The 144179-nt window shown below is 45.5% G+C and overlaps 3 protein-coding genes and 2 long non-coding RNA genes across 5 annotated transcripts; all 5 read left to right on the plus strand.

Moving 5' to 3' along the window:
- The first annotated feature begins 53511 nt into the window (after positions 1 to 53511).
- On the plus strand, positions 53512 to 54968 carry LOC149407900 (uncharacterized). Its single transcript, XR_016296957.1, has 3 exons — positions 53512 to 53806; positions 54283 to 54358; positions 54480 to 54968. It is a non-coding gene; the product is annotated as an uncharacterized LOC149407900 (long non-coding RNA).
- A 6617-nt stretch (positions 54969 to 61585) lies between these two features.
- On the plus strand, positions 61586 to 62339 carry LOC149407901 (uncharacterized). The gene is made up of 2 exons (XM_089622570.1): positions 61586 to 61654; positions 61875 to 62339. Exons 1-2 carry the CDS (start codon positions 61586 to 61588, stop codon positions 62337 to 62339), a joined length of 534 nt encoding a protein of 177 aa, XP_089478696.1.
- A 10141-nt stretch (positions 62340 to 72480) lies between these two features.
- On the plus strand, positions 72481 to 79341 carry LOC149407902 (uncharacterized). Its single transcript, XM_089622579.1, has 10 exons — positions 72481 to 72567; positions 72681 to 72737; positions 72827 to 73298; positions 73380 to 73532; positions 73590 to 73747; positions 73866 to 73924; positions 74023 to 74303; positions 74710 to 75209; positions 75412 to 75628; positions 78995 to 79341. Exons 1-10 carry the CDS (start codon positions 72481 to 72483, stop codon positions 79339 to 79341), a joined length of 2331 nt encoding a protein of 776 aa, XP_089478705.1.
- Positions 79342 to 80935: 1594 nt separating this feature from the next.
- LOC149407903 (uncharacterized) lies at positions 80936 to 113178 on the plus strand. The gene is made up of 4 exons (XR_016301579.1): positions 80936 to 81265; positions 81997 to 82095; positions 109596 to 109682; positions 113060 to 113178. It is a non-coding gene; the product is annotated as an uncharacterized LOC149407903 (long non-coding RNA).
- A 14762-nt stretch (positions 113179 to 127940) lies between these two features.
- LOC149407904 (uncharacterized) lies at positions 127941 to 130148 on the plus strand. Its single transcript, XM_089622585.1, has 6 exons — positions 127941 to 128313; positions 128779 to 128867; positions 128935 to 129180; positions 129260 to 129319; positions 129759 to 129888; positions 130036 to 130148. Exons 1-6 carry the CDS (start codon positions 127941 to 127943, stop codon positions 130146 to 130148), a joined length of 1011 nt encoding a protein of 336 aa, XP_089478711.1.
- Positions 130149 to 144179: the final 14031 nt, after the last annotated feature.

Raw genomic sequence — 144179 nt, forward strand, 5'->3', positions numbered from 1 at the left:
CTTCGAGTTTATTCGAGGAAAGAATTGTAGAGAGAGGGTTGAGAGACATATTGCCTATAAAAGTTGAAACAAGTTTATGATTAGTCTTTGGTTTAGGATTTAAGTTTCATTAAGACTTTTGTAAAACCCAAAGGTGTTATAAACCAAACGATAATTTACTCCCTCAAGAGAAGGCCGCAAAAAATCTCCATTTATAAGTAAATGACACATCATTAATGCTAAGCCAAGATGTCAATACATCTATTTTGACTAGCCACCTTGTAAATTGGTTTGATCACTCACATCCTTTCGCAGAGCCTTAAGGAAGGATACTAGGGATTGAGCCTAAGTGTGCAACCAACCACTTAGTCCAAAAGATCAGCTTTGAAAAAAAATCCCCCAAGGGGAGGCCTTGCCATCATTGCATCACTCTCGGACGTAGCTCATTGAGCAATGATCGAAGCAATAACGCCTTGGAGTACTCACATTTAAGTGAGGGTCGCAAGAGCGGCTCTTAGTCCCACGTTATTGCATCTTTCACTAGTGTTGGGGATCGCGGGTTACAAACAACGAATATAACCCTCCCACTTAGTTTTTGGAGTTGGTTCATCGACTCTTATAAGTTCGGAAACAAATTTCCTAGTTAGAGAGCGACAGAGCGGACAACTAGAAGAGAATCCTAGATCGACATGTTCAGAGCAGTATTAGTGCATAAAGGCACAAGGTACATACTCGATCTTTTCCTATTTTCTATTTCGGGAAAGTGCGTGAGGGAAGTGTGAACTTCAACTCACTCGAACACTTGAAAGTTTGAGATTACACATCTTTTTATTTTTCGGTTTTGTCTACAAAGAGACCTCCCACTCAAAATTTCAAGAGCATATAGATTTTGAACATATGTGATATAGATATAGTTTTGAAAACATTTTGAAAACTTATTTGATTTGGATGACAAAATATTTTCAAGTTTGAAAGTGAAAACGGTTTTTCAAAATTCAAACTAGTTTTGTAAAAATTCAATTTCAATTAATCTTTCAAAAATCAAAACTTTTAATCTTTACACATCATGTTTATAATCATATGAAAAACATTTTTGCTCAAGAAAATTTTCTCATTAGAGTTCTATAACTCATGGTAGTGGGGTTTGAAAATCCGGATTTCTAAAAAACTGGAGTTTCAGACAGCCGCGCACCTCGGAGTAAAATCGCCATAACTGGCGGCTCCGATGTCCTTTTGAGCCGAAACCGGTGGCATTGGACAGAGGACAGACAGAGCTTTAATTTGATTCAAGAATCATTAAATTTAGATTTTTGAGCAGAGAGTTATGCCGCTTTTAATGCGGGTTTACATTCGAGCTCGAAGAAAAAGAAATAAATTAAAGCTTTGTCCTTTTAGGTGCGAAAAAGAATCGAGTGTAACGGAACGTTTTATGAAGTTGTTTAAAGATTTTATTTGTGTTTTATTAGCAGGGTAATAACATAGAATAAAAGAAATAACAACATGCATAAAACGATTCAAGTAAATAAACGAAACTAGCAAGAAAATAAAACTAGTCACAAAATTTACTCGAAAAATCTTAAACCTTTAAAACACGTTTTTCAATATAAAAAATTAAAAACTTTTAGAACTGATTCTAATGTGTTTTAACATCATCCCAAACTCATAGAAAATCAACATGGTTTTTAATTTAAAGGCATGAGCAATAAATTAAAAAAAATCTAAGATTACAATTCTAACTTGTCACAAAATTAGTAAACTTTCGAAAACGATTTTCAAGCTCATAATTTAAAAACATGCACATGCATTCCTTTGACCATAGCTCTGATACCATTTGTTGGAATCGATCTAGGGTTTGAGAAAAAGTTTAACGCTTCGTTAAGCGGCGGAATTTTAAAAATTTTCTTTTTAAGTAAAACTAGTTTTTACTAACCTAGACAAGAGCATGTACATGTAAATAAAAACTAATATGAGCTATTAAAGTTACTAACCTTTCTTGAAGCTTGAACCTTGTAAAAGCTTTTGGAAAGTTGCAACGCTCGTCTCCCCTCGCAGCACGTCTCTCTTTCTTTCCTCGGCAACTCGAGCAACCACGAAAGTTTCTATCACTAAATCACTCGAAAAGAAGGAATCAGTGAGTGGGCACTTTTAAACACTACGACTTAAGAACGAGTCTCAAAGTCGCAGAGCTAAAGACTAGGTCGAGTGAGGACCTAGGTGCCAAGACAAGAGAAAACCGAAAATAAACTAGAGAGAGAGAGAAGAGGACTTCGGCCAAGTTCTAGAGAGAGAGTCTCTCAAATCTCTTAAACTTGGATGAATGAAATGTGAGGAAATGAGGCTCCTATTTATAGGAGAGGTCTCACCTTCAATAAGGTAGTTTCCTCTTCTATAGAATATCACATATTCATGAGAAAATATTGCCTTATTTCCTCATGAGTCACTCGGCCAAGGCAGCCTTCTAGAAGGCTTGGATTTGTTTCCTTTTTTTGTTCCTTGCCTTGCCTTTGACTCACTTGGCCGAATTCCCTTAAGCATCCTCATGCAAATTTGTTTCCTCTTTTTCTTTTGGCAAGTATCTTGATACATTTATGCACAAAATATTCTCTCTTTCTTGGGTATTATGGGCGCCCAACATTTCTAGAAAAGACTTCTAGAATTTTCTTCACTTGTTCATGACAACATAAGAAAAGGCCCATTTAGAATTTTCAAATAAAATTCTTATGAAATGAAATTAATTCACAAGGCCCAATGATCAAGTCATGGCCGAGTGAAACATGTCATAAAATGACCTTGTCAAAAATTTATTGACATTCATTTCATCGTTTGTCTCAAAAGACAAAAATACCCTTTTCACTATTTTCGTTCTTGTTTTGACTTAGCTTCCAGTTTAACTATTCCTATCGATGTGATTCGTGACACTGACCCCATGGACCCAAATGAACAAAGCTTTAGCTAAACACTTGGACTCAAAAGTTCACAAACCTTTTCCAAGTTTAGCTTAATGCCAACTGACTCCACTAAAGAGCTGACACTGAAAATCTCTCGGTTCAAATGAATTTATTTTCTACTCAAGAATTCGACCTAATTATGATGAGCGGATCCACTGAATATTATCTATGTTTACCCTTCATGAATGTCATCAGCTAGTCGGGATTTACTAAATTACCATTTTACCCTTCTAGCTGTTATTTCCTCAACTCCTTTGTCGCTTGTGAATAAGTTAGAAACAATGTATTGACGAGGAGCTAACAAGTCACATTGTTTCATCCAAAAGAGTCAAGACTCAATTTGGACACTGGCCAGTTCATTTATTCACACTCCAAGGAACAAAGCATGAGGTGACATACATTGCATTTCAGCAATCTTGTACATGAATTCCATATCTATGAGAACTTCACAAAGTTACTCATGACAGACTCACAACTTAGTACTTCACCAATAGGCCTTGTTCGGAATCACATAGTGAGTCCAAACTTTGACTTTCTCAAATGAGAATACTAAGGTGTGAAATGGCATGTCTCATTTCAGGATTAAGGTAAGCATGATGCAATTCATACATAGTGACTTCGAGACATAAGAGGTTAAATGGTTTGTTCTTATCTTGTCTCTAGAAGTGCACTGGTCAATTCAGTACCTTCGGAAGATACCTAGAAGAACTATAGAGTTCCTAACTCTCAATGCCTCATAACCAGACATCATAGATTCTTCTAACAATCATACTGAGGTCAATAGTCCTTTGACCCTAAGATTGCGAATATATCGTTTTAAGCAAACTACGAAGAGTTTGTTCATGCAAATCTACATTTGTCTCTTCGTAAGTTGTTAAGTTTGTTTATGGACTAAAAGACTATGGTTTTATCATAAAGCTTCAGACAAGGAAGATTGAATGAACGTTTCAACTTTATTAATGAATGAATAGGCAATTACAAGCAAGAGTCTTCATGAGACTTTATTACATCAAATGTTCAAAATAAAGACTACAACTCTTCTTGTGGGCACCATTGACAACAGACGTGTCAAGGAAGTCCAAAGTCTGACCGGTCGGATTGCCGCCCTATCGCGTTTTGTGGCCAAAGCAACCGACAAGTGTCAACCGTTCTTCAAAGCAATTAAGAAGACGGACGGCTTTGAATGGACGGACGAGTGCGTAAAGGCCTTCCAAGAAATGAAGGCCTACTTCGGGACACCTCCGTTCCTCTCCAAGCCGAAAGAAGGCGAGACGCTTTACATCTACCTCGCCGTCTCCGAACGAGCTGTGAGCGTTGTGCTGATCCGTGAAGAAGATAGGGCTTAATGGCCCATCTTCTACATAAGCAAAGCCCTACTTGACGCTGAAACGCGTTATACAGAGATAGAGAAGCTCTCTCTTGCTCTCCTTGTAGCCGCGAAAAAGCTACGCCCATACTTCCAGGCTCACCCAATCGTTGTCCGGACCGGACACCCAATCGGTAAGGCTCTTCAAAAGGGAACATCGACTCGCATGGCGATCTGGTCCCAAGAATTGAGCGAGTACGGGATTGAGTTTCATCCGAGGCCGGCAATAAAGGCTAAAGCCTTAGCTGATTTCATGGCAGAATTCTCCTACACTCCCGACATGGGAAGAGCAGAAGACGGCTCGACCGACGACTTGTCGGCTCGAAAGAGAAAGGTCGACCCTACGGGTCCCATCTGGGAACTACACGTAGATGGAGCATCTAATGCCCAAGGAGCAGGCGTCGGCGTGATTTTGACAAATCCCGACCGGGAAAAGTTACGCTACGCCCTCCACTACGGATTCCAGGCCTCAAACAATGAGGCCGAGTACGAAGCCCTCATCGTAGGGCTAGAGTTCGCTCAAAAGCTCAACGTACAGAATTTACGAATACACTGTGACTCGCAGTTAATCGTAAATCAGGTTAAAGGCGACTACGTTGCCAAAAAACCTAACATGATCGCCTACTTGGCAAAGACAAATGCCAAGCTAGATGCCTTCTCCTGGTTCAAGATCATCCAGATCCCACGAGAAGAGAACTCCGAGGCTGATGCCTTAGCTCGCCTCGGATCCGGTATCACCGAAGACGGGTTGGGAACCATCCCAATCGAGTCTCTCTCGCGACCATCCGTCTCACGTGACGAGGTGGGAACGATTGAGAGCGCCGCTCATCCAGCTTGGATGATCCCGCTTACAGACTTCTTGCGAAGAGGGGTACGTCCCGAAGACCGCAAAGAAGCCGAAAGGCTAAAAGCCCTCGCATCCAAATACGTGTTGAGAGGCGAAGCCTTATAAAAGCGCGGGTATTCAACCCCGCTGCTCCAATGTCTCAACAGCGTCGAGTCGACTAAAGTCCTCCGCGAGATCCACGAAGGCCTCTGCCGGAACCACGCCACTGGGAGGTCCCTCGCGCTCAAAGCGCTTCGACAAGGCTATTTCTGGCCAACGATGAAAAAAGACGCCTACGACTGGGCGAGAAACTGCGACAAGTGTCAACGTTTCTCCAACGTTCCACGACAGCCGCCATCTCCCCTAAGTAGCATCGTTGTTCCACGCCCCTTCGCAAAATGAGGCGTAGACATTATCGGCAAGCTTCCCAAAGCCCCGAGGCAATACGAATACACCATCGTCGCTAGCGACTACTTCACTAAGTGGGTCGAAGCCGAGCCTCTGGCCAGGATCACCGAGGCCAACACTACGAACTTCATCTGGAAGTCCATAATATGCCGCCACGGCATCCCCGCGTCAATCGTGACCGATAACGGTGCGCAGTTCGACAACGCGAGGGTTAGAGAGATCTGCGCCCAACTAGGGATAAGCAAGACATTCTCATCCCCGCGACATCCACAGGCTAATGGCCAAGTGGAAGCCGTCAACAAGACAATTAAGAGCAACCTCAAGAAAAAGCTCGAAGCCAAAAAAGGCGCCTGGGCTGAAGAACTGCCTTTCATCCTATGGGCCTATCGAACGACCGTTCGAAATGCCACCGGAGAGACACCCTTCTCCCTAGCTTTTGGGGTTGAGGCGGTGGTCCCCGTGGAAATAGAAGTCCCCACCTATCGGGTTGACACTTTCGACGAAAAAGAAAATGATGAAGCCATGCGTCTCGAACTGGATCTAATCGACGAGAAGAGATCCGAGGCTCTCACCAGACTCGCTGCGCAAAAGCGAAAGGTCGAGAGATACTACAACGCCAAAGTCAAAAGGTGGATCTTCACCGTCGGTAGCCTTATACTCAGACGCGTGTTCCAGAACACCCAAGTGCAAGGCGCCGGAGTCCTAGGCCCAAATTGGGAAGGACCGTATAGAGTCCGACAAGTCATACACGACGGGACCTACTACATCGAACACACGGACGGAACTCCAATCCGGCACCCGTGGAACGCCGAACACTTGAGGCAGTACCACCAGTGATCAAGTCCCCTCATTATTGCTCTGATTTCCCTTATTCAATAAAGGCCTATGTGCCACTGTTCAAGGATGTTCCCCGTTAGCAAAAATCAATAAAAAATAAAGTTTGCGGTCTTTTTTACCCACTTTATATAAAAAAAAAGTTTTTAGTCATCACGGCACGGCCTCTAACTAAAAACATGGGGGGCTAATGGGTCCTGCGACATACACTCAAGAATTCACGGCCAAAATATAAAAAAAAAGGTAAAAACCTTAAGCTCCCCACTTCTGGGATGAGGCTTAGGTCGACCTAACTCGGCGAGCTCGGTCGCTCACCAGAGCGAGCTCAACGAGGCCGGCATCGAGTCGAGCTCAAGCTCGCTCCTCGGCAGGATCACCGCTCCTCGAGTCGAGCTCGCTCCTCAAGTCGAGCTCGCTCCTTGAGTCCAGTTTGCTCCTCGAGTCGAGCTCACTCCTCGTGCCCAATTCGCTCCTCGAGTCAAGCACGCTCCTCAAGTCGAGCTCGCTCCTTGAGTCTAGTTCGCTCCTCGAGTCGAGCTCGCTCCTCGAGCCCAGTTCGCTCCTCGAGTCGAGCTCGCTCCTCGAGCCGAGCTCGCTCCTCGAGCCCAGTTCGCTCCTCGAGTCGAGCTCGCTCCTCAAGTCGAGCTCGCTCCTTGAGTCGAGCTCGCTCCTCGAGCCCAGTTCACTCCTCGAGTCGAGCTCGCTCCTCGAGCCCAGTTCACTTCTCGAGTCGAGCTCGCTCCTCGAGCCTAGTTCGCTCCTCGAGTCGAGCTCGCTCCTCGAGCCTAGCTCGCTCCTCAAGCCCAGCTCGCTTCTCGAGCCCACTTCGCTCCTCGAGTCGAGCTCGCTCCTCGAGTCGAGCTCGCTCCTCAAGTCGACCTCGCTCCTTGAGTCTAGTTCGCTCCTCGAGTCGAGCTCGCTCCTCGAGACGAGCTCCGAGTCCACAAAGCCGACTGGCACTCCTCGCGCCAAACCTACGCATCTCCTCGAGTCAAGCTCGCTCTTCGAGCCGAGCTCCGAGTCTACGAATCGACTGATACTCCTCGTACCGACTCTTCAAAAAAAAAGGGAAGAAAATGTTGTCAATGGTGCCCACAAGAAGAGTAGTAGTGTCTATTTATGTACATTTGATGTCATATAGTCTTACGAAGACTCTTGCTTGTAATTGCTTATTCATTAATAAAAAGTTGAGGTTCATTCAATCTTCCTTGTCTGAAGCTTTATGATAAAAACCATAGTCTTTTAGTCCATAAACAAACTAAACAACTTACGAAGAGACAAATGTAGATTTGCATGAACAAACTCTTCGTAGTTTGCTTAAAACGATATATTCGCAATCTTAGGGTCAAAGGACTATTGACCTCAGTATGATTGTTAGAAGAATCTATGATGTCTGGTTATGAGGCATTGAGAGTTGGAGACTCTATAGTTCTTCTAGGTATCTTCCGAAGGTACTAAATTGACCAGTGCACTTCTAGAGACATTATAAGAACAAACCATTTAACCTCTTATGTCTCGAAGTCACTATGTATGAATTGCATCATGCTTACCTTAATCCTGAAATGAGACATGCCATTTCACACCTTAGTATTCTCATTTGAGAAAGTCAAATTTCGGACTCACTATGTGATTCCGAACAAGGCCTATTGGTGAGGTACTAAGTTGTGAGTCTGTCATGAGTAACTTTGTGAAGTTCTCATAGATATGGAATTCATGTACAAGATTGCTGAAATGCAATGTATGTCACCTCATGCTTTGTTCCTTGGAGTGTGAATAAATGAACTGGCCAGTGTCCATATTGAGTCCTGACTTTTTTGGATGAAACAATGTGACTTGTTAGCTCCTCGTCAATGCATTGTTTCTAACTTATTCACAAGCGACAAAGGAGTTGAGGAAATAACAGCTAGAAGGGTAAAATGGTAATTTAGTAAATCCCGACTAGCTGATGACATTCATGAAGGGTAGCATAGATAATATTCAGTGGATCCGCTCATTATAATTAGGTGAATTCTTGAGTAGAAAATAAATTCATTTGAACCTAGAGATTTTCAGTGTCAGCTCTTTAGTGGAGTCAGTTGGCATTAAGCTAAACTTGGAAAAGGTTTGTGAACTTTTGAGTCCAAGTGTTTAGCTCAAGCTTTGTTCATTTGGGTCCATGAGGTCACTGTCACGAATCACATCGATAGGAATAGTTAAACTTGAAGCTAAGTCAAAACAAGAACGAAAATTGTCGAAAGGGTATTTTTGTCTTTTGAGACATAAGGATGAAATGGATGTCAATAAATTTTGACAAGTTCATTTGATGACTTAATGTCACTCGGCCATAATATGATTAATTGGGCCTTGTGAATTAATTTCGTTTCATAAGAATTTTATTGAAAATTCTTAATGGGCTTTTCTCATGTTGTTATGAACAAATGAAGAAGCTTCTAGAAGCTCCTTCTAGAGACATGTTGGGCGCCCATAATACCCAAAGAAAGAGAGTTTATTTTGTGCATAAATGTATATAGATACTTGCCAAAAGAAAAAGAGGAAACAAATTTGCATAAGGATGCTTAAGAATTTCGGCCAAGTAAGAAAAAGGCAAGGCAAGGCACATAAAAGGAAACAAATCCAAGCCTTCTAGAAGGCTGCCTTGGCCGTGTGGAATAAGAGGGAAATGGGCAATATTTGCTCATGAATATGTGATATTCTATAGAAGAGGAAACTACCCTATTGAAGGTGAGACCTCTCCTATAAATAGGAGCCTCATTCCACACATTTTATTCATTCCAAAGTTTTAGAGATTGAGAGCTTCTCTCTCTAGACTTGGCCGCCCCTTCCTCTCTCTCTCTCTCTAGTTTGTATTTTCGATTTTTCTTGTCTTGGCACCTAGGTCCTCACTCGACCTAGTGTTTAGCTCTGCGACTTCGAGACTCGTTCTTAAGTCGTAGCGTTTAAAAGTGCCCACTCACTGATTCCTTCTTTTCGAGTGATTTAGTGATAGAAACTTTCGTGGTTGCTCGAGGTGCCGAGGAAAGAAAGAGAGACGTGCTGCGAGGGGAGACGAGCGTTGCAAACTTTCCACAAGCTTCTTCAAAGTTCAAGCTTCAAGAAAGGTTAGTAAACTTCTAGCTCATATTGGTTTTTAATTACATGTACTTGCACTTGTCTAGGTTAGTAAAAACCGTTTTTACTTGTAAAAGAAAATTTTTAAAATTCCGCCGCTTACCGAAGCGTTAATTATTTTTTTAAACCCTAGATCGATTCCAACAAATGGTATCAGAGCTATGGTCAAAGATTAGCATGTACATGTTTTTAAAATTATGAGCTTGAAAATCGTTTTCGAAAGTTTACTAATTTTGTGACAAGTTAGAATTGTAATCTTAGTTTTTTTTTTTAATTTATTGCTCATGTCTTTAAATTAAAAAGCATGTTGATTTTCTACGAGTTTGGGATGATGTTAAAACACATTAGAATCAGTTCTAAAAGTTTTTAATTTTTTATATTGAAAAACGTGTTTTAAAGGTTTGAGAAATTTCGGTAAATTTTGTGACTAGTTTCTTTGTCTTTCTAGTTTCTTTTATTTACCGTATTCGTTTTATGCATGTTGTTATTTCTTTTATTCTATGTTATTACCCTGCTAATAAAACACAAATAAAAGCTTTAAACAACATCTTAAAACGTTCCGTTACACTTGATTCTTTTTCGCACCTAAAAAGGACCAAAGTTTTAATTTATTTCTTTTTCTTCGAGCTGGAGTAAACCCGCATTAAAAGTGGCATAACTCTCTGCTCAGAAATCGAAATTTAATGATTCTTGAATCAAATTAAATCTCTGTCTGTCCTCTGTCCAATGCCACCGGTTTAAGCTCAAAAGGACATCGGAGCCGCCAGTTATGGCGATTTTACTCCGAGGTGTGCGGCTGTCTGAAACTCCAGTTTTTTAGAAATCCGGATTTTCAAACCCCACTACCATGAGTTATGGAACTCTAATGAGAAAACTTTCTTGAGCAAAAATGTTTTTCATATGATTATAAACATGATGTGTAAGATTAAAATGTTTTGATTTTTGAAAGTTTAATTGAAATTGAATTTTTACAAAACTAGTCTGAATTTTGAAAAACCGTTTTCACTTTCAAACTTGAAAATATTTTGTCATCCAAATCAAATAAATTTTCAAAATGTTTTCAAAACTATATCTATATCACATATGTTCAAAATCTATATGCTCTTGAAAATTTGAGTGGGAGGTCTCCTTGTAGACAAGCCGAAAAATAAAAAGATGTGTAATCTCAAACTTTCAAGTGTTCGAGTGAGTTGAAGTTCACACTTCCCTCATGCACTTTCCCGAAATAGAAAATAGGAAAAGATCGAGTATGTACCTTGTGCCTTTATGCACTAATACTGCTCTGAACATGTCGATCTAGGATTCTCTTCTAGTTGTCCGCTCTGTCGCTCTCTAACTAGGAAATTTGTTTCCGAACTTATAAGAGTCGATGAACCAACTCCAAAAACTAAGTGGGAGGGTTATATTCGTTGTTTGTAACCCGCGATCCCCAACACTAGTGAAAGATGCAATAACGTGGGACTAAGAGCTGTTGTCGCACGAAAATGAACAACTATTTAAAACCTCGGGCGGTTCGATCCAAGGCCGGACCAAGTGATCGCACCCGGGCCAAGAGTGTGAACTCGATAGTCTCGAGCTAGGGTTTTCTCCGATCAACCCGCCTCTCGGGAGAGGTAGGGGGTGAGGAGGATGGGTGACCGTGCCTTGGTTGTCGGCTGCCTACGTACCCGTGCGTGGGATCAGGTCAGAACGTAGTTCAAGCGTGTGTGACGCAGTGTGAGGCGTGGAGCCTTGGCGAAGAGGCGTGCTCGACGAAGGAAACGGGGCGCGAGGAGTCCTCGGCAGCGTCTCAGAACTTCGGAGATCGCGTACGCGTCTAGCGTGTTAGACGCGCAAGGGTAGCTCTAGTTGAGAACCCTAGGGGCGTGCTTGAGCACCGGAGAACGTTCGGTCAAAGGGAGCGACGTCCGGGAAGTTCCCCTGAGTGCTTCGGGACCTTTGAGAACGAGGGAGAGAGAAGAGAACCTGCTTCAGGCCAAATATGGCATCCAAAGAAGCAGAGAAATCGAGCGTGTCGATAAGAGATGAAGAGAATTATTAGATATTCTTGGATATCTTGGGATGGCTTTCCCCTCAATGGGAGAGGGTATTTATAGGTGTTTGGGAGCCTTAGAAGGTCCCTTTCTCGTCCATGTGGGACTAGGAATGCGTGTGGCATCAAGTGGAGGCGCACGGCGCGCGCGGCGCACAAAGGGCGGCGCACAACGCGCGGCGCGCGGCGCGCGGCGCAGGGGGCGCGGCGCGCGGGTCACCGGGCGCGGCGCGGGACGCGCGGCGCAGGACGCGCGGCGCAGGGTGCCTTGACTGGCGCGGCGCGCTGCCTGGCCGGCGCGGCGCGCTGCTTGTTGCTCGGCTGGCTGGCGCAGCGCGTTGCGTGCGTGATGGACGGCTCGTCTTGGCCGGGTTCTTTCGGGCCTTCGAATGTCATTCTTCTCACGTGAAATATGAAGTTTTCTACTCGATTCGAGTAGCGAGGCTCGGCCCGGCGAGAGCGACTAGCGACTTGATTCGAGGAGTGACTCGAGGATGACTCGAGGCTCGACTCGAAAATGACTCGAGGCTCGACTCGAGGAACAATTAAAGGCTCGACTCGAGGAACCACTCAAGGCTCGACTCGAGGAGCGAAGCTCGACTCGAGGAGATTGACTCAAGGCTCGACTCGAGGAGCGAAGCTCGACTCGAGGAGTCAGGAGTTTGGGCGAGGGCTTGAAGATTTGCCGCTCTTCAGGACCTCCGGCCTGACCATCGGCCCTTTGAGCGACGTGCCGTCTCGGCGTCTCGGGTTTTCCGAAAACGACCGACAACATTAGCCCCCCAAGTTCGTCGTTCGGGAGGCGTCCCAGCGATGAACTTTTTGTTCTTCTAGTTGGGTGTTTGAGGAAAATGTTTCCCGTGCCTTGTGGCCTCGAGGAAAATTTTTTCCTCTTCTCTTTTTCCTTTCTTTTCTTTTTTTTTTTTTTTTTTTTTTTCAGGCGGTGGCCGCGCGGCGCGCGGTCTGCGCTGCACGACCCGCGCGCGGGGCTGGGTCGCTTCGCGCGGGAGAACTCCGACTTTTTGGAGTTTCTACTCCGATTTTGCTCCTTGTGGGAGTAGGATTTCGACTCCTACCCCCCTAGAAGTCTATAAATAGACCTCCCCCCTTCCCTTTACTCCTCACATTATTTTTTCTCTTTTCTTACGCTTGTTTTCTTCTTTTACGTTTGCATCATGGGTGTCCCTCCCCTTTTCTCAGCTGAGAGTCCCGAGATTGATTTCTCTCTCTTGTTTCAGGGTTCTGAACACGCAGAGGATGATCTCTTCGCGGGATTAAGGGAAGTCCCTCTGCACGTGGAAGAAAATCCAAGCGGAGTAGAGCAGTGGTTGGAGGAAGGCGAGCTGGGTGCGACCGTGCCCGCTGCTCAGCCTCTCGAAGGGTGCGCGCCAACTGGGCGCGGTACAGGCGGGGAGTTTGGTCGTCCCGCGTCCGGGGAGCCTGCCCCTCGCCTCGTGATCAACTTAGTTGGCGGGGGGGTCCGTGACAAAGTTCGCCTCGACGCGCCGCAGTCCGACTTGGGCTTTCAAGGCGCGCCGGGAGATGTTACGGACGCGGATGCGGTGACTCCACTAGAGTCGGTTCTCGACGAGATAGACTGCGTGGACGACTTTGGTCCCGAGTCTGAAGATCCCGGAGGTGAGTCAGAGACATGTCCGGGGGCCGAAGGCCTCGCGTCGGAGTGTCCCGAGGTACCGTCGGCAGCTGCCGCGGTCGTGTCGGAGGGCAGGGACCCTTCCGTGGAGCCAGGGGATTCTCAGCCCGAGACCCCTGACGCGGAGGCGTTGGTATCGGCGAGGTCGCTTGCTAGGACGGAGTGGTATCCCGAGGAGGGCCTTGCTGCTCCCGAGGACTTCGATTGTTCGGGGGTCGATGCTTCGAGCACGCTTACCTACCGGACATTCGTCGGTCTCCGGGAGGCTTTTGCCATTCCGTCATCCGTGGCGCTTCTCCGTCCTTTAAAGGACGACCGTCCTTTCCGGCCTCGTCGTGGTTTCGCCGCAGTTTCAGTTGCGAGTCTTAACTGCGGGTTGCGGCTGCCGTTTCAACCCATCGTTCAGCAGCTTCTCGCCCGTCTGGGGGTGCACGCATGTCAGATGAGCCCGGCGTTCTACCGCATAGTGGCGATGTGTCACATGGAGTGGCATTGCCAGACCGAGCGGGTGATGACCGTGAGTGATTTTCGCAATCTCATCGCGGTCTTCCCTGCGCCCGGGCAACCCAGTTTCTTTGTGGCCCGTGATCGACGGAATACTAAGCTGATCATCGACTCAGAGAAGTACAATCGACGACCGTGGGTGTGGGTCTCGGCGGAGGCTTTTGGTGACGCGCCGCTCCGGTTCGGCCCCTTGTCCGAGTTTCCCGCTAACGAGGGGGCCGACGATCTCGACTTTGTGAAGGAGATCCGGGGAATGTCGGAGGCTCGGAAAGCCGTTGAACGATTTCGTTCTCCTGAGCTGATGGCTTCCACTGGGTGGTTCCCGCCATTTCCTCAGCGGACCGAGGGTGCCCCGAGTGCCGCATTATCTCTCTCGAGCGGCGATCCTCAAGGTATGTTAACGTTTCGTACTTCTTGCTTTTGTTTTTAGCTTAGGGTTTTGACTTTGTCGCTTTTGCAGTCTCTTCGGCTAGGGCGAGGGCTCGGGCTCGTCTAGCGAAGGCTTCCCGGGACCCGAAGTCGTTGGCGGCGGTTCGTCGTCGGATTGCTGCGCGGGATGGTCGGGAGAAACTCGATACCGATCATCGGGCGGAGAACGGTCCTCGCGCTTCTTTAAAGCGACCTTCCTCCTCGGCTTTGCCAGACACGTCTTCGGACTCTAAGCGCGTGAACTCGATGGTCGACGTGGAGGCCGCGGAGGTTAGGGGGGAATGTTCCCTGGGCCTTGCTCAATCTTTGATGAAGATGTGGAAGAGCGTTGTGGCCAGCAGTGACGTGGAGTTCTTTCGTCACGGCGTTTCCGATGCACAGAGAGTGAGTTTCCCTTGCCTCATTTGCGATGAATCTGTCTTTCGCTAAACTGTCTTTTTGCCTTCTCAGGTGCTTGCTCGAGCGACCCGGGGCGAGAAGATCCTTCACGACCTCATCAGGCGGATGAGTCGCGCTCAGGAAGAGCTTGCTCAAGCGAAGTCTCAGTTGGCTCACGCCGAGCGAGGTTCTCACTCAAAGGCGGAGTTTGCGAGTCTCCGCGAGCAGCTTCAGGAGGCTCGCGTGGAACTGGGAGTTACCCGCGGCAAGTGCGACCGCGCTCAGGCGGCGGTGGCGAAGATGGCTGAGGAGCTAACGACGGAACGTCAAGCCCTTGAAGTGGCGACTCGATCGACGGAGGTCTTTCGGAGCGAAGCGCGGGACCTTCGACGTCAGTTGGAATCGCGCACGGAAGAAGTTGGCATTCTTCAGGGCCAGCTTACATCGAGTGAGGCTGCCCGTGTTCGTGCGGAGCGTAAGCGTGACTCCTTGGCGGAGGATGTGGCTCGGGTTACCGAGGAGAAAGCCGCGGCGGAGCAGCTTGCGTCCGACCTTCAGGACGACTTTGATGTCGGAGTCGAGGAGGCAAGGCATGCAGCGGCGGTGGAGTGTCGGGACGCCACAGCTGCCGAGAATGTTTCTCGGGGGGTCACCTTCGACTTTTTCGACTCGCTTTTCCCACCACTCGACGGGGCCGACCCTGTGGGCGACGATCCCGCCGAGTGACCGTTTTCTTTCTTTATTTTTCCTGCGCAAATGTTTTAGCGCGTGCTTTTTAGGTTTTTCCATTCAGCGCACTTGTCTTAGCGCTTGCTTGCTAGGATATTTCCCTTTAGCGCACTTGTCTTAGCGCATGCTTTCTAGGTTTCGAGGCAGTTGCCCCTTTCTTTTATGAGGAGTTATTCATTTATTTTTATGAATGTTTTCGCACATTTATCTTCTACGGCATGCATGGATGGTCACTTGTTTGTGTCAATGATTTTGTCCATCCTTTTATCTCAGCAGGATACTTTTTCAAACACGCCAGTCACTTGGATGGTTTGTGTTCTTAAGCATTTTCAACTGTGAGTCAGCCATGCTACGTAGGTGTGTTACGCGCGCCGGATTGCGCCACGTGGGCGTCTCAAATCGCGCCATGTAGGCATCTTGGGTTGCGCCATGTAAGCGACTTACGTGCGCCATGTAGGCGCCTTACGGCTTGCGCCTTTACGCGACTTACGTGCGCCATGTAGGCGTCTTAGGTTGCGCCATGTAGGCGTCTTACGGGCTGCGCCTTTACGCGACTTACGTGCGCCATGTAGGCGTCTTAGGTTGCGCCATGTAGGCGTCTTACGGGCTGCGCCTTTACGCGACTTACGTGCGCCATGTAGGCGTCTTAGGTTGCGCCATGTAGGCGTCTTACGGGCTGCGCCTTTACGCGACTTACGTGCGCCATGTAGGCGTCTTAGGTTGCGCCATGTAGGCGTCTTACGGGCTGCGCCTTTACGCGACTTACGTGCGCCATGTAGGCGTCTTAGGTTGCGCCATGTAGGCGTCTTACGGGCTGCGCCTTTACGCGACTTACGTGCGCCATGTAGGCGTCTTAGGTTGCGCCATGTACGCGTCTTACGGGCTGCGCCTTTACGCGACTTACGTGCGCCATGTAGGCGTCTTAGGTTGCGCCATGTAGGCGTCTTACGGGTTGCGCCTTTACGCGACTTACGTGCGCCATGTAGGCGTCTTAGGTTGCGCCATGTAGGCGTCTTACGGGCTGCGCCTTTACGCGACTTACGCGCGCCATGTAGGCGTCTTAGGTTGCGCCATGTAGGCGTCTTACGGGTTGCGCCTTTACGCGACTTACGTGCGCCATGTAGGCGTCTTAGGTTGCGCCATGTAGGCGTCTTACGGGCTGCGCCTTTACGCGACTTACGTGCGCCATGTAGGCGTCTTAGGTTGCGCCATGTAGGCGTCTTACGGGTTGCGCCTTTACGCGACTTACGTGCGCCATGTAGGCGTCTTAGGTTGCGCCATGTAGGCGTCTTACGGGCTGCGCCTTTACGCGACTTACGCGCGCCATGTAGGCGTCTTAGGTTTTTTTTTTTTTTTTTGGTGGAGCGTGTTCTTTTGAGAGTTTCCTTACCATAGCTAGCCCCCCCAAGTTTTTGGGTTATAAATTAATTATTCGATAACCAGAAAACTTGCGTAAACAAATTTGAAAAGGAGAACTTAAGTTTTATTATTTTTGCGAAAAAAACTTGCGAGAAAATTCAAATCCTAAAACATTGGCTCGTAGGCCTTATTGAAAATGGAAATAAAAGCGATAAAAAAGCGGGGGACGCTAGCTACTGATAGTACTGCCTCAAGTGCTCTGCGTTCCACGGGTGGCGAATCGGAGTCCCGTCCGTGTGCTCGATGTAGTATGTCCCGTCGTGAATGACTTTGCGGACTCTGTAAGGGCCTTCCCAGTTTGGGCCTAGGACGCCGGCGCCTTGGACTTGTGTGTTTTGGAATACCCGTCTGAGGACGAGGCTTCCGACGGCAAAGGTTCGCCTTTTGATTTTGGAGTTGTAGTATCTTTCGACCGTGCGTTTCTGTGCGGCGAGGCGTCTGAATGCTTCCGCCCTCTTTTCGTCGATCAGGTCCAACTCAAGGCGCATGGCCTCGTTGTTTTCCGCTTCGTCGAACGTGTCGACTCGGAATGTGGGTATCTCGGTTTCAATTGGAACCACAGCCTCGACCCCATATGCAAGGGAGAATGGCGTCTCGCCGGTGGCGTTTCGCGCGGTTGTCCTATACGCCCATAGGACGAATGGTAATTCATCGGCCCAGGCGCCTTTCTTGTCTTCGAGCTTCTTTTTCAGGTTGCTCTTGATAGTCTTGTTGACTGCCTCGACTTGGCCGTTGGCCTGAGGATGTCGCGGCGAGGAGAAGGTCTTGCTGATCTTCAGTTGATCGCAGATATCTCTTACTCGCGCGTTGTCAAATTGTGCCCCGTTGTCAGTCACAATCGAGGCGGGGATACCGTGCCTGCATATGATGTTCTTCCAGATGAAGTTCGTCGTGTTTGCTTCAGTTATTCTGGCAAGCGGCTCGGCCTCTACCCACTTAGTGAAGTAGTCGATGGCGATAATGGCGTACTCGTATTGCCTTGGCGCTCTAGGGAGCTTGCCAATGATGTCCACGCCCCACTTAGCAAAGGGACGTGGGACAACGATGCTGCTTAACGGGGTCGGGGGCTGTCGCGGAATTTCCGCGAAGCGCTGGCATTTATCGCAATGCCTTGCCCATTCGTAAGCATCTCGCTTCATGGAAGGCCAGAAATAGCCTTGCTTAAGCGCTTTGAGCGCAAGGGAAGTTCCAGCGGCGTGGTTCCCGCAGATGCCCTCATGGATTTCGCGGAGGACCTTGGTCGACTCAACGCTATCGAGGCATCGGAGCAGCGGTGTAGAGTAACCGCGCTTATAGAGCGTGCCCTCACGGAGCGTGTATTTGGATGCTAAGGCCCTCAGTTTATCGGCTTCCTTGCGGTCCTCGGGGAGTTCCCCTCTTCGCAAAAACTCGACAATTGAGTCCATCCAAGTGGGCTGAGATGCCACTTCTATCGTCCCGACTTCGTCTCGGGAGACGGATGGTCGTGGGAGAGATTCAATGGGCACAGTCCCCAATCCGTCTTCGTCGATGCCAGATCCGAGGCGAGCAAGCGCATCAGCCTCCGAATTTTGTTCTCTCGGGATTTGGTGAATCTCGAACCAAGAGAAGGCCTCGAGTTTGGAGTTCGTCTTAGCCAGGTACGCGACCATGTTGGGCTCCTTGGCGATGTAATCTCCCCTAATCTGGTTTACGATCAACTGCGAGTCGCAGTATATTCGCAGGTTATGGGAGCCGAGCTTTAGTGCTAGCTCTATCCCTACAATGAGCGCTTCGTATTCAGCTTCATTGTTGGAGGCTTGGAAGCCGTAGTGGAGGGCATATCGCAGCTTTTCCCCATCGGGGTTAATTAGGATTATTCCGGCGCCAGCCCCCCGAGCATTAGATGCTCCGTCTACGTATAACTCCCAGATGGGACCCGTTGGGTCTACCTTCCTTTTCCGAGTTAGCTCGTTATCGTTTAAGTCAGTTTCCGCTCTTCCCATATCGGGAGCGTAGGAGAATTCTGCCACGAAGTCGGCTAAGGCCTGCCCCTTTATAGCCGTTCTTGGGTGGAACTCAATCCCGTACTCGCTCAATTCTTGGGACCAGATCGCCATGCGAGTCGACGTTCCCTTTTGAAGAGCTTTACCGATTGGATGCTCAGTTCGCACCGCAATTGGGTGAGCTTGGAAGTACGGTCGTAGCTTCTTAGCTGCCGTTACGAGAGCCAGAGAAAGTTTCTCAATCTCGGTATAGCGTGTTTCCGCGTCGAGTAAGGCCTTGCTTACGTAGTAGATTGGCCATTGGACCTTGTTCTCTTCGCGGACAAGGACGGCGCTTACAGCTCTTTCAGAGACGGCGAGATACACGTACAGCGTCTCGCCCTCTTTTGGTTTAGAGAGGAATGGTGGGGACCCAAAGTAAGCCTTCATTTCTTGGAAGGCACTTTCGCATTCGTCCGTCCACTCAAAGCCGTCCGTCTTCTTCAGAGCTTTGAAGAACGGTTGACACTTGTCGGTGGCTTTAGACACGAAGCGTGTCAGAGCGGCAATCCGACCGGTCAGGCTTTGCACTTCTTTGACTCGTCTTGGCGACTTCATTTCAAGGAGTGCCTTGATTTTTTCCGGGTTCGCTTCTATGCCTCGTCGGCTGACGATATAACCGAGGAACTTTCCGGATTCAACCCCGAATACGCATTTGTTGGGGTTGAGCTTCATTTTATATCGGCGGAGGATTGTGAACATCTCCCTAAGGTCGCGTACGTGATTAGTTGCCAGTAGGCTTTTAACGAGCATGTCGTCCACGTATACTTCCATCGTCTTGCCGATTTGATCGGCGAAGATCCGATTTACCAAGCGTTGGTATGTCGCTCCCGCGTTCTTGAGGCCGAAAGGCATGACCTTGTAACAGTAGAGACCTCGATCAGTGACAAAGGTTGTCTTAATTTGATCGGGCTCGTGCATTCGAATTTGGTTGTAGCCTGAATAGGCGTCCATGAAGCTTAGGAGTTCATGGCCGGCCGTGGCGTCCACCAGTTGTTCGATGCGCGGGAGTGGAAAGCAATCCTTAGGGCAGGCTTTGTTAAGATCTTTGTAGTCTATACAAATTCGCCACTTCCCGTTGGGCTTTTTTACCATTACCACGTTGGCGACCCACTTGGGGTACTTAGCCTCTCGAATGAAGTTTGCGGTGAGGAGTTTCTCGACCTCTTCATTTATGGCCAGGTATCGTTCTGGGTTGAACGTTCGTCTAGCCTGCACTTTTTCGGCGACCTTTGGGTCGTCGTTCAGTCGGTGCACTATTACCTCGGGATCGATTCCGGGCATGTCCGCATGAGTCCATGCAAAAACATCCTTGAACTCCCTAAGGAAGGCGGTAAGCTGAGTTTTGATGGCGAGTGGAAGTCGGGTGCTGATTTTTACAACTTGATCAGGCTTCGACTCGTCCAGGACGATTGGCACAAGATCATCGGAGGTTTCCACTTTAAGTCTTTCGATTTCATCGCGGGGGTCAAGTTCTCCGAACTTCCTTGCATCCCTTAGGTTGCATGGGTAATCGTCTTCCAGTTGGAAGATTGTGTTGACCGCTTTTCCCGCGGACTTGCCATCAACTCCTTGCACGTAGCATATTCTGGCTTGGGATTGGTCTCCAGCCATGATGCCAATTCCCCCTTCGGTGGGGAACTTCACCAGTAGGTGATACGTGGAAGTGATTGCCCTCAGCCGGTTCAACGTGGGTCGCCCAATGATTAAGTTGTAGGGCGACTCTTGATCGACCACCAGGAATGGGACCATGTGAACGGCTTCGATTCCTCCAGGGGTTCCAAAGGTGACCGGCAGGTCGATGATGCCCTCAGTCATAACCTTTTCCCCAGTGAACCCAAACAATGGCGTTTGGGTCGGAGTCGGGCGCAGCCCCCCGAGCTTCATGCGCTCTAGGGTGGACTTGAAAATTATGTCGGCAGCGCTGCCGTTATCAATGAGAACCCTTTTCACCAAGTTATTGGCCACTTGGGCTTTGAGCATGATCGCGTCATTGTGCGGATGCACAACTCGCTTGGCCTCTTCATTGGTGAAATACATCGTCTCGTGAGGCACGGACGGAGGTTCTTCATATGTGAAGTTGACGTGCATAGCAGCGTCTTCCTGAGACACGACCCTAAGGAATTTCTTCCGTTGACGGGCTGAATCCCCATCCTGTGGACCTCCCAGTATGGTGGTTACCACGTGCAGTTGTGGGTTGGCGTTGGCAGTAGCCGGGGTTTGGTTGGCAGAGGCGGCTGCTCCTCCTCCTTGACCAGACTGCTGTCTGTTTGCGGTGGGGCCCGCAGCGCCAATCATGCGCAACACGAACTCCTTCAGCTCACCCCGTTGGATCAGAGCCTCGATTTGCCTTTTGAGGTTGTAGCATTCCGAGGTCAAATGACCATATTCCCGATGGAACTCACAATACCGGGACCGATCGCGAGTTGCGGGGTCCTTCTTCATTGGAGCCGGGGGCGTGAACTTGTCACGTGCCAGAGCCAAGATCCTTTCCGGCGCCGTGTTCAGCGGCGTGAACGACGAGTACCCTTTGAAGTTTTCCGCAAGTCGCGGTTTCTGAGGTACAGGGGGTTGGTTGCTAGAAACCTGGTTCCCCTTGTTTCGCCTCTTACGAGGTTCGTTCTGCTCGCGGATAGGTTCTTCCCGGCGGCGAGAGCTTTGATTAGTGCTCTTGCGGCCGTCGAGGTAGTCTTCGACTCCCATGAAGGTCTTAGCTCGAGTCATTAACTCGGCCATGGTGGAAGGGACACGGCCGACGACAGACTTGAGGAAGTCACTCGTGCGCAAGCCTTCTATGATAGCGGCAATCGCGTCACTGTCGTCAAAGCGGTCGACCTTGTTTGACTCTTCTGTGAATCGGGCGAGGTATCGTCTAAGAGACTCGCCACTCTCTTGCCTGATTGACCACAGGTACATCTTGGTCTTCTTTTGGACCATAGACGTAGCGAATCGTGCTAGGAACATGTCCTTCAGGTCTTTGAACGAGTGGATGCTCCCTGGTCTCAAGTTTTTGAACCACTCAAAGCCGGGTCCGGTGAGGGTCAAACTAAAGGCTTGGCACATGGCACCAGGAGAAACACCCTGCATCGTCATCCAGGTTTCATAGTGCTGGATGTGGTAAGCAGGATCTGCTTTCCCATCATAGGGAGCGAGGTTCGGGAGCTTGAAATTCCCCGTACAAACCTCAGCCAATATCTGAGTAGTGAAAGGCGATGAGTTCTCCTCAACGACTCCGTAGGCGCTTCCACCTATTCCGTATTCTCGGAGATCTCGTACCTCATTTCGAAGGTTGTGGATCATAGTGACCACATCGAGACCGGTCGTTGGAGTAACCCCTTGATCGGGAGGAGTCACCTGCAGCCTCTCGTTAGACCCCTGTCCTGCGCGGCGGTTCCCGTTAGTTGGGGCTGCCAGCGGGATGTTGGGTCTAGAGCTAAGTCGCTCTCTCAGATCATTGCCACGCCCAATGCGTTGAGCAGTGAGGTGGTCCCTAAGATCAGGGCTGGCCGTACGGAGGCGCCGGTTCTGCTTGCGGCGGTGCGCTCTCCGCGCGCCCTGACTTTCCGCAACATTTTCCCTTGGACCTAGTCGGTCGAGGGCCGAACGTCGGGAATTCCCCTCTTGAGAAGCTACCGGCGCATCGCCTGTTCGGGGTAAAGGATTCGACAGACCGGCTTCAAACACGGCGGGGAGTCCCCCGTCCTTCGTGAGAGAAGTCTCGACATCCTCCGAGTCACCAGTATCCTCATAATCAGGGTCGCGGCCTTCCTCGTTGAGGTTCTCAGGATCCCCGTTGGGGATCGTCGTGCCACGCATAGGTTGCTTCGCAGCCAGTTGGCGGTGATACCTTGCGTTCCTCGCCTTCAATCGGCGGATACTCTCCTCCAACTCCGTGATGCGGTTGTCCCTGCTATCAGGAGATGGAGATGGTGAGCGGGTCGAGCTCTCTTCGTGGAGCGACTCTTCGTCACCATGCGCTTGGGAGCGCAAGAAGTATTTCTTGGTCTTAGCGATGTTTTTGGGGTTGTTTGCGCCCTCAGAACGTACGGGTGGTTGGCTACTCATCGTTTCTCAAGTTCGAGAAGGTTGAGTTCGCAGAAGAAAAGAAGAAGATGAATAGAAGGGATTTCGGGCTGAATAGGTCGGGAAGTCCCCTCCTTCTAGCGCCAAAATGTTGTCGCACGAAAATGAACAACTATTTAAAACCTCGGGCGGTTCGATCCAAGGCCGGACCAAGTGATCGCACCCGGGCCAAGAGTGTGAACTCGATAGTCTCGAGCTAGGGTTTTCTCCGATCAACCCGCCTCTCGGGAGAGGTAGGGGGTGAGGAGGATGGGTGACCGTGCCTTGGTTGTCGGCTGCCTACGTACCCGTGCGTGGGATCAGGTCAGAACGTAGTTCAAGCGTGTGTGAGGCGTGGAGCCTTGGCGAAGAGGCGTGCTCGACGAAGGAAACGGGGCGCGAGGAGTCCTCGGCAGCGTCTCAGAACTTCGGAGATCGCGTACGCGTCTAGCGTGTTAGACGCGCAAGGGTAGCTCTAGTTGAGAACCCTAGGGGCGTGCTTGAGCACCGGAGAACGTTCGGTCAAAGGGAGCGACGTCCGGGAAGTTCCCGTGAGTGCTTCGGGACCTTTGAGAACGAGGGAGAGAGAAGAGAACCTGCTTCAGGCCAAATATGGCATCCAGAGAAGCAGAGAAATCGAGCGTGTCGATAAGAGATGAAGAGAATTATTAGATATTCTTGGATATCTTGGGATGGCTTTCCCCTCAATGGGAGAGGGTATTTATAGGTGTTTGGGAGCCTTAGAAGGTCCCTTTCTCGTCCATGTGGGACTAGGAATGCGTGTGGCATCAAGTGGAGGCGCACGGCGCGCGCGGCGCACAAAGGGCGGCCCACAACGCGCGGCGCGCGGCGCAGGGGGCGCGGCGCGCGGGACGCGCGGCGCAGGACGCGCGGCGCAGGGTGCCTTGACTGGCGCGGCGCGCTGCCTGGCCGGCGCGGCGCGCTGCTTGTTGCTCGGCTGGCTGGCGCAGCGCGTTGCGTGCGTGATGGACGGCTCGTCTTGGCCGGGTTCTTTCGGGCCTTCGAATGTCATTCTTCTCACGTGAAATATGAAGTTTTCTACTCGATTCGAGTAGCGAGGCTCGGCCCGGCGAGAGCGACTAGCGACTTGATTCGAGGAGTGACTCGAGGATGACTCGAGGCTCGACTCGAAAATGACTCGAGGCTCGACTCGAGGAACAATTAAAGGCACGACTCGAGGAACCACTCAAGGCTCGACTCGAGGAGCGAAGCTCGACTCGAGGAGATTGACTCAAGGCTCGACTCGAGGAGCGAAGCTCGACTCGAGGAGTCAGGAGTTTGGGCGAGGGCTTGAAGATTTGCCGCTCTTCAGGACCTCCGGCCTGACCATCGGCCCTTTGAGCGACGTGCCTTCTCGGCGTCTCGGGTTTTCCGAAAACGACCGACAACAAGAGCCGCTCTTGCGACCCTCACTTAAATGTGAGTACTCCAAGGCGTTATTACTTCGATCATTGCTCAATGAGCTACGTCCGAGAGTGATGCAATGATGACAAGGCCTCCCCTTGGGGGATTGTTTTTCAAAGCTGATCCTTTGGACTAAGTGGTTGGTTGCACACTTAGGCTCAATCCCTAGTATCCTCCCTTGAGGCTCTGCGAAAGGATGTGAGTGATCAAACCAATTTAAAAGGTGGCTAGTCAAAATAGATGTATTGACATCTTGGCTTAGCATTAATGATGTGTCATTTACTTATAAATGGAGATTTTTTGCGGCCTTCTCTTGAGTGAGTAACTTATCGTTTGGTTTATAACACCTTTGGATTTTACAAAAGTCTTAATGAAACTTAAATCCTAAACCAAAGACTAATCATAAACTTGTTTCAACTTTTATAGGCAATATGTCTCTCAACCCTCTCTCTACATTTCTTTCCTCGATCAAACTCGAAAACGAAAACTACGTAGATTCGAAACGTAACCTCGACATAATACCTACCGTTAACAAGCACAAATGGGTACTCACCACCCCGTGTCCTCCTCTGACGAATGATGATTCAATTCAAGAGGACAATGACGCCTTAGCGGCCTGGCTTCGATCCGATGAGATTGTGAGGTGCTATATCTTGGCATCTATGAACAATATGCTGAAAGAGCAACATCGTGACATCGAGACTGCCGCTGACATGCTCTACAATCTCCTTGAGATGTTTGGAGGGCAAAGGCGTCAAACAAGGCTACAAGCAGTCCGACAGTTTATGAACTGTCGCATGAAGGCTAGGACTCCTGTTAGGGACCATATGATGCTAATCATTGGTTACCTAAATGAAATGGAAATCCTAGGATCTGAGATTAATGGGAAGAATATCATAGATATGATCTTAAAAACTCTCCCCGAGTCTCTTGATACCTTCATGCTGAACTACTCCATTACAAAGCTAAAGTACACTGTTACCGAGCTTATGAAGGAGCTTCACACTGCTGTAGGTCTCAATAAGAGAAAGAGGAATCAAGGAGAGGCACATGCTACTGAGCAAAAGGCCTCCGCCTCTGGAACTAAGAAGAGACCTCACAAGGCCGATAAAAAGAACTGTCCTGCCTATCTCAAAGCAAAGGAACATAGTATTGTACTAGTTACCGAAGCATGCTTAGTAGCTGATAATGTACCAAAAGCTTAGAGGAAGGCGAGTTCTGTTTCAAATGGGGTGATGGGAGCCTGGTGTCTGCAAAGGCTGTGGGATCCGTGACGCTGTCTTTTGAAGACCGCACTTTAAACTTGAATAATGTTTATTTTGTTCCTACCTTTGGCAAGAACTTAATATCCGTTGCTCGTCTTCGTGAGCAAGATTATTGTTTAAAGTTCATTAAGAATGGAATTCGTATTTCGTTTCCTGATAATTCTTTTGTCACTGATGCATGTATGAAGAATGCTCTTTTCTACATCTATCCCACTCAACCTTCTCTTTTAGACACTGAAATAGATAATGATCTAATTAGGGAGCCAAAGAGGATCAAACTTTCTGAATCCTCCGATCTAACAAAATCAACACACCTATGGCACTTAAGACTTGGTCATATCAGTCTAGATAGGATTAAGAGACTTGTGAGGGATGGTCCACTCCAAGCCTCTGCAATAGGCTCACTACCTACTTGTGAATCCTGCATAGAAGGAAAAATGACTAAGCGACCTTTCTCCGATAAGGGTCGAAGAGCCACTGAGTTGCTGGAACTAATACATTCTGATGTATGTGGTCCGCTCAACCAACAGGCACGTGGAGGATACGAATACTTCGTTACCTTCACTGATGATTACTCAAGATATGGGTTTGTCTATTTGCTTAAACACAAATCCGAGACCTTTAACGTATTTAAGGTCTTTAGGGCTTTAGTGGAAAAGCAAACTGGCAAAGTCATCAAAACCCTTCGATCTGATCGAGGTGGTGAGTATATGTCTGGAGAGTTCGATGACTTTCTTAAAGAAGAAGGTATCGCTTCTCAGCTTACCGCACCTGGCACACCTCAACAAAATGGAGTGTCAGAGAGAAGAAACCGAACTCTAATAGAGATGGTTAGATCGATGATGAGTTACTCATCACTCCCGCTTTCCTTTTGGGGATATGCCCTCGAAACAGCCGCCTACATTCTGAACCAAGTTCCGTCTAAAACGGTTCCTAGTACTCCTTATGAGAGATGGACTGGCCGTAAAGTGAATCTTGGCCGCATCCGAATTTGGGGTTGCCCTGCACACGTGCTGAGGCAAAAGACTAGCAAGTTGGCTAGTAGGTCAGAATTGTTCCTGTTTGTAGGATATCCGAAGGAAACCAAAGGTTTTACTTTCTATAGTCCCGAGGACGATAAGACTTTCGTTAGCACGAATGCTCGTTTCCTTGAGGAGGACTTTATGGAGGATGCGAAACCTAGAAGCAAAATTGTGCTTGAAGAAAAGTTGGGTGAGGAAGCTTCTACCTCATCTGTAAGAACTGTTCTTACCCCAACTGAAACACAACCTAACTCATCAGAATCTCGTCAAGTAGTACTTAGACGTAGTGGGAGGGCTACTCAAAAGCCTGACAGGTACATGTCTTATGGAGACTCTCTTGTAGCCGTCTCCGACATGGATGACCCTGTTTCCTATAGCCAAGCGATGGCTTGTTCTGAATCAAACCTTTGGCTTGACGCCATGAAAGTTGAAATGCACTCGATGTATGTCAACAAAGTCTGGAAACTTGTAGACCTTCCTGAAGGGATTAAACCCGTAGGGTGTAAGTGGATATACAAGAAGAAAAGGGGTCCTGATGGGAACGTCGAGACGTTCAAAGCACGACTTGTGGCAAAGGGTTATACCCAACAAGAAGGGATTGACTATGAAGAAACCTTCTCGCCAGTCGCAATGCTTAAATCCATCCGCATACTCCTATCCATAGCTGCAGCTCTCGACTATGAGATCTGGCAAATGGATGTCAAGACAGCCTTTCTGAATGGCAATCTTGACGAGCGCATTTACATGGCTCAACCAGACGTTTTCGTGGATAAAGGTCAAGAGACCAATGTTTGTGAGTTGCTTAAATCCATTTATGGACTAAAGCAAGCATCTAGGTCATGGCATATTAGATTCGATGAAACTGTAAAGAGCTTTGGCTTTGATTCGTCAATAGATGAGCCTTGTGTTTACAAGTTAATACACAAAGGCAAGGTTGTGTTTCTGGTACTATATGTCGATGATATACTACTCATTGGTAATGACGTGGGTAAGTTATCTGAGGTTAAGGTCTGGCTAGCAAAGCAATTCGATATGAAGGATCTAGGAGAAGCCGCGTACATTCTGGGGATCCAAATCTTTCGAGATAGGAAAAACCGGACCCTTTCGCTCTCTCAAGCATCTTATATTGATAAGATAATGGATCACTTCTCGATGCAAGACTCCAAGAAGGGCCAAACACCCTTTAGGCATGGAGTTTCACTCTCTAAGGACCAGTCTCCCAAGACTGCACAAGAGATTGAAGACATGAGGAAAATTCCTTATGCCTCTGCCGTAGGAAGCCTCATGTATGCTATGCTTTGCACAAGACCTGATATATGTTTCGCCGTTGGCGTAGTTAGTCGTTTCCAATCCAACCCTGGACCCGAGCACTGGATTGCTATTAAGCATGTTCTTAAGTATCTTCGAAGAACTAGGAACTTGATGCATACATTCTCAGGTACTGACCTGACTATGACGGGATATACCGACTCCGATTTTCAAGCGGATAAGGATTCCAGGAAATCCACTTCGGGATCTGTGTTCATCCTTAATGGTGGAGCTGTTGTGTGGAGAAGTATTAAGCAATCTTGCATTGCTGACTCCACAATGGAAGCAGAATATGTGGCTGCTTGTGAAGCATCCAAAGAGGCTGTATGGCTTAGAAAGTTCCTTAAGTATTTGGAAGTTGTTCCAAACGTCGACGAGCCCATGACCCTTTATTATGATAATAGTGGGGCTGTCGCTAACTCAAAGGAACCTAGAAGCCATAAGCACTCTAAACATATTTAGAGGAAATACCATTTGATTCGAGAGATCGCGCAACGCGGAGACGTGGAGTGAAGTAGATCTCTGGAAGATCCATTCACCAAGGCCCTAGCGAACATGGTCTTCGACCAACTTCGAGAGGGATTAGGCATGTAGGACTACTCACATCTTCTTTGAGTCAAGTGGGAGTTTGTTGTCAATGGTGCCCACAAGAAGAGTAGTAGTGTCTATTTATGTACATTTGATGTCATATAGTCTTACGAAGACTCTTGCTTGTAATTGCTTATTCATTAATAAAAAGTTGAAACGTTCATTCAATCTTCCTTGTCTGAAGCTTTATGATAAAAACCATAGTCTTTTAGTCCATAAACAAACTAAACAACTTACGAAGAGACAAATGTAGATTTGCATGAACAAACTCTTCGTAGTTTGCTTAAAACGATATATTCGCAATCTTAGGGTCAAAGGACTATTGACCTCAGTATGATTGTTAGAAGAATCTATGATGTCTGGTTATGAGGCATTGAGAGTTGGAGACTCTATAGTTCTTCTAGGTATATTCCGAAGGTACTGAATTGACCAGTGCACTTCTAGAGACAATATAAGAACAAACCATTTAACCTCTTATGTCTCGAAGTCACTATGTATGAATTGCATCATGCTTACCTTAATCCTGAAATGAGACATGCCATTTCACACCTTAGTATTCTCATTTGAGAAAGTCAAATTTCGGACTCACTATGTGATTCCGAACAAGGCCTATTGGTGAGGTACTAAGTTGTGAGTCTGTCATGAGTAACTTTGTGAAGTTCTCATAGATATGGAATTCATGTACAAGATTGCTGAAATGCAATGTATGTCACCTCATGCTTTGTTCCTTGGAGTGTGAATAAATGAACTGGCCAGTGTCCAAATTGAGTCCTGACTTTTTTGGATGAAACAATGTGACTTGTTAGCTCCTCGTCAATACATTGTTTCTAACTTATTCACAAGCGACAAAGGAGTTGAGGAAATAACAGCTAGAAGGGTAAAATGGTAATTTAGTAAATCCCGACTAGCTGATGACATTCATGAAGGGTAGCATAGATAATATTCAGTGGATCCGCTCATTATAATTAGGTGAATTCTTGAGTAGAAAATAAATTCATTTGAACCTAGAGATTTTCAGTGTCAGCTCTTTAGTGGAGTCAGTTGGCATTAAGCTAAACTTGGAAAAGGTTTGTGAACTTTTGAGTCCAAGTGTTTAGCTCAAGCTTTGTTCATTTGGGTCCATGAGGTCACTGTCACGAATCACATCGATAGGAATAGTTAAACTGGAAGCTAAGTCAAAACAAGAACGAAAATTGTCGAAAGGGTATTTTTGTCTTTTGAGACATAAGGATGAAATGGATGTCAATAAATTTTGACAAGTTCATTTGATGACTTAATGTCACTCGGCCATAATATGATTAATTGGGCCTTGTGAATTAATTTCGTTTCATAAGAATTTTATTGAAAATTCTTAATGGGCTTTTCTCATGTTGTTATGAACAAATGAAGAAGCTTCTAGAAGCTCCTTCTAGAGACATGTTGGGCGCCCATAATACCCAAAGAAAGAGAGTTTATTTTGTGCATAAATGTATATAGATACTTGCCAAAAGAAAAAGAGGAAACAAATTTGCATAAGGATGCTTAAGAATTTCGGCCAAGTAAGAAAAAGGCAAGGCAAGGCACATAAAAGGAAACAAATCCAAGCCTTCTAGAAGGCTGCCTTGGCCGTGTGGAATAAGAGGGAAATGGGCAATATTTGCTCATGAATATGTGATATTCTATAGAAGAGGAAACTACCTTATTGAAGGTGAGACCTCTCCTATAAATAGGAGCCTCATTCCACACATTTTATTCATTCCAAAGTTTTAGAGATTGAGAGCTTCTCTCTCTAGACTTGGCCGCCCCTTCCTCTCTCTCTCTCTAGTTTGTATTTTCGATTTTTCTTGTCTTGGCACCTAGGTCCTCACTCGACCTAGTGTTTAGCTCTGCGACTTCGAGACTCGTTCTTAAGTCGTAGCGTTTAAAAGTGCCCACTCACTGATTCCTTCTTTTCGAGTGATTTAGTGATAGAAACTTTCGTGGTTGCTGTTGTCGGTCGTTTTCGGAAAACCCGAGACGCCAAGAAGGCACGTCGCTCAAAGGGCAAATCTTCAAGCCCTCGCCCAAACTCCTGACTCCTCGAGTCGAGCTTCGCTCCTCGAGTCGAGCCTTGAGTCAATCTCCTCGAGTCGAGCTTCGCTCCTTGAGTCGAGCCTTGAATGGTTCCTCGAGTCGAGCCTTTAATTGTTCCTCGAGTCGAGCCTCGAGTCATTTTCGAGTCGAGCCTCGAGTCATCCTCGAGTCACTCCTCGAATCAAGTCGTTAGTCGCTCTCGCCGGGCCGAGCCTTGCTCCTCGAATCGAGTCACTCTCATCAAGTAGAGAGCTTCAAATTTCACATGAGAAGAATGACATTCGAAGGCCCGCAAGAACCCGGCAAGACGAGCCGCCCACTACGCACGCAACGCGCTGCGCCGGCCAGCCGAGCAGCAAGCAGCGCGCCGCGCCGGCCAGGCAGCGCGCCGCGCCAGTCAAGGCACCCTGCGCCGCGCGTCCTGCGCCGTGCGTCCCGCGCCGCGCCCGGTGACCCGCGCGCCTCGCCCCCTGCGCCGCGCGCCGCGCGTTGTGCGCCGCCCTTTGTGCGCCGCGCGCGCCGTGCGCTTCCACTTGATGCCACACGCATTCCTAGTCCCACATGGACGAAAAAGGGACCTTCTAAGGCTCCCAAACACCTATAAATACCCTCTCTCATTGAGGGGAAAGCCATCCCAAGATATCCAAAAATATCCAATAATTCTCTTCATCTCTTATCGACACGTTCGATTTCTCTGCTTCTCTGGATGCCATATTTGGCCTGAAGCAGGTTCTCTTCTCTCTCCCTCGTTCTCAAAGGTCCCGAAGCACTCACGGGAACTTCCCGGACGTCGCTCCCTTTGACCGAATGTTCTCCGGTGCTCAAGCACGGCCCTAGGGTTCTCAACTAGAGCTACCCTTGCGCGTCTAACACGCTAGACGCGTACGCGATCTCCGAAGTTCTGAGACGCTGCCGAGGACTTCTCGCGCCCCGTTTCCTTCGTCGAGCACGCCTCTTCACCAAGGCTCCACGCCTCATACTGCGTCACACACGCTTGAACTACGTTCTGACCTGATCCCACGCACGGGTACGTAGGCAGCCGACAACCAAGGCACGGTCACTCATCCTCCTCACCCCCTACCTCTCCCGAGAGGCGGGTTGATCGGAGAGAACCCTAGCTCGAGACTATCGAGTTCACACTCTTGGCCCGGGTGCGATCACTTGGTCCGGCCTTGGATCGAACCGCCCGAGGTTTTAAATAGTTGTTCATTTTCGTGCGACAACATTTTGGCGCTAGAAGGAGGGGACTTCCCGACCTATTCAGCCCGAAATCCCTTCTATTCATCTTCTTCTTTTCTTCTGCAAACTCAACCTTCTCGAACTTGAGAAACGATGAGTAGCCAACCACCCGTACGTTCTGAGGGCGCAAACAACCCCGAAAACGTCGCTAAGACCAAGAAATACTTCTTGCGCTCCCGAGCGCATGGTGACGAAGAGTCGCTCCACGAAGAGAGCTCGACCCGCTCACCATCTCCATCTCCTGATAGCAGGGACAACCGCATCGTGGAGTTAGAGGAGAGTATCCGCCGACTGAAGGCGAAGAACGCAAGGTACCACAGCCGACTGGCTGCGAAGCAACCTATGCGTGACACGACGATCCCCAACGGGGATCCTGAGAACCTCAACGAGGAAAGCCGCGACCCTGATTATGAGGATACTGGTGACTCGGAGGATGTCGAGACTTCTCTCACGAAGGACGGGGGACTCCCCGCCGTGTTTGAAGCCGGTCCGTCGAATCCCTTACCCCGAACAGGCGATGCGCCGGTAGCTTCTCAAAAGGGGAATTCCCGACGTTCGGCCCTCGACCGACTAGGTCCGAGGGAGAATGTTACGGAAAGTCAGGGCGCGCGGAGAGCGCACCGCCGCAAGCAGAGCCGGCGCCTCCGTACGGCCAGCCCTGATCTTAGGGACCACCTCACTGCTCAACGCATTGGGCGTGGCAATGATCTGAGAGAGCGACTAAGCTCTAGACCCAGAATCCCGCTGGCAGCCCCAACTAACGGGAACCGCCGCCAGGACAGGGGTCTAACGAGAGGCTGCAGGTGACTCCTCCCGATCAAGGGGTTACTCCAACGACTGGTCTCGATGTGGTCACTATGATCCACAACCTTCGAAATGAGGTACGAGATCTCCGAGAATACGGAATAGGTGGAAGTGCCTACGGAGTCGTTGAGGAGAACTCATCGCCTTTCACTACTCAGATATTGGCTGAGGTTTGTACGGGGAATTTCAAGCTCCCGAACCTCGCTCCCTATGATGGTGAAGCAGATCCTGCTTACCACATCCAGCACTATGAAACCTGGATAACGATGCAGGGTGTTTCTCCTGGTGCCATGTGCCAAGCCTTTAGTTTGACCCTCGCCGGACCCGGCTTTGAGTGGTTCAAAAACTTAAGACCAGGAAGCATCCACTCGTTCAAAGACCTGAAGGACATGTTCCTGGCACGGTTCGCTACGTCTATGGTCCAAAAGAAGACCAAGATGTACCTGTGGTCAATCAGGCAAGAGAGTGGCGAGTCTCTTAGACGATACCTCGCCCGATTCACAGAAGAGTCAAACAAGGTCGACCGCTTTGACGACAGTGACGCGATCGCCGCTATCATAGAAGGCTTGCGCACGAGTGACTTCCTCAAGTCTGTCGTCGGCCGTGTCCCTTCTACCATGGCCGAGTTAATGACTCGAGCTAAGACCTTCATGGGAGTCGAAGATTACCTCGACGGACGCAAGAGCACTACTCAAAGCTCTCGCCGTCGAGAAGAACCTATCCGCGAGCAGAACGAACCTCGTAAGAGGCGAAACAAGGGGAACCAGGTTTCTAGCAACCAATCCCCCGTACCTCAGAAACCGCGACTTGCGGAAAATTTCAAAGGGTACTCGTCGTTCACGCCGCTGAACACAGCGCCGGAAAGGATCTTGGCTCTGGCACGTGACAAGTTCAAGCCCCCGGCTCCAATGAAGAAGGACCCCGCAACTCGCGATCGGTCCCGGTATTGTGAGTTCCATCGGGAATATGGTCATTTGACCTCGGAATGCTACAACCTCAAAAGGCAAATCGAGGCTCTGATCCAACGGGGCGAGCTGAAGGAGTTCGTGTTGCGCATGATTGGCGCTACGGGCCCCACCGCGAACAGACAGCAGTCTGGTCAAGGAGGAGGAGCGGCCGCCTCTGCCAACCAAACCCCGGCTACTGCCAACGCCAACCCACAACTGCACGTGGTAACCACCATACTGGGAGGTCCACAAGATGGGGATTCAGCCCGTCAACGGAAGAAATTCCTTAGGGCCGTGTCTCAGGAAGCACTGCTATGCACGTCAACTTCACATATGAAGAACCTCCGTCCGTGCCTCACGAGACGATGTATTTCACCAATGAAGAGGCCAAGCGAGTTGTGCATCCGCACAATGACGCGATCGTGCTCAAAGCCCAATTGGCCAATAACTTGGTGAAAAGGGTTCTCATCGATAACGGCAGCGCTGCCGACATAATCTTCAAGTCCACCCTAGAGCGCATGAAGCTCGGGGGGCTGCGCCCGACTCCGACCCAAACGCCATTGTTTGGGTTCACTGGGGAAAAGGTTATGACCGAGGGCATCATCGACCTGCCGGTCACCTTTGGGACCCCTGGAGGAATCGAAGCCGTTCACATGGTCCCATTCCTAGTGGTCGATCAAGAGTCGCCCTACAACTTAATCATCGGGCGACCCACGTTGAACCGGCTAAGGGCAATCACTTCCACGTATCACCTACTGGTGAAGTTCCCCACCGAAGGGGGAATTGGCATCATGGCTGGAGACCAATCCCAAGCCAGAATATGCTACGTGCAAGGAGTTGATGGCAAGTCCGCGGGAAAAGCGGTCAACACAATCTTCCAACTGGAAGACGATTACCCATGCAACCTAAGGGATGCAAGGAAGTTCGGAGAACTTGACCCCCGTGATGAAATCGAAAGACTCAAAGTGGAAACCTCCGATGATCTTGTGCCAATCGTCCTGGACGAGTCGAAGCCTGATCAAGTTGTAAAAATCGGCACCCGACTTCCACTCGCCATCAAAACTCAGCTTACCGCCTTCCTTAGGGAGTTCAAGGATGTTTTTGCATGGACTCATGCGGACATGCCCGGAATCGATCCCGAGGTAATAGTGCACCGACTGAACGATGACCCAAAGGTCGCCGAAAAAGTGCAGGCTAGACGAACGTTCAACCCAGAACGATACCTGGCCATAAATGAAGAGGTCGAGAAACTCCTCACCGCAAACTTCATTCGAGAGGCTAAGTACCCCAAGTGGGTCGCCAACGTGGTAATGGTAAAAAAGCCCAACGGGAAGTGGCGAATTTGTATAGACTACAAAGATCTTAACAAAGCCTGCCCTAAGGATTGCTTTCCACTCCCGCGCATCGAACAACTGGTGGACGCCACGGCCGGCCATGAACTCCTAAGCTTCATGGACGCCTATTCAGGCTACAACCAAATTCGAATGCACGAGCCCGATCAAATTAAGACAACCTTTGTCACTGATCGAGGTCTCTACTGTTACAAGGTCATGCCTTTCGGCCTTAAGAACGCGGGAGCAACATACCAACGCTTGGTAAATCGGATCTTCGCCGATCAAATCGGCAAGACAATGGAAGTATACGTGGACGACATGCTCGTTAAAAGCCTGCTGGCAACTAATCACGTACGCGACCTTAGGGAGATGTTCACAATCCTCCGCCGATATAAAATGAAGCTCAACCCCAACAAATGCGTATTCGGGGTTGAATCCGGAAAGTTCCTCGGTTATATCGTCAGCCGACGAGGCATAGAAGCGAACCCGGAAAAAATCAAGGCACTCCTTGAAATGAAGTCGCCAAGACGAGTCAAAGAAGTGCAAAGCCTGACCGGTCGGATTGCCGCTCTGACACGCTTCGTGTCTAAAGCCACCGACAAGTGTCAACCGTTCTTCAAAGCTCTGAAGAAGACGGACGGCTTTGAGTGGACGGACGAATGCGAAAGTGCCTTCCAAGAAATGAAGGCTTACTTTGGGTCCCCACCATTCCTCTCTAAACCAAAAGAGGGCGAGACGCTGTACGTGTATCTCGCCGTCTCTGAAAGAGCTGTAAGCGCCGTCCTTGTCCGCGAAGAGAACAAGGTCCAATGGCCAATCTACTACGTAAGCAAGGCCTTACTCGACGCGGAAACACGCTATACCGAGATTGAGAAACTTTCTCTGGCTCTCGTAACGGCAGCTAAGAAGCTACGACCGTACTTCCAAGCTCACCCAATCGCGGTGCGAACTGAGCATCCAATCGGTAAAGCTCTTCAAAAGGGAACGTCGACTCGCATGGCGATCTGGTCCCAAGAATTGAGCGAGTACGGGATTGAGTTCCACCCAAGAACGGCTATAAAGGGGCAGGCCTTAGCCGACTTCGTGGCAGAATTCTCCTACGCTCCCGATATGGGAAGAGCGGAAACTGACTTAAACGATAACGAGCTAACTCGGAAAAGGAAGGTAGACCCAACGGGTCCCATCTGGGAGTTATACGTAGACGGAGCATCTAATGCTCGGGGGGCTGGCGCCGGAATAATCCTAATTAACCCCGATGGGGAAAAGCTGCGATATGCCCTCCACTACGGCTTCCAAGCCTCCAACAATGAAGCTGAATACGAAGCGCTCATTGTAGGGATAGAGCTAGCACAGAAGCTCGGCTCCCATAACCTGCGAATACACTGCGACTCGCAGTTGATCGTAAACCAGGTTAAGGGAGATTACATCGCCAAGGAGCCCAACATGGTCGCATACCTGGCTAAGACGAACTCCAAACTCGAGGCCTTCTCTTGGTTCGAGATTCACCAAATCCCGAGAGAACAAAATTCGGAGGCCGATGCGCTTGCTCACCTCGGATCTGGCATCAACGAAGACGGATTGGGGACTGTGCCCATTGAATCTCTCCCACGACCGTCCGTCTCCCGAGACGAAGTCGGGATCATAGAAGTGGCGTCTCAGCCCACTTGGATGGACTCAATTGTCGAGTTTTTGCGAAGAGGGGAACTCCCCGAAGACCGCAAGGAAGCCGATAAACTGAGGGCCTTAGCATCCAAATACACGCTCCGAGAGGGCACGCTCTATAAGCGCGGTTACTCGACACCGCTGCTCCGATGCCTCGATAGCGTTGAGTCGACCAAGGTCCTCCGCGAAATCCATGAGGGCATCTGCGGAAACCACGCCGCTGGAACTTCCCTTGCGCTCAAAGCGCTTAAGCAGGACTATTTCTGGCCTTCCATGAAGCGAGATGCTTGCGAATGGGCAAGGCGTTGCGATAAATGCCAGCGCTTCGCGGAAATTCCGCGACAGCCCCCGACCCCGTTAAGCAGCATCGTTGTCCCACGTCCCTTTGCTAAGTGGGGCGTGGACATCATTGGCAAGCTCCCTAGAGCGCCAAGGCAATACGAGTACGCCATTATCGCCATCGACTACTTCACTAAGTGGGTAGAGGCCGAGCCGCTTGCCAGAATAACTGAAGCAAACACGACGAACTTCATCTGGAAGAACATCATATGCAGGCACGGTATCCCCGCCTCGATTGTGACCGACAACGGGGCACAATTTGACAACGCGCGAGTAAGAGATATCTGCGATCAATTGAAGATCAGCAAGACCTTCTCCTCGCCGCGACATCCTCAGGCCAACGGCCAAGTCGAGGCAGTCAACAAGACTATCAAGAGCAACCTGAAAAAGAAGCTCGAAGACAAGAAAGGCGCCTGGGCCGATGAATTACCATTCGTCCTATGGGCGTATAGGACAACCGCGCGTAACGCCACCGGCGAGACGCCATTCTCCCTTGCATATGGGGTCGAGGCCGTGGTTCCAATTGAAACCGAGATACCCACGTTCCGAGTCGACACGTTCGACGAAGCGGAAAACAACGAGGCCATGCGCCTTGAGTTGGACCTGATCGACGAAAAGAGGGCGGAAGCATTCCGACGCCTCGCCGCACAGAAGCGCAAGGTCGAAAAATACTACAACTCCAAAATCAAAAGGCGAACCTTTGCCGTCGGAAGCCTCGTCCTCAGACGGGTATTCCAAAACACACAAGTCCAAGGCGCCGGCGTCCTAGGCCCAAACTGGGAAGGCCCTTACAGAGTCCGCAAAGTCATTCACGACGGGACATATTACATCGAGCACACGGACGGGACTCCGATTCGCCACCCGTGGAACGCGGAGCACTTGAGGCAGTACTATCAGTAGCTAGCGTCCCCCGCTTTTTTATCGCTTTTATTTCCATTTTCAATAAGGCCTACGAGCCAATGTTTTAGGATTTAAATTTTCTCGCAAGTTTTTTTTCGCAAAAGTAATAAAACTCAAGTTTTCCATTTCAATTTCGTTTTATGCAAGTTTTCTGGTTATGAACAATTAACTTATAACCCAAAAAACTTGGGGGGGCTAGCTATGGTAAGGAAACTCTCAAAAGAACACGCTCCACCAAAAAAAAAATCGTAAGACGCCTACATGGCGCACGTAAGTCGCGTAAAGGCGCAGCCCGTAAGACGCCTACATGGCGCAACCTAAGACGCCTACATGGCACACGTAAGTCGCGTAAAGGCGCAGCCCGTAAGACGCCTACATGGCGCAACCTAAGACGCCTACATGGCGCACGTAAGTCGCGTAAAGGCGCAGCCCGTAAGACGCCTACATGGTGCAACCTAAGACGCCTACATGGCGCACGTAAGTCGCGTAAAGGCGCAACCCGTAAGACGCCTACATGGCGCAACCTAAGACGCCTACATGGCGCACGTAAGTCGCGTAAAGGCGCAACCCGTAAGACGCCTACATGGCGCAACCTAAGACGCCTACATGGCGCACGTAAGTCGCGTAAAGGCGCAACCCGTAAGACGCCTACATGGCGCAACCTAAGACGCCTACATGGCGCACGTAAGTCGCGTAAAGGCGCAGCCCGTAAGATGCCTACATGGCGCAACCTAAGACGCCTACATGGCGCACGTAAGTCGCGTAAAGGCGCAGCCCGTAAGACGCCTACATGGCGCAACCCAAGACGCCTACATGGCGCACGTAAGTCGCGTAAAGGCGCAGCCCATAAGACGCCTACATGGCGCAACCTAAGACGCCTACATGGCGCACGTAAGTCGCGTAAAGGCGCAACCCGTAAGACGCCTACATGGCGCAACCTAAGACGCCTACATGGCGCACGTAAGTCGCGTAAAGGCGCAACCCGTAAGACGCCTACATGGCGCAACCCGAGACGCCTACATGGCGCACGTAAGTCGCGTAAAGGCGCAGCCCGTAAGACGCCTACATGGCGCAACCTAAGACGCCTACATGGCGCACGTAAGTCGCGTAAAGGCGCAGCCCGTAAGACGCCTACATGGCGCAACCTAAGACGCCTACATGGCGCACGTAAGTCGCGTAAAGGCGCAGCCCGTAAGACGCCTACATGGCGCAACCTAAGACGCCTACATGGCGCACGTAAGTCGCGTAAAGGCGCAGCCCGTAAGACGCCTACATGGCGCAACCTAAGACGCCTACATGGCGCACGTAAGTAGCTTACATGGCGCAACCCAAGATGCCTACATGGCGCGATTTGAGACGCCCACGTGGCACAATCCGGCACACGTAACACACCTACGTAACATGGCTGACTCGCAGTTGAAAATACTTAAGAACGCAAACCATCCAAGTGAGTGGCGTGTTTGAAAAAGTATCCTGCGGAGACAAAAGGATGGACAAAATCATTGACGCAAACAAGTGACCGTCCATGCATGCCATAGAAGATAAATGTGCGAAAACACTCATAAAAATAAATGAATAACTCATCATAAAAGAAAGGGGCAACTGCCTCAAAACCAAGAAAGCATGCGCTAAGACAAGTGCGCTAAAGGGAAATATCCTAGTAAGCAAGCGCTAAGACAAGTGCGCCGAACGGAAAAAACCTAAAAAGCACGCGCTAAAACATTTGCGCAGGAAAAATAAAGAAACAAAACGGTCACTCGGCGGGATCGTCGCCCACAGGGTCGGCCCCGTCAAGTGGTGGGAAAACCGAGTCGAAGAAGTCGAAGGTGACCCCCCGAGAAACATTCTCGGCAGCTGTGGCGTCCCGACACTCCACCGCCGCCGCGTGCCTTGCCTCCTTGACTCCGACATCAAAGTCGTCCTGAAGGTCGGACGCAAGCTGCTCCGCCGCGGCTTTCTCCTCGGTGACCCGAACCACCTCCTCCGCCAAGGAGTCGCGCTTACGCTCCGCACGAACACGGGCAGCCTCACTCGATGTAAGCTGGCCCTGAAGAATGCCAACTTCTTCCGTGCGCGATTCCAACTGACGTCGAAGGTCCCGCGCTTCGCTCCGGAAGACCTCCGTCGATCGAGTCGCCACTTCAAGGGCTTGACGTTCCGTCGTTAACTCCTCAGCCATCTTCGCCACCGCTGCCTGAGCACGGTCGCACTTGCCGCGGGTAACTCCCAATTCCACGCGAGCCTCCTGAAGCTGCTCGCGGAGACTCGCAAACTCCGCCTTTGAGTGAGAACCTCGCTCGGCGTGAGCCAGCTGAGACTTCGCTTGAGCAAGCTCCTCCTGGGCGCGACTCATCCGCCTGATGAGGCCGTGAAGGATCTTCTCGCCCCGGGTCGCTCGAGCAAGCACCTGAGAAGGCAAAAAGACAGTTTAGCAAAAGACAGATTCATCGCAAACGAGGCAAGGGAAACTCACTCTCTGTGCATCGGAAACGCCGTGACGAAAGAACTCCACGTCACTGCTGGCCACAACGCTCTTCCACATCTTCATCGAAGATTGAGCAAGGCCCAGGGAACACTCCCCCCTAACCTCCGCGGCCTCCACGTCGACCATCGAATTCACGCGCTTAGAGTCCGAAGACGTGTCTGGCAAAGCCGAGGAGGAAGGTCGCTTCAAAGAAGCGCGAGGACCGCTCTCCGCCCGATGATCGGTATCGAGTTTCTCCCGACCATCCCGCGCAGCAATCCGACGACGAACCGCCGCCAACGACTTCGGGTCCCGGGAAGCCTTCGCTAGACGAGCCCGAGCCCTCGCCCTAGCCGAAGAGACTGCAAAAGCGACAAAGTCAAAACCTTGAGCTAAAAACAAAAGCAAAAGTACGAAACGCCAACATACCTTGAGGATCGCCGCTCGAGAGAGATGATGCGGCACTCGGGGCACCCTCGGTCCGTTGAGGAAACGGCGGGAACCACCCAGTGGAAGCCATCAGCTCAGGAGAACGAAATCGTTCAACGGCTTTCCGAGCCTCCGACATTCCCCGGATCTCCTTCACAAAGTCGAGATCGTCGGCCCCCTCGTTAGCAGGAAACTCGGACAAGGGGCCGAACCGGAGCGGCGCGTCACCAAAAGCCTCCGCCGAGACCCACACCCACGGTCGTCGATTGTACTTCTCTGAATCGATGATCAGCTTAGTATTCCGTCGATCACGGGCCACAAAGAAACTGGGTTGCCCGGGCGCAGGGAAGACCGCGATGAGATTGCGAAAATCACTCACGGTCATCACCCGCTCGGTCTGGCAATGCCACTCCATATGGCACATCGCCACTATGCGGTAGAGCGCCGGGCTCATCTGACATGCGTGCACCCCCAGACGGGCGAGAAGCTGCTGAACGATGGGTTGAAACGGCAGCCGCAACTCGCAGTTAAGACTCGCAACTGAAACTGCGGCGAAACCACGACGAGGCCGGAAAGGACGGTCGTCCTTTAAAGGACGGAGAAGCGCCACGGATGACGGAATGGCAAAAGCCTCCCGGAGACCGACGAATGTCCGGTAGGTAAGCGTGCTCGAAGCATCGACCCCCGAACAATCGAAGTCCTCGGGAGCAGCAAGGCCCTCCTCGGGATACCACTCCGTCCTGGCAAGCGACCTCGCCGATACCAACGCCTCCGCGTCAGGGGTCTCGGGCTGAGAATCCCCTGGCTCCACGGAAGGGTCCCTGCCCTCCGACACGACCGTGGCAGCTGCCGACGGTACCTCGGGACACTCCGATGCGAGGCCTTCGGCCCCCGGACATGTCTCTGACTCACCTCCGGGATCTTCAGACTCGGGACCAAAGTCGTCCACGCAGTCTATCTCGTCGAGAACCGACTCTAGCGGAGTCACCGCATCCGCGTCCGTAACATCTCCCGGCACGCCTTGAAAGCCTAAGTCGGACTGCGGCACGTCGAGGCGAACTTTGTCGCGGACCCCCCCGCCAACTAAGTTGATCACGAGGCGAGGGGCAGGCTCCCCGGACGCGGGACGATCAAACTCCCCGCCTGTACCGCGCCCAGTTGGCGCACACCCTTCGAGAGGCTGAGCAGCGGGCACGGTCGCACCCAGCTCGCCTTCCTCCAACCACTGCTCTACTCCGCTTGGATTTTCTTCCACGTGCAGAGGGACTTCCCTTAATCCCGCGAAGAGATCATCCTCTGCGTGTTCAGAACCCTGAAACAAGAGAGAGAAATCAATCTCGGGACACCCATAATGCAAGCGTAAAAAAAAGAAAACAAGCGTAAGAAAAGAGAAAAAATAAAGTGAGGAGTAAAGGGAAGGGGGGAGGTCTATTTATAGACTTCTAGGGGGGTAGGAGTCGAAATCCTACTCCCACAAGGAGCAAAATCGGAGTAGAAACTCCAAAAAGTCGGAGTTCTCCCGCGCGAAGCGAACCAGCGCGGATAGCGCCGCGCGCCGCGCGGGTCGTGCAGCACAGACCGCGCGCCGAGCCGCGCGGCCACCCCCTAAAAAAAAAAAAAAAAAAAAAAAAAAAGAAAGAAAAAAGAGAAGAGGAAAAAACTTTCCTCGGGGCCACAAGGCACGGGAAACATTTTCCTCAAACACCCAACTAGAAGAACAAAAAGTTCATCGCTGGGACGCCTCCCGAACGACGAACTTGGGGGGCTAATGTTGTCGGTCGTTTTCGGAAAACCCGAGACGCCAAGAAGACACGTCGCTCAAAGGGCCGATGGTCAGGCCGGAGGTCCTGAAGAGCGGCAAATCTTCAAGCCCTCGCCCAAACTCCTGACTCCTCGAGTCGAGCTTCGCTCCTCGAGTCGAGCCTTGAGTCAATCTCCTCGAGTCGAGCTTCGCTCCTTGAGTCGAGCCTTGAATGGTTCCTCGAGTCGAGCCTTTAATTGTTCCTCGAGTCGAGCCTCGAGTCATTTTCGAGTCGAGCCTCGAGTCATCCTCGAGTCACTCCTCGAATCAAGTCGTTAGTCGCTCTCGCCGGGCCGAACCTTGCTCCTCGAATCGAGTCACTCTCATCAAGTAGAGAGCTTCATATTTCACATGAGAAGAATGACATTCGAAGGCCCGCAAGAACCCGGCAAGACGAGCCGCCCACTACGCACGCAACGCGCTGCGCCGGCCAGCCGAGCAGCAAGCAGCGCACCGCGCCGGCCAGGCAGCGCGCCGCGCCAGTCAAGGCACCCTGCGCCGCGCGTCCCGCGCCGCGCCCGGTGACCCGCGCGCCGCGCCCCCTGCGCCGCGCGCCGCGCGCCGCGCGTTGTGCGCCGCCCTTTGTGCGCCGCGCGCGCCGTGCGCCTCCACTTGATGCCACACGCATTCCTAGTCCCACATGGACGAAAAAGGGACCTTCTAAGGCTCCCAAACACCTATAAATACCCTCTCTCATTGAGGGGAAAGCCATCCCAAGATATCCAAAAATATCCAATAATTCTCTTCATCTCTTATCGACACGTTCGATTTCTCTGCTTCTCTGGATGCCATATTTGGCCTGAAGCAGGTTCTCTTCTCTCTCCCTCGTTCTCAAAGGTCCCGAAGCACTCACGGGAACTTCCCGGACGTCGCTCCCTTTGACCGAACGTTCTCCGGTGCTCAAGCACGGCCCTAGGGTTCTCAACTAGAGCTACCCTTGCGCGTCTAACACGCTAGACGCGTACGCGATCTCCGAAGTTCTGAGACGCTGCCGAGGACTTCTCGCGCCCCGTTTCCTTCGTCGAGCACGCCTCTTCACCAAGGCTCCACGCCTCATACTGCGTCACACACGCTTGAACTACGTTCTGACCTGATCCCACGCACGGGTACGTAGGCAGCCGACAACCAAGGCACGGTCACTCATCCTCCTCACCCCCTACCTCTCCCGAGAGGCGGGTTGATCGGAGAGAACCCTAGCTCGAGACTATCGAGTTCACACTCTTGGCCCGGGTGCGATCACTTGGTCCGGCCTTGGATCGAACCGCCCGAGGTTTTAAATAGTTGTTCATTTTCGTGCGACAACAAGAGGGAATTGAGATTATGGCCGGAGACCAATCCCAAGCCAGAATATGCTACGTGCAAGGGAATTGGCAAATGAATTTATTTTCTACTCAAGAATTCAACCAAATTATGATGAGCGGATCCACTGAATATTATCTATGTTTACCCTTCATGAATATCATCGCTTATGAATAAGTTAGAAACAATGTATTGACGAGGAGCTAACAAGTCACACTGTTTCATCCAAAAGAGTCAAGACTCAATTTGGACACTGGCCAGTTCATTTATTCACACTCCAAGGAACAAAGCATGAGGTGATATACATTGCATTTCAGCAATCTTGTATATGAATTCCATATCTATGAGAACTTCACAAAGTTACTCATGACATTCTCACAACTTAGTACTTCACCAAAAGGCCCTGTTCGGAATCACATAGTGAGTCCGAACTCTGACTTTCTCAAATGAGAATACGTAAGCTGTGAAATGGCATGTCTCATTTCAGGATTAAGGTAAGCACGATGCAATTCATATGTAGTGACTTCGAGACATAAAAGGTTAAATGGTTTGTTCTTATTTTATCTCTAGAAGTGCACTGGTCAATTCAGTACCTTCGGAAGATACCTAGAAGAACTATAGAGTCTCCAACTCTCAATGCCCCATAACCAGACATCATAGATTCTCCTAACAATCATACTGAGGTCAATAGTCCTTTGACCCTTAGATTGCGAAGATATCATTTTAAGCAAACTATGAAGAGTTTGTTCATGCAAATCTACATTTGTCTCTTCGTAAGTTGTTTAGTTTTTTTATGAACTAAAGACTAGTGTTTTATCATAAAGCTTCAAACATACAAGGAAGAATGAATGAACGTTTCAACTTTTTATTAATGAATAAGGAATTACAAGCAAGAGTCTTCGTGAGACTTTATTACATCAAATGTACAAAATAAAGACTACAACTCTTCTTGTGGGCACCATTGACAACAGGTTTCTATCACATAAATCACTCCAGATAAGAAGGAATTAGTGTGTGGACACTTTTAAACACAACGACTCAAGAATAAGTCTAAGAGTCGAAGAGCTAAAACACTAGGTCAAATGTGGACCTAGGTGCCAAAACAAAAACGAAAGGAACTAGAGAGAGAGGGGGAGATGGGCGGCCAAGGTTTTAGAGAGAGAAGCTCTTAATCTCTAAAACTTTGGAATGAGAAAACAATGAAAATGAGGGCCCTATTTATAGGAGATGGATTACCTTCAACAAGGTAGTTTCCTCTTCTATAGAATATCACATATTCATGAGCAAATATTGCCTTTATTCTCTTTAAGTCACACGGCCAACATGTCTTCTAGAAGACCATGGATTTGTTTCCTCTTTTGATTTGCTTCTCTTTTGCCTTATGTATGCCGCCCACCCTATTTCCTTATAGAGGAAGTTTGTTTCCTCTTTTTCTTTTTGCAAGTATCTTCATACATCAATGCACAAAAATGGTCTCTCTTTCGCTCTTGCTTGAACGTTTAGATGTTTCTTCATTTGTTCACGACAACATAAGAAAAGCCCACTAAGAATTTTCAAGCAAAATTCCATGAAATGAAATTAATCCTCAAGGCCCAAATATATTGAAATGGCCGTGTCGAATTTGTCATCATATGACAATGTCAAAAAATTTATTGACATTCATTTCGTCCTATGTCCAAAAGGACAAAAATACCCTTTAGACAATTTTCGTAAAACTTGTCTCGTTCTTGTTTTGACTTAGCTTTTAATTTAACTAATCCTACTCGATATGACTTGTGATAGTGACCTCATGGATCCAAATGAACAAAGCTTGAGCTAACGTACTTGGACTCAAAAGTTACAAACCTTTTCCAAGTTTAGCTTAATGTCAACAAACTCCACTAAAGAGTTGACACTGAGAATCTTTGTTCAAATGAATTTATTTTTTACTCAAGAATTCAAATTAATTGTGATGATTGGATCCACTTAATATAATCTATGTTTACCCTTCATGAATATCATCAGCTAGTCGGGATTTACAAAAATACCATTTTACCCTTCTAGCTGTTATTTCCTCAACTCCTTTGTCGCTTGTGAATAAGTTAAAAACAATGTATTGACGAGGAGCTAACAAGTGACATTGATTCATCCAAAAGACTCGTGACTCAATTTGGACACTGGCCAGTTCATTTATTCACATTCCAAGGAACAAAGCATGAGGTGATATACATTGCATTTCGGCAATCTTGTACATGAATTCCATATCTATGAGATCTTCAAAAAGTTACTCATGACATCTTCATGACTTAGTACTTCACCAATAGGTCCTGTTCAGAATCACATAGTTAATCCAAACTCTGACTTTCTCAAATGAGAATACTTGAGCTATGAAATGACATGTCTCATTTCAAGATTGATTTAAGCATGATGGAATTCATACGTAGTGACTTCGTGTAATATACAAACTTTTGCAACGCTCGACTTGTGAATTTGAATAAAATAAACGAGTTTTATTTTGAATCAAATTCTTGTTGCACATGAGACGTCCTTAAATTTTAAATATCTTGGAAAAAAATAATAATAAATATATTTAAGGTCGATGAAATTTCGGAATAAGGATATTCGAGTAAACTCGATATTATTTTCCTAATAAAATTATTCGGAACATACTCGGAGATTGGAAATCTCAAGAGTGAAAATAAATTCCGAAATCCCTTAAATATATTTAAGATAACGGGAATTAATAAGAAATTCTCGATTATTTTTCAAGATTATTTTTTTTATTAATTAAGGGCAAGTTTGATAGGATTTATTTGGAAAGGATTAAAGTGCAACAAAGTGAGGGACGAGAGTGACAAAAAAAGTTTTTTTACGGGTTGTTTTTGGAGACGTGTGACAAGATGTGGGAGTGCCACATGGCATTCTTATCCTCTTTTTCTCTCCACTTAGCCGTAAATCTGTAGCGTCCTTAGCAAGTTTGGTTGAAACATCTCTTCAATTGAAGGATGATGTTCAGCAACTAGAACTTCAGCTGATCACTGGGAGATTAGCTGCTCTCAACGTACGTCCGATATTGCTGGAACATATCAAAGATGGTCAGTACGCAGACGAATATCTTTTTGGGAAGATGTTTGAGGCTCAAAATGGTAAAGAGGGTGACTTTAAGTTGGATGAGAACGAGGTTCTAAGGTGCAACAGAAGAGTTTTTATACCATCCAACGAGGAAGTCAGAAAGCAATTGATGGTAGAAGCTCACGGGACACCATATTCGGTACATCCAGGTGTGACAAAGATGTATCAACAAGTTAAGGCAGAGCATCAAAAACCAGCTGGACTGCTGCAACCACTTGAGATTCCACAGTTGAAGTGGGAGCATATAACGTTGGATTTCGTGTCAGGTTTGCCAAAAACCACAGCTGGTCACGACTTAGTCTGGGTCATTGTCGACAGGTTGACCAAATCAGCTCATTTTCTTCCCGTCAACACCACTCACATTATGGATAATGTCGTTGAACTCTACATAAAAGAAATTGTTCGTCTACATGGAGTTCCTAGCTCAATCGTATCTAACCGTGATGGTCGTTTTACGTCCAAATTTTGGAAGAGTGTTCAACAACATTTGGGGACGCGGCTGAAATTCAGCGCTGCATTTCATCCCCAAAGTGATGGCCAAAGTGAATGCCCGATCCAAGTGTAAGATGATATGCTCCGAGCGTGTGTTTTGGAGTTCCACGGCTCTTGGAGTCGTTATCTTCCCTTGGTTGAGTTCTCGTACAACAACAGTTACCAAGCGACGATTGGGATGGCACCCTATGAAGCTCTTTATGGGCGAAAGTGTCGCTCGCCAGTTCATTGGGATGAAGCTTGTGAGAGCGAGTTCATCGGGCCAGAATTGCTCGAGCGGACCACCGAAGCGATCAAGAAAATTCAAGTCCGAATGAAGACATCACAAAGTCGTCAAAAAACTACGCAGATAAGCGTAGAAGACTTCTAGAGTTTGAGGCAGGAGAGAAAGTCTTTTTTAAAGTCTCTCCGATGCGTGGTGTCATGAGATTCGGGAAGAAAGGAAAGCTCAGCCCGAGATATGTTGGACCTTTAGAGATTCTGGAACGAGTAGGCAAGGCAGCGTATCGCCTAGCCCTACTACCGTCTATGTCCAACCTTCATGATGTGTTTCATGTATCGATGTTGCGGAAATACATGTCTGATCCTTCACATGTACTGTAACAAACGTAACAAACTTGATAGAGAGAGAGAGAGAGATAGAGAGAGATTGAGCCAACTGAATTGTATTGACTTGATTGAGTATTGCACATACACTGTTTGATATAAATACAGACGGCTTGGACTGATCTCAGCCGTCCAAGTCATAACTAACTCTAACTGACTTGTATCCTACGGTACCCGCTTAGTACTGCTTAATACACCCCCTCAAACTATACATGGTGTGAAATCATGTTTAGTTTGTCAGACAAGAACGTAAACTGAGGTATGGTGAGTGGCTTTGTGAACATATCAGCTATCTGCTCAGTTGTAGGGACATATCTCACTTCAACCACACCAGACGCTACCTTCTCTCTGATGAAGTGTACATCGACTTCAATGTGTTTTGTCCTGGCATGAAACACAGGGTTGGCAGCCAAGGACCCTGCTCCCATGTTATCACACCATATCACCGCAGGACCTCGATCAAGTTGGACTCCAAGTTCTTTGAATAGTGATTGCAGCCATATGATTTCTGTTGTTGCTGTGGCTAAGGCACGATACTCTGACTCTGTAGAGCTTCTGGACACTACATCTTGCTTCTTTGAGAACCAGGAGATGAGATTTCGCCCAAGGAAGACACACGCTCCTGTTGTTGATCTTCTATCATCGAGGTTTGACGCATAGTCAGCATCTGCGAAGGCTGTGAGACTCAGGGTTGGTGTCTTGGTGAACCGCAGACCCTGTGTTGGAGTGCCAACCAAGTACCTTAGTAGCCTCTTACATGCTGCCCAATGTGTCACTGTGGGGGCTTGAAGATATTGGCTCAACTTGTTTACAGCAAAAGAGATATTTGGCCTGGTCATGGTCAGATACTGTAGTGATCCAACGATGCTCCTATACAGCGACGGGTGTTCAAATAGTTCTCCATCTCCTTTACAGAGTTTGGCATTTGAACACATAGGTGTAGGACTGGAGTTTGCATCACTCATGTTTGTCTTGGCCAAGAGATCTCTGAGGTACTTTTTCTGAGTGAGGTTGAGTCCTGTGTCATCTCTGGTAGCTTCAAATCCAAGAAAGAAGCTGACTGACCCAAGGCTCTTCAGTTTGAAGGACTTGTGAAGGTCGGAGATTGCTTTGGCTATCAGGTCTTGATCATTGCCAGTTATCAGAATATCATCAACATATACCAGTAGATAAATGCAGGTTTTGTCCTTCTTGTATATGAAAAGTGATATATCTGACACTGAATTTTTGAATCCCCAGTTTAGGAGTGTTGTGTTGAGTTGATCATACCAGGCTCTTGGGGCCTGTTTTAGCCCATATAGAGCTTTATGCAGCTTGCAAATGTGAGTTGGCTTGGACTTGTCGACGAAACCCTCTGGTTGATATGTGAAGACTTCTTCATGTAGAATGCCATTGAGGAAGGCATTGTTGACATCGAGCTGCTTGATGTCCCAGCCATAGGTCACAGCTACACTGAAGATTATTTTCAGTGTAAATAGCTTCACCACTGGACTGTATGTCTCAAAAAAATCCACACCCGCAGTTTGTTCGAATCCTCTAGCCACCAATCGAGCTTTGAGTTTGTTTAATGACCCATCAGAGTTTTGCTTCACTTTGAAGATCCACTTGTTGGAGACAATGTTTGATGCTTGATCTGCAGGTACTAGGGACCAGGTCTGATTCTCCTGCAAGGCATTGAACTCGGCATCCATATCAGCTTTCCACTGAGGGTTAGACAAGGCATCATATACAGTAACTGGTTCTTCAAATATATCACACATAGATGATTCAACATTAAAAGTCCTTGGTTTAAGGGATCCAGTTTTTGACCGAGTGAGCATGTGATGTGAATTTGGTTGTGTGTGTGATTGTTGAGAACTACTATGAGGGATGATTGGGTGTGTATGCGGGGGTAGTTCAGTGGATGTGGAAAAAGGTAAGACAATTTGTAGGTTGTGACTATGAGTGTTGTGTGCTTGATGTGTGTGTGAGGAATCATGTGTGACTGGTTGAGTTGCTGTGTGAGTTGTGTTGTTGATATGTGATTGAGTGCTCGGGGGAGAGTGGGGTGGTCCCTGATTTTGACCAGGACTGAGAGGCTGATGAGTTTGACCAGGACTGAGAGGCTGATGAGTTTGACCAGGACTGAGAGACTGGTGTGTGGGATTTGAACTGTCTGGAGTGACAAAAATGGGACCAGGTATTGGACCAGTGGACACTGAACTGGTTCTAGTTATTTGCTGAGAAAACAGATCATTGTAAGGGAAATTTGACTCATCAAACAACACACTGCGAGCAATGTAGATTCTTCCAGAGGAATGAAGACACCTGTACCCTCTGTGAAGTGGGCTGTACCCAAGGAACACACACATTGATGACTTGTACCTTAATTCGTTTTGATTGTATGGTCTCAAATATGGGCAACATGCACATCCAAACACTTTCAGAAAATTCTAATCTGGTTTATATTCATGAAGCAATTCAAAGGGTGACTTGTTGTGTAAGGTTTGTGATGGTAGCATGTTTATGGTGAAGACAGATGTGACAAAAGCATCCCACCAAAACTTGTATGGGAGTTTGGCTGTGGCAAGAAAGGTGAGTCCCATTTTAGTGATGTGTTGATGTTTTCTTTCGGCTTTTCCATGTTGTTGGTGTGTGTGTGGACAGGGATGTCTAAAGGTTATGCCAAGTTGTTGTAGGATAGGTACTAGAGTTCTATATTCCCCACCCCGGTCAGTCTGTATGGCTTTGATTTTGGTGTTGAATTGTCTTTCTATGTAGGTGGTAAATCTGGTAACTATGGCACATGTTTCATTTTTGGTTTTTATGGGAAAAATCCAGGTGAATCTTGTGTAGTCATCTACAAAATGGATGTAATATTTGTAGCCATCTACAGATGTATCAGGTGAGGGACCCCACAAATCCGAGTGAATCAGATCAAAAGGTGCTTGTGTGTGTGTTTCAACTTTGGAAAAATGGAATTGATGCAATTTGCCAATAGCACAGTCAGGACAGAACAAAAGTTTATTGACATTAGTGTTGCAATTTACAGCTTTGAGAACAGTTGAGAGAACAGATTTTGATGTGTGACCAAGGCGTTTATGCCAAGTGTTTACATCAGTAACACTAGAATTACTTGAAGTATTGCACACATGTGACTCAAAACTAGACTCTGACTTTACTGTAGACCTGTGTTTATTTGTACAATTGCACACACTAGACTGATTACACACAAGAGACTTTGAAGTTTCTGAGACAACACTACAATCAGAAAACAGATTTCCATTAAGAGAAGATACAAAGGCACGAAGATTTGGCTTGAGAGGGGCATCCAATTGTGAGAGATCAAGCTGATATAAGCCATCTTTAAGCGCTGCCACCAGCAAGACTCTCATCGAATCCTTGTCCTTAATAAGACATTGATCATCATAGAACTCAATCAACACATTATTGTGTTTTGTGAATTGGGATATGCTTAAGAGATTTTTGGTGATGTTGGGAACATGTAGGATGTTTTTCAGCAGTAAGTTGTTTTGATTGACCTTTAAAGTTGAATCTCCTATGTGTAAAATAGGTAAAGAAGAGCCATTACCTACTATGAGCTTGTTCTTACCCTTGTAGTCAGCCTGGAGGTTGATGTTGGAGAGATCTGAGGTCACATGGTTTGTAGCCCCACTGTCAAGGAACCACTCCTGATTTGATTGATCATCTTGGCTGGTGACCACATGTGCTTGTGTTGAAGCCATTCCTCGTCCTTGAGAGCCATTATGACCTTGTGGAGACATGCCTTGAGATGAGCCTTGTGGAGCTGATCCTTGGAACGCCAGATCAAACCGATGAAAGCACTTCAGTGCTAAATGACCAACTCTGCCACACAGCTGACATGTAGGTCTAGATCCATTGTTGCCGCGTCCTCCAGATCTTCCACGGCCACATCCTCGGTTGTTCCGGCCACCATAGTTGCCTCGTCCTCCTCTTTGAGCTACATTCGCCATCGGAGATCCAAAAGAATCTGCTGAGACTGCAGAATTCTGTGTTTCAATTCGCATCTCATGTGACTGGAGTGCAAATTGAACTTCAGGTAGCGACAGAGGATCTGATCTGCTGGTGAGATTCACAACAACTGATTCGTACTCCGATCCTAATCCTCCGAGTACATAGAGAATCAGATCATCATCTCTGATTACTGAGCCAGCACAACTCAAATTGTCAGCAATCGTCTTCATTTTGAGTATATACTCATCAATGCTCAGATTTCCTTTCTTCATTGTTTGCAGTGCAAAGCGCAATTGCATGACTCTTGCCTTTGAAGTTGTCTGAAAGATCTGACCAAGTGTAGACCACACCGATGCTGAGTTGACACATCGATTGACATGACCTAGCATGCTTTCCAAAATTGAAGCGAAAAGCCAGCTGAGAAGAAATTGGTCGTGTCGAAGCCAGAGAACGTTCTCTGGATTTGGCGCTGTGGTTGACTCGCCATTGACGCCTGAGACTTGCAGTGACTGAGGAGGACATGGAAGTGTTCCGAGAAGGAAACCTTCGAGTCCATGAGCTCGAGCTGTGGAGACGACTTGAGTGCTCCAGAACTGGTAATTGTTCCGATCTAGTCGGAGACTGAGTGGATTGACGTGAGGAACGAAATTCTGATAGATCTGCATCTGAGTTGAGGAAGCTTGTCCTTGAGGATCGCTGGAGATCGGAGATCCACTAAAAAACGCCATTGTTGCTTGAAGCTCGATTTCAACAAACTCGCTCTGATACCATAACAAACGTAACAAACTTGATAGAGAGAGAGAGAGAGAGAGAGAGAGAGAGAGATAGAGAGAGATTGAGCCAACTGAATTGTATTGACTTGATTGAGTATTGCACATACACTGTTTGATATAAATACAGACGGCTTGGACTGATCTCAGCCGTCCAAGTCATAACTAACTCTAACTGACTTGTATCCTACGGAACCCGCTTAGTACTGCTTAATATACTACAAGATCAAGAGGTTGAGATTTCTCCTGACATCAGATATGAAGAACCAGCTGTTGCAATCCTAGATCGCAAGGAGAAAGTCTTGAGGAATAAGATTATACCTCTAGTCAAAGTGCTAAGGAAGAAACACTCCGCAAAAGAAGCTACTTGGGAGCTTGAGAGCGAAATGCAAAAGAAATACCCTGCCTTGTTCTAAGTTTCGAGAACGAAACTCTTATAAGGGGGTATGGATTGTAATATACAAACTTTTGCAACGCTCGACTTGTGAATTTGAATAAAATAAACGAGTTTTATTTTGAATCAAATTCTTGTTGCACATGAGACGTCCTTAAATTTTAAATATCTTGGAAAAAAAATAATAATCATAAATATATTTAAGGTCGATAAAATTTCGGAATAAGGATATTCGAGTAAACTCGATATTATTTTCCGAATAAAAGTATTCGGAACATACTCAGAGATTGGAAATCTCAAGAGTGAAAATAAATTTCGAAATCCCTTAAATATATTTAAGATAACGGGAATTAATAAGAAATTCTCTATTATTTTTCAAGATTATTTTTTTTATTAATTAAGGACGAGTTTGAGAGGATTTATTTGGAAAGGATTAAAGTGCAACAAAGTGAGGGACGAGAGTGAAAGAAAAAGTTTTTTTACGGGTTGTTTTTGGAGACGTGTGACAAGATGTGGGAGTGCCACATGGCATTCTTATCCTCTTTTTCTCTCCACTCCCACGCGGCCACCTCACCCCCACTCTTTCTCTTGGGTCCTTTTGTTTTTTAACCTTAAAATGGATTTTTTTTTAATCAATGACTCTTTCTTAACAAAATTTAAGTCCATGACCTCCTCTTTAAATGAAAGTTATAATATCACACAAATACCCTTTTCTTTTATAAGAAGTTAATAATTATTTATTTAAAAAAAGCCTAATAAAAAAACGAAAAAAAAATGCAGCCCTATTCCCCAAGCTCCAACGTCGTCGTCGCCGTCGCCATCTCCGGCGACCTTTACCGTCAACTTCTTCAGCAACCTCCATCGTAATCGATTCCGACGACCTCCGCCGCCAACATCTCCGGTAAGAAATTTATGGTAATGTTAAAGATGCTTACGGATACCCGATGCTTTCACTACAAAATATTTAAAATAGTAACATTACTCTCTAAATCCATAATCAATAATAAATGAGAAATTATGAAAATTTTCAAGTTTTCATGATTTTCGCGATTCCTAAGTTTTGAACACGAACAGTAGTCAACTGGTCCAACTGGGTCGACTGGAGCTTGTTTAGTTGGGCCAGTTGGACCGATCGGGCCAGTTGGACCGTTCGGGCCAGTTGGACCGGTCTGTGAGACCACTAACCCATAAAAATTTATCATTTTAAATTTTTTTAGTAACCAATAATTTTATCACAGTTTTTTTATAGGTGAATGTGTTAGTTATCTTATCATGACATAAATTAATTATTTTAGTATTTGAATTTATATTATGAATCTAATGTTATTTTTTTTATATGATGCAATTCCTCTTTTATAACTCGTTCCATTTTTATAGGTACGATGGTTGAGGTTGTTATTTATTTTTTATATGACGGAGAGTGGAAAAAGAAAGATGAAGGCTCATATGAATGGTCCATTTCTTTATTTGAAATATTTTTCGTTGTTATTTTTGTTGTTATTATATTATTATTTTATTTTGAATTTGGAACTTGGAAAAAAAATTGGTCAATTTTTTGTTGTTATTTTTAACAGGTTCAACTGGTCCAACAGTCTATCCAACTGGTCAGACCGATCCTACTGTTGTGCTTTACCATGTCAAACTGGTCCTACTGATGTGCTTTACCATGTCCAACCGATCCGACTGGTCCAACTAGTCTGACTAGTCCAAATTATGTTATTTGCCACACCCGACTGGTCAGACCGGTCCTACTGTTGTGTTTTACCATATCAAACTGGTCCTACTAATGTGCTTTACCATGTCCAACCGATCCGACTGGTCATACTAGTCTGAATAGTCCATACAAATTATATCATTTTTCATATCCGACTGGTCAGACCGGTCCAACTGTTGTGTTTTACCATGTCAAACTGGTCCTACTGATGTGCTTTACCATGTCCAACCGATCCGACTGGTCCAACTAGTCTGACTAGTCCAAATTATGTTATTTGCCATATCCGACTGGTCAGACCGGTCATACTCGTGAACTTTATCATGTCCAACTGTACACTAGTTCGATTTTTGTTATCAACTTAATAAAATACTTGATTCATACATTGGATAATTATTTAGAGTTCTTAAAAACATAAAACTTAGCACAATAAAAAATAAAAATAAAAACATGCACTAATAATGCAATTAGTAGGAATGACATTCTTCTTAGTCAAATGACAAGATCCACTAACAATAATGATGATAATAATTTGTGAGATCACCCAATACTAATCAAATTTAGGATATACAAAACTTTAGAATATATTTATACAATATTAATAGTATGTTTATCTTCAATATGTTATTCTCATATGAATATTGAATTTATATATTATTCAACTATTTCATATCATTTATTAATATGATTGACTAGTCATAGTAGTTTAATTTGTAGATATTCAACGCGCCTAAGTCAAATATGTAAACATCCAAATGGTTCTACAAGTATTGTTAACATGTTCGACTCGTCCTACTAAGTAAAATTTGTTAACATCCAAATTGTTCAAAGTCTAATATATCCAATCGGTTCTACTGCTATCATTAGCATGTTCGACTGGTCTAAATGTTTATAATTATTAAATACCCGACTGGTCCTATTGCTATAGTTAGCAGGTCCAACTGGTCCAACTGTTTATAATTTATAAAATATCAAATCCTCTTAAGTGTGATATAACATGTCCAACGAGTCCTACTGCTACTTCCAACTGATCAAACTGAATATAATTTATAGATATTCAATGAGCCTAAGTCAAATATGTAAACATCCAAATGGTCCTACAAGTGTTGTTAACATGTTCGACTCGTCCAAATGATTATAATTTTTAAATGCCCGACTGGGTCCTACTGCTATAGTTAACAGGTCCAACTGGTACAACTGTTTATAATTTATAAAATATTAAATCCTCTCAAGTGTGATATAACATGTCCAACCAGTCCTACTGCTACTTCCAACTGATCCAACTGAATATAATTTATAGATATTCAATGAGCCTAAGTCAAATATGTAAACATCCAAATGGTCCTACAAGTATTGTTAACATATTCTCTAAAGGCTCCGCTTCCAAAATCTTTCCAACCATCGGGATAATTTGAACATTTCAAGCCGGATATTAAAGCGTGCTCCATCAAAGAGAATCGGATAGGTATGCCATTTACGACAAACCAACTTTCATGTTCTTTTTTTGTCTCCACCTCTCGACATAACATCATCCACATCGCCGCCAAATTGGTTTCCAAATGATTTGGAACATCGAACAAGTGGCCGAATTGAGAATCCTTAAACCATTGCAAACCTTCAGGATAGTCTTTCAACACTTCTGTTAGGAAATCCACAGTTTCGGCCAATCGACATTTTACTCCACTTTTACATTTGATGTTTCTTCTATCGACATCCAATTTGAATATTGGACGAGCGGCATCCGGAACCTGTAATTCATATACTTTTATTTGAGTATTTATTCATATCATATCAAGCAAGAAAAAAGTATAAAAAAGTCATACCTGCTCGACATTATTATGTAAATTTGGTGGCGTTGAACCTATTGTTTCCGAGTCATCTTCAAATTCTGGTATCGACATATTTTTTTGTGATCTACATTCAAATAGACGAAATTTCAATGCTTATGCGATTTAAATAAAGAGAAAAAAAATGTAAAACTAGAACGGCTTAAAAAAAGGCTCTGAAAGCTCATTAAGAAATTCTCCCCGGAAAATTGCTTCGTGAAGATATACGGAACCGAGAAAATAAATGGTGAATCTAAGATCTTGTGAATCTAAAATAATTTGTGTACAGCAAAAAAAATTGCATTGTTCTTGTTAAACAGATTTCAACGCATCATTTTCTTTCTATAACCAGACTAATCAAACTCCAAACAATACTTAAATATCCTCAAGTAACAAAAAACATTCGGTCGATAGGTAATTAAAACTTACGAAAAGCTCAAATCATGTTTTGATCTTTTCCCAAAAACTTAATTCTTTTCATCTTTCAATATGTTTTCCAAAAACCAACATTGTTTTGTTTTAACAAGTTAAGCGCTCATGTTGCACCATCGTCTTCCCTGATGAATTCTGTGATGAGCTGAGCAACAATAAATTGTAGCAAGGTTTATCAACAATTTGTGACTTTTTTTTAGAGTGATTATAACATTACGCTCAAATCATGTTTTAATAGATTCACAACCTAAAAAACACACTATAACTAGTTTACTACAATAGATATACCTGCGGAGACGGCGAGTGGAAGCAGCGGAGGAAGATTGGGCGGCGAAGCGAGGAAGAGGTCTCGGAGGGCGGCGTTGAGCGGCGGGAGCGGAGGAGGACGAGCCTCAAACGACTTGAGAAGCTTTCGGACTATGAGGTTCAGAGCGGCGTAGTGACCGTCGAACGTGTGCTCGGAGCAGATCCTGCCGGACTCGAGAAGAAGCCTCGCGGTGTCGAGATGGCCGGCGAGGCAGGCGTAATAGAGCGCCGCCGAATCCCACCGGCTTCTTCCACCGAGAGCGGCTTAGGTGTATTTGGGAGGGTTTTGGGGGATGGGTTTCAGCGGGGGTTTGGTTTTTAAAGGTCTGGGGGTTTCAGCGGGGGTTTGGTTCGTTACCCTCGTTTAAATGGGATGGGTTTTAAGAGGCTATTTTCGTAAATTCGAAAAAACAAATAAAATAAATAAATAAAAAATATTATGTTAACAGAAGAGGGTCATGAGTTAAAAGCTTACCTTTCTTAAGGTTATCAGCTTAAAAAATCCCTTTCTCTTGCTTATCTTCTTCACGTCATTTTTCTCCTTCTTCTCCATCTCCACGCGCGATTTCCTGCAAGAAGAAACAGAGGAAAAAAAAATCGAAAACAACAACCACCCAAGCCATTTCTCTCGGCCACTCAACCCCATCACCACCCTCACTCATCTTCGTTCTTCTTCTTCTTCCTCTCCATCGTCGCTCTACCTCTCGCGCGGCTCACAGCCACCGCGCGCTCGCCTCGCCGAGGAGAAGAGTCGCCGCCGCCGAGCCGCCGTGGCCGCTGACTGAGATAGGACACTGGGAACAAGGTGAGAGCACACCGGAGAGCAGATTAGAGGTAAGAATTGATATGGCTGAATTGAAGAACTCGAAATTAGGGTTCATTGATTTGGGGCTTTTTGATTCCGGGTCAAAATCAGTGGAATTGATGGGTTTTATTTGGTTGTTGGACTTGATTAATGATGTTCCTAGCTCGGATTTGTGTAATTGAGTCGATTTTGAATTATTTGAGGATTTTGAGCTCGCTGTGAACAGCCTCTGTAAATTGACGTGGACAGTTCGGTACCGATTTAATTTAGATTTGTTGATATTTTTCCTGGATAATAGACGTTATGAGGTTTCGAAAATGACCAACAACGTGTAAATCCGTTGAGAATTGAGTGAGTTATGAATTTTTGAAAACAGGGTATTGAAGCTGGAATTTATGAACGTGTGTTTGAAATTTTTGGCCGTGTGTGCCTTTGGCCGTGAGCATTCTTTTGTTTGGCCGTGAGACTTGTTTGGCTAGGTAATTTGCTTTGGCTGTTTTGTGATGTTGAGTTATTCTGGATTGTTAGGGATTTTGAGACGTGAGAATTGAATTTGAAAAGTAGATTTAATGACAAGTCTAAGGATTCATGACAAGTTAGTTTGGAACCGTGTTTGGTTGCTTGACTTGTTTGGGTTCGGGTTTTTGAGTCGAGAGGTCGGATTTGGAATTTCGGAATTCATATGAGTTTGGAATTTGAGGAATTAACTCGATGTCGGATTCCGCGGTTTGATGACAGATTTGAACGGACGAGGGGGAACCGGACGAGTCAAAGGCGACGAAGCCGGATTTTTGAAGTTTTCAAGGAAGAGTTATCGAAATTAAAGCTCGATTAACTCGTGAGTTTTTTTTAAATCGCTTATAGCGTTTAAATACTCTCAGTTGGTTACTGTCATGTATTTCATTTATTTAAATAAATAATTTATGATTATTTATTTAATAACGTTCGAGAATTTAATTTAATTATTCATTTTAGAATTCTCGGTTATTTTAATTTCGGATTAATTAACTTATTTAAGACTCATAATTATTATTGAATTTCATTTCGTATCATTCTCGATATGAAAGTATATGAGTCTTGAATAAGTTTAACTCCCAAAAAACCGGAGAATAATAAATTGAATTCTCGAATACCGAACCGACTCGAACCTAATCTCGACAACGAACCCCATATTTTTCAAGTAATCTCAAATCCAATAACTAACGGACTTTCAACCTCAAATACTAGTTCTTTTGACGTTTCGACAAGTGTCAAGTATCACGGAGAGCGTGAAAATCAAGAAATCGCCGGAAGTCGTCGAACTTTCTAACGACCTATTCCAGGTAAGTGTGGAGACATAAGTCAACTACTTACCAAGGGAATAATCCTGTTTACGTGCAGTTACGTGTTAATAATAAAGAGTATGAAAAGCCTTAAAAGACACAAACACCAAAGATTAAGGCTTCGGCCACTCTTTTTGGAAAACTTAGTTCGGTTTATACCCATATGTTCAAATGCTAACTTGAACCAGCCACGTTGCTACTTTGTTATAGTTAGATCCCTCTGCTAACCATAGAGTTTAGCTAGATCTGAGTTAACAGGAGAGCATGTTGGACTCTCGGATTCGTGCCGATGGTAGAAGTACCGCGAGTCATATCCCGAGTCTTCAACTTAAAACACTAACGAGCATAAAAGGGAAATGATAATTCTTTCGGGATTTAACCCGAGTCGCTCTTCTGTAAGTAGCATAGGTGTGTACTCTGAGTGCTACAGAGTACCCGACCGAACCCTAAAGAATTGTTGTGTCTATGGTACCAAAAGGAAATGAACCATGACGGGCTCTGAAGGACTGGGGGATGGCGCTGAGTACTCATATCTCGGGGAGTCGACCAAGAGTCGTACCCGACTTTATTGCCAGGCTATGAAGGCCTGAAGAATGCACCTTGACGGGCTATGAGGGCCTGGGGGTGGCGCCAACGTCGAATGAAGTGGTACCATTAGTGGATCCCAGACAGATGTTAAAACTCTTAGACCGCCGGATGATTGCTGCTCGAAGTCTAAGGTTGATCTCTTGTCGTTCTAGAGGTTATAGCGGGGGATGTGTGTAACCTTAAAGACGACAAGTACTAGTTAGAGTGTGTACACACGAGTCATGCTCTAGAACTTGTTAGATTTGCATCCATGCATTCTTATGTGTTTGTTTGCACGTCACATATTATCACATGTCATTAGTCGCTTTATTTTCTAGGTTAGACTCCCACTTACTGAGTCAATCGACTAATAGTTTTATGACCCTTGGTAATGTAGAGATGGGCAAGGCGGTGATGTGAATAACAGAACTGAAGTCGAAGACCGGACGTGGGCTAATGGGAACTCACCCGGGTTCAAACCCTTCTATAATAATGGGAACTCCCCAAACTATCCCTTGTACATATACTTAAAATTCGGGAGCTTGCATATAAATAAGAGTCGCTATAAGGCTCGAATTCCTAAAGTTAAAACGCGAAAAATTTACCCAGGTTTTCATATAAACACTTATAATACGTATATATCATCGTATTATGTTTAATAAAAGTATTATAAGTATTATGGTTATTTAATTATGATTCTATTGATATGAGATATATTTATATTGATGTTGAGACTTGTGACGTAACCCCACCATCTCGGCCCGTGAACCGCCGACGAGAGGTTGTGGGTTGTGACAGGTTTTGTGGTATCAGAGCCCATGTTTAGCCTTTTTTGTAGACTTGAGATACACGTTTCCGGTACGGATTGTGGGATCATGCTGAGCTTAATGTTGCCTTGTTGATAGGACGCAGATAGTTAGTATGCAGCGACAGGATTACCTTTTCGTAACCCGTCCATTTAAGCCTCGTAGAAAGCTATTCTCTTTTTGGGAGTCTATAGATTTGTGTAGATAACGATACTGGCCATGTGACGTGTAAATAGTAGAGGCATGAATGCAGGTTGTATATATCTTTTTGACTTGAGGTAGATATGAGAAATGTTTGTGAAATGTCGTTTTGAGTTAGGATCATGTGTTGATATGGTTTCTTTTCTCGCATTCTCAATGTTGTGACTTGGATTTTTACCATGCCCTCTTCCATGTATAGAATTGAGCAGGCATGGGCCCTAGACGAAACCCGTCTAATGCCGAGAATGTTACAGCGGCGGATCTCACGAAGATCAGACGCGCGGTGGAGAGACAAGCTGCCGACGCGACCCAGAGAGATGAGATTAATCGGAGATTCGCACATCAGCTAGAGGAGCAGAACCGCACGATCACAGAACTCTTAACGAGGTTGAACGCCTCAACAGCACCCAGCGCATCTAGTTCCAGGAGAACGACTAGAGAATCCACCGCCAGTGCCTGTGGATCCTCCCGAGGAGCTCAACTTCAATATTCCTGACGTCATTCCTCCAATGGGCGAGCCGGTTTATGAGAGGTTTCGTAAGCAAAAGCCTCCGACGTTTGATGGCCATGTTGATCCAACTGCAGCTGAGAACTGGGTCAAGAAGATGCAGCAAATCTTCAACTACATGCAGCTGTCTAATAGCGAGAGAGTGGCTTGTGGGAAGTGGTGGGAAGTGGTGGCGTCGTCTTAGGATGTCCACTCAATGACGTGGGTCCATTTCCTCAATCTGTTCCATGGGAAGTACCTGAGTGAAGCTAACCTGTCGAACAAGGTACGCGAGTTTATGAGCCTACAACAAGGTTCAATGTGGAAACCGATCACAGTCGGTGAACCGGAACAGTGGCCGTGAAGATATTGGATGGCCAGGGCCGCCTAGTAAGAAGCCTAGGACGTCTGGAAGCAATCAGTCGCCTGTGTACCGAAGGTGTGGCAGATCGCACGAGGGAGAGTGATATGCTCGTGCGCTGGTATGTTTCAAATGCGGGAAAAAGGGTCATCTGTCTCGGGTATGTGAGAATCCAGAAGTAAAGACCCCTACACCCAAAGAGCAGCCGAGAGCCAATGCCAGAGTCTTCTCCATCCGTGAAGATGATGTGCGAGCAGGGTCGTCCACCGCTGGCACAGGTCAGATTTTCCTGGATTCCTTCTCTGCATATGCATTGATATATTCAGGAGCCACGCATTCATTCATCACATCGAGGAAGTCTGGTCAGTTAGCTGAGCATCAGAAAGAATTCTCGTACCCGTTCGTCACGGCTACGCCTTCTGGGGAAAAGTACCAGTCATTATACTGGTATAGAGATGTGCCCATCCGAGTTCATGATCGGATAATGAAAGCAGACTTGATAGAATTGGAAATGGTGGACTATGACGTAATCCTCGGAATGGATTGGTTAAGTACCCACCATGCAATCATAGATTGCCAAAAGAAGTCGGTTTTGTTCCAGAACCCATGACTTGTACCTCTGCAGTTCCAAGGTTCCTTTCGTAAATCGAGTTTTCCGATCGTATCGGCGCTGAAGGCCGCAAAGATGATGCAACGGGGCTGGTTACCTTGCAAGCCTGGTAGACGTCATGAAGACGGTCAAGCCGCAGCTGCAGGAGATTCCAGTTGCTAGAGATTTCCTTGATATTTTTCCAGAAGATCTTCCAGGGCCACCTCCTGATCGAGAAGTTGAGTTCAACATAGAACTCATTCCAGGCACAGCTCCGATATCGAAAGCTCCTTTCAACATATATCGTATGGCTCCAGCAGAATTGAAAGAACTCAAGACGCAACTACAAGAGCTGGTTGACAAAGGGTTCATATGACCAAGCCATTCGCCTTGGGGAGCGCTAGTCTTGTTCGTTAAGAAAGCAGATGGTTCTCTACGGCTCTGTATTGACTACCGTGGATTGAACCAAGTAACGATCAAGAACAAGTATCCGTTGCCGTGGATCGACAATCTTTTTGATCAATTGTCAGGAGCGACAGTGTTCTCGAAGATTGACTTGCGTTCGGGATACCATCAGCTGAAGGTTCGAGATGAAGACATCCCGAAAACTGCTTTTCGTACCCGATATGGTCATTACGAGTTCTTAGTTATGTCGTTTGGATTGACTAATGCACCGGCAGCGTTCATGAACCTGATGAACCGAGTATTTGAGGACTTTCTGGATAAGTTCGTGATCGTGTTCATCGACGACATTCTAATCTACTCGAAAACTAACGAAGAGCATGAACAGCATCTGGAGCTAGCGCTAAGCAGGCTGAGGGAAAAGCAACTATACGCCAAGTTCTCGAAGTGTGAATTTTGGCTGGAACGTATAGTATTCCTTGGCCATGTTGTCAGTAGTGCCGGTATCATGGTAGTGTCGGGGATGATTCCCCCAAATAACCATATAAATGTGGAAAAATGATTAATTAAGCTAATCATGAGCTAATTAATTCATTGATTATATGACAAGATCTAGATTTACGTTAATTAATTTTATGCGAGAGCATAGAAGTCAAGCAACTGATATAAGAGTAAACGAGTACTCACATTGGTTTTTGGTTCACGAACTGAAAGCTTTTACAATCCGTCTTCGTCTTGAACGTACAAGCCTTCACACGATCAAATAAGGAACTCCTCCTTCAAGGACTCGATGCGATGATACCTTAGTCTTCCGAAACGTAATCTTCGAGACGAATAAGAAAGATGAGTGGGCACAGTCTTTATCTCACTAGATCACGAAACTAGGTGTTTCGAGATCTCTCTCTTATTTTACTAAGAATGGAAACGAATTTCCGAGGGGATGGAGAGGAAGTTGCACGGCCAAGGAAGGCTAGTGATGCACAAAATTTTCACAAAAAAATTGCTTATTTTTGTCTTCTCATGAACCCCTATTTATAGTAGTAAAAAGGAGATATTCATGGAATCTTCCAGAATATTTTATTTCCTTTTATTGTGTTCACACTAGTGGATTAAATCTAGGCCATTGGATCTCATCAAGTGAATCCTACTTTTTCTCTCATCCATTAGATCAATATCTATCGGATATTATTCTCTATTTAAATAGAGAATATTTTGTTTAGTGAGATAATAAAGGAGAATATATTATTTCCTTTTAAATATATTATCATATATTCTCCTAAATACTTTCCTTTAAATAAGGAGAAAATACAGGACAATATCTTATATTATTCTTTCTCCTTTATTTAAACAACTAAAGAGAAAATATTGGTAAATACCAATATTGAAAAAATTGAATTTGATGGCACACGGCCAAGGGGATTTGCGCAACTTCTAGTGCCAAAACCCTAGTTCGACTTTTCCATGTGTGCAAGGCCCAATTGCTTAAAACCCAATTAATCATTTATTTACTTGGTCCAACAATAAACAAATAATTAATAATTGTTTATTTACTTGATCAAACAATAAATAAACAATTCTACCATATATATTTATTTAATTCTGCGAATACCCGTTTTCCAGAATTAATGCTGTCAATCACAATTACAGCAAGAGAGATTAATAATGATAAACATTATTATACGAAAGTTCTTATCCGCCTTTATCATAACCGAATCGGGGACTATGGACCTAGTAATAGAAGCTTAACAAATCCGATGAAAAAGACGAAATAGTCTTTTCTCTTTTTCCATCGATTCGTTTAATCTTGGTCAAATACTCCACCTTGTAAGCCAAGACTGAACTCTCCTTTATACTAGAATTATATTTACTCATCGTGACGAGTGTCCACTGATATAGTCAGTTCGTGATCAAGATCCTCCAGGTTCAACCCGTATAAAGAGAAGTCAATTTATTCCGTTATACTTCCCTTGATACATATCAGCCCTAAGCATTGTTGTTTCCCTAGCGAAAGATTCTTTCGAACGTTACTTACTTCGAAAGTGCGCGCAATCTATCGGTTCTGGAATCAACCCTTAGGTGAGAGAACATTAACCTTCTTTCTGGAAGACTGGATTCCGTATCTGTAAATCATTTCCCACTCGAGTTGTGCTATGAGTAAACTCCCAAGACATAAGCTGTGATTAGCATAAATAGCCTTTTAGCGAATGAGTCAAAGAGCTCAGTAACATAACCCAATGTCCATGATCACTTCAGGATTTAGATCAAGTCTCACTGTGACCATCATAGTGGCCTCGGTTAGTGTTTCGTAACGGTCCTTAAACGACACATCTACACCAAGACATGTCCGGGTCGTACACTTACCACAAGTGTAGAATGCTCCCACATAGTGATCAGCCTTCACCCATGTGTTCCACATATATGACTTTAGATATAGTTTTCCAGGCGTATATCAGTCATCGACCATGTTTTAGCACACCGCCCGAACTCAGGTGCCCAGCACGTGACTCAGTTAGATACGGAGGCTATGGAATAATGAATGTTTAATAAATCTCATTAAATAAGAAATAACGCTTTCAATTCAAATAGATAATAAATGTCAAACTTTATTTTATTAATAATTTCAACGAGAATTTACATAAGTATCTTCTCGTGGGCAAGAATTCCTAACAGGTAGATCCTGCTAAAGTGGAAGCCGTGAGGCAGTGGAGTCAGCCAAAGACAATCACTGAAATAAGGAGTTTCTTGGGTCTTGCTGGCTACTATAGGAAGTTTGTGGAAGGATTCTCTAAGTTGGCCATGCCTCTGACTCAACTAACTCGTAAAGGACAGAAGTTCCTTTGGACCAAGACGTGTGAGAAGAGCTTTCAAGAGCTCAAGAACAGGCTGACAACCGCTCTAGTGCTCACCATTCCACAAGGAGTTGATGGATTCGCTATTTACTGTGACGCGTCTAAGCAAGGTTTGGGCGTTGTTTTGATGCAACATGGGAAGGTCATTGCTTATGCCTTGCGACAACTGAAGGATTACGAAACCCGGTATCCTACCCATGATCTAGAGCTTGCTGCTGTAGTGTTTGCACTCTAGATATGGCGACACTACCTGTACGGAGTCCATTGTGACATCTATACAGACCATAAAACGTTAAAGTATCTCTTCACTCAGAAGGAGTTGAATATGCGCCAAGGACGTTGGATGGAACTCCTGAATGATTATGATTTTGATTTACATTATCATCCTCGTAAGACAAATAAAGTTGCAGATGCGCTTAGACGCAAATCTGTAGCGTCCTTAACAAGTTTGGTTGAAACATCTCTTCAATTGAAGGATGATGTTCAGCAACTAGAACTTCAGCTGATCACTGGGAGATTAGCTGCTCTCAGCGTACGTCCGATGTTGCTGGAACAGATCAAAGATGGTCAGTACGCAGACAAATATCTTCTTGGGAAGATGTTTGAGGCTCAAAATGGTAAAGAGGGTGACTTTAAGTTGGATGAGAACGAGGTTCTAAGGTGCAACGGAAGAGTTTGTGTACCATCCAACGAGGAAGTCAGAAAGCAATTGATGGTAGAAGCTCACGGGACACCATATTCGGTACATCCAGGTGTGACAAAGATGTATCAAGACTTGAAAAAGGTATATTGGTGGCCAGGAATGAAGAGAGATGTAGCTAAGTTTTTTCAGAAGTGCCTAACTTGTCAACAAGTTAAGGCAGAACATCAAAAACCAGCTGGATTGCTGCAACCACTTGAGATTCCACAGTGGAAGTGGGAGCAGATAAAGATGGATTTCGTGTCAGGTTTGCCAAAAACCACAGTTGGTCACGACTTAGTCTGGGTCATTGTCGACAGGTTGACCAAATCAGCTCATTTTCTTCCCGTCAAGACCACTCACATTGTGGATAATGTCGCTGAACTCTACATAAAAGAAATTGTTCGTTTACATGGAGTTCCTAGCTCAATCGTATTTAACCGTGATGGTCGTTTTACGTCCAAATTTTGGAAGAGTGTTCAACAACATTTGGGGACGCGGATGAAATTCAGCGCTGCATTTCATCCCCAAACTGATGGCCAAAGTGAACGCACGATCCAAGTGTTAGAAGATATGCTCCGAGCGTGTGTTTTGGAGTTCCACGGCTCTTGGAGTCGTTATCTTCCCTTGGTTGAGTTCTCGTACAACAACAGTTACCAAGCGACGATTGGGATGGCACCCTATGAAGCTCTTTATGGGCGAAAGTGTCGCTCGCCAGTTCATTGGGATGAAGCTGGTGAGAGCGAGTTCATCGGGCCAGAATTGCTCGAGCGGACCAACGAAGCGATCAAGCAAATTCAAGTCCGAATGAAGACATCACAAAGTCGTCAAAAGAGCTACGCAGATAAGCGTAGAAAACCTTTTGAGATTCTGGAACGAGTAGGCAAGGCAGCGTATCGCCTAGCCCTACCGCCGTCTATGTCCAACCTTCATGATGTGTTTCATGTATCGATGTTGCGGAAATACATGTCTGATCCTTCACATGTACTGCAAGATCAAGAGGTTGAGATTTCTCCTGACATCAGATATGAAGAACCAGTTGTTGCAATCCTAGATCGCAAGGAGAAAGTCTTGAGGAATAAGATTATACCTCTCGTCAAAGTGCTATGGAAGAAACACTCCGCAAAAGTAGTTACTTGAGAGCTTGAGAGCGAAATGCAAAAGAAATACCCTGCCATGTTCTAAGTTTCGAGGACGAAACTCTTCTAAGGGGGTAGGGACTGTAATATACAAACTTTTGCAACGCTCGACTTGTGAATTTGAATAAAATAAACGAGTTTTATTTTGAATCAAATTTTTGTTGCACATGAGACGTCCTTAAATTTTAAATATCTTGGAAAAAAAATAATAATCATAAATATATTTAAGGTCGATAAAATTTCGGAATAAGGATATTCGAGTAAACTTGATATTATTTTCCGAATAAAATTATTCGGAACATACTCAGAGATTGGAAATCTCAAGAGTGAAAATAAATTCCGAAATCCCTTAAATATATTTAAGATAACGAGAATTAATAAGAAATTCTCTATTATTTTTCAAGATTATTTTTTTATTAATTAAGGACGAGTTTGAGATGATTTATTTGGAAATGATTAAAGTGCAACAAAGTGAGGGACGAGAGTGAAAGAAAAAGTTTTTTTATGGGTTGTTTTTGGAGACGTGTGACAAGATGTGGGAGTGCCACATGGCATTCTTATCCTCTTTTTCTCTCCACTCCCATGCGGCCACCTCACCCCCACTCTTTCTCTTCCTTATCTTCTTCACGTCATTTTTCTCCTTCTTCTCCATCTCCACGCGCGATTTCCTGCAAGAAGAAACAGAGGAAAAAAAAAATCGGCAACAACAACCACCCAAGCCATTTCTCTCGGCCACTCAACCCCATCACCACCCTCACTCATCTTCGTTCTTCTTATTCTTCCTCTCCATCGTCGCTCTACCTCTCGCGCGGCTCACAGCCACCGCGCGCGCACCTCGCCGAGGAGAAGAGTCGCCGCCGTGGCCGCTGACCGAGAAAGGACACCGGGAACAAGGTGAGAGCACACCGGAGAGCAGATTAGAGGTAAGAATTGATATGGCTGAAATGAAGAACTCGAAATTAGGATTCATTGATTTGGGGCTTTTTGATTCCGGGTCAAAATCAGTGGAATTGATGGGTTTTATTTGGTTGTTGGACTTGATTAATGATGTTCCTAGCTCGGATTTGTGTAATTGAGTCGATTTTGAATTATTTGAGGATTTTGAGCTCTCTGTGAACAGCCTCTATAAATTGACGTGGACAGTTCGGTACTGATTTAATTTAGATTTGTTGATATTTTTCCTGGATAATAGACGTTATGAGGTTTCGAAAATGACCAACAACGTGTAAATCCGTTGAGAATTAAGTGAGTTATGAATATTTGAAAACAGGGTATTGAAGCTGGAATTTATGAACGTGTGTTTGAAATTTTTGGCCGTGTGTGCCTTTGGCCGTGAACATTCTTTTGTTCGGCCGTGAGACTTGTTTGGCTATGTAATTTGCTTTGGCTGTTTTGTGATGTTGAGTTATTCTGGATTGTTAGGGATTTTGAGACGTGAGGATTGAATTTGAAAAGTGGATTTAATGACAAGTCTAAGGATTTTGTGACAAGTTAGTTTGGAACCGTGTTTGGTTGCTTGACTTGTTTGGGTTCGGGTTTTTGAGTCGAGAGGTCGGATTTGGAATTTCGGAATTCATATGAGTTTGGAATTTGAGGAATTAACTCGATGTCGGATTCCGCGGTTTGATGACAGATTTGAACGGACGAGGGGGAACCGGACGAGTCAAAGGCGACGAAGCCGGATTTTTGAAGTTTTCAAGGAAGAGTTATCGAAATTAAAACTCGATTAACTCGTGAGTTTTTTTTTAAATCGCTTATAGCGTTTAAATACTCTCAGTTGGTTACTGCCATGTATTTCATTTATTTAAATGAACCCTGACGGGCTGTGAGGGGCTGGGGGATGGCGCTGAGTACTCATATCTCGGGGAGTCGACCAAGAGTCGTACCCGACTTTATTGCCAGGCTATGAAGGCCTGAAGAATGCACCTTGACGGGCTATGAGGGCCTGGGGGTGGTGCCGACGTCGAATGAAGTGGTACCATTAGTGGATCCCAGACAGATGTTAAAACTCTTAGACTGCTGGATGACTGCTGCTCGAAGTCTAAGGTTGGTCTCTTATCGTTCTAGAGGTTATAGCGGGGGATGTGTGTAACCTTAAAGACGGCAAGTACTAGTTAGAGTGTGTACACACGAGTCATGCTCTAGAACTTGTTAGATTTGCATCCATGCATTCTTATGTGTTTGTTTGTACGTCACATGTTATCACATGGCATTAGTCGCTTTATTTTCTAGGTTAGACTCTCACTTACTGAGTCAATCAACTCATAGTTTTATGACCCTTGGTAATGTAGAGAAGGGCAAGGCGGTGATGTGAATAACAGAACTGAAGTCGAAGACTGGACGTGGGCTAATGGGAACTCACCCGGGTTCAAACCCTTCTATAATAATATCCATATTTTGTTGAACCCCTTCCGTAAACTATGCTCCCCAAACTATCCCTTGTACATATACTTAAAATTCGGGAGCTTGCGTATGAATAAGAGTCGCTATAAGGCTCTAATTTCTAAAGTTAAAACGCGAAAAATTTATCCAGGTTTTCGTATAACCACTTATAATAATTATATATAATCGTATTATGTTTAATAAAAGTGTTATGAGTATTATGGTTATTTAATTCTGATTCTATTGATATGAGATATATTTATATTGATGTTGAGACTTGTGACGTAACCCCACCGTCTCGGCCCGTGAACCGCCGACGAGATGTCGCGGGTCGTGACACTTCGAGACATAAGAGGTTAAATAGTTTGTTCTTATTCTGTCTCTAGAAGTGCATAATTCAATTCAGTACCTTCAGAAGATATCTAGAAGAACTATAGAGTCTCCAACTCTCAATGTCCCAAAACCAGACATCATAGATTCTCCTAACAATCGTACTGAGATCAATAGTCCTTTGATCCTTAGATTGCGAATATACTGTTTTAAGCAAACCATGTAGAGTTTGTTCATGCAAATCTACATTTGTCTCTTCATATGTTGTTAGGTTTTTTTAAGGACTAAAGACTATAGATTATCATAAAGCTTCAAACAGACAAGGAAGAATGAATGAACGTTTCAACTTTTATTAATAATTTAGCAGATACAAGCAAGAGCCTTCGTGAGACTATATTTCATCAAATGTACATAATTAGACACTACTACTCTTCTTGTGGGCACCATTAACAACACCCAGACAGGTATTAAAACTCAGATCAGTTGACGATTGCTGCTCGAAGTCTGAAGCTGCTCTCTGGTCGGACCGGGGGTTATAGCACTGATGAGTGTATAACCTTACGGGACGGCAAGTGTTTTCTAGGATGCGCACTCATTAGTCACTTTTAGGTGATACCTGCATCCTGCATTCTTGTTTGCTTGTTCGCACGTCATATGTTTTGCATCAGCTTGTTTCCTTTCCTAAGTTAGACTCTCGCTTGCTGGGTCATTCGACTCATATTTTTAAGTCCCTTGGTAATGTAGAGAAGGGCAATGTAAGTAGCGTAAAGGAAAACCGAGACGGGATGGCTATCTCTTGACCTACGGGCTATGGGTTCTGACTCGGGAAGTAATCTTCTATATAATATCTTGTGTAATATCGAGTCTTCCTAAAATAATATCTCGTGTATATAAGTAAAGTCGGGAGCTTCTATGTACACATATATATATATATATATATTTATATATGTATAAGGGTCGGTATACGACTTCTAAGTTCTAAACATAAAACGAAAAATTTCCGTAGATTTTTTATAACTACTTTTGTATTAAACGTTTCCGCACTTTGAATAATATTGTATTTCGTTTATTATAATTTAAATACTACTGTTTACACGATGACATGGTCCCGATATGTAATGTTGGTTCCGACGAGTCGTGGCTTGCAGGCGAGGTGACAACGCTCGTGTGTCGTGATACATTTTTTGGTATCAGAGCCCAGGTTTAGTTGTTTCTATAGACCTAAGATACACATTCTTGATATGGGAAAGTGTTGGTACTTGTGCTTACCGTTGTCCTGTCGTTTTGGCAGTTGGTATGGCGCAAGGAGCGATGCTTACCTATCAGGACGCGCTTGCAATCGTTCCTCCGAATGCTTCGACCTTTAGCGGTATGCGAGGTACGCTTACTTGGGTTCGTTGGATTGGTTCCACAATCGAGTGGATGGATATGATAGCCTTACCCGAGATGTTCCGTACGAGCATCGCCACGACCCTTCTGCCTTGACCCGCTGGGGCACGCGTCGTTGGGTACTCTGTACAGATCTTGGGATATGTTTCAGGTGATCATGGGGCATCCTTTTTCGCTCAGGGGCGGACTGACAAGTGGTCAGATATCGCTCATGGGTCTTATCAGTTGGATTTTGAGTTGATTTCTCAGTACGAGGAACGATTTGAGGACGAGATCGTGGTCTCTTGTCCTTTTGCCCTAGATGACCGACGACAGTAGTTCATCTTCCATCAGGGGTTGCGACCTGAGTTTAGGTATCCGCTGCCGCTGTACGGCTACCCGTCCATGACGGTCCTTGGAGCGGTCTAGCGTTCATGATTCAGACCCAGGGAGGATGCTGGATTCCTCCGGCTCCTGCGGCTGCCTTGCAGCCTGCTCCACAGCGCCCGCCGCCAGCTCATCCACCTCACGCGCCTGCACCGCCGGCATAGCCGCCACACGTGCCGCCACTGTCTGCACAGCCATAAATGGCTCCTCCTGTCATCGAGATTTCTGATGACGAGGATAAGAGCGAGGTGGAGGACGATGACGATGAGGATCCCATCGACGATTATCCTCTTATGTGAGTATGTGGTTAGGATCTTTGTAGATAGGGTTAGTTAGTACTTTTTCGGAGGTTGTACGGTTGTTGTTGTATATTTCTTTTTGAGCCGGTAGACTAAGCCTAGTGAGAGCTAGTCTATATGTAGTATCTTTTGCTTAGCATATGTACGTGCGAACTTCAAGTTGTAAAGTTGGTTGTATCTTTTGGCTGTGTATATATGGATGTATATGGTTGTATATATGAAATCTCATTTCAGTTTCAGTTTGATCGTGTGTTTTTTGTATGTCTCTCGCATTTCGGTAAGAATGTATGTGTAATCTTGTTTGTTCTCGTGTGTTAAACTGGAGAAATGACGTCGGGACAAGACCCGTCTCCTACCAGAAATGCTACAGCGGCGGATCTCGCAGAGATGAGATGCGCCTTAGAGAGACAGGCTGTTAGCGCGGCCCAACGAGATCAGATAGTTGCGCATCAACTCCAAGCACAGGGCCAACTCCATTAAACTCGGAGCCCCCAGTTCAAGGTGAACAATGAGAAAATCCACCGCAGGCACGCGTGGATCTCCAGGAAGAGTTGAACTTCCGGATTCCTAATGTCGTTCCCCCGGTAAGTGAACCGGTGTATGAAAGATTTCGGAAGCAGAAGCCTCCACAGTTTGGATCAAGAGGATTCAGCAGATTTTCAAATATATGCAGCTATCAGACTCTAAGAGGGTAGCGTGTACCGTGAATCAGTTAGAGGACGAGGCTAGAGGTTGGTGGGAGGTCGTGGCGTTGTATGAGGATATCCACACGATGACGTTGGTTCACTTCCTCAACGTGTTTCACCTGAAGTATCTTAGTGAGGCAAACTTATCGAACAAGGTACGCGAGTTTGCGAAGCTGCGACAAGGCACTATGTCTGTTTTAGAATACACGGCGAAGTTCGATAATTTGGCCAGGTTTTCTCCTTCCTTGGTTCATACTGACCAAGCTTGCAAAATGAAATACATGCACGGTCTGTACTTGGATATTGTGAGTCAAGTGGACAGTGGCAACACCGGACCCCGTACTTATGCCAACGCCGTGCAGAGAGCATTACGCATTGCTGGTTGGCATGAAAGTGAAGAAACTCCCGAGTCAAAGCCTATTGCTGCACCGTCTTCTAAAACTGCTAAAACGGGGCAAGGTAATTCACAAGGAAGAACAAGATTCCAATCGCGATGGGAGAACCGGCAACAATGAAGATCTAGAAATAGTTCCCAGCAAGGCTCAAATAATTCATCTCAGGCGAGTTCTAACAATCGCTCGCAGTCCGTGAACCAGAAGAAGAATCAGGCAGATAACAGACACCTTGGGCCGTTCAACAAGAAGCCCAAGATTTTCAGAAACCAGCCGTCGTCCCAGTGCCCGAGATGTGGCGGTACATAAGGGCGACTGCTTTGCTTGCAGTTTACATGTTTCTGATGTGGGAAAGAAGGTCATTTGTCGAAAGTTTGCCAGAGTTCAGAAAGAAAGACTCATGTGCCAAATGAACAACCAAAGGCTAATGCCCGACTCTACTCTATCTACGAGGATGAAGTTCGTGCTGGATTCTCTACTGCCGTTGCATGTCAGATTTCTGTAGACTCTTTCTCAGTATATGCATTGATAGACTCAGGAGCCACATACTCATTCATTGCATCTAGAAGATCTGATCAGTTGAGTAGGAATAACGAGGCTTTCATGTATCCATTTGTTACGGTTACACCCTCAGGGGATAGATATTAGAAGTTATACTGGTATAAAGATGTGCCTATTCAAGTTCAGGATCGGGTCCTTGAAGCAAACCTGATTGAACTATAGATGGTTGACTATGATGTGATACTTGGAATGGATTGGTTAAGTAAACATTATCTAGTCATTGATTGTAGGAAGAAATCGATTTTGTTTCGAAAACTGGGACTTGAACCTTTCCAGTTCCAAGGTTTTTCTCGAAAGTTGAAGTTTTCGGTTATATCGACACTTAAAGCATTGAAGATGATGCAACAGGGATGTGCCGGATATCTCGCGAGTGTAGTGGATGTTGCAAAAGCGACCAAGCCACAACCGCATGATATTCCTGTTGTGAGAAACTTTCCTGATGTTTTCCCAGAAGATCTTCCAGGCTTACCTCCAGACCGTGAAGTCGAGTTCAACGTGGAACTCCTCCCAGGTACGGCACCGATATCGAAGACCCCATATCGGATGGCTCCGGCAGAATTGAAGGAACTCAAAACGCAACTCCATGAGTTGTTAGATAAAGGATTCATCAGGCCAAGCCATTCACCTTTGGGGAGCGCCAGTCTTATTCGTCAAGAAGGTAGATGGTTCGTAATGGTTATGTATTGATTACCGCGGGCTAAACCAAGTGACAATCAAGAACAAGTACCTGTTGCCGCGCATTGATGATCCGTTTGACTAACTTGGTGGAGCAATTGTGTTTTCAAAGATTGATCTGCGATCAGGGTACCATCAGCTGAAAGTTTGGGACTAGGACATTCCAAAGACGGCTTTTCGGACACGTTATGGTCATTATGAATTCTTAGTTATGTCATTTTGATTGACTAATGCACCTACAGCATTCATGAACTTGATGAATCGAGTATTCGAGGATTTCTTGGACAAGTTCATCATCGTGTTTATTGACGACATCCTAATTTACTCGAAAACCAAGGAAGAACACGTGCAGCATCTAGATTTGGATGTGACAAGGCTACGAGAAAAGCAACTGTATGCCAAGTTCTCAAAGTGTGAATTTTGGCTGGAGCATGTTGTTTTCCTCGGCCATGTGGTCAGTCGCACAAGAATAATGGTAGATGCGGCCAAAGTGGAAGCTGTGAAGCAGTGGAATCAGCCGAAAACGGTAACTGAAGTAAGAAGCTTCTTGGGTCTTGCAGGCTATTACAGGAAGTTTGTGGAAGGATTTTCTAAATTAGCCGTTCCCTTAACCCAACTGACCCGTAAAGGACAGAAGTTTATCTGGTCCGAGAAATGTGAGAGAAGCTTTCAGGAACTGAAGAATCGTTTAACAACGGCTCCAGTGCTCACTATTCCCCAGGGAGTCAACGGATTTGCGATGGTTAGGCACGGTTTTAATGCAGCATGGTAGAGTCATTTCTTATGCCTCACGATAGCTGAAGGAGTATGAGACCTGATACCCTACGCATGATCTAGAGCTTGCAATAGTTGTTTTTGCGCTTAAGATATAGTGACACTACTTGTATGGAGTTCATTGCGACATTTATACGGACCATAAAACGCTAAAGTATCTCTTCACCCAGAAAGAGCTGAACATACGCCAAGGACGCTGGTTGGAGCTTCTGAATGACTATGACATTGAGCTACACTATCACCCTGGTAAAGCTAATAAAGTCGCTGATGCACTCAGTCGCAAGTCAATGGCATCACTAGAAAGTCTAGTTGTGATGTCTTTCCAGCTAGAAAACGATGTCCCGCAGTTGGAGCTTCAGCTAATTACAGGGAGGATAGCTGTGCTCAGTGTGCGATCTGTTGTGTGGGATTTTTCCCCATTCAAAAAACATCAAGGCCCAACTCAACCAAGGGTGCATGGCGACCCCGGCCCAAAGAGTAGAGCCCGGGATTAAGACAAGTCGAGCTCGACATCCAGGCAGGATCAACCTCCAGACGAGCTCGACCCCCAGGTAGGCTCGACTCCAGGCGAGCTCGACCCCCAGGCACACTCGACCTCCAGGCGAGCTAGGCCTCCAGGCAGGATCGACCTCCAGGCAGGGTCAACCTCCAGGCGAGCTCGACCCCCAAGCGAGCTAGGCCTCCAGGCAGGATCGACCTCCAGGCAGGCTCAACCTCCAGGCGACTTCGACCTCCAGGCGAGCTCGACCTCGTCCTCAGCTCGACCTTGGCCTCAGGAGCTCGGCCTCGGCCTCCAGGTGAGCTCGACCTCGGCCTCAGCCCGGCCTCGGCCTCATGAGCTCGACCTCGGCCTCAGCTCGACCTCGGCCTCATGAGTTTGGCCTCAACCTCCAGGTGAGCTCGACCTCCAGGCGAGCTCGACCTCCAGGGGAGCTCGACCTCCAGGCGAGCTCGACCTCGTCCTCAGCTCGACCTTGGCCTCAGGAGCTCGGCCTCGGCCTCAGGAGCTCGGCCTCGGCCTCCAGGTGAGCTCGACCTCGGCCTCAGCTCGGCCTCGGCCTCATGAGCTCGACCTCGGCCTCAGCTCGGCCTCGGCCTCATGAGTTCGGCCTCAACCTCCAGGCGAGCTCGACCTCCAGGCGAGCTCGACCTCGTCTTCAGCTCGACCTTGGCCTCATGAGCTCGGCCTCGGCCTCATGAGCTCGACCTCGTTATCCAGGCGAGCTCGACCTCCAGGCGAGCTCGACCTCGTCCTCAGCTCGACCTTGGCCTCAGGAGCTCGGCCTCGGCCTCATGAGCTCGACCTCGTCCTCCAGGCGAGCTCGACCTCCAGGCGAGCTCGACCTCCAGGCGAGCTCGACCTCGTCCTCAGCTCGACCTTGGCCTCAGGAGCTCGGCCTCGGCCTCAGGAGCTCGGCCTCGGCCTCCAGGTGAGCTCGACCTCGGCCTCAGCTCGGCCTCGGCCTCAGCTCGACCTCGGCCTCAGCTCGACCTCGGCCTCATGAGTTCGGCCTCAACCTCTAGGCGAGCTCGACCCCCAGGCGAGCTCGACCTCGTCCTCAGCTCAACCTTGGCCTCATGAGCTCGACCTCGACCTCCAGGCGAGCTCGACCTCCAGGCGAGCTCGACCTCGGCCTCAGCTCGACCTCGGCCTCATGAGCTCGGCCTCGGCCTCATGAGCTCGACCTCGGCCTCATGAGCTCGACCTCGGCCTCATCAGCTCGACCTCGGCCTCATGAGTTCGGCCTCAACCTCCAGGCGAGCTCGACCTCGTCCTCAGCTCGACCTTGGCCTCATGAGCTCGGCCTCGTCCTCATGAGCTCGACCTCGACCTCCAGGCGAGCTCGACCTCGTCCTCAGCTCGACCTTGGCCTCAGGAGCTCGGCCTCGGCCTCAGGAGCTCGGCCTCCAAGTGAGCTCGACCTCGGCCTCATCTCGACCTCGGCCTCATGAGCTCGACTTCGGCCTCGTCCTCAGCTCGACCTTGGCCTCAGGAGCTCGGCCTCGGCCTCATGAGCTCGACCTCGACCTCCAGGCGAGCTCGACCTCCAAGCGAGCTCAACCTCGGCCTAAGCTCGACCTTGGCCTCATGAGCTCGACCTCGGCCTCATGAGCTCGACCTCGGCCTCAGCTCGACATCGGCCTCATGAGCTCGACCTCGGCCTCATGAGCTCGGCCTCGGCCTCGGCTCGGCCTCGGCCTCGGCTCGGCCTCGGCCTCATGAGCTCGACCTCGGCCTCGGCTCGACCTCGGCCTCATGAGTTCGGCCTCGGCCTCAGATCGACCTCGGCCTCATCTCGACCTCGGCCTCATGAGCTCGACCTCGGCCTCAGCTCGACCTCGGCCTCATGAGCTCGGCCTCGACCTCGGCCTCAGCTCGACCTCGACTTCGTGAGCTCGACCTCGGCCTCAGCTCGACCTTCAGACCAGATTCGACCTCAAGGAGTAAGTCCAACCCAAAAATTGTGAAGGCAATCCCAGCCCTGCCAAGGACCGAAAAGGAAAAATCCCTGCCATGCCAAGGGCCAAAAAGGAAAAGTACCAGCCCATAATATCATCCCAACACCAACCTTTCCACACCAATGACCTCAGCTTATTTGTTTTCTGGGACCCGCCAATAAACCATAATATCATCCCAACACCATCCTTTCCACGCCAATGAGCTCAGCATTTTCTTTATCACTCTTGAAGCCATCTCGGCTGGACCCCACCAAGTCCCTCAACACACAACCTCCAACTACTATAAATACCCCCTCTCATTGAAGGGAAAGGACGAGGATTCCTTCTGAGAAAAAACTTGAGACTTCTCTCTGCTTCCCTTGATGCCATCCTTGGCTTGAAGTGGATTCTCCTCGATTTCTCATTCTCAGAGATTCCGAAGCCTGCCGAAGCCTCGACCCCCGCCGGCGCTGCATACCTGTTCGGCCCCGGCGCGCGTAGGCCGACTCTGGCGCTCGCCGAAGCTTTCATCCCGACCGACGCCGCAGATCCGGCCGACCCGGCGCTCGCGATCCAGCGTTGACGCCCGCCGAAGCCTTGACCCCCGCCGGCGCTGCAGACCTGTTCGGCCCCGGCGCGCGTAGGCCGACTCTGGCGCTCGCCGAAGCTTTCATCCCGACCGACGTCGCAGATCCAGCCGACCCGGCGCTCGCGATCCAGCCTCGACGCCCACCGAAGCCTCGACCCCCGCCGGCGCCGCAGACCTGTTCGGCCCCGGCGCGCGTAGGCCGACTCTGGCGCTCGCCGAAGCTTTCATCCTGACCGATGACGCAGATCTAGCCGACCCGGCGCTCGCGATCCAGCCTCGACGCCCGCCGAAGCCTCGACCCCCGCTGGCGCCGCAGACCTGTTCGGCCTCGGCGCACGTAGGCCGACTTTGGTGCTCGCCGAAGCTTTCACCCCGACCGACGCTGCAGATCCAGCCGACTCGGCGCTCGCGATCCAGCCACGACACTTGCCCTGAACTACGTCATGACCTGATCCCGACTAAAGGGTACGTAGGCAGCCAACCTTTGGCGCGGTCACACCCCCATTCACCCTCCAGATTCCTCATTTGGAGGTGTTTGGATGAACTCAAGGGACATTCACAGCTAAGGGATGACTCGGGACACCGAGTCCGACACGCTCGAGCCCAGGCGAGGCCACTTGGTCCGGCCTTGGGTCTAACCGCCTGTGGCTCCTAAATCGTTGTCCGAAAAACGGCGACAACACGATTGATGTTGCTAGAACATATCAAAGTCGATCTGTATGCAGACGAGTATCTTCTCGGCAAGATGTTTGATGCTCAAAATGACGCAGAAGGTAAGTTTAAGTTGGACGAGAAAGATGTTCTAAGGTGTAACGGGAGAGTTTGTGTACCGTCTGACAAAGGAATCAAAAGAAAATTGATGGAAGAAGCTCACAGAACAACGTATTATGTGCATCTCAGTGTGACTAAGATGTACCAGGACCTGAAAAAGGTCTATTGGTGGTCAGGAATGAAGAAAGATGTAGCTGCATTTGTTCAAAAGTGCTTAACTTGTCAACAAATCAAGGTAGAACACCAAAAACCAGCAGGAATGCTGCAACCCCTTGAGGTTCCGCAGTGGAAATGGGAATAGATAACGATGGATTTCGTGTCAAGTTTGCCAAAGACCACAGCTGTTCACGACTCTATCTGGGTTATTGTTGACAGGTTAACTAAATCAGCTCATTTTTTACCTATCAAAACCACTCACACAGTGGATAAGCTTGCTGAACTATATATCAAGGACATCATACGTCTCCATGGAATCCCTAATTCGATCATATCTGAGCGAGATACTCGGTTTACTTCCAAATTTTGGACGAGTCTACATGAGAATTTGGGAACATGATTGAAGGTCAGTACCACCTTTCATCCCCAAACAGATGGTCAAAGTGAGCGCACAATTCAAGTGTTAGAGGATATGCTCCGGGCATGTGTCTTAGACTTCCATGGCTCGAGGAGTCGTTATCTCATTTTGGTCAAATTCTCATACAACAGTAGTTACCAAGCGACAATTGGAATGGCTCCTTACGAAGCCATCTACGGACGGAAGTGTCGCTCTCTAATTCATTGGGATGAAGCTGGCGAGAGCAAGCTGTTTGGCCATGAATTGGTCGAGTAGACTACAGAGGCAATTAAAACGATTCGAGCCTAAATGAAAACATCTCAGAGTCGCCGAAAGAGTTATGCAGATAAACAAAGGAGACCATTAGAATTCGAAGCAGGAGAAAAAGTCTTTTTGAAAAATTCCCCGATGCGTGGTGTCATGAGATTCGGGAAATATGTTGGACATTTTGAGATTCTAGAACGAGTAGGCAAGGCAGCGTATCGCCTAGCTCTACCGATGTCTATGTACAACCTCCATGACGTGTTCCACGTATCAATGGTGCGAAAATACATATCTGACCCTTCACATGTACTGCAAGATCAAGAGTTAGAGATTTCTCCTGACATCATATATGAAGGAACCAGCCGTTGAAATCCTAGATCACAAGGAGAAAGTCTTAAGGAATAAGACTATACCTCTGGTCAAAGTACTATGGAAGAGACACTCTCTAGAGGAAGCTACTCGGGAGCTTGAGAGCGAAATGCAAAGGAAATACCCTGCCTTGTTCTAAGTTTCGAGGACAAAACACTTCTAAGGGGGTAGGGATTGTAATGTATACACTTTTGTAACGCTCGACTTGTGATTTGAATAAAATAGACGAGTTTTATTTTAAATCAAATTCTTTTTGCATATGAGACGTCCTTAAATTTTAAATATCTTGGAAAATAATAATAATATTTAAGGTCGACGAAATTTCGGAATAAGGATATTCGAGTAAAGTCGATATTATTTTCCGAATAAAATTATTCGGTACATACTCAGAGATTTAAAAACCTCAAGAGTAAAAAGAAATTCCGAAATCCCTTAAATATATTCATGGTGACGAGAATTAATGAGAATTTTCTCGGTTATTTTTCAAGATTATTTTTAATTAATTAAGGACAAGATTGCAAGGTTTTATTTTAAAAGGACTAATGTGCAACAAATTGAAGGATGAGATTGAAAGAAAAGAATACAAAGGGGTCGTTTTGTGAGAGACTTTTCATTAATGGGGTGGGCCGCTTGTCCCCCGTGTGGCTTAGTGAGGAGTCGCCATGTGGATTCTTTTTCCTCTTCTCCTCTCTCTCTCGGCCACCTCACTCTCTCTTTTCTCTTTCTTTCTTTCTTTCTTCTTCTTCTTTTCTTTTCTCCTTCTCTTCTCCTTCTCTTCCTCGCGCGCGCAACATCTACAGACAGAGAAAAAAATTTCGGCCATCATCTTTATCATACCGATCATCACCAACACCTCACCTTCTCTCTTCCTCCTTCCTTTTTTTTATTCGCGCACGCCATCTCTGTCGTGGGCCTCCTCTAACGCGCTCCAGTCGAGAGAAGAACGACGCCGCCGTGAACCGCCAAGACGCCAGACCAAGGGGTAATCACCGGGAATAGGATGAGGAAACTGTGGGAACGAGAAATTTTATGAGTTGTGGTGAGAATTTCTCTTCCTCGTGTTTGAATTCTAAATCTAGGGTTTATGTCCAATTTTTGGGGATTTTTGAATCCAAGAGATTTTCTGAGAAATTGTTTGTTGTTAGTTGTTCTTTGAGCTCGATTGTTGATGACTGTGACATGAACTTGAGAATCGAGCACGAATTTCTTGGTTGGATTGAATTTTTGGCCGAAAATTTCTTTATTAGGGTTTGAAGGTTTGATTTTTTGGGCTTTTGAATTATGTGTGTAGTTTTGATGATTCTGAGATATGTTATGGCTTGTTTGGTGCTTGAGTATTGATTGGAAATGGCTGTTTGGAATTATGAGAATTTTTGGATGAATTTCCGATAGTAAATTATCTTGGCCGTGTATGGTTTGTGATGTGTTTCATGTCTTGAGGAATTCTGGATTCAGAGTTGAAATTGTTGAGGCTGTGGTGTGCATGAAATTCAGGAAATTGGATCGAAGTGTGTTTTGGCTGAGTACTTGCTTTGGCCGTGTGATGTGTTTTGGCCGTTATGTTTCGTAACGTTGAATCTAAGCCTCGGGAATTGTTTTTGTGGTCAATACTGTTTTAAAACGTTATGGTTAATTTGGATTCGTGTTAAGTTTGCTTGAATTGGATTAGGTTCGGGTTTTGAGTCAAGGTCGGTATTTGAATTTTGGAAATTGATAAGAGTTTGGAATTAAGAAATTAACTGGTTATCGAATTCCGCGATTTGATGACAGATTTGGACGGACGAGCGGGAACTGGCAGAATCGAAGGCAGCGAAGCCGGAATTTAGAGTTTCGAGATAAGAGTTATCGAACTTAAAGATCGATTAACTTGTGAGTCTTTAATCTCTTATAGCGTTTAAATACTCTTAGTATTGATTATGTAATGTATTTCTTTATTTAAATAAATAACTTATGATTATTCATTTAACAACGTTTAAGAATTTAATTTAATTATTCGTTTTGGAATTCTCGGTTATTTTGATTTCGAATTAATTTATTTATTTAAGACTCAAAAGTATATTGTTGAATTTTATTTCGTATAATTTTCGATACGAAAATATGCGGGTCTTAAATAAGTTTAACTTCCGAAAAACTGGAGAATAATAAATTAAATTCTCGAATTCCGAACCGACTCGAATCTAATCCCGACAACGAACCTTGTCTTCTTCAAGAAATCTCGAATCCATTAACTAATGGAATTCCAACCTCGGATCCTAGTTCTTTCGAAGTTTCGACAAGTTTCAAGTATCTCGGAGAACGTAAAAGCAAGACATCTCCGAAAATCGTCGAGCTTTCTATCTAACTATTCCGGGTAAGTGATGAGACATATGCCAACTACTTACCAAAGGGATAACCCTGTCTGTTTGTGCATTTATTTGTTAGTAAACAAGAGTAGGTAAAAGCCCTAAAATGAATAAATTTGAAAGTTAAGGCTTCTGCCACTCTTGCTTGAAAACTTAGGTCGGGTATGCCCGTTAGGTTCAAACGCTAACTTGAACCACCCACGTTATGTGTATAGTTAGACCTCTCTTCTAACTCTAGCAAATAGGTTAGAATCGACATAACGGAAGAGCGATACTCTCTCGAATTCAATCCAGAGTAGAGGGTCCTTCGAAAGTCACATTTGAGCTTTCAACTTAAAACATTTCATGAGCTTCAAAGGTAAACAATAAGTTCTCTCGAGGTTTATCCTGTTACGCTATTCCGTATATAAGTTTAATGTGTACACTGCGAGCTACAGAGTACCCAAACTTTAATTAATCTATTGTCGGTGGTACACACAAGTCAACGACATGTGCTTAGTGGGCCTTGTCGGTCCGTGCACCGAGTACTCGAAGCAATGGGTGAAGGTCGCTCATCGTGAGCTCATTGCTAGCTTGAAGACTCAACGGGAGCTTCCTTGAGTTCCCCGAGGTGCAGTAGGTGAAGGTCGCAGTTTGCAAGCTCACTATGCCAGAGGCCAGCTGCGCTGATGTCGTGATGAAGAAAGTACCACTAGTGGATCCCAGACAGATATTAAAACTCAGATCAGTTGACGAATGTTGCTCGAAGTCTGAAGCTGGTCTCTGGTCAGACCGGGTGTTATAGCAGTGAGGAGTGTATAACCTTACGGGACGGCAAGTGTTTTCTAGGATGCGCACTCATTAGTCACTTTTAGGTGATAGCTGCGTCCTGCATTCTTGTTTGCTAGTCGCACGTCATATGTTTTGACTCGGGAAGTAATCTTCTATATAATATCTCGTGTAGTATTGACTCTTCCTAAAATAATATCTCTTGTATATAAGTAAAGTCTGGAGCTTCTATGTACACACACACACACACACACACACACACACACACACACACACACACACACACACACACACACACACACACACACATATTATATATGTATAAGGGTCGGTATACGACTTCTAAGTTCTTAACAAAAAAAGAAAAATTTCTCGAGATTTTTGATAACCACTATTGTATTAAACGTTTCCGCACTTTAAATAATATTGTATTTCGTTTATTATAAGTTTAGTTATATATTCGCTTTGAGTATTTTATTTAAATATTATTATTTACACGATGACATGCTCCCGATATGTAATGTTGGTTCCGACGAGTCGCGGCTTGCGGGCGAGGTGACGATGCTCGTGGGTCATGACACCGGTCCATAGACTCCTCAAACATTTGTAAATACCACCCCCCACTTCACTTGAAGGGGACCTTGACACAATTCTTGAGAGCTAATTCTCACTCTCAAAACACTCTTCTCTTGTGACGATCTAGGAGTTCTCTTCTCCTCTCTAAGCTCGGCTCATAAATCTGAGAACCCCCCTTGACAACAGGGAGCGCGTTCCAATTCTTAGACCTGAGTATTCACACAGCAGAAGCTGCTCCATCGCTTCTTGACCATTGAGTTAGAACGCTAAGCCACGAGTCAAGCGAGCCCTCTAAAGTCTTCAATAGAAGCCACGAGCAAGGTCCTTCTCTAAAGTCTTAAGTTCTCAACCTCCGAGTCCAAAATAGCAACAACCACGACACTAAACGACGTTCTGAGCTGATCACGGACCATGGGTACATAGGCAGCCAACATTTGGCACGGTCACACCTTCCAAAACATGCCTCCACTTTTGGAGGGTGCAACCACTAGTACAAAAAGCATCATTGGGTGCGACTTTTTTCGCACCTAAAAGTCAAAAGTCGCACCCAATGATACCTTTAGGTGCGACTTTGTCGCATCCGAACGTTCGCACCTAAAGGTGATAGGTGCGAAAAGTCGCACCCGATGGTCATGACTTTTAGGTGCGACTTTTAGGTGCGGTTTTTCGCACCCAAATTCGCACCCATAAGTCTATAAAAGATGTGCGAAAAAGTCCGCGGGAAGGCCATTGGGTGCGACTTTTAGCACCCAAAGGCCTACCCGCCAAACCTTTAGGTCCGACTAGTCGCACCCATTGGCCTACCCGCCAAATTTTTTGGGTGCGGCAAGTCGCACCCAATGGCTTTCCCACGAAACTATTGGGTGCGACAAGTCGCACCCAATAGCCTACCCGCCATTTTGTGGCGGGGAATGTTGACCTTTGGGTGCGACTATTCGCACCCAAAGGTCTACCCACTCAATTTTCGGGTGCGGATAGTCGCACCCGATAGTTTTTTTTGAATATTTTTTTTGGTTTATTATGCTTATAAATTTATGATTATAATCAAATAATACTTACTAAATAGTTTATTAGTTAGAAAATTCATTAATTAATATTCATAATAATAATAAAAATTAAACATTTGTTGTTCGATTACAATAATTATTATAATGTACGACAAATAATTAAAAAAATGTTCATTCTTTTCCCTTTCCTTTTCCTCGGTTTGTAAACCACTCCTTGAATGTTTTACTTCCTCTTCCGCCAAATCTTCCTCCGGAACTGCTGGTCCCCTTTCTAGTGGTTGACCAGCAGTCACCCTACAATGTTATCATTGGGCAACCCATGCTAAACAGACTGAGGGAAATCATGTCCACATATCACGTATTGTTGAAATTCCCTACTTAAGAGGGAATTGGCGTCATGGCTGGAGATCAAACCCAAGCGAGGATATGCTACGTCCAAGGAGTGGACGGCAAGCCCACTGAAAAAAGGGTTAACACGATTTACCAGCTAGTAGATGTCTACTCGTGTGATAAAAAAGATGCACGGAAATTTGAGGAACTGGATCCCCACGATGAGATCGAGAGGTTAAAGGTTGACGCCCCCGATAATCTCACTTCGATCATTCTTGACGAAGCCAAACCTGACCAGGTTGTGAAGATCGGTGCACAACTCCCTCTCGCCATCAAAACTCAACTCGCGTCCTTCCTACATGAGTTTAAGGATGTCTTTGAATGGACTCCTGCAGACATGCCTGGTCTAGACCCTTATGTGATAGTGCACCGGTTGAACGACGACAAGAATATCGCCGAAAAAGTACGAGCTAGATGCGCCTTCAACCCTGAACGATACCTAGCTATAAAGCCTAATGGGAAGTGGCGCATGTGTATAGACTACAAAGATCTTAACAAAGCCTGCCCAAAAGATTGCTTTCCACTTTCGCCCATCGAACAACTGGTCAACGACCAGACATGAGCTACTAAGTTTCATGGACACCTACTCGGGCTACAATCAGATACGAATGAACGAGCCTGATCAGATAAAGACAACTTTTGTCACTAATCGAGGCCTCTACTATTACAAGGTCATGCCTTTTGGCCTTAAGAATACGGGAGCTACTTACCAACGATTGTTAAACCGGATATCTGCCGATCAAATTGGCAAGACTATGGAAGTGTACGTGGATGACATGCTCGTTAAAACTACTGGCTACCAATCACGTAGACAACCTAAGGGAGATGTTCTTAATGTTGGAATTGATCTAGGGTTAAGAAAAGATTTAACGCTTCGAGCAAGCGGCGGAATTTAAAAATTTTATTTTAAACAAGTAAACGATTTTACTAACCTAGACAAAGAGCAAGCACATGTTTATATTTAAAACTATCTAAAAGCAATACTCGTTTACTAACCTTTGTGAAGCTTGAACATTGAGAAGCCTTAGGAAGGTTGAAATGTTCGTCTCTCCACACAGCTTGTCTTTCTTCTTTCTTTGGGAACTTGAATAACCACGAAAGTTTCTATTAACTGAATCACTCGAGATTAGAAGGAATTAGTGTGTGGGAACTTTTAAACATGACGACTCAAGAACATGTCTAAGAGTCGAAGAGCTAAAACACTAGGTCAAATGTGGACCTAGGTGCCAAAACAAAAAATAAAAGAACTAGAGAGAGAGGGGATGTTGGGCGGCCACAATATCTAGAGAGAGAAACTCTCAATCTCTAACTTATGTGGAATGAGAAAACAATGAGAATGAGGCGCCTCTATTTATAGGGGAGGGATTACCTTTAGTAAGGTAGTTTACTCTTCTATAGAATATCACATATTCACGAGCAAAATATTTGTTCTCCTATGACTTATTTCACACGGCCATCACTATGCTTCTACAAACAAATTTGTTTCCTCTTTTGAATGCCTTCTCCTAGCCTGGGCCATCCATTGTGTTTCCGCTTAGAGGAAATTTGTTTCCTCTTTTTCTTTTTGCAAGTATCTTCATACATTAATGCACAAAATAAACTCTCTTTCTCTAGCTATATTGGACGGTTTTTTAGGCTTCTAGAAGGAGCTTCTAGATATTTATTCATTGTTCATGACAACATAAAAAAGCCCATTAAGAATTTTTAAGTAAAATTCCGTGAAATCAATCCTCAAGGCCCAAATTCATCAATAAGGCCGAGTGGTTTAAATCATTTGTCATCATATGACAATGTCAAAATATTTATTGACATTTATTTCATCCTATGTCCAAAAGAACAAGAATACCCTTTAGACAATTTTCGTAAAATTTGTCTCGTTCTTGTTTTAACTTCGCTTCCAGTTTAACTATCCCTACTCGATATGATTCGTGACAGTGACCTCATGGATCTCAATGAACAAAGCTTAAGAAAACATACTTGGACTCCAAAGTTCACAAACTTTTTCCAAGTTTAGCTTAATGACAACTAACTCCACTAAAAGTTGACACTGAGAATCTCTCGGTTCAAATGAATTTATTTTCTACTCAAGAATTCAACTTAATTGTGATGAGTAGATACATTGAATATTATCTATGTTTACCCTTCATGAACACCATCAGCTAGTCGGTATTTTCAAATTACCATTTTACCCTTCTAGTTGTTATTTCCTCAACTCCTTTGTCGCTTGTGAATAAGTTAGAAACAATGTATTGACGAGGAGCTAACAAGTCACATCGATTCATCAAAAAGAGTCATGACTCAATTTGGACACTAGCCAGTTCATTTATTCACATTCCAAGGAACAAAGCATGAGGTGATATACATTCCATTAAAGGTTTGTTCTTATTCTGTCTCTAGAAGTGCACTAGTTAATTCAGTATCTTCAGAAGATACCTAGAAGAACTATAGAGTCTCCAACTCTCAATGTCCCATAACCAGACATCATAGATTCTCCTAACAATCGTACTGAGATCAATAGCCCTTTGATCCTTAGATTGTGAATATGTAGTTTTAAGCAAACAATGAAGAGTTTGTTTATGCAAATCTACATTTGTCTCTTCATATGTTGTTAGGTTTGTTTAAGGACTAAATACTATAGATTATCATAAAGCTTCAAACAGACACGGGAGAATGAACGTTTCAACTTTTATTAATTATTCAGCAGTTACAAGCAAGAGTCTTCGTGAGACTATATTACATCAAATGCACGTAAATAGACACTACTACTCTTCTTGTGGACACCATTGACAACGAACTCCCACTTGACTTAAAGAAGATGTGAGTAGTCCTTCATGCCTAATCCCTCCCGATGCTGGTCGAAGACCTTGTTCGCTAGGGCCTTGGTGAATGGATCTACCAGGTTGTCCACCGTTGAGATCTTCTTCACCTCCACATCTCCACGCTGCATGATCTCTCGAATCAAATGGTATTTCCTCTCAATATGTTTAGAGCGCTTATGGCTTCGAGGTTCCTTTGAGTTAGCGACAGCCCCACTATTATCACAATAAAGGGTCATGGGCTCGTCGACGTTTGGAATGACTTCCAAATACTTAAGGAATATTTTAAGTCATACAGCCTCCTAGGATGCTTCACAAGCAGCCACATATTTTGCTTCCATTGTGGAGTCAACAATGCAAGATTTCTTAATACTCCTCCACACAACATCTCCACCATTAAGGATGAACACAGATCCCGAAGTGGATTTCCTGGAATCCTTAACCACTTGAAAATCGGAGTCTGTATATCCTGTCATAGTAAAGTTAGTACCTGATTGTAGAGCATGTCGGCGGCAGTCTCGATGTCACGATGTTTCTATTTCACCACATTGTAGATATTAAGATATAACACCTCACAATCTCATCGGATCAAAGCCAAGCCACTAAGGCGTCTTTGTCCTCTTGAGTCGAATCATCACTCGTTTGAGGAGGACACGAGGTTGTGAGTACCCATTTGTTCTTGTTAACGGTAAGTATTATGTCGAGGTTATGTTTCCAATCTACGTAGTTTTCGGTTTTGAGTTTGTTCGAGGAAAGGACGATTGAGAGATGGTTAAGAGACACTGTGCAAAAGAGTTGAAACAAGTTTATGATTAGTCTTTTGGTTTATGATTTAAGTTTGTTTAAGTTTTTAGGATGAACAAGACAGGAAAATCCAACGGTGTTATAAACAAAATGAAAATCTACTCCCTCAAGAGAATGCCGCAAAAAATCTCCTTTTATAAGTAAATGACACATCATTAATGCTTAGCCAAGATGTCAATACACCAATTTTGACAAACCACCTTTTAAATTGGTTTGATCACTCGCATCCTTTCGCAGAGCCTCAAGAGAGGATTACTAGGGAATGTATCTAAGTGTGCAACCAACCACTTAGTCCAAAAGGTCAACTTTGAAAAACCAATCCCCCAAGAGGAGGCCTTGTCTCCATTGTATCACTCTCGGACGTAGCTCATTGAGCAATGATCGAAGCAAAAACGCCATAGAGTACTCCCATTGAAGAGAGTGCCACAAGAGTGACTCTTAGTTTCACGTTTAATTGCTTCTTTCATTAGTGTTGGGGATCGTGGGTTACAAACAACAAGTATAACCCTCCCACTTAGTTTTTAGAGTTGGCATATCGTCTCTTCTAAATTCGGAAACAAATTTCCTAGTTATAGAGCGATAGAGTGGACTTCTAGAAAGGAATCCTAGATCTTCATGTTCAAAGAAGAGCAGTGTTAGTGTATAAAGGCACAAGGTACATACTCGGACATTTTCCTATTTTCTATTTGGGAAAGTGCATGAGGGAAGTGTGAACTTCAACTGACTCGAACACTTCAAAGTTTGAGATTAAACATCTTTTATTTTTCGGCTCGTCTACGAGGAGACCTTCCACTCAAATTTTCAAGAGCATATAGATTTTGAACATATGTGATATAGATTATAGTTTTGAAAATTTTTGGAGAAATTATTTGATTTGGATGAAAAAATATTTTAAAGTTTGAAAGCGAAAAAGGTTTTTCAAAATTCAAACTAGTTTTGTAAAAAAAACTTAATTTCAATTAAATTTTCAAAAAACAAAATATTTTAATCTTTCACATTATGTTTATTATCTTAAAAAAACAATTTTGCTCAAAGAAATTTTCTCATTGGAGTTCTATAACTCATGGAGTGGGGTCCTAAATTCGGAATTCAATAATTCTAAAAAACTGGACTTTTGGAACAGTCGCGCACCTCGGTGTAAAATCGCCATAACTGGTGGCTCCAACGTCCTTTTGACCTAAAACAAATTGCATTGGAAAGAGGACAAACAAAGCTTTAATTTAATTCAAGAATCATTAAATTTCGAATTCTGAGCTGAGAGTTATGCCAGAAAACTGGACAAAATTAAAGTTTGGACTTGAGTGCGAAAAATAATCGAGTGTAATGGAGTTTAGGAAATAATAGCTAGTAGGGTAAAATGGTAATTTTATAACTCCCAACTAGTTGATGATATTCATGAAGGGTAAATATAGATAATATTCAGTGGATCAACTCATCACAATTTAGTTGAATTCTTGAGTGGAAAATAAATTCATTTGAACCGAGAGATTCTTAGTGTCAACTCTTTAGTGGAGTTAGTTGACATTAAGCTAAACTTGGAAAAGGTTTGTGAACTTTGGAGTCCAAGTATTTGAGCTCAAGCTTTGTTCATTTGATTCCATGATTACACTATCACAAATCATATCGAGTAGGAATAGTTAAACTAGAAGCTAAGTCAAAACAAGAATGAGACAAGTTTTATGAAAATTTAAAAGGGTATTTTTGTCTTTTTGGACATAAGATGAAATGAATGTCAATAAATTTTTTGACAATGTCATATGATGACATCTTGATACTCGGCCATGATAAGTTCATTGGGCCATGTGGACTAATTTCATTTAATAGAATTTTACTTGAAAATTCTTAATGGGCTTTTCTTATGCTGTCATAAACAAGTGAAGAAAATCTAGAAACACCTTCTAGAAGGCCTTCATGGCCACGCAACCCAAGGAGAAAATATGAGAGTTTTTGTGCATTAATGCATCAAGGCAAGAGGGAATTCGGCCAAGGCTAAGGGGAAAGCAAAAGAGGAACAAAATCCAAGGCTTCTAAGAAATGACATGTCTTATTTCAGGATTGAGGTAAGCATGATGCAATTCATACGTAGTGACATCGAGACATAATAGGTTAAATGGTTTGTTCTTATTCTGTCTCTAGAAGTGCACTGGTCAATTTAGTACCTTTAGAAGATACCTAGAAGAAATATAGAGTCTCCAACTCTCTATGCCCCATAACCAGACATCATAGATTCTCCTACAAATTGTACTGAGATCCATAGTCCTTTGATCTTTAGATAGCGAATATATTGTTTTAAGTAAACCATGATTAGTTTTTTCATGCAAATCTACATTTGTCTCTTCATATGTTGTTAGGTTTGTTTATGGAGTAAAGACTAAGGTTTTATCATAAAGGTTCAGACAAGGAAGCTTCAAATAAGCAATTACAAGCAAGAGTCTTCATGAGACTTTGTTACATCAAATGTACAAAAGTAAAGACTATAACTCTTCTTGTGGGCACCATTGACAACAAACTCGCACTTCACTCAAGGAAGATGTTTGTTGTCTTTCATGCCTCGTCCCTCTATTATGGGTTCGAAGTTCCTTTGACTAAGCGAAAGCCCCACTATTATCAAAATAAAGGGACATGGGCTCGTCGCATTTGGAACAACTTCCAAATATTTAAGGAATTTTCTAAGCCATAGAGCCTCTTCGGATGCTTCACAAGCAGCCACATATTCTGCTTCCATTGTGGAGTCAGCAATGCAAGATTGCTTATACTCCTCCACACAACAGCTCCACCATTAAGGATGAACACAGATCCCGAAGTGGATTTCCTGGAATCCTTTTCCGCTTAAGTATCGGAGTCGGTATATCCCGTCATAGTCAGGTCAGTACCTGAATATGTAAGCATGAAGTTCCTAGTTCTTCGAAGATACTTGAGAACATGCTTAACAACAATCCAGTGCTCGGGTCCAAGGTTGGATTGAAAACGGCTAACTACGCCAACTGCAAAGTAGATATCAGGTCTAGTGCAAAGCATAGCATACATGAGAGTTCCTACGGCTGAGGCGTAAGGAATTTTTCTCATGTCCTCACTCTCTTGTGCAGTCTTGGGAGACTGGTCCTTCGAGAGTGAGACTCCATGCCTAAAGGGTGTTTGACCCTGCTTGGAGTCTTGCATCAAGAAGCGATCCATTTCCTTATCAATATAAGATGCTTGAGAGAGCGACAAAGTCTGGTTTTTCCGATCTTGAAAGATTTGGATCCCCAGAATGTACGCGGCTTCTCCTAGATCCTTCATATCGAATTGCTTTGCTAGCCAGACCTTAACCTCAGATAATTTACCCACATCGTTACCTATGAGTAATATATCATCGACATATAGTACTAGAAACACAACTTTGCCTTCGTGTATTAACTTGTAAACACAAGGCTTATCTATTGACTGTTCAAAGCTGAAGCTTTTCACAGTTTCATCGAATCTAATATTCCATGACCTAGATGCTTGCTTTAGTCCATAAATGGACTTAAGTAACTCACAAACCTTGGTCTCTTGACCTTTTTCCACGAAACCGTCTGGTTGAGCCATGTAAATGCGCTTGTCAAGATTGCCATTAAGGAAGGCTATCTTGACATCCATTTGCCAGATCTCTAAATCGAGAGTTGCAGCTATTGATAGAAGTATGCGGATGGATTTAAGCATCACGACTAGCGAGATGGTTTCTTCATAGTCAATCTCTTCTTGTTGGGTATAACCCTTAGCCGCAAGTCGTGCTTTGAACGTCTCGACGTTCCCATCCGGACCCATTTTCTTCTTGTATATCCACTTACACCCTACGGGTTTAATCCGTTCAGGAAGGTCTACAAGTTTCAAGACTTTGTTGACATACATCGAGTGCATTTCAACTTTCATGGCGTCAAGCCAAAGGTTTGATTCAGAACAAGTCATTGCTTGACTATAGGAAACAGGGTCATCCATGTCAGAGACGGCTACGAGAGAGTCTCCATAGGACATGTACCTGTCATGCTTTTGAGTAGCCCTCTCACTACGTCGAAGTACTACGTGACGAGATTCTGAAGAGTTAGGTTGTGTTTCAGTTGGGGTAAGAAAAGTTCTTACAGATGAGGTAAAAGCTTCCTCACCCAACTTTTCTTCAAGCACAATTTTGCTTCTAGGTTTTGCATCATTCATAAAGTCCTCCTCAAGGAAACGAGCATTCGTGCCAGTGAAAGTCTTGTCGTCCTCGAGACTATAGAAAATGAAACCTTTGGTTTCCTTTGGATATCCCACAAGCAGGCACAATTCTGACCTACTAGCCAACTTGCTAGTCTTTTGCCTTAGCACATGTGCAGGGCAACCCCAAATTCGGATGTGGCCCAGATTTACTTTACGGCTAGTCCATCTTTCATAAGGAGTACCAGGAACCGTTTTAGACGGAACTTCGTTCAGAATGTAAGCGGTTGTCTCGAGGGCATACCCCCAAAAGGAAAGAGAGAGTGATGAGTAACTCATCATTAATCTAACCATCTCCATTAGAGTTCGGTTCCTTCTCTCGGACACTCTGTTTTGTTGAGGTGTGCCAGGTGTTGTAAGATGAGAAGCGATACCTTCTTCTTTAAAAAAGTCATTGAACTCTCCAGCTATATACTCACCACCTCGATCAACTATATACTCACCACCTCGATCGGATCGAAGGGTTTTGATCTGTTTGCCAGTTTGCTTTTCCACTAAAGCCCTAAAGACCTTAAATACGTTAAAGGTCTCGGATTTGTGTTTGAGAAAATTGACAAAACCATATCTTGAGTAATCATCGGTGAATGTAACAAAGTATTCGTATCCACCACGTGCCTGATGATTGAGCGAACCACATACATCAGAATGTACTAGTTCCAGCAGCTCAGTGGCTCTTCGACCCTTATCGGAGAAAGGTCGCTTAGTCATTTTTGCTTCTATGCAAGATTCGCAAGTAGGTAGTGAACCTATTGCAGAGGCTTAGAGTGGACCGTCCTTCACAAGTCTCTTAATCGTGTCTAGACTGATATGACCAAGTCTTAAGTGCTAGAGGTATGTTGATTTTGTTAGATCGGAGGATTCAGAAAGTTTGATCCTCTTCGGCACCCTAATTAGATCATTATCTATTTCAGTGTCTAAAATAGAAGGTTGAGTGGGATAGATGTATAAAAGAGCATTTTTCATACATGCATCAGTGACAAAAGAATTATCAGGAAACGAAATACGAATTCCATTCTTAATGAACTTTAAACAATAATCTTGCTCAAGAAGACGAGCAACGGATATTAAGTTATTCCCAAAGGTAGGAACAAAATAAACATTATTCAAGTTTAAAGTGCGATCTTCAAAAGACAGCGTCACGGATCCCACAGCCTTTCCAGACACCAGGCTCCGATCACCCCATTTGAAACAGAAGTCGCCTTCCTCTAAGCTTTTGATTTTCTTAAAACCAGTCAAGGAACAACAAATATGGTTAGTAGCAGCAGAGTCAATAATACACGATGATACATTATCAGCTACTAAGCATGCTTCGGTAATTAGTAACAATACTATGTTCCTTTGCTTTGAGATAGGCATGACAATTCTTTTTCTCATCCTTTTGAGGTCTCTTCTTAGATCCAGAGGCGGAGGCTTTGTGGTCAGTAGCATGTCCCTCTCATTGATTTCTTTTTATCTTAGTGAGACCTTCAGCAGTGTGAGGCTCCTTCACAAGCTCGGTAACAATGTACTCTAGCTTATTCATGGAGTAGTTCCACTTGAAGGTATCAAAAGATTCGGGGAGAGCTTCCAAGATCATATCTATTTTGATCTCCTCGTTAATCTTAGATCCTAGGATTTCCATCTTATTCGGATAACTAATGATCAGTATCATAAAGTCTCCAACAGGAGTCCTAGCCTTCATGTGACAGTTCATAAATCGTCGGACTGCTTGTTGCCTTGCTTGATGTCTTTACCCTCCAAACATCTAATGGAGATTGTTGAGCATGTCGGCGGCAGTCTCGATGTCATGATGTTGTTGTTGCAACACATTGTTCATTGATGCTAAGATATAGCACCTCACAATCTCATCGGAGCAGAGCCAGGCCGCCATGGCGTCTTTGTCCCCTTGCGTCAAATCATCATTCGTTAGAGGAGGACACGGTATGGTGAGTACCCATTTGTGCTTGTTAATGGCAAGGATGATATTAAGGTTGCATTTCGAATCTACGTAGTTTTCGTTTTCGAGTTTGTTCGAGGAAAGGATGATTGAGAGATGGTTGAGAGACATGTTGCTTAATTAAGTTGAAACAAGTTTATGATTAGTCTTTGGTTTAGGATTTAAGTTTGTTTAAGACTTGATAAAATCCGAAGGTGTTATAAACCAAACGATAATTTACTCCCTCAAGAGAAGGCCGCAAAAAATCTCCATTTATAAGTAAATGACACATCATTAATGCTTAGCCAAGATGTCAATACACCAATTTTGACTAGCCACCTTTTAAATTGGTTTGATCACTCATATCCTTTCGCAGAGCCTCAACGGAGTATTACTAGGGATTGAGCCTAACTGTGCAACCAACCACTTAGTCCAAAAGGTCAACTTTGAAAAACAATCCCCCAAGGGGAGGCCTTGTCATCATCATTTCACTCTCGGACGTAGCTCATTGAGCAATGATTGAAGCAAAAATACCTTAGAGTACTCCCATTTAAGAGAGGATTACAAGAGCGGCTCTTAGTCTCACGTTAATTGCTTTTTTCAATGGTGTTGGGGATCGTGGGTTACAAACAACAAGTATAACCTTCCCACTTAGTTTTTTGAGTTGGTACATTGACTCTTATAAGTTAGGAAACGATTTTCCTAGTTATATAGCGATAGAGCAGACAACTAGAAAATAATCCTAGATTTTCATGTTCAGAGCAGTGTTATTGCATAAAGGCACAATGTACATACTCGGATCTTTTCCTATTTTCTATTCGGGGAAACTGCATGAGAGAAGTGTGAACTTCAACTCACTCGAACACTTGAAAGTTTGAGATTACACATCTTTTTATTTTTCGGCTTGTCTATGAAGAGACCTACCACCCAAATTTTCAAGAGCATATAGATTTTGAACATATGTGATATAGATATAGTTTTGAAAACATTTTGAAAACTTATTTGATTTGGATGACAAAATATTTTCAAGTTTGAAAATGAAAACGGTTTTTCAAAAATCAAACTAGTTTTGTAAAATTCAATTTCAATTAAACTTTCAAAAATCAAAACATTTTACCCTTTCACATTATGTTTATAATCTTATAAAAAAACATTTTTGCTCAAGAAAATTTTCTCATTAGAGTTCTATAACTCATGGTAGTGGGGCTGAAAATCCGGATTTCTAAAAAACTAGACTTTCGGAACAGCTGCGGACCTCGGAGTAAAATCGCTATAACTGGCGGCTCCGATGTCCTTTTGATCCAAAACCGGTGGCATTGGAAAGAGGACAGACATAAATTTAATCTGATTTTAGAATCATCAAATTTCGAATTCTGAGCAGAGAGTTATGCCACTTTTACTGCAGGTTTTACTCCAGCTCGAAGAAAACAGAAATAATTAAAGTTCGGTCTTTTAATGCGTAAAAAGAATCGAGTGTAACGGAATGTTTTAGGAAGTTGTTAAGGCTTTTATTTGTGTTTTATTAACATGGTAATAACATGATATAAAAGAAATAACAAGCATAAAACGATTCAAGCAAATAAAAGAAACTAGTAAGACAAGAAAACTAGTCAGAAAATTTACTCGAAATTTTCTCAAACTTAAAAACACGTTTTTTAATATAAAAAATTTATAACTTTTAGAACTGATTCTAATGTGTTTTAATAACATCCTAAACTCGTAGAAAATCAACATGATTTTTAATTTAAATGCAAGAGCAATAAATTAAAAAAAAAATCTAAGATAACAATTCTAACTTGTCACAAAATTAGTAAACTAGAGTAAAAGGAGAAGCAAAACAAAAGAGGAAATAGATCCAAGTCTTTTAGAAGCCCCCTCTTGGCCATGTGACTTATGTGGAATAAAGGCAATAATTGCACATGAATATGTGATAATCTATAGAAGAGGAAACTACATTATTGAAGGTAAAACCTCTCCTATAAATTGAGCCCTTATTCTTCACATTTCATTCATTCCAAAGTTTTAGAGATTGAGAGCTTCTCTCTCTAGCTTGGCCGCCCACTCCTCTTTCTCTCTCTAAGTTCTTTTCGTTTTTGTTTTGGCACCTAGGTCCACATTTGACCTAGGATTTTAGCTCTTCGACTTTGAGACTAATTCTCGAGTCGTCGTGTTTAAAAGTGCCCACACACTAATTCCTCTCTTGCTCGAGTGATTCTAGTGATAGAAACTTTCGTGGTTGCTCGAGTTCCCGAGTAAAGAAGAGAGACGTGCTGTGAGGGGAGACAAGCGTTTCAACCATCCTAAGGCTTCTCAACGTTCAAGCTTCTCAAAAGTTAGTAAACATATAATGCTCGTTTATAGTTTTAATTTACACGTACTTGCTCTTTGTCTAGGTTAGTAAAATCGTTTTACTTATTTTAAAGAAAATTTTTAAATTCCGCCGCTTGCTCGAAGCGTTAAATCTTTTCTTAACCCTAGATCAATTCCAACATGTCACTTGTAAATAAGTTAGAAACAATGTACTGCCAAGGAGCTAACAAGTCACATTGATTCATCCAAAAGAGTCATGACTCAATTTGGACGAGTCCTTCTAGGTTCTCGAGCTCATACGTGCCGTTGTGGATGGCTCGGCGCACGCGATACGGGCCTTCCCAGGTGGGGCCCAGGACTCCCGCTCCTTGCACCTTGGTGTTTTGGAACACCCTTCTAAGGACGAGGCTTCCGTCAGTGAACTTCTGCAGCTTGATCTTGGAACTGTAGTACTTCTCGACCCTTCTCTTCTGCGCGGCAAGGCGGGAGAGTGCGTCCGCCCTCTTCTCATCCACGAGGTCTAGCTCTAGCCTGATTGCGTCGTCGTTGGTGGCTTCTTCATACTCTTCAATGCGCAAGGTCGGCAGCTTGGTCTCGACAGGTACCACGGCCTCGACGCCGAATGCGAGAGCGAAAGGGGTTTCGCCGGTCGCATTTCGCGCGGTGGTTCCGTATGCCCACAAGACCATGGGAAGCTCGTCGGCCCAAGCCCCCTTTCTTTCTTCTAGTTTTTTCTTCAGGTTCTCTTTGATCGTCTTGTTGACCGTCTCGACTTGACTGTGGGCTTGAGGATGGCGGGGAGAGAAGGAAGTCTTGCTGATGCCTAGTTGTTCGCACATGTCCCGGAGGCGAGCATTGTCGAATTGCTTTCCGTTGTCGGTCACAATCGACGCAGGGATCCCGAAGCGCAAGACAATGTTCTTCCAGATGAAGCTCGTCGTGTTCGCCTCGGTGATCTTTGCCAGCGGTTCGGCCTCTACCCATTTCATGAAGTAGTCGATTGCCACGATCGCATGTTTGTATTTCCTCGGGGTCGTAGGTAGCTCACCGATAATCGGGCACAACGGGGCCGGCGCTTGGCATGGAATATGGGCGAATCTTTGGCATTTATCGCATTTTTTGGCCCACTCATCGAAGTCCATTTTCAAGGTCGGCCAAAAATATCCGAGTCTTAGTAGTTTCAGTGCCAAAGATTGTCCGGCGGCATGGTTTCCGCACACGCCTTCGTGTATCTCGCGGAGCGCTTTCTTTGCCTCGACCTCGGTCAAGAATCGGAGAAGGGGCATGGAGTATCCTCTCTTGAACAAGTTGTCTTCCCTCATCGTATATTTCGGCGCCAAGCTTCTCAGCTTTTTGGCCTCTTCTTTGTCTTCGGGGATGACTCCTCGCTTAAGGAATTCCACGAGTGGCGTCATCAATGAGGGGGGCGGAGTTCCGCCAACTACCCCTACGTCGCCTCTCGAGATGTGGGGTCGAGTCAACACTTCTATCGAGACGCTGCCCTCTCCCTCCTCGTCTATCCCGGATGCAAGGCGAGCCAGGGCGTCGGTGTCGATGTTCGCCTCTCGGGCAACTTGGACTATCTCGAACCATGACAGGGCCTCTAGATTCTTTTGGGTCTTCGACAAATACGCGATCATGTTCGGCTCTTTGGCGGCGTAGTCACCCTTAACCTAGTTCACAATCAACTGCGAGTCGTAGTGGATGCACAGGTTTTGGACGCCTAGCTTGTTTTCCAGTTCCAAGCCAACGATCAGAGCCTCGTACTCTGCCTCGTTGTTGGAAGCCTTGAACTCGAACCGCATGGCGTATCTCAGTTTTTCCCTATCGGGATTTTGAGCACAACGCCGGCGCCAGCCCCCCGGGCGTTTGACGCACTATCCATGTGCAAGTCCCAGACCAGCCCTATCGGGTTGTTGGTCCTCTTCTTCAACGACTCGTTGTGGTCGTTCTCCTTCTCTTCCTCGTTCCCGTTACCTTTGTTGCCTTCGTTAGTTAAGGTTGCGCTCGTGAATTCGGCTATGAAGTCGGCGAGGGCTTGGCCCTTGACGGCGGTTCTCGGTTGGAACTCGACCCCGTACTCGCCTAGCTCCCGGGACCATATGGCCATTCGAGAGGACCCCGTAGGGCTGGAGCTTTCTCGCGCTCATGATAAGGGCGAGGGACAATCTCTCGATTTCCGTATATCGGGTCTCGGCATCGAGGAGCACCTTGCTAACGTAGTAGACCAGCCACTGCACCTTGTCTTCTTCGTGTATCAGAACTGCGCTCACGGCCCTATCGGAAACTGCGAGGTAGACATACAAGGTCTCGCCATCCTTCGGTTTCGCGAGGAACGGGGGGGAGCTGAAGTAGGCCTTCATCTCGCGGAACGCCTCCTCGCATTCCTCAGTCCACACAAATCTGTCGGTCTTCTTCAGTGCCTTGAAAAATGGTTGGCACCTATCGGTTGCCTTGGAAACGAATCTCATCAGGGCGGCGATCCTTCCCGTGAGGCTTTGTACTTCTTTCACTTTTTCTGGCGACCTCATCTCTAAGATCGCCCTAATCTTCTCGGGATTCACCTCAATCCCGCGGCGGCTAACCATGTAGCCCAGGAATTTTCCAGACTCAACCCCAAAAGCGCATTTGTTGGGGTTGAGCTTCATCTTGTAACGCCGCAGAATCGTAAACATCTCCCTAAGGTCTTGAACGTGGTCGTGAGCCTTGAGGCTTTTGACGAGCATATCGTCCACGTAGACCTCCATAGTTTTCCCAATTTGATTGGCGAACATTCGGTTCACCAACCTTTGATATGTTGCTCCCGCGTTTTTGAGGCCGAAAGGCATGACCTTGTAGCAGTAGAGCCCGCGGTTCGTAACAAAGGTGGTCTTGATCTGCATGCGGATCTGATTGTAGCCTGAGTAGGCGTCCATGAAGCTCAGCAACTCGTGGCCCGCCGTTGCGTCACAAGTTGCTCGATCCTCGGGAGAGGGAAGCTGTCTTTCGGACAGGCCTTGTTGAGATCTTTGTAATCGATACAAATCTGCCACTTCCCGTTCGGCTTCTTGACCATCACCACATTGGACACCCACTTGGGGTGTTCCGCCTCCTTGATGAAGTTGGCGGCGAGAAGTTTGTCAAATTCTTCACCAATGGCTTGGTACCTCTCCCCGCTGAATGCCCGTCGCGGTTGAACGCGCTCGGCCACTCTCTTGTCGTCGTTGAGACAGTGGACCATTATCTCAGGGTCGATCCCCGGCATGTCGGCGTGTGTCCACGCGAAGACGTCTTTGAACTCGCGGAGGAAGGCGGTGAGCTGGGTTCGTATTTCGGACGGGAGTTGGGCGCCTACCTTGACTACTTGGTCAGGCTTGGCGTCGTCCAACACGACGGGAACGAGGTCGTCCGGTGTCTCCACCTTCCGACACTCGACATCGACCCTCTGATCCAGTTCTTCGAAGGTGCCTCCTTCCTCTATCTTGCATGGGAGCTTGTCTCCGAGTTGGAAGATGGTGCTCACCATCTTTCCTTTTCCTTTCCCGTCCACGCCTTGGATGTAGCACATTCTTGCCATTGATTGGTCTCCTAACATTACGGCAATCCCCTTATCAATCGGGAACTTCATCATTAAGTGGTAGGTGGACGTAATGGCCTTCAACCGATTGAGGGTCGGGCGGCTGATGATGATATTGTACGTTGAGGGCTGATCCACGACCAGGAACGACACAATGTGGGTGACCTCGATTCCCCCCGGTGTCCCGAAGGTAACCGGGAGGTCGATGGTGCTCTCCGTCATGACCCTCTCCCCGGAGAAGCCAAAGAGTGGGGTCGAGATCGGGGTCGGTCTCATCCCGGATAGCTTCATCCTATCCAATGCCAACTTGAAGATTATATCCGCGGAGCTTCCATTGTCGATTAGGATTCTCCGGACGAGGTTGTTGGCGACCGGGGCCGAGACGACTATCGCGTCGTTGCGCGGGTGGAGAACTCGCACCGCCTCTTGGCCGGTGAAGAACATGGACTCGAATGGGGCCGGAGGAGGAGCCTCGTATGTATGGTTGATGTAGTTCGCTATTTTCCCTTGGGAAACTTCCCGCACGTAATTCTTCCTTTGCGTGCTTGAGTCTCCAAACTCCGGGCCACCCATGATTCAGCCCACGACATGCAGTTGTGAGCTCTCCAGTTCTTCGATTGTTGCTCGGTCTGTGACAGTCACCGTCGCCGGACCTTTCCTCTCTTGCCGTGGGCGCTCTCTGTGCGCCGTGGCCGTCCCGATCGTTCTAAGGACGTACTCTTTCAATTTCCCGTCTTGAATCAGGGCTTTGATCTGACGCTTGAGTTGGTAACATTCGAACGTCAGATGCCGTGATCTTGGTGGTATTCGCAGAACTTGCTTCGATCCCGCTTCGCGGGATCCTTGGTGAGAGGAGCGGGGCTACCTAGCTTATCGCGGTGCAAAGCTAGGATCCGCTCTTGCGGAGTGTTCAGGGGGGTGAATGTCGGAAGCTATCGACATGTGATGGTCTCAGCCCGGGGAGGGAACGACCGTTAGGGGCCTGGTTTCCCTTATTCCTCCTCTTTCGAGGGTCGGGACGATCTCCGTCTTGATCGTCGCGGCGATGACCGCCTTGTCCCCCCGACTTCCGGCCGTCTCGGCCGTCGAGGTAGTCCTCGATCCCCATGTAGGTGCGAGCTCTCGACATTATCTCCGCCATGTCCCGCGGGACCTTTCCAACAATAGATTTGAGGAAGTCGCTCGTGCGAGCTCCCTCGGTGATCGCCGTGATGGCGTCCTTGTCGTCGAACCCTTCGACCTTATGAGACTCCTCGGTGAAGCGAGCGAGGTATTGTCTTAAGGTTTCGTCTCTCCCCTGTCGGATAGACACGTGGTTGGTCTTCGACTTCTTTTGCGCCACGAGAGTGGCGAAACAAGCAAGGAAGGCCTCTCACAAGGCCCGGAAGGACGAGATGCTCCCTGGTCTCAGACTCCGGAACTATTCAAATCCCGACCCAGTGAGCGTCAGGCTGAAGTCTTGACACAGGGTGGCGTCTGACTGTCCCTGCATCATCATCCACGTCTCGTAGTGTTGGATGTGGAATTTCGGGTCCATCCGTCCATCATAGGGAGGGATGGACGGCAGTTTGAAGTTCCCCACGCAAGGTTGCGCGAGGATCTGAGCGGCGAAGGGAGAGTATGACTCCTCAATCCCTCCATACGGCCTTTGCCTCCCCGATTCCCTCATCTCGATGATTTGGTTTTGGAGGCTTTGAATCATCGTGACCATGTCAAGCCCGTTAGTTGGGCTGACCGCCGAGACCGCGGGAGTCGCCTGTTGGCGCTCGTTTGACGCTTGGTCCCCGGCGTTGGCCTGAGGTCGGCCGAGAGTCGTGGCGGGGAGTGCGTCCCTCCGAGAGTTGAGCCTTTGGCGGAGATCCTCCCCTCGGGAGTTTCTCTGCGCCCTTAGGCGTTCTCTAAGGTCCACGCTCGGTGCTTGGCGGGGCGAGGCCGCTCTTTGCCGGACTGTCCGGCTGGCGCTCCGGCTATCAGCCCCATCGTCCCCCAAGGTCGCTCTCTCCCCGGCGAGGGGCCGTGTACGGCCGCCTCTTGAAACCGAGGGGGCGAGTCCACGGGAGTGTGACCGCGCCTGTTGCCGCGCCGGGTGCGACGGTCCGGCCAAGTCGCCGTTCGTCCTCTCGGACCGTGACGGGGCGAGGCTAGGAGTGGCCTCATCGGTTCTCGACTCCCCGACATAGTCGGGGTCGTAGTCGTCTCGGGCGGACCTATCCTCGACATCGTAGCCGAGGAGGTTGGCGATGAGCGTGTCGTCGACGCCGGGACGATCTAGGAGCTCCGCGAGCCGTCGAGCCGTGTCCTCTCGGAGCGCGGCCTCGGGGTCACCCACCGGGTCTTGGGGCTGGCTCTCGTTATCACGAGGTTGCCCTTCAAGACGGTGCGCCAGGTTTCGGAGATCGTACCTCGAGCTCGTCGCTCGAGTACCAACGGAGGTAGTGGGAATGTGACTCATCTTTCGAGAGTCGTAGGTGTAGTGAAAGTGAGGAATGGAAGCGAGAGCGTGCTAAGGTCGGGAAGTCCCCTCCTTCTAGCGCCAAAATGTTGTCGCTCGTTTTCGGACAACTATTTAGGAGCTCAAAGTGGTTAGACCCAAGGCCGGACCAAGTGGTCTCACTTCGGCTCGAGCGTGTCGGACTTGCTATCCCAAGTCGTCCCTTACCTGTAGATGAAGCTCACCTTGTCTCGATACCTGAAAAGCAATAGAGAGTACGTGAACTACAAAGGGGAAACAGAGGGGTTGCCTCTGTTTACCTCTCCGACGCTCAACATTAGTAGGGTTGAGGTAGAATGTAGAGGGTTAGGTGTTTAGAGGCCGAGACTTGAGAGAAACGAGTGAGGTACGAGTTCGACATCATTTCAGTACTCAAATTTGGATTACTTGTTTCGAGAGGTCCAGCCTCGTATTTATAGGCGATCAAGGGACATTTTGAAGGTCCCTTGGCCGAGTGAGGTTGAGTCGGCCATCGGCCGGGTGAGACTCGGTCGGCCGATGGCCGAGTGAAGTGCTGGACGTCGGGTGAGGTTCACTCGGCCATTGGCAGAGTGAGCTGCTGGACGCCGGGTGAGGTTCACTCGGCCATTGGCCGAGTGAAAGGCTTGGGCCGAGAGAGGATTCACTCGGCCGATGGCCGAGTGAACTGTTCGGCTGGCAGGTGGTTTCACTCGGCCCTTGGCCGAGTGAATTTATTGGGCCGGCAGGGGATTCACTCGGCGATTGGCCGAGTGAACCTAGTGGGCCGACTGAGGGCTCACTCGACCATTGGCCGAGTGAATCTCGATGGGCCGGCTGAGATTCACTCGGCCATTGGCCGAGTGAACATGATGGGCCGGTTGAGATTCACTCGGCCATTGGCCGAGTGAATTGCTTGGGCCGGCCAATGGCCGAGTGAATTGAGCCACCCATCGGCCGGGTGAGCTCGTCCGGCCGCCTGAAACGTCGATCGCGTCGTCGGACCTCGTCGGGCCGATAACAAAGATCCCGCTAATCGCGCACGGGCCCTCACGCTAGACGAGGAAGCTACAAACACAACAAATATCAAGACTCTAACTAAAAAAGACTAAAGCTACAAGATAAAAGGCGAAAGTACCTAGAAGACCGGCGCTCAAGTTGGACGATGCCGGGCAAGGGACTTCCTCCGCTTGTTGAACGTCCTCGTGACCAGGAGGGAAATGTGGAAACCACCCAGTCGACGCCATCAACCCGGGTGACTGGAATTGCTCGCCAGCTTTCCGAGCTTCCAACATGCCTCAGATTTCCTTCACGAACTCAAAACTATTATTCCCTACATCGGCATAAAATTCAGCTAGACGACCAAGCCGGAGCGGTGCCGCTCCAAAGGCCTCAACCGAGACCTACAACCACGCCCTTCTGCTGGGCGTCTCGGTGTCCATGATCAGCTTGATAATATGGCGGTCATGGGCCATGTTTAAGCCAGTTGCCTCGATGCTGGGAAAACAGCGACCAGGTTGTGGAAGTCACCCACGAACATTACACGCGCGGTTTGGCAATGCCACTCCATGTGGCACATAGCCACCAAACGGTAAAGCGCCGAGTTCATCTAACAAGCATGCAATGCCAATCGCGAGAGGAGCTGCTGGACAATGGGCTGAAAAGGCAACCGCATACCGCACTGTTGACTGGCCACAGTCACTACGGCAAACCCGCGCGGCGGGAAGAACAGGCGATCATCCGGCAAAGCACGGAGAAGCTCCATGGATGTTGGAATTGCGCACACCGCCCTGAGATCAACATATGCTCGGTAGGTGATCGAGCTCTAAGCATCGACCCCCGAGCAGTCGAAGCCCTCCGGAGCAGCAAAGCCTTCCACGGGATACCACTCTGTCCTCTCCAAAGACTTCGTTTATACTTTTGACTCCGCGACCGAGACCTCAGACCTGGCGCACTTTGGCTCCGTAGGAGTGCGTTCACTCCTCAAAATGGCTGAGGCAGCCGCCATCACCTTCCCCGGGCGCTCCACGGCGGAACTCCCGCCCCCCAGGAAAGACTCCGACTCACCGCCAGGATTGTCAGCTTTTGGCCCAAAGACATCCACACAGTCGATCTCGTCGAGAACCAACTCTGGCAGAAGCAGCAAAGTGGCATTAAAGCCTTCCTCCGGCACACCCGGAGCATCCAAGCCAGACACGCTGCACATCACGCCAGATTTTGGCGCGTCACGCTCCCCCCATCAACCAAGTTGATCACAAGGAGGGGCGCAGCTCCCACCAGCTCCCACCGACTGCCTCCTCTTTCTGCGCCACGCCAAGTCGGCGCACGCACCTCCTTCTGCTCCATAGACTGAGTGACGGGCGCAGTCACACCCTTCTCGACCACTTCAAGCCACTGCTCAACTCCACTTGAATCCCCCCTCACGTGCACGAGAATCTCCCTAATCTCGAAAAAAACATCGCTCCCTTCATGCGAAAAATCCTCCTCGGGGTCCTCGGTTGAGAAGGGGAATGGAATTTCCATTATACACTAGTGTAGAGAGAGAGAGAGAGAGAGAGAGAGAGAGAGAGAGAGAGATAGAGAGAAATAAAAAGTGAAGAAAAAGTATGTGTGAAAGAAATGTAGAGCTGGGCTCTTATTTATAGGCACACAAGTGGGGGGGAGTCGAAACGTTGGATTCCTGAAGTCAGAATCATAATTTTACTCCAATGAGGAAGGGAAGAGGAAGCAAGGAAAAGAGGAAAAATTCCACTTTGGGCCGCAAGTGACATGCGGGTAATCCATGCCACGTGTGCGCGAAGGTCGTATGCACGTCGTGCGCCCGACACGCGGCACCATCCTGATGCGTGGTGCGCCCAAAAAAAAAAAATTTCGCGACGGCAAAACTCTTGGAAATAAATTTTCCTCAAACACCCAACTGAAACAACTAAGGTTCATCACCCGGGACCTCCCGAGCGACAAACTTGATGGGCTAATTTTTTCGGTCGTTTTAGGAAAACCTGGAACATCGAGATGACACGTCGCTCAAGAGGCCGATGGTCAGGCCGGAGGTCCTAAAGAGTTGAAACCTTCTTCCACGAGTCGACTGAAAATTCCTCGAGTCAAAACTTACAGCTGCTCGAGTCGAGTCTTTCTCCTCGAGTCGAATTTGCTCCTCGACTCGATTCTTTCTCCTCAAGTTTAGTTTACTCCTCGAGTCAAATTTTGCGCCCACGAGTCGACTGACGAGTCCTCGTTTCGACCCTAATTCATCGAGTAGAGTCTCTTCCATTTCGTGTGACTTGCGCAAAATCTTGAACTCCGAAAACCCAACGGGCCGGTTCGCCGAAGATCGCTAAGGCCCACAACGGCTAAGGCCCATACAAACGGCCCAAGAAGTCCAAAACCATGCTCCCACATGGAGCATGGAGTTGCCATCGTGCTCTCCTCAAATGGAGCATGCGCTTGGCGGTTCCCTTACAGAGAGCGCACGTCAGTCGGGCAGCATGCCGCGCTGAGGCGTGCCCGCGCTGCGCTCCTTGAAGCCGCACGGACACCCCAAATCAGCCGTGTGCGGCCAGAACCCGTGCCCCGCTCTGTGAGGTGCGTTCATGGGGCCTCCTAGGCCTCCTCATTCACTATAATTACCCCCTCTCATTGTGGTGGAGAGAGACATTCATTCTTCTCCAAGATTACTCGCTGAAACACTGTCGGAGACTTTCTAAGCACTATTTTCTTCTAATTGAGCCCTTGATCTAGAGCGCAAGCCACTCCTATGATTTTCTACTGAAAATCCCCTACGCGTCCAACACGCAAGAGGCGTCCACGATTTTCTACTGAAAATCACCTACACGTCCAATGCGCCCGAAATTCTCCACTGCGAATCTCCTACGTCTCCAAAAGAGAGAAAACACACATTCTCTCTCGGGTCACTCGACCCTAGAGTTCTGAGACGTCGCCGAGGAATCCTCCATGCTCCGTCACCTCTGTCAAGAGCACCCTCCTGGTTCTGCGCCTCATACAGCGTTACATACACCTTGAACTATATTCTAACTTGATCCCGCAAGGCGGGTACGTAGGCTGCTCATAAGAAGCATAGTCATGTTGTCAATGGTGCCCATAAAAAGAGCAGTAGTCTTTACTTATGTACATTTGATGTAATAAAGTCTCACGAAGACTCTTGCTTGTAACTGATGAATCACTAATAAAAGTTGAAACATTAATTCATTCTTCCTTGTCTGTTTGAATCTTTATGATAATTTATAGTCTTTAGTCCTTAAACAAACCTAACAACATAAGAAGAGAAAAATGTACATTTGCATGATCAAACTCTTTATGTTTTGCTTAAAACAATATATTCGCAATCTAAGGATCAAAGGACTATTGATCTCAGTACGATTGTTAGGAGAATCTATGATGTCTGGTTATGCGACATTGAGAGTTGGAGACTCTATATTTCTTCTAGGTATCTTCTGAAGGTACTGAATTGACTAGTGGACTTCTAGAGACAGAATAAGAACAAACCATTTAACCTCTTATGTCTCCAAGTCACTACGTATGAACTGTATCATGCTTATCTCAATCTTGAAATGAGACATGTCATTTCATAGCTTACGTATTCTCATTTGAGAAAGTCAGAGTTCGGATAGACTATGTGATTCTGAACATAACCTATTGGTGAACTACTAAGTTATGAAGATTGTTTTCAATGGTGTCCACAAGAAGAGTTGTAGTCTTTACTTATGTACATTTGATGTAATAAAGTCTCACGAAGACTCTTACTTGTAACTGCTTATTTATTAATAAAAGTTGAAACGTTCATTCATTCTTCATTGTCTGAAGCTTTCTCATAAAACCTTAGTCTTTAGTCCATAAACAAACCTAACAACATATGAAGAGACAAATGTAGATTTGCATGAAAACACTCTTCATGGTTTGCTTAAAACCGCATATTCACAATCTAACCATCAAAGGACTATTGATCTTAGTACGATTGTCAGGAGACCAAATGATGTCTGGTTATGGGACATTGAGAGTTTGAGACTCTATAGTTCTTTTGGGTATCTTTTGAAGGTACTGAATTGACCAGTGCACTTCTAGAGACAGAATAAAAACAAACCATTTGACCTCTTATGTCTCGAAGTCACAACGTATGAATTGCATCACGCTTATCTCAATCTTGAAATGAGACATGTCATTTCATAGCTTACGTATTCTCATTTGAGAAAGTCAGAGTTCGGATTCACTATCTGATTCTGAATAGGACTTATTGGTGAAGTACTAAGTTATGAAGATGTCATGAGTAACTTTGTGAAGATCTCATACATATGGAATCATGTACAAGATTGCAGAAAAGCAATGTATATCACCTCATGCTTTGTTCCTTGGAATGTGAATACATTGTTTTAAGCAAACCATGAACTTTTGAGTCCAAGGATGTTAGCTCAAGCTTTGTTCATATGGTTCCATGAGGTCACTGTCAGAAATCATATCGAGTAGTAATAGTCAAACTAGAAGCGAAGTCAAAACAAAAACGAGACTTGTCTAAAAGGTAATTTTGTCTTTTTGGACATAGGATGAAATGAATGTCAATAAATTTTTTGACATTGTCATATGATGACATATAAACACTCGGCCATAATATGATTTTGGGCCTTGAGGATTAATTTCATTTCATGGAATTTTATATGAAAATTCCTAATGGGCCTTTCTTATGTTGTCATGAACAAATGAAGAAAATCTAGAAGCCCCTTCTAGAAGCAAAGTGGCCGTCCAACCAAAGGAGAAAAAGGAAGATTATTTTGTGAATTGATGTATGAAGATACTTGCCAAAAGAAAAAGAGCAAACAAATTTCAACGGCTTCTAGAAGCTTGCCTTGGACGTCCAACTAAGAGAAGGATAGGACATATTTGCTTATGAATATGTGATATTCTATAGAAGAAGAAACTACCTTTATGAAGGTAATCCCTCTCCTATAAATAAAGGCCTCATTCTCATTGTTTTCTCATCCCACATAAGTTATAGATTGAGAGCCTCTCTCTTTAGATATTGTGGCAACCCCTCTTTCTCTCTCTAGAACTCTCTTTTCGTTTTTGTTTTGGCACCTAGGTCCACATTTGACCTAGTGTTTTAGCTCTTCGACTCCAAGAATTAGTCTTGAGTCGTCGTGTTTAAAAGTGCCGACACACTAATTCCTTCTAATCTCGAGTGATTTATGTGATTGAAACTTTCGTGGTTACTCTAGTTCCCGAAGAATGAAAAAAGACGAGCTACGTGGGGAGACGAACGTTTCAACCTTCCTAGGGCTTCTCAACGTTCAAGATTCACAAAGGTTAGTAAACGAGTATTTCTTTTAAATAGTTTTAAAATATAAACATGTGCTTGCTCTTTGTCTAGGTTAGTAAAATCGTTTTACTTGTTCAAAATAAATTTTTTAATTTCCGCCACTTGCTCGAAACGTTAAATCTTTTCTTAACCCTAGATCAATTCGAACAAATGGTATTAGAGCTATGGTCAAAGATATGCATGTACACGTGATTAAAATTATGAGCTTGAAAATCGTTTTCGAAAAGTTACTCTTTTTGACAAGTTATGATTGTTACCTTAGATTTTTTTTAATTTATTGCTCTTGTCTTTAAATTAAAAATCATGTTGATTTTCTATGACTTTGGGATGTTATTAAAACACATTAGATCATGAAAGTCGACTCATGGAGTATGATATTGTCATCCCACGATTCTTTATTGTATTCATGATTGTCTTCGGAACCGGTGTATCAAGTTTGCCTCGGTATTCTGTTCTCAACATGTCGGCAACTAAGCTTGCAGTCGCTTGTCGGTTTCTCTTATCCACAACATTAGAAGAACATGAATTTTGGTTATTGTATGTTTGGATAGAGAAATTACTAGAGTTCAGGTCAACCGCTGCTCGCAACTTCCATTCACAATCCTAAACAACACATGTCACCACAAATAAAGTCTTCGTAGACTTCATAATTTTGAAGTCGAAGCAAGCTTTTAGTGAGGCATTGATGACCAAATTCATCACATCTTCTTTGCTCTTTAATTCCTCTCCGACAAAAACATTTAGACCATCTTCATAGTTGTATGCCGCACACCAATTATTGGTTTCTAATATTTTACAACGATCTATTTCAACACCCATATCTAAATGTATAGTATTTGAAACCGAAAATATTTCAGATCTCATTTAATCTCGATTAGATGTGTGCTCAAAACTAGGCTCACTAAGAAGATTACTTTTTTTAATGGGTGGAAAAAGAACATCGGAAGATATTGGAACCTCAATGTGAGCATCAAAATAGTCATCTCGAATTTCTTCTTCTATTCCCCTGTCGTGCATTTCATTTGCCTCAACCTTATTACATTCGTTCTCTTCAATAAGCTCGACATACAAGACACTTTTACAATGAGATCCATCACAACGGTCTAAAAGAAAACACTTGACGTCAATAACATCCAAAATATAATGAGGTCTCGGAGGTTTTGAGATCAAATATATATAACGCAACTTCAAGCTTGTTGTGTTCACAAGAAGCCTTTCACGTATTCTTTCAATAAAACATGAGAATGTAACATTATTCACGTCATCTAGTATCATACTCTTCAGGTCTTCAATCATTAAACTCCATTTGTATGACTCTCCATCTTTCTTTCTCCATTCCTCATCATATTGGAAATACACAACACTCTCGGCCATATCCCTTTAAGACCAAAAATTATTACAAACTAGAATATATCAAATTTCGCTAACTAAGTACAAAAAATATCAAGAAGATCAATATTAAAAGATTATGGATTTCACTAATAAAATATAATAAAAAAATACATAATATGAGTACTATTAATCTGAGATCGACCAAATCCACCAAGGAAACCGGTTCAAGCATGTCAACCGTGCCTGATACCGGTTGTTTTCGGGAAACTGGAAAAATAAAAACAAACGGCGTAGGGCGGACTTCGCCAGGCGGATCGCCTACCAGGACTCCGACCCATGCACGCATTTTGCTACCCGACCGGGCCTTCGGCCCGCGCGGGCACCCTGCCAGGCATCCGGGCCGCGCGTGCGCCTTGCTCCCTTGGTCGGGCCTTCGGCCCGCGCGCTCGCACGCCCTTGACCAGGACTCCTACCCACACGCGTCCCGTGCCTGCTGGGGCCCCTGGCCGTCGCACGTAGCCCGGCACTCTCGGGCCTCCTACCCTCGCGCGCCCTGAGCCCTCGGCCGGGCTCTCTTCCCGCGTGCGCGCACCCTGCCGGGCATCCGGCCCATACACGCGCCCTGTTCCCTCGGTCGGGCTTCCTGCTCACGCATGTACACCCTACCGGGCCTCCAGCCTGCACGCGCCCCTGCGCTCTCGACCGGCCTACCTGCCCAAGTATGCCCCGCGCTAGCTGGGCCCCCGGCCCGCACGCACGACCCAGTGCCTGCCGAGCCTCCTGCCCACGCGCGGACCCTGACGGGCATCCGGCCTATGCCTGCGCCCTACACCGCACCCTCGGCCAGGCCTTTGGCCCACGCGTGCTTGCACCCTTGACCGTGCCTCCTGCTCGGGCGAGCATGCCCCTTGCCGGGCCTCTGGCCCACATACGCGGCATGCGCCCTCGACAAGGCTCCCTGCCTATGCGCGCCCCGCTTCTGCTGGGCCCCAGGCCCGCGCGCGCAGCGTGGCCCTACCGGGTTTGCTGCCGGCGCGCACCCCGCGGCTCCGACACTTGTCGGGCCTCCTTCCCGCGCACGGCCCAGCGCCTGCCGAGACTCTTGCTCGCACACGCCAGAGCGCCCCCGCAGAGCCTGCTGCCCAAGCAAGCGCACCCCGCATCCGTTCGGGCCTCCTACCTACGCGCGCCCCTTGCCCTAGCCAAGCCTCCTGCCCACGCGCTCACCGCGCCTTACCGGGCCACTTACACATGTGCGCCCCGCGCCCAGCCGAGCCTGCTCCGTGCGCGCACACCCTGCCCCACACCTTGCCCTTCCATGGGCTTCCATATGGGCCGGCTGTAACGCTCGAAATCTAGCGTTTATGTCCAATTTTTTGTGGGTTTTTGAATCCGAGAGATTTTCCGAGAAATTGTTTGATGTTAGTTGTTCTTTGAGCTCGATTGTTGATGACACTATGACATGAATTTGAGAATTGAGCACGAATTTCTTGGATGGATTGAATTTTTGGCCGAAATCTCTTTATTAGGGTTTGAAGGTTTGATTTTTGGGGCTTTTGATTTATGTGTGTAGTTTTGATGATTCCGAGATGTGTTATGGCTTGTTTGGTGCTTTAGTATTAATTGGAAATGGCTGTTTGGAGTTATGAGAATTTTTGGATGAATTTCATATATTAAATTGTCTTGGCCGTGTATGGTTTTGATGTGTTTCATGTCTTGAGGAATTCTGGATGCTGATTTAAAATTGTTGAGGCTGTGATGTGTGTGAAATTCTGGAAATTGGATTGCAGTTTGTTTTGGCCGAGTACTTGCTTTGGCCGTGTGATGTGTTTTGGACGTTATGTTTCGTAACATTGAATCTGATCCTCGGGAATTGTTTCGGTGGTCAATATTGTTTTAGAACGTTATGGTTACTATGGATTCGTTTTAAGTTTGATTGAATTCGATTAGGTTCGGGGTTTGAGTCAAGGTCGGGATTTGAATTTTGGAAATTGATAAGAATTTGGAATTAAGAAATTAAATCGTTATCAGATTCCGCGATTTGATGACAAATTTGGATGTACGAGCGGGAACTGGCAAAATGAAAGGCAGCGAAGCCGGAATTCAGAGTTTCGAGAAAAGAGTTATTGAAGTTAAAGCTCGATTAACTCGTGAGTCTTTAATCGCTTATATCGTTTAAATACTCTTAGTATTGATTATGTAATGTATTTCTTTATTTAAACAAATAACTTATGATTATTTATTTAACAACGTTTAAGAATTTCATTTAATTATTCATTATGGAATTCTCGGTTATTTTGATTTCGGATTAATTAATTTATGTAAGACTCAGAAGCATATTGTTGAATTTTATTTCGTATCATTTTCGATATGAAAATACGCGGGTCTTAAATAAGTTTAACTTCAAAAAAACCAGAGAATAATAAATTAAATTCTCGAATTCCGAACCGACTCGAATCTAATCGCGACAACGAACCCTATTTTCTTCAAGTAATTTCGAATCAAATAATTAATGGACTTCCAACCTCGAATGCTAGTTCTTTCGACGTTTCGACAAGTGGCAAGTATCTCGGAGAACGTGAAAAGCAAGACATCTCCGGAAATCGTCGAGCTTTCTATCGAACTATTCCAGGTAAGTGAGGAGACATAAGTCAACTACTTACCAAGGGGATAACCCTGCTTGTTTGTTGTGCATTTATTTGTTAGTGAACAAGAGAAGGTAAAATCCCTAAAATGAATAAATTTGAAAGTTAAGGCTTCTTCCACTCTTGCTTGAAAACTTAGTTCGGGTACGCTCGTTAGGTTTGTTGTCGGCCCGTCTAGGGCCGACGAGGACAAGGCATCTCTTCGACCCGCGTGACTGGTGCGAGGTCTTGAACGGCGAAACCCTGACCCAACCAGGGGGCTAGCCCAAACCAATGGCCGAGCCTGGCCATCCTCGGCCCTCGGCCCAAAAGCCTCGGCCAATGGCCGAGCTTGGCTATCCTCGGCCAGCGGCCCGATAGCCTCGGCCAAAGGCCGAGCTTGGCTATCCTCGGCCATCAGCCCGATAGCCTCCGCCAAAGGCCGAGCTTGGCTATTTTAGGCCATCGGCCCGATAGCCTCGGCCAAAGGCCGAGCTTGGCTATCCTCGGCCATCAGCCCGATAGCCTCGGCCAAAGGCCGAACTTGGCTATCCTCGGCCATCGGCCCGATAGCCTCGGCCAAAGGCCGAGCTTGGCTATCCTCGGCCTCATGAGCTCGACCTCTGTTCGGCCTCATGAGCTCGAACTCCACTCGGCCTCACGAGCTCGACTTCGGCCTCACGAGCTCGACCTCGGCCTCACGAGCTCGACCTCGGCCTCACGAGGTGGACCTCAGCCTCATGAGCTCGGCTTTCGGCTCTATGACCGACCCAGGGCCGGCCTCCGGCTCCATGGACGACCCAGAGCTGGCCTCCAGCTCCATGGCCGACCCAGGGCCGGCCTCCAGCTCCATGGACGACCCAGAGCCGGCCTCCAGCTCCATGGCCGACCCAGGGCCGGCCTTCAGCCAAGGGGATGCCCAAAATGCCCCTCGGTTGCCTATAAATACAAGAGGCCCGCCCTCTTCCAAAGGTAATCGATTCTTGAGTACTGAAACGCTGCCGAACTCGTACGTCGCTCGTTTCTCTCAAGTCTCGGTCTCTAAACACCTAAACCCTCTATATCCACCTCAATCCTACTAATGTTGAGCGTCGGAGAGGTAAACAGAGGTAACCCTTCTGTTTCCCCTTTGTAGTTCACGCCTCTCTGCTTGCTTTTCAGGTGCTGGACGAGACAGACACTACCGACAGCTAAGGGACGACTCGGGATACCGAGTTTGACACGCTCGAGTCAAGATGAGACCACTTGGTCCGGCCTTGGGTCTAACCGCCTTTGACTCCTAAATCGTTGTCCGAAAAACAGCGACAACATTTTGGCGCTAGAAGGAGGGGATCTCTCGACCTTGACGACGCATTCCCTCTACCACTTTCACTCCCACTACTCTCACGAATTTTGAACGATGAGTCACATTCCCACTACCTCCGCGGGTACTCGAGCGACGTGCTCGAGGTACGGTCTCCGACGCCTCGCGCACCGTCTTGAAGGGAAACCTCGCGATAGAGAGAGCCAGCCCCAAGACCCGGTGAGTGACCCCGAGGCCGAGCTCCGAGAGGACACGGCCCGGCGGCTTGCGGAGCTCCTTGACCGTCTCGGCGTCGACGGCTCGCTCATCGCCAATCTCCTCGGCTACGACGTCGAGGATCGATCCGCCCGAGACGACTCTGACCCCGACTACGTGGGGAAGTCAAGGACCGATGAGGCGACTCATAGCCTCGCCCAAACACGGCCGGAGAGGTCCAATGGTGCATTGGCCGATCCTTCGCACCCGGAACGACGACAGGCACGGTCACATTCCCGGGGACTCGCCCTCTCGGTTTCAAGAGGCGGCCGGACACGGCCCCTCGCCGAGGAGAGAGCGACTCTAGTCGATGATGGGGCCCATAGCCGAAGCGCTCGCCGGACGGTCCGACCAAGGGCGGCCTCGCCCCGCCACGCACCAAGTGTGGACCTTAGAGAGCGCATGACAGCGCAGAGAAACTCCCGAGGGGAGGATCTCCGCCACAGGCTCAACTCCCGGAGGGACGCGCTCCCCGCCGCTACTCTCGGCCAGCCTCAGGCCAACATCGTGGACCAAGTGTCCAATGAGCGCCAACCCGCGACTCCTGTGGCCCCGGCGGTCAGCCCTGCTAACGGGCTTGACATGGTCACGATGATTCAGAGCCTCCAAAACCAAATCATCGAGATGAGGGAATCAGGAAGGCAAAGGCCTTACGGGGGGATCGAGGAGTCATACTCTCCCTTCGCCGCTCAAATCCTCGCGCAGCCTTGCGTGGGGAACTTCAAATTGCCGTCCATCCCTCCCTATGACGGACGGACGGACCCAAACTTCCACATCCAGCACTACGAGACGTGGATGACAATGCAGGGGCAGCCGGACGCGACCCTGTGCCAAGCCTTCAGCCTGACCCTCACAGGGTCGGGCTTTGAGTGGTTCCGGAGTTTGAGACCTGGGAGCATCCCGTCCTTCCGGGCCTTGCGAGAGGCTTTCCTTGCCTGCTTCGCCACGCTCGTGGCACAAAAGAAGCCGAAGACCCACCTCATCTCCATTCGGCAAGGGAGAGACGAGACGTTGAGACAGTACCTCGCTCGCTTCACCGAGGAGTCTCACAAAGTCGAGGGTTTCGACGACAAGGACGCCATCACGGCGATCACCGAGGGAGTTCGCACGAGCGACTTCCTCAAGTCTATTGTTGGGAAAGTCCCGCAGGACATGGCGTAGCTGATGGCGAGAGCCCGCACGTATATGGGAATCGAGGATTATCTCGATGGCCGAGATGGCCGGAAGTCAGGGGGACAAAGTGGTCGACGCCGCGACGACCAAGATGGAGATCGTCTCGACTCTCGGAAGAGGAGGAACAAGGGAGGCCAGGCCCCTGACGGTCGCTCCCTCCCCGAGCCGAGATCATCGCACGTCGATAGCTTTCGAAAGTTCTCGACGTTCACCCCCCTGAACACCCCACAAGAGCGGATCCTAGCTCTGCACCGCGACAAGCTAGGAAGTCCGACTCCTTTCACAAAGGATCCCGCGAAGATGGATCGAAACAAGTTCTGTGAGTACCACCAAGATCTCGGGCATCTGACGTCCGAATGTTATCAACTCAGGCGTCAGATCGAGGCCCTGATTCAAGACGGGAAATTAAAAGAGTATGTCCAGAGAACGGTCGGGACGGCCGCGGCGCACGAAGGCCGCCCACTGCAAGAAAAGAAAGGTCCGGCGACGGTGACCGTTGCGGACCTAGCAACGATTGAAGAACCGGGGAACTCACAACTGCGCATCGTGGGCTCGATCATGGGCGGCCCGGAGTTCGGAGACTCGAGCACGCAAAGGAAGAAATACGTGCGCGAAGTTTCCCAAGGGAAAATAGCACACTACATCAACCACACGTACGAGGCTCCTCCTCCGGCCCCGTTCGAGTCCATGTTCTTCACCGGCCAAGAGGCGGCGCGTGTGCTCCACCCGCACAATGACGCGATAGTCGTCTCCGCACCGGTCGCCAACAACCTCGTCCGGAGAATCGTAATCGACAATGGAAGCTCCGCCGACATAATCTTCAAATCGGCGCTGGACAGGATGAAGTTATCCGGAGTGGGACCGACCCCGGTCTCGACCCCACTCTTCGGCTTCTCCGGGGAGAGGGTCATGAAGGAGGGAACCATCGACCTCTCGGTCACTTTCGGAACGCCGGGGGGGCTCGAGGTCACTCACATCGTATCCTTCCTAGTTGTGGACCAGCCCTCGGCGTACAACATCATCATCGGCTGCCCGACTCTCAACCGGTTGAAGGCCATAACGTCCACCTATCACCTGATGATGAAGTTCTCGACTGAGAAGGGGATTGCCATCATGTTGGGAGACCAGTCGATGGCGAGGATGTGCTACATCCAAGGCGTGGACGGGAAAGGAAAGGAAAAGATGGTGAGCACCATCCTCTAGCCCAGTCAAGCTGCGGAAGCTGGTACTACAGTAGAAGCCCGTTCCCGTTTTCATTATGTCATTTTATTTCCGATTTTAAGACAATTTCAAATTTCAATAAGGCCAATGGCCTAGGAATGTAATTTTTGACTATTTCGACATGGTAATTAGATTACATTTCGCCTCGAAGCCTTTATCTTGTTGCATTATAATTTCTAGTCTCCTCTGCGAGTACACAAGAAACACGGGGGGCTGATGGGAAATAATGCTCAACGAAACTAAAACTCACTCACTCAAAAAAAAAAAAACAACAAACAAAAACAAAGGCATAACACAGTCTCAAGGGGACGATGGTTAGGTCGGAGGTCCCAGAGAGAGGCGGTCTACATTACTCCTCGAGTTGAGTTCACTCCTCGAGTTGAGTTTCGAGTCCACGAGTCGATCGACAACTCCTCGTGCCGACTCTACATTTCTCCTCGAGTCGAGTACCGAGTCCACGAGTCGACAAGCTACTCCTCATGCCGATTCTACGTTTCTCCTCGAGTTGAGATCACTCCTCGAGTCGAGTACCGAGTCCACGAGTCGACAAGCTACTCCTCGTGCCGACTCTACATTACTCCTCGAGTTGAGTTCACTCCTCGAGTTGAGTTTCGAGTCCAAGAGTCGATCGATAACTCCTCGTGCCGACTCTACATTTCTCCTCGAGTTGAGTTCACTCCTCGAGTCCAGTACCGAGTCCACGAGTCGACAAGCTACTCCTCGTGCCGATTCTACGTTTCTACTCAAGTTGAGTTCAGTCCTCGATTTGAGTACTGAGTCCACGAGTCGACAAGCTACTCCTCGTGCCGACTCTACGTTTCTCCTCGAGTTGAGTTCACTCCTCGAGTCGAGTACCGAGTCCACGAGTCAACAAGCTACTCCTCGTGCCGACTCTACGTTTCTCCTCGAGTTGAGTTCACCCCTCGAGTCGAATACCGAGTCCACGAGTCAACAAGCTACTCCTCATGCCGACTCTACGTTTCTCCTCGAGTTGAGTTCACTCCTCAAGTCGAGTACCGAGTCCACGAGTCGACAAGCTACTCCTCGTGCCGGCTCTACGTTTCTCCTCAAGTTGAGTTCACTCCTCGAGTCGAGTACCGAGTCCACGAGTCGACAAGCTACTCCTCGTGCCGACACTACGTTTCTCCTCGAGTTGAGTTCACTCCTCGAGTCGAGTACCGAATCCACGAGTCGATCGACAACTCCTCGTACCGACTCTACATTTCTCCTCGAGTTGAGTTCACTCCTCGAGTCGAGTACCGAGTCCACGAGTCGACAAGCTACTCCTCGTGCCGACTCTGTTGGAATCGATCTAGGGTTTGAGAAAATAATTAACGCTTCGGTAAGCGGCGGAATTTTAAAAATTTTCTTTTACAAGTAAAACAGTTTTTACTAACCTAGACAAGTGCAAGTACATGTAATTAAAAACCAATATGAGCTAGAAGTTTACTAACCTTTCTTGAAGCTTGAACTTTGAAGAAGCTTGTGGAAAGTTTGCAACGCTCGTCTCCCCTCGCAGCACGTCTCTCTTTCTTTCCTCGGCACCTCGAGCAACCACGAAAGTTTCTATCACTAAATCACTCGAAAAGAAGGAATCAGTGAGTGGGCACTTTTAAACACTACGACTTAAGAACGAGTCTCGAAGTCGCAGAGCTAAACACTAGGTCGAGTGAGGACCTAGGTGCCAAAACAAGAAAAATCGAAAATAAACTAGAGAGAGAGAGAGGGGGGCGGCAACCACAAGTTCTAGAGAGAGAAGCTCTCAATCTCTAACTTATGTGGAATGAATAGAATGAGAGGAATGAGGGTCCTATTTATAGGAGAAGGGTTGGCCTTGGAAAGAAGTAGTTTCCTCTTATTTTCCAAGCCTTAATGAGCAATCTTTTATTGCCCATTCCTATCCAAGATAGGCGCCCACCTCAAGTGAATCCCCAAGGGATTAGTTTCCTCTTTTGTTCTCTCTTGGTTGCCTTGGCCGAATTTCCTTATGGCAAGCATAGGAAATTTGTTTCCTCTTTTTCTTTTGGCAAGTATCTTGATACATTTATGCACAAAATAATCTCTCTTTCTCTTGGGTATTTGGGCGCCCATTTCACATCTAGAAGGAGCTTCTAGAAGCTTCTTCATTTGTTCATAACAACATGAGAAAGGCCCATTAAGAATTTTCAATAAAATTCTTATGAAATGAAATTAATCCACAAGGCCCAATTAATCTTATTATGGCCGAGTGACATTAAGTCATCAAATGAACTTGTCAAAAAATTTATTGACATTCATTTCATGCTATGTCTCAAAAGACAAAAATACCCTTTTGACAATTTTCGTTCTTGTTTTGACTTAGCTTCCAGTTTAACTATTCCTATCGATGTGAATCGTGACAGTGACCTCATGGACCCAAATGAACAAAGCTTGAGCTAAACACTTGGACTCAAAAGTTCACAAACCTTTTCCAAGTTCAGCTTAATGCCAAGTGACTCCACTAAAGAGCTGACACTGAAAATCTCTCGGTTCAAATGAATTTATTTTCTACTCAAGAATTCGACCTAATTATGATGAGTGGATCCACTGAATATTATCTATGTTTACCCTTCATGAATGTCATCAGCTAGTCGGGATTTACTAAATTACCATTTTACCCTTCTAGCTGTTATTTCCTCAACTCCTTTGTCGCTTGTGAATAAGTTAGAAACAATGTATTGACGAGGAGCTAACAAGTCACATTGTTTCATCCAAAAGAGTCAGGACTCAATTTGGACACTGGCCAGTTCATTTATTCATACTTTAAGGAACAAAGCATGAGGTGACATACATTGCATTTCAGCAATCTTGTACATGAATTCCATATCTATGAGAACTTCACAAAGTTACTCATGATAGACTCACAACTTAGTACTTCACCAATAGGCCTTGTTCGGAATCACATAGTGAGTCCGAACTTTGACTTTCTCAAATGAGAATACTAAGGAGTGAAATGGCATGTCTCATTTCAGGATTAAGGTAAGCATGATGCAATTCATACATAGTGACTTCGAGACATAAGAGGTTAAATGGTTTGTTCTTATATTGTCTCTAGAAGTGCACTGGTCAATTCAGTACCTTCGGAAGATACCTAGAAGAACTATAGAGTCTCCAACTCTCAATGCCTCATAACCAGACATCATAGATTCTTCTAACAATCATACTGAGGTCAATAGTCCTTTGACCCTTAGATTGCGAATATATCGTTTTAAGCAAACTACGAAGAGTTTGTTCATGCAAATCTACATTTGTCTCTTCGTAAGTTGTTAAGTTTGTTTATGGACTAAAAGACAAAGGTTTTATCATAAAGCTTCAAACAAAGAAAGAATGAATGAACGTTTCAACTTTATTAATGAATAGATAGGCAATTACAAGCAAGAGTCTTCGTAAGACTATATGACATCAAATGTACATAAATAGACACTACTACTCTTCTTGTGGGCACCATTGACAACAGACTCTACATGTCACCTCGAGTTGAGTCCAATCCTCGAGTCAAGTACCGAATCCGCGAGTCGACTAGCTACTCCTCGTGTCGACTCTGCATGTCTCCTCATGTCAAGTTCACTCCTCGAGTAGAGTACCGAGTAAGAATGGGCCACTTGAGTACCCAAACGTGAAATGCGCACCAGGGCGCCGCACTCACAAAGGCACAAGGCTCGACCCAAGAGACCCAACCCGGAAATGCGACCAGCGCACTAAGGTGCCATACTCGCCGGGGGATCAAGTATGCACCTAACCTTGCCTGTCACATGACGCACGCGCCCAATGGTGCCATATTCATGAGATGGTATGGCCACACAAGTGTGGCACCGCGCTCGCCGCCCAGCTCGTGAGCCGAAAGGCAATGAGTCACAAATGGGTTTCAAAGGCTTGCGTCCGCCGGACGTATCTGGTCTAGCCAGCGTCCACGAGAAACCTGGCCACACAAATGTGGCACCGCGCTCGCCGCCCAGCTCGTGAGCCGAAAGGCAGCGAGTCACAAATGGGTTTCAAAGGCTTGCGTCCGCCGGACGTATCTGGTCTAGCCAGCGTCCACGGGAAACCTGGCCACACAAATGTGGCACCGCGCTCTCCGCCGAGCTCGTGAGACGAAAGGCAGCGAGTTACAAATGGGTTTCAAAGGCTTGCGTCCGCCAGACGTATCTGGTCTAGCTAGCGTCCACGGGAAACCTGGCCACACAAATGTGGCACCGCGCTCGCCGCCTAGCTCGTGAGCCGAAAGGCAGCGAGTTACAAATGGGTTTCAAAGGCTTTCGTCCGCCGGACGTATCTGGTCTAGTCTGCGTCAACGGGAAACCTGGCCACACAGATGTGGCACCGCGCTCGCCGCCCAGCTCGTGAGCCGAAAGGCAGCGAGTTACAAATGGGTTTCAAAGGATTGCGTCCGCCGGGCGTACCCGGTCTAGCCAGCGTCCACGGGAAACCTGGCCACACAAATGTGGCACCGCGCTCGCCACCCAGCTCGTGAGCCGAAAGGCAGCGAGTTACAAATGGGTTTCAAAGACTTGCGTTCGTCGGACGTATCTGGTCTAGTCAGCCTCCACGGAAAACCTGGCCACACAAATGTGGCACCTCGCTCGCCGCCCAGCTCGTGAGCCGAAAGGCAGCGAGTTACAAATGGGTTTCAAAGGCTTGCGTCCGCGGGACGTAACTGGTCTAGCCAGCGTCCACGGAAAACCCGTTCACACCAACGTGACACAAGGGCCTCCCGAGGCCCAAGCTGTGCGAATCGATTACGCCTTCGTTGGTAAATCGAGAAAATAAGCCACGCATTGCCAAGCCACGCAAATCGATTACGCCTTCGCTGGTAAGTCGAGAAAATAAGACGTGCACCGACAAAACCGTGCGAGTCGACTACGATAGTATGTCGAGAACATAAGACACGCATAAAGCCGTTCCTCGTGACGCACAAAGGCCGTTCCCCGTGACGCACAAGGGCCGTCCCTCGTGATGCCCCAGAGGTCGTCCCCCCGCGATGCATTGAAAGCCCTTCTACGGCATGCTCGCAGACCCAAGAGCGTTCATCCCGCATCCGCATGAAAGCGTAGATTTTGAGTTTCCACTCGACCTACGCTCGACCGGAAACTCGGGGGGCTAATGTTGTCGGCCCGTCTAGGGCCGACGAGGACAAGACATCTCTTCAACCCGCGTGACTGGTGCTAGGTCTTGATTGGCGAAACCCTGACCCAACCAGGGGGCTAGCCTAAACCAATGGCCGAGCCTGGCTATCTTCGACCCTCGGCCCAAAAGCCTCGGCCAATGGCCAAGCTTTGCTATCCTCGATTAGCGGCCCGATAGTCTCGGCCAAAGGCCGAGCTTGCCTATCCTCGGCCATCAGCCCGATAGCCTCGGCCAAAGGCCGAGCTTGGCTATCCTCGGCCATCGGCCCAATAGCCTCGGCCAAAGTCCGAGCTTGGCTATCCTCGGCCATCAGCCCGATAGCCTCGGCCAAAGGCCGAACTTGGCTATCCTCGGCCATCGGCCCGATAGCCTCGGCCAAAGGCCGAGCTTGGCTATCCTTGTCCTCATGAGCTCGACCTCCGCTCGGCCTCATGAGCTCGACCTCTACTCGGCCTCATGAGCTCGACCTCCATTCGGCCTCACGAGCTCGACCTCGGCCTCACGAGCTCGACCTCGGCCTCACGAGCTCGACCTCGGCCTCACGAGCTCGACCTCAGCCTCATAAGCTCGACCTAGACCTCACGAGCTCGACCTCGGCCTCACGAGCTTGACCTCGGCTTCATGAGGTCGACCTCGGCCTCACGAGCTCGGCTTTCGGCTCCATGGCCGACCCAGGGCCGGTCTTCGGCTCCATGGCTGACCTCCGGCTCCATGGACGACCCAGAGCCGGCCTCCATCTCCATGGCTGACCCAGGGCCGGCCTCCAGCTCCATGGACGACCCAGAGCCGGCCTCCAGCTCCATGGCCGACCCAGGGCCGGCCTTAAGCCAAGGGGATGCCCAAAATGCCCCTCGGTCGCCTATAAATACAAGAGGCCCGCCCTCTTCCAAAGCTAATGGATTCTTGAGTACTGAAACGCTGCCGAACTCGTACCTCGCTCGTTTCTCTCAAATCTCGGTCTCTAAACACCTAAACCCTCTATATCCACCTTGATCCTACTAATGTTGAGCGTCGGAGAGGTAAACAGAGGTAACCCCTCTATTTCCCCTTTGTAGTTCACGCCTCTCTGCTTGCTTTTCAGGAGCTGGACGAGACAGACACTACTAACAGCTAAGAGACGACTCGGGATACCGAGTCCAACACGCTCGAGTCAAGACGAGACAACTTGGTCCGGCCTTGGGTCTAACCACCTTTGACTCCTAAATCGTTGTCCGAAAAACAGCGACAACAAGGTTCAATCGCTAACTTAACTAGAGACCAGCGGCGCTGACGTCATGATGAATAAAGTACCACTAGTGGATCCCAGTGTTGGAATTGATCTAGGGTTAAGAAAAGATTTAACACTTCGAGCAAGTGGCGGAAAATAAAAATTTTCTTTTAAACAAGTAAAACAATTTTACTAACCTAGACAAAGAGCAAGCGCATGTTATAATAAAAACTATCTAAAAGCGATTACACGTTTACTAACCTTTATCAAGCTTGAGCATTGAGAAGCCTTAGGAAGGTTGAAACGTTCATCTCCCCACGCAGCTCGTCTTTCTTCGTTCTTCGGGAACTCGAGTAACCACAAAGGTTTCTATCACATAAATCACTCGAGATAAGAAGGAATTAGTGTGTGGACACTTTTAAACACGACGACTCAAGAACAAGTCTAAGAGTCGAAGAGCTAAAACACTAGGTCAAATGTGGACCTAGGTGCCAAAACAAAAACGAAAGGAACTAGAGAGAGAAAGGGAGATGGGCGGCCAAGGTTTTAGAGAGAGAAGCTCTCAATCTCTAAAACTTTGGAATGAGAAAACAATGAGAATGAGGGCCCTATTTATAGGAGATGGATTACCTTCAACAAGGTAGTTTCCTCTTCTATAGAATATCACATATTCATGAGCAAATATTGCCTTTATTCTCCTTAAGTCACACGGCCAACATGTCTTCTAGAAGACCATGGATTTGTTTCCTCTTTTGTTTTGCTTCTCTCTTGCCTTGTGTATGCCGCCCACCTTATTTCCTTATACAGGAAATTTGTTTCCTCTTTTTATTTTTGCAAGTATCTTCATACATCAATGCACAAAAATGGTCTCTCTTTCGCTCTTGTTTGGACAGCCAAGGGGCTTCTAGAAGGAACTTCAAGATGTTTCTTCATTTGTTCACAACATAAGAAAAGCCCACTAAGAATTTTCAAGCAAAATTCCATGAAATGAAATTAATCCTCAAGTCCCAAATATATTGACATGGCCATGTGGAATTTGTCATCATATGACAATGTCAAAAGCTTTATTGACATTTATTTCGTCCTATCTCCAAAAGGACAAAAATACCCTTTAGACAATTTTCGTAAAACTTGTCTCGTTCTTGTTTTGACTTAGCTTTTAGTTTAACTAATCCTACTTGATATGAATTGTGATAGTGACCTCATGGATCCAAATGAACAAAGCTTGAGCTAACGTACTTAGACTCAAAAGTTCATAAACCTTTTCCAAGTTTAGCTTAATGTCAAGAAACCCCACTAAAGAGTTGACACTGAGAATCTCTCGGTTCATGAATTTATTTTATTCTCAAGAATTCAAATTAATTGTGATGATTGGATCCACTAAATATTATCTATGTTTACCCTTCATGAATATCATCAGCTAGTCGGGATTTACAAAATTACCATTTTACCCTTCTAGCTGTTATTTCCTCAACTCCTTCGTCGCTTGTGAATAAGTTAGAAACAATGTATTGGCGAGGAGCTAACAAGTCACACTGATTCATCCAAAAGAGTCGTGACTCAATTTGGACACTGGCAAGTTCATTTATTCACATTCCAAGGAACAAAGCATGAGGTGATATACATTGCATTTCGGCAATCTTCTACATGAATTCCATATCTATGAGATCCTCAAAAACTTACTCATGACATCTTCATGACTTAGTACTTCACCAATAGGTCCTGTTCAGAATCACATAGTGAATCCAAACTCTAACTTTCTCAAATGAGAATACGTAAGCTATGAAATGACATGTCTCATTTCAGGATTGAGGGAAGCATGATGCAATTCATACGTAGTGACTTCGAGACATAAGAGGTTAAATAGTTTATTCTTATTTTGTCTCTAGAAGTGCACTGGTCAATTCAGTACCTTCAGAAGATACCTAGAAGAACTATAGAGTCTCCAACTCTCAATGTCCCAAAACAAGACATCATAGATTTTCCTAACAATCGTACTGAGATCAATAGTCCTTTGATCCTTAGATTGCGAATATACTGTTTTAAGCAAATCATGAAGAGTTTGTTCATGCAAATCTACATTTTTCTCTTCATATGTTGTTAGGTTTGTTTAAGGCCTAAAGACTATAGATTATCATAAAGCTTCAAACAGACACGGAAGAATGAATGAACGTTTCAACTTTTATTAATAATTCAGTAGTTACAAGCAAGAGTCTTCGTGAGACTATATTACATCAAATGTACATAAATAGACACTACTACTCTTCTTGTGTGCACCATTAACAACACCCATACAGGTATTAAAACTCAGATCAGTTGACGATTGCTGCTCGAAGTCTTAAGCTGGTCTTTGGTCGGACCGGGGGTTATAGCAGTGAGGAGTGTATAACCTTACGGGATGGCGAGTGTTTTATAGGATGCGCACTCATCAGTCACTTTTAGGTGATACCTGCATCTTGCATTCTTGTTTGCGTGTTCGCACGTCATATGTTTTGCATCAGCTTGTTTCCTTTCCTAACTGAGTCATTCGACTCATATTTTTAAGTCACTTGGTAATGTAGATAAGGGCAATGTAAATAGCGAAAAGGAAAACCGAGACGGGACGGGTATCTCTTGAACTACGGGCTATGGGTTTTGACTCATAATATCTTGTGTAATATCAAGTCTTCCCAAAATAATATCTCGTGTATATAAGTAAAGGTTGGAGCTTCTATGTACACACACACACACATATATATATATATATATATATATATATATGTATAAGGGTCGGTATACGACTTATAAGTTCTAAACGTAAAACGAAAAATTTCCATTGATTTTGTATAACCACTTTTGTATTAAACGTTTCCGCACTTTAAATAATATTGTATTTCTTTTATTATAATTTAAATACTATTGTTTACACGATGACATGCTCCCAATATGTAATGTTGGTTCCGACGAGTCGTGGCTTGCAGGCGAGGTGACAACGCTCGTGGTTCGTCACAGATTTTTTGGTATCAAAGCCCATGTTTAGTCATTTCTATAGACCTAAGATACACATTCTTGATATGGGAAAGTGTTGGTACTTGTGCTTACCGTTGGCCTGTCGTTTTTGTAGGTGGTATGGCGCAAGAAGCGATGCTTACCTATCAGGACGCGCTTGCAACCGTTCCTCCGACTGCTCTGACCTTTAGCGGTATGCGATGTACGCTTACTTGGGTTCGTTTAATTGGTTCCATGATCGAGTGGATGGATACGATAGCCTTACCCGAGATGTTCCGTACGAGCATCGCCATGACCCGCTTGGGCACGTGGCGTTGGGTACTCTGTACAGATCTTGGGATATGTTTCAGGTGATCATGGGGCATCCTTTTTTCGCTCAGGGGCGGACAGACAAGTGGTTAGAGATCGCTCAGGTTGTTTGAGTTGATTTCTCAGTACGAGGAACGATTCGAGTACGATGACGATGAGGATCCCATCGACGATTATCCTCTTATGTGAGTATGTGCTTAGGATCCTTGTAGATAGGGTTAGTTAGTACTTTTTCGGAGGTTGTACGATTGTTGTTGTATATTTCTTTTTGAGCCAGTAGACTAAGCCTAGTGAGAGCTAGTCTATATGTAGTATCTTTTGCTTAGCATATGTACGTGCGAACTTCAAGTTGTAAAGTTGGTTGTATCTTTTGGCTGTGTATATATGGATGTATATGGTTGTATAAATGAAATCTTGTTTCAGTTTCAGTTTGATCGTGTGTTTTTTGTATGTCTCTCGCATTTCGGTAAGAATGTATGTGTAATCTTGTTTGTTCTCGTGTGTAAAACTGGAAAGAAATGTCGTCGGGACAAGACCCGTCTCCTACCAGAAATGCTACAACCGCAGATCTCGCAGAGATGAGACGCATCAACTCCAAGCACAGGGCCACCTCCATCAAACTCGGAGCCCCCAGTTCAAGAGGTTAGAGGTTGGTGGGAGGTCGTGGCGTTGTATGAGGATATCCATACGATGACGTTGGTTCACTTCCTCAACGTGTTTCACCGGAAGTATCTAAGTGAGGCAAACTTATCGAACAAGGTACGCGAGTTTGCGAAGTTGCGACAGGGCACTATGTCTGTTTTAGAATACACGGCGATGTTCGATAATTTGTCTAGGATTACTTCTTCCTTGGTTCATACTCACCAAGCTCACAAAATGAAATACATGCACGGTCTGATCTTTGATATTGTGAGTCAAGTGGATAGTGGCGACACCGGACCCCGTACTTACGCTAACGCTGTGCGGAGAGCATTACGCATTGCTGGTTGGCGTGAAAGTGAACAAACTCCCGAGTCAAAGCCTATTGCTGCATCGTCTTCTGAACCTGCTAAAACGTGGCAAGGTAATTCACAAGGAAGAACAAGATTCCAATCGCGATGGGAGAACCGACAACAGCGAAGATCTAGAAATAACTCCTAGCAAGGCTCAAATAATCCATCTCAGGCAAGTTCTAACAATTGCTTGCAGTCCGTGAACCAGAAGAAGAATCAGGCAGATAACAGACGCCCAGGGCCATTCAACAAGAAGCCCAAGACCTTCGGAAACTAGTGGTCGTCCCAGTGCCGGAGATGTGGCGGTACATAAGGGCGACTGCTTTGCTTGCAGTTTACATGTTTCTGATGTGGGGAAGAAGGTCATTTGTCGAAAGTTTGCTAGAGTTCAGAAAGAAAGACTCTTGTGCCAAAAGAAAAACCAAAGGCTAATGCCCGACTCTACTCTATCTACGAGGATGAAGTTCGTGCAGGATTCTCTACTGCCATTACATGTCAGATTTCTGTAGACTCTTTCTCCGTATATGCATTGATAGACTCAGAAGCCACAAACTCATTCATTGCATCTAGAAGATCTGATCAGTTGAGTAGGAATAACGAGGCTTTCTTGTATCCGTTTGTTACGGTTACATCCTCAGGGGGATAGATATCAGTAGTTATACTGGTATAAAGATGTGCCTATTCAAGTTCAGGATCGGGTCCTTGAAGCAGACCTGATTGAACTAGAGATGGTTGACTATGATGTGATACTTGGAATGGATTGGTTAAGTAAGCATTATGTAGTCATTGATTGTAGGAAGAAATCGGTTTTGTTTCAAAAATTGGGACTTGAACCTTTCCAGTTCCAAGGTTTTTCTCGAAAGTTGAAGTTTTCGGTTACATCGACACTTAAAGCATTGAAGATGATACAACAGGGATGTGCCGGATATCTCGCGAGTGTAGTTGATGTTGCAAAAGCGACCAAGCCATAACCGTAGGATATTCCTGTTGTGAGAAACTTTCCTGATGTTTTCCCAGAAGGTCTTCCAGGCTTACCTCCAGACCGTGAAGTCGAGTTCAACGTGGAACTCCTCCCAGGTATGGCACCGGTATCGAAGACCCCATATTGGATGGCTCTTGAAGGAACTCAAAACGCAACTCCAGGAGTTGTTGGATAAAGGATTCATCAGGCCAAGCCATTCACCTTTTGGGAGCGCCAGGCTTATTCGTCAAGAAGGTAGATGGTTCGTAATGGTTATGTATTGATTACCGCGGGCTAAACCAAGTGACAATCAAGAACAAGTACCCGTTGCCGCGCATTGATGATCTATTTGACTAACTTGGTGGAGCAACTGTGTTTTCAAAGATTGATCTGCGATCAGGGTACCATCAACTGAAAGTTTGGGACTAGGACATTCCAAAGACGGCTTTTCGGACACGTTATGGTCATTATGAATTCTTAGTTATGTCATTTTGATTGACTAATGCACCTGCAGCATTCATGAACTTGATGAATCGAGCATTCGAGGATTTCTAGGACAAGTTCGTCATCGTGTTTATTGACGACATCCTAATTTACTCGAAAACCAAGGAAGAACACGCGCAGCATCTAGATTTGGATGTGACAAGGCTACGAGAAAAGCAACTGTATTCCAAGTTCTCAAAGTGTGAATTTTAGCTGGAGCATGTTGTTTTCCTCGGCCATGTGGTCAGTAGCACATGAATCATGGTAGATACGGCCAAAGTGGAAGCTGTGAAGCAGTGGAATCAACCGAAAACGGTGACTGAAGTAAGACACTTCTTGGGTCTTGCAGGCTATTACAGGAAGTTCATGGAAGGATTTTCTAAATTAGCTGTTCCTTTAACCCAACTGACCCGTAAAGGACAGAAGTTTATCTGGTCCGAGAAATGTGAGAGAAGCTTTTAGGAACTGAAGAATCGTTTAACAATGGCTCCAGTGCTCACTATTCCCCAGGGAGTCGACGGGTTTGCGATCTACTGTGATGCATCTAAACAAGGGTTAGGCACAGTTTTAATGCAGCATGGTAGAGTCATTGCTTATGCCTCACGACAGCTGAAGGAGTATGAGACTCGATACCCTACGCATGATCTAGAGCTTGCAATAGTTGTTTTTGCGCTTAGGATATGGCGACACTACTTGTATGGAGTTCATTGCGACATTTATACGGACCATAAAACGCTAAAGTATCTCTTCACTCAGAAAGAGCTGAACATGCGCCAAGGACGTTGGTTGGAGCTTCTGAACGACTACGACTTTGAGCTACATTATCACCCTTGTAAAGCTAATAAAGTCGCTGATGCACTCAGTCGCAAGTCAATGGCATCAATAGCAAGTCTAGTTGAGATGTCTTTCCAGCTAAAAAACGATGTCCCGCAGTTGGAGCTTCAGCTAATTATGGGGAGGATGGCTGCGCTCAGTGTGCGATCGATGTTGCTGGAACAGATCAAAGTCGGTCAGTACGCAGACGAGTATCCTCTCGGCAAGATGTTTGATGCTCAAAATGACGCAGAAGGTAAGTTTAAGTTGGACGAGAAAGATGTTCTAAGGTATAACGGGAGAGTTTGCGTACCGTCTGACGAAGGAATCAAAAGAAAATTGATGGAAGAAGCTCACGGAACACCGTATTATGTGCATCCCGGTGTGACTAAGATGTACCAGGACCTGAAAAAGGTCTATTGGTGGTCAGGAATGAAGAAAGATGTAGCTGCATTTGTTCAAAAGTGCTTAACTTGTCAACAAATCAAGGTAGAACACTAGAAACCAGTAGGAATGTTGCAACCCCTTGAGGTTTCGCAGTGGAAATGGGAACATATAACAATGGATTTCGTGTCAAGTTTGCCAAAGACCACAGCCGGTCACGACTCTATCTGGGTTATTGTTGACAGGTTAACCAAATCAGCTCATTTTCTAGAAGGGGCTTCTAGAAGCTCCTTCATTTGTTCATGACAACATGAAAAAGGCCCATTAAGAATTTTCAATAAAATTCTTATGAAATGAAATTAATCCACAAGGCCCAATAAGATTAATATTGGCCGAGTGATACATGTCATTAAATGACCTTGTCAAAAAAATTATTGACATTCATTTCATCCTATGTCTCAAAAGACAAATACCCTTTTGACAATTTTCGTAAAACTTGTCTCGTTTTTGTTTTGACTTAGCTTCTGGTTTAACTATTCCTACTCGATGTGATTCATGACAGTGACCTCACGGATCCAAATGAACAAAGCTTGAGCTAAACACTTGGACTCAAAAGTTCACAAACCTTTTTCCAAGTTTAGCTTAATGTCAACTGACTCCACTAAAGAGTGGATACTGAAAATCTCTCGGTTCAAATGAATTTATTTTCAACTCAAGAATTCAACCTAATTATAATGAGCGGATCCACTGAATACTATCAGTGTTTACCCTTCATGAATATCATCAGCTAGTCGGGATTTACAAAATTACCATTTTACCCTTCTAGCTGTTATTTCCTCAACTCCTTTGTCGCTTGTGAATAAGTTAGAAACAATGTATTGACGAGGAGCTAACAAGTCGCATTGTTTCATCTAAAAGAGTCAAGACTCAGTTTGGACACTGGCCAGTTCATTTATTCACATTTTAAGGAACAAAGCATGAGGTGATATACATTGCATTTCAGCAATCTTGTACATGAATTCCATATCTATGAAAAGTTCACAAACTTACTCGTGACATTCTCACAACTTAGTATTTCACCAATAGGCCTTGTTCGGAATCACATAGTGAGTCTGAACTCTGACTTTCTCAAATGAGAATGCGTAAGGTGTGAAATGGCATGTCTCATTTCAGGAATAAGGTAAGAACGATGCAATTCATACGTAGTGACTTCGAGACATAAGAGGTTAAATTGTTTGTTCTTATTTTGTCTCTAGAAGTGCACTGGTCAATTCAGTTCCTTCGGAAGATACCTAGAAGAACTATAGAGTCTTCAACTCTCAATGCCCCATAACCAGACAACATAGATTCTCCTAACAATCATACTGAGGTCAATAGTCCATTGACCCTTAGATTGCGAATATATCGTTTTAAGCAAACTACGAAGAGTTTGTTCATGCAAATCTACATTTGTCTCTTCGTAAGTTTTTTAGTTTGTTTATGGACTAAAGACTAATGTTTTATCATAAAGCTTCAAACACACAAGGAGGAATGAATGAACGTTTCAACTTTTTATTAATGAATAAGCAATTACAAGCAAGAGTCTTCATGAGACATTATTACATCAAATGTACAAAATAAAGACTATAACTCTTCTTGTGGGCACTATTGACAACACTATATATCAAGGACTTCGTACGTCTCCATGGAATCCCTAATTCGATCATTTCTGAGTGAGATACTCGGTTTACTTCCAAATTTTGGAAAAGTCTATAGGAGAATTTGGGAACATGATTGAAGTTCAATACCACCTTTCATCCCCAAATAGATGGTCAAAGTGAGCGCAGAATTCAAGTGTTAGAGGATATGCTCCGGGCATGTGTCTTAGACAATAGTTATCTTCATTTGGTCATTATCTCCGTTTGGTCGAATTCTCATACAACAATAGTTACCAAGCGACAATTGGAATGGCTCCTTACGAAGCCCTCTACGGACGGAAGTGTCGCTCTCTAATTCATTGGGATGAAGCTGGCGAGAGCAAGCTGTTTGGCCCTGAATTGGTCGAGCAGACTACAGAGGCAATTAAAACGATTCGAGCCTGAATGAAAACATCTCAGAGTCGCCAAAAGAGTTACGCAGATAAACAAAGGAGACCGTTAGAATTCGAAGTAGGAGAAAAAGTCTTTTTGAAAAATTCCCCGATGCGTGTGTTGTCAATGGTGCCCACAAGAAGAGTTGTAGTCTTTATTTTGTACATTTGATGTAATAAAGTCTCATGAAGACTCTTGCTTGTAATTTCCTATCTATTCATTAATAAAGTTGAAACGTTCATTCATTCTTTCTTTGTTTGAAGCTTTATGATAAAACCTTAGTCTTTTAGTCCATAAACAAACTTAACAACTTACGAAGAGACAAATGTAGATTTGCATGAACAAACTCTTCGTAGTTTGCTTAAAACGTTATATTCGCAATCTAAGGGTCAAAGGACTATTGACCTCAGTATGATTGTTAGAAGAATCTATGATGTCTGGTTATGAGGCATTGAGAGTTGGGGACTCTATAGTTCTTCTAGGTATCTTCCGAAGGTACTGAATTGACCAGTGCACTTCTAGAGACAATATAAGAACAAACCATTTAACCTCTTATGTCTCGAAGTCACTATGTATGAATTGCATCATGCTTACCTTAATCCTGAAATGAGACATGCCATTTCACACCTTAGTATTCTCATTTGAGAAAGTCAAAGTTCGGACTCACTATGTGATTCCGAACAAGGCCTATTGGTGAAGTACTAAGTTGTGAGTCTGTCATGAGTAACTTTGTGAAGTTCTCATAGATATGGAATTCATGTACAAGATTGCTGAAATGCAATGTATATCACCTCATGCTTTGTTCCTTGGAGTGTGAATAAATGAACTGGCCAGTGTCCAAATTGAGTCCTGACTCTTTTGGATGAAACAATGTGACTTGTTAGCTCCTCGTCAATACATTGTTTCTAACTTATTCACAAGCGACAAAGGAGTTGAGGAAATAACAGCTAGAAGGGTAAAATGGTAATTTAGTAAATCCCGACTAGCTGATGACATTCATGAAGGGTAAACATAGATAATATTTAGTGGATCCGCTCTTCATAATTAGGTCGAATTCTTGAGTAGAAAACAAATTCATTTGAACCGAGAGATTTTCAATGTCAGCTCTTTAGTGGAGTCAGTTGGCATTAAGCTAAACTTGGAAAAGGTTTGTGAACTTTTGAGTCCAAGTTTTTAGCTCAAGCTTTGTTCATTTGGGTCCATGAGGTCACTGTCACGAATCACATCGATAGGAATAGTTAAACTGGAAGCTAAGTCAAAACAAGAACGAAAATAGTCAAAAGGGTATTTTTTTCTTTTGAGACATATGATGAAATGAATGTCAATAAATTTTTTGACAAGTTCATTTGATGACTTAATGTCACTCGGCCATTACTTGATTATTGGGCCTTGTGGATTAATTTCATTTCATAAGAATTTATTGAAAATTCTAAATGGGCCTTTTCTTATGTTGTCATGAACAAGTGAAGAAAATTCTAGAAGCCTTTCTAGAAGATTTGGGCGCCTACTACCCAAGAGGAAAGAGAGTTTATTTTGTGCATAAATGTATTTAGATACTTGCCAAAAGAAAAAGAGGAAACAAATTTGCATGTAGATGCACAAGGAATTTCGGCCAAGAGAGTAATGGGCAAGGCAAGGAACAAAAAAGGAAACAAATCCAAGCCTCTAGGAGGCAGCCTTGGGCACCCAACATGGAATGGGAAATAAGGGATTTTTGCTCATGAATATGTGATATTCTATAGAAGAGGAAAGTACCTTATTGAAGGTAAAACCTCTCCTATAAATAGGAGCCCCATTCCTCACATTTCATTCATCCTAAGTTTAAGAGATTGAGAGACTCTCTCTCTAGAACTTTGCCGAAAATCCTCTCTCTCTCTCTCGTTTATTTTCGATTTTTTCTTGTCTTGGCACCTAGGTCCTCACTCGACCTAGTGTTTAGTCTGCGACTTCAAGACTTGTTCTTAAGTCGTAGTGTTTAAAAGTGCCCACTGACTGATTCCTTCTTTTCGAGTGATTTAGTGATAGAAACTTTCGTGGTTGCTCGAGGTGCCGAGGAAAGAAAGAGAGACGTGCTGCGAGGGGAGACGAGCGTTGCAAACTTTCCACAAGCTTCTTCAAAGTTTAAGCTTCAAGAAAGGTTAGTAAACTTCTAGCTCATATTGGTTTTTAATTACATGTACTTGCACTTGTCTAGGTTAGTAAAAACTGTTTTTACTTGTAAAAGAAAATTTTTAAAATTCCGCCGCTTACCGAAGCGTTAATTATTTTCTCAAACCCTAGATCGATTCCAACAGCGTGGTGTCATGAGATTCGGGAAGAAAGGAAAGCTCAGCCTGAGATATGTTGGACCTTTTGAGATTCTTGAACGAGTAGGCAAGGCAGCGTATCGCCTAGCTCTACCGCTGTCTATGTACAACCTCCATGACATGTTCCACGTATCAATGTTGCGAAAATACATATCTGACCCTTCACATGTACTGCAAGATCAAGAGTTTGAGATTTCTTCTGACATCAGATATGAAGAATTACAAGCCGTTGAAATCCTAGATCGCAAGGAGAAAGTCTTAAGGAATAAGACTATACCTCTGGTCAAAGTACTATGGAAGAGAAACTCTCCAGAGGAAATACCATGCCTTGTTCTAAGTTTCGAGGACGAAACTCTTCTAAGGGGGTAGGGACTGTAATGTATACACTTTTGTAGCGCTCGACTTGTGAATTTAAATAAAATAGACGAGTTTTATTTTAAATCAAATTCTTTTTGCATATGAGACGTCCTTAAATTTTAAATATCTTGGAAAATAATAATAATATTTAAGGTCGACGAAATTTCGGAATAAGGATATTCGAGTAAAGTCGATATTATTTTCCGAATAAAATTATTCGGTACATACTCAGAGATTTAAAAATCTCAAGAGTAAAAATAAATTCCGAAATCCCTTAAATATATTCATGGTGACGAGAATTAATGAGAATTTTCTCGGTTATTTTTCAAGATTATTTTTAATTAATTAAGCACAAGATTGCAAGGTTTTATTTTAAAAGGACTAATGTGCAACAAATTGAAGGATGAGATTGAAAGAAATGAATAAAAAGGGGTCGTTTTGTGAGGGACTTTTCATTAATGGGGTGGGCCGCTTGTCCCCCGTGTGGCTTACTGAAGAGTCGCCACGTGGATTCTTTTTCCTCTTCTCCTCTCTCTCTCGGCCACCTCACTCTCTCTTTCTTTCTTTCTTTCTTTTGTTCTTCTTCTTCTTTTCTTTTCTTTTCTTCTTCTCTTCTCCTTCTCTTCCCCGCGCGCGCAACATCTGCAGACAAAGAAAAAAATTTTGGCCATCATCTTTATCATACCGATCAGCACCAACACCTCACATTCTCTCTTCCTCCTTCCTTTTTTTCCTTCGCGCACGCCATCTCTGTCGTGGGCCTCCTTTAACGCGCTCCAGTCGAGAGAAGAACGACACCGCCGTGAACTACCAAAACGCCAGACCAAGGGGTAATCGCAGTGTGTTTTGGCCGAGTACTTGCTTTGGCCGTGTGATGTGTTTTGGCCGTTATATTTCGTAACGTTGAATCTGAGCCTCGGGAATTGTTTTTGTCGTCAATATTGTTTTAAAACGTTATGGTTAGTTTGGATTCGTGTTAAGTTTGCTTGAATTGGATTAGGTTCGGGTTTTGAGTCAAGGTCGGTATTTGAATTTTGGAAATTGATAAGAGTTTGGAATTAAGAAATTAACTTGTTATCGAATTCCGCGATTTGATGACAGATGTGGACGGAGGAGCGGGAACCGGCAGAATCGAAGGCAGCGAAGCCGGAATTTAGAGTTTCGAGAAAAGAGTTATCGAACTTAAAGCTCGATTAACTCGTGAGACTTTAATCTTTTATAGCGTTTAAATACTCTTAGTATTGATTATGTAATATATTTTTTTATTTAAATAAATAACTTATGATTATTCATTTAACAACGTTTAAGAATTTAATTTAATTATTTGTTTTGGAATTCTCGGTTATTTTGATTTCGAATTAATTAATTTATTTAAGACTCAAAAGTATATTGTTGAATTTTATTTCGTATAATTTTCGATACGAAAATACGCGGGTCTTAAATAAGTTTAACTTTCGAAATACCGGAGAATAATAAATTAAATTCTCGAATTCCGAACCGACTCGAATCTAATATCGACAATGAACCCTGTCTTCTTCAAGAATTCTCGAATCCAATAACTAACGGAATTCCAACCTCGGATGCTAGTTCTTTCAAAGTTTCGACAAGTTTCAAGTAGCTCGGAGAACGTGAAAGCAAGACATCTCTGAAAATCGTCGAGCTTTCTATCTAACTACTCCGGGTAAGTGAGGGGACATATGTCAACTATTTACCAAGGGGATAACCCTGTCTGTTTGTGCATTTATTTGTTAGTAAACAAGAGTAGGTAAAAGCCTTAAAATGAATAAATTTGAAAGTTAAGGCTTCGGCCACTCTTGCTTGAAGATACCTAGAAGACATCTTTGTTCCTTGGAATGTGAATAAATGAACTGGTCAATTCAGTATCTTCAGAAGATATCTAGAAGAACTATAGAGTCTCTCACTCTCAATGTCCCATAACCAGACATCATAGATTCTCCTAACAATCGTACTGAGATCAATAGTCATTTGATCCTTAGATTGTAAATATGCAATTTTAAGCAAACCATGAAGAGTTTGTTCATGCAAATCTACATTTATCTCTTCATATGTTGTTAGGTTTGTTTAAGGAGTAAAGACTATACATTATCATAAAGCTTCAAACAGACACGGAAGAATGAACGTTTCAAATTTTATTGATTATTCAGCAGTTACAAGCAAGAGTCTTCGTGAGACTATATTACATCAAATGTACATAAATAGACACTACTACTCTTCTTGTGCGCACCATTGACAACAAACTCCCACTTGACTCAAAGAAGATGTTAGTAGTCCTTCATGCCTAATCCCTCCCGATGTTGGTTGAAGACCTTTTTCGCTAGGGCCTTGGTAAATGGATCTGCCAGGTTGTCCACCGTTGAGATCTTATTCACCTCCACGTTTCCATGCTGTATGATCTCTCGAATCAAAGAGTATTTCCTCTCAATATGTTTAGAGCGCTTATGGCTTCGAGGTTCCTTTGAGTTAGCGACAGCCCCACTATTATTACAATAAAGGATCATGGGCTCGTCGACGTTTGGAATGACTTCCAAATACTTAAGGAATTTTTTAAGTCATACAGCCTCTTTGGATGCTTCACAAGCAGCCACATATTCTGCTTCCATTGTGGAGTCAGCAATGCAAGATTTATTTAATACTCCTCCACACAACAGCTCCATCATTTAGGATGAACACAGATCCCAAAGTGGATTTCCTGGAATCCTTATCCACTTGAAAACCGGAGTCAGTATATCCTCTCATAGTAAGGTCAGTACCTGAATATGTAAGCATCAAGTTCCTAGTTCTCCGAAGATACTTACGAACATGCTTAACAGCAATCCAGTGCTCGGGTCCAGGGTTGGATTGAAAACGGCTGACTACGCCATATGCGAAGCAGATATCAGGTCTAGTGCAAAGCATAGCATACGTGAGACTTCCTACAGCTAAGGCGCAAGGAATTTTTCTCATGTCTTCAATCTCTTGTGCATTCTTTTTTACCAATGGTGCCCACAAGAAGAGTTGTAATCCTTATATTGTACATTTGATGTAATAAAGTCTCATGAAGACTCTTGCTTGTAATTGCTTATTCATTAATAAAAAGTTGAAACGTTCATTCATTCCTCCTTGTCTGTTTGAAGCTTTATGATAAAACATCAGTCTTTAGTCCATAAACAAACTTAACAACTTACGAAGAGACAAATGTAGATTTGCATGAACAAACTCTTCGTAGTTTGCTTAAAACAATATATTCGCAATCTAAGGGTCAAAGGACTATTGACCTCAGTATGATTTTTAGAAGAATCTATGATGTCTGGTTATAAGGCATTGAGAGTTGGAGACTCTATAGTTCTTCTAGGTATCTTTCGAAGGTACTGAATTGACCAGTGCACTTCTAGAGACAAGATAAGAACAAACCATTTAACCTCTTATGTCTCGAAGTCACTACGTATGAACTGCATCGTGCTTACCTTAATCCTGAAATGAGACATGCCATTTCACAACGTATTCTCATTTGAGAAAGTCAGAGTTCGGACTCACTATGTGATTCCGAACAAGGCCTATTGGTGAAGTACTAAGGTATGAGAATGTTATGAGTAACTTTGTGAAGTTCTCATATATATGGAATTCATGTACAAGATTGCTGAAATGCAATGTATATCACCTCTTGCTTTGTTCCTTGGAGTGTGAATAAATGAATTGGCCAGTGTCCAAATTGAGTCCTGACTCTTTTGGATGAAACAATGTGACTTGTTAGCTCCTCGTCAATACATTGTTTCTAACTTATTCACAAGCGACAAAGGAGTTGAGGAAATAACAGCTAGAAGGGTAAAATGGTAATTTTGTAAATCCCGACTAGCTGATGATATTCATGAAGGGTAAACACTGATAATATTCTGTGGATCCACTCATTACAATTAGGTTGAATTCTTGAGTAGAAAATAAATTCATTTGAACCGAGAGAATTTCAGTGTCAACTCTTTAGTGGAGTCAGTTGACATTAAGCTAAACTTGGAAAAGGTTTGTGAACTTTTGAGTCCAAGTATTTAGCACAAGCTTTGTTCATTTGGATCGATGAGGTCACTGTCACGAATCACATCGAGTAAGAATAGTTAAACTGGAAGCTAAGTCAAAACAAGAACGAAAATTGTCAAAAGGGTATTTTTGTCTTTTGAGACATAGGATGAAATGAATGTCAATAAATTTTTTGACAAGGTCATTTGATGACTTAATGTCACTCGGCCAAAATTAGATTTATTGGGCCTTGTGGATTAATTTAATTTCATAAGAATTTTTTTGAAAATTCTTAATGGACCTTTCTCATGTTGTCATGAACAAATGAAAAAGCTTCTAGAAGCTCCTTCTAGAGAGCATGTTGGGCGCCTACTACCCAAGAGAAAGAGAGATTATTTTGTGCATAAATGTATCAAGATACTTGCCAAAAGAAAAAGAGGAAACAAATTTGCATGTGGATACATTAGGGAAATCGGCCAACTAGAGAAAGGAACAAAATAGGAAACAAATCAAGGCTTCTAGAAGACCTTGTTTGGCCGAGTATCTCAAGAGGAAAAAAGGGAAATTGGCTCATGAATATGTGATATTCTATAGAAGAGGAAACTACCTTATTGTAGGTGAGACTTCTCCTATAAATAGGAGCCTCATTCCTCACATTTCATTCATCCAAGTTTAAGAGATTTGAGAGACTCTCTCTCTAGAACTTGGCCGATCCTCTCTCTCTCTCTCTAGTTAATTTTTCGGTTTTTGTTTTGTCACCTAGGTCCTCATTTGACCTAGTGTTTAGCTCTGCGACTTCAAGACTCGTTCTTAAGTCGTAGTGTTTAAAAGTGCCCACACACTAATTCATTTTCTCTCGAGTGATTTAGTGATAGAAACTTTCATGGCTGCTCGAGTTAGCGAGGAAAGGAAGAGAGACGTGCTGCGAGGGAGACGAATGTTGCAACCTTTTCCGAATGCTTCTCAACGTTCAAGCTTCTAAAAAGGTTAGTAATCTTTTATTCTCATATTAGTTTTTATTTACATGTTCTTGCTCTTTGTCTAGGTTAGTAAAAACTGTTTTACTTGAAAAAGAAAATTTTTTAAATTCCGCCGCTTACAGAAGCGTTAAACTTTTTTCATAAACCCTAGATCAATTCCAACATATGGTATCAGAGCTATGGTCAAAGATATGCATGTACATGTATTTAAAATTTTGTGACAAGTTAGAATTGTTTTCTTAGATTTTTTTAATTTATTGCTCTTGCCTTTAAATTAAAAATCATGTTGTTTTTCTTTGAGTTTGGGATGATATTAAAACACATTAGAATCAGTTCTAAAATTTTTTAATTTTTTATATTGAAAAACGTGTTTTTAAGTTTGAGAAAATTTCGAGTATTTTTTGTGACTAGTTTTCTTGTCTTACTAGTTTCTTTTATATACTTGAATCTTTTTATGCTTGTTGTTATTTCTTTTACACCAGGTTATTACCTTGCTAATAAAACACAAATAAAAGCCTTAACAACCTCCTAAAACGTTCCGTTATACTCGATTCTTTTTCGCACCTTAAAAGACCGAACTTTAATTATTTCTTTTTCTTTGAGCTGGAGTAAAACCCGCAGTAAAACTGGCATATCCCTCTGCTCAGAAATATAAATTTAATGATTCTTGAATAAAATAGGTCTGTCTGTCCTCTTTCCAATGCCACCGGTTTTGGGTCAAAAGGACATCGGAGCCGCTAGTTTTGGCGATTTTACTCCAAGGTGCGCGGCTGTTCCGAAAGTCCAGTTTTTTAGAATTCCGGATTTTCAGCCCCACTACCATGAGTTATAGAACTCTAATGAGAAAAATTTCTTGAGCAAAAATGTTTTTCATAAGATTATAAACATGATGTGTAAGATTAAAATGTTTTGATTTTTGAAAGTTTAATTGAAATTGATTTTTTTACAAAACTAGTTTGAATTTTGAAAAACCGTTTTCGTTTTCAAACTTGGAAAATTTTGTCATCCAAATCAAATAAGTTTTCAAAATGTTTTCAAAAATATATCTATATCACATATGTTCAAAATCTATATGCTCTTGAAAATTTGAATGGGAGGTCTCCTTGTAGACAAGCCGAAAAATAAAAAGATGTGTAATCTCAAACTTTCAAGTGTTCGAGTGAGTTGAAGTTCACACTTCCCTCATGCACTTTCCCGAAATAGAAAATAGGAAAAAATCCGAGTATGTCTGTCTGTGCCTTTATGCACTAACACTTCTCTGAACATGAAAATCTAGGATTCTTTTCTAGTTGTCCGCTATATCGCTCTATAACTAGGAAAACCGTTTCCGAACTTATAAGAGTCGATGTACCAACTCCAAAAACTAAGTGGGAGGGTTATATCTGTTGTTTGTAACCCACGTTCCCCAACACTAATGAAAAGTGCAATTGTCGGTAGACTAAGAGTTACCCTCGTGACCCTCTCTTAAATGAGAGTACTCAAGGGCGCTTTGCACTGATCATTGCTCAATGAGCTAAATCCAAAAGTGAGACAATGAGACAAGACCTCCCCTCGGCGGATTGTTTTTCAAAGTCCAAATTTTGGAATAAGTGGTTAGTTACACACTTAGACTCAATCCCTAGTAATCCTCCCTCGAGGCCCTGCGAAAGGATGTGAGTGATCAAACCAATTTAAAAGGTGGCTGGTCAAAATTGGTGTATTGACATCTTGGCTAAGCATTAATGATGTGTCATTTTTTTATAAATGGAGATTTTTTGCGGCCTTCCCTCGAAGGAGTAAATTATCGTTTGGTTTATAACACCTTTGGATATTATCAAATGTTTAAAAACTTAAATCCTAAACCAAAGACTAAGCAACATGTCTCGCAAACATCCCTCAATCATCCTTTCCTCAAAAAAACTCGAAAACAAAAACTACGTAGATTCGAAACATAACCTCGACATAATAGTTACCGTTAACCAACACAAATGGGTACTCACCACCCCGAGTCCTCCTCTGACGAATGATGATTCGACTCAAGAGGGCAAAGACGCCTTGGCGGCCTGGCTCTGCTTCTATGAGATTGTGAGGTGCTATATCTTAGCATCAATGAACAATGTGTTACAACAACAACATTGAGACTGCCGCCGACATGCTCAACAATCTCCTTGAGATGTTTGGTGGGCAAAGGCTTCAAGCAAGGCAACAAGCAGTCCTACAGTTTATGAACTGTCATATGAAGGCTAGGACTCCTGTTAGAGACATTATGATACTGATCATTAGTTTTCTGAATAAAATGGAAATCCTAGAATCTGAGATTGATGGGAAGAATGTCATAGATATGATCTTAGAAACTCTCCCCGCATCTCTTGATACCTCCAAGATGAACTACTCCATAAACACGCTAGAGTACACTGTTACCAAGCGCATGAAGGAACTTCACACTGCTGTAGTTCTCACTAAAAGAAAGAGGAATCAAGGAGAGGCACATGCTACTGAGCAAAAAGCCTCCGCCTCTGGAACTGTGAAGAGACCTCACAAGGCCGATAAAAAGAATTGTCCTGCCTATCTCAAAGCAAAGGAACATAGTATTGTACTAGTTACCGAAGCATGCTTAGTAGCTGATAATGTATCAACGTGGATTCTTGACTCCACTACTACTAACCATATTTGTTGTTCCTTGAATGGTTTCAAGAAAACCAAAAGCTTAGAGGAAGGCGAGTTCTGTTTCAAATGGGGTGATGAGAGCCTGGTCTCTGTGAAGGCTGTGGGATCCGTGACGCTGTCTTTTGAAGACCGCATTTTAAACTTCAATATTTTGTTCCTACCTTTGGGAAGAACTTAATATCCGTTGCTCGTCTTCTTGAGCAAGATTATTGTTTAAAGTTTGTTAAGAATGGAATTCGTATTTTGTTTCTAGATAATTCTTTTGTCACTGATGCATGTATGAAGAATGCTCTTTTCTACATCTATCCCACTCAACCTTCTCTTTTAGACACCAAAATAGATAATGATCTAATTAGGGAGCCAAAGAGGATCAAACTTTCTGAATCCTCCGATCTAACAAAATCAACATACCTTTGGCACTTAAGACTTGGTCATATCAGTCTAGATAGGATTAAGAGACTTGTGAGGGACGGTCCAGTCCAAGCCTCTTCAATAGGTTCACTCCCTACTTGTGAATCCTGCATAGAAGGAAAAATGACTAAGCGACCTTTCTCCGATAAGGGTCGAAGAGCCACTGAGTTGTTGGAACTAATGCATTCTGATGTATGTGGTCCGCTTATCCAATAGGCATGTGGGGGATACGATTACTTCGTTACCTTCACCGATGATTACTCGCGATATGGTTTTGTCTATTTGCTCAAACACAAATCCGAGACCTTTAACGTATTTAAGGTCTTTAGGGCTTTAGTGGAAAAGAAAACTGGCAAAGTGATCAAAACACATCGATCTGATCGAGGTGGTGAGTATATGTCTGGAGAGTTCGATGACTTTCTCAAAGAAGAAGGAATCGCTTCTCAGCTTACCGCACCTGGCACACCTCAACAAAACGGAGTGTCAGAGAGAAGAAACCGAACTCTTATGGAGATGGTT

Source organism: Urtica dioica, chromosome 1, assembly GCF_054948205.1.
Source record: "Urtica dioica subsp. dioica isolate 48M chromosome 1, U.dioica_male_clone48M_v1_H2, whole genome shotgun sequence".
NCBI lineage: Eukaryota > Viridiplantae > Streptophyta > Magnoliopsida > Rosales > Urticaceae > Urtica > Urtica dioica.

Bases quoted from the DNA above. Each gene is read 5' to 3' on its own strand.
- LOC149407904 (XM_089622585.1), top strand. From the start codon at position 127,941: ATGACGTTGGTTCACTTCCTCAACGTGTTTCACCGGAAGTATCTAAGT. The intron at 129,181-129,259 runs GTAGTTGATGTT...ATGTTTTCCCAG, and splicing joins GTGCCGGATATCTCGCGAGT to AAGGTCTTCCAGGCTTACCT. The intron at 129,889-130,035 runs GTGAATTTTAGC...TGGGTCTTGCAG, and splicing joins GTATTCCAAGTTCTCAAAGT to GCTATTACAGGAAGTTCATG.
- LOC149407902 (XM_089622579.1), top strand. From the start codon at position 72,481: ATGACGTCGGGACAAGACCCGTCTCCTACCAGAAATGCTACAGCGGCG. The intron at 72,738-72,826 runs GTAAGTGAACCG...AAATATATGCAG, and splicing joins TTCCTAATGTCGTTCCCCCG to CTATCAGACTCTAAGAGGGT. The intron at 75,210-75,411 runs GTTAGGCACGGT...CTCTTCACCCAG, and splicing joins GAGTCAACGGATTTGCGATG to AAAGAGCTGAACATACGCCA.
- LOC149407901 (XM_089622570.1), top strand. From the start codon at position 61,586: ATGACGTGGGTCCATTTCCTCAATCTGTTCCATGGGAAGTACCTGAGT. The intron at 61,655-61,874 runs GTACGCGAGTTT...TGCGGGAAAAAG, and splicing joins AAGCTAACCTGTCGAACAAG to GGTCATCTGTCTCGGGTATG.